This window comes from Oncorhynchus kisutch, linkage group LG2 (assembly GCF_002021735.2).
Source record: "Oncorhynchus kisutch isolate 150728-3 linkage group LG2, Okis_V2, whole genome shotgun sequence".
Lineage (NCBI taxonomy): Eukaryota > Metazoa > Chordata > Actinopteri > Salmoniformes > Salmonidae > Oncorhynchus > Oncorhynchus kisutch.
Genome location: NC_034175.2, coordinates 46,789,584 through 46,911,479, shown reverse-complemented (window position 1 = coordinate 46,911,479; position 121,896 = coordinate 46,789,584). Strand labels below are relative to the sequence as shown.

The window sequence follows — 121,896 nt, the reverse complement described above, 5'->3', positions numbered from 1 at the left end:
CATTTAAGTAAATTAATGTAATTAAGATTAAATAAATATATGAACGAGCAATGTTAGAGCGGTGTAGACTAAGACAGTATAGAATACAGTATATGAGATTAGTAATGCAAGATATGTAAACATTATTAAAGTGACTAGTGTTCCATTTGTTAAAGTGGCCAGTGATTTAAAGTCTATGTATATAGGCAGCAGCCTCTATGTGCTAGTGATGGCTATTTAACAGTCTGATGGCCTTGGGATAGAAGCTGTTTTTCAGTCTCTCGGTCCCAGCTTTGGTGCACTTGTTCTGACCTCGCCTTCTGGATGATAGCGGGGTGAACAGGCAGTGGCTCGGCTGGTTGTTGTCCTGATCTTTTTGGCCTTCCTGTGACATCGGGTGCTGTAGGTGTCCTGAAGGGCAGGTAGTTTTCCCCCGGTGATGCGTTGGGCAGACCACATTACCCTCTGGAGAGCCCTGCGGTTGCGGGGGTGCAGTTGCCATACCAAGCGGTGGTACAGCCCGATCGGATGTTCTCAATTGTGCATCTGTAAAAGTTTGGGAGGGTTTTAGGTGCCAAGACAAATTTCTTCAGCGTCCTGAGGTTGAAGAGGCATTGTTGCGCCTTCTTCACCACACTGTCTGTGTGGGTGGACCATTTCAGTTTGTCAGTAATGTGCCAAGGAACTTAAAGCTTTCCACCTTCTCCACTGCGGTCCCATCGATCAGGATAGGGTTGGGAGGTGCTCCCTCTGCTGTTTCCTGAAGTCCACGATCCTCCTTTGTTTTGTTGATGTTGAGTGAGAGGTTATTTTTCTGGCACCACATTCCCAGAGCCCTCACCTCCTCCCTGTAGGCTGTAGCGTCATTGTTGGTAATCAAGCCTACTACTGTTGTGTCATCTGCAAACTTGATGATTGAGTTGGAGACATGCTTGGCCATACAGTCATGGATACACAGGGAGTACAGGAGGGGGCTGAGCACGCACCATTGTGGGGCCCCAGTGTTGAGGATCAGCGAAGTGGAGGTGTTGTTTCCTACTTCACCACCTGTGGGTGGCCCATCAGGAAGTCCAGAACCCAGTTGCACAGGGCGGGGTTCAGACCCAAGGGCTCAAGCTTAATGATAAGCTTGGAGGGTACTATGGTGTTGAATCCTGAGCTATAGTCAATGAAAAGCATTCTTACATACAAATTTCTCTTGGCCAGATGGGATAGGGCAGTGTGCAGTGTGATGGTGATTGCATCGTCTGTGGATCTATTGGGGTGGTAAGCAAATTGAAGTGGGTCTAGGTTGACAGATAAGGTAGAGGTGACATAATCCTTGACTAGTCTCTCAAAGCACTTCATGATGACAGAAGTGAGTGCTACGGGCGATAGTCATTTAGTTCAGTCACCTTTGCTTTCTTGGGTACAGGACCAATGGTGGCCATCTTGAAGCATGTGGGGACAGCGGACTGGGATGGGGAGAGATTGCATATGTCCGTAAACACACCAACAGGCTGGTCTGCGCATCCTCTGAGGACGCGGCGAAGGATGCCATCTGGGCCGGCAGCCTTGCGAGGGTTAACACACTTCAATGTCTTACTCAAGTCGGCCATGGAGAAGGAGAGCCCAAAGTTCCTGGTAGCGGGCCACCAACACACTGTGTTTATCATGACACAAGGCAAGACGCAGATGCAGACACAGTAGGCAGATGGTTGGAATTTAAGATCTTTAATAATCCAAAAAGGAGTAGACAAGTGAATGGTCGTGGACAGGCAAAAGATCAAAACCAGTTCAGAGTCCAGGAGGTACAGAGTGGCAGACAGGCTCGAGGTCAACGCAGGCAGAATGGTCAGGCAGGCGGGTACGGAGTCCAGAAACAGGCAAGCGTCAAAACTGGTAGGACTATAAAAAGGAGAATAGCAAAGGCAGGAGAATGGAAAAAAATGCTGGTTGACTTGGAACATACAAGACGAACTGGCACAGAGAGAAAGGAAATACAGGGATAAATACACTGGGGAAAACAAGTGACACCTGGAGGGGGTGGAGACAATGACAAGGACAGGTGAAACAGATCAGGGTGTGACAGTGTTATCCTCAAAGCGGGCGAAGAAGGTGTTTAGCTTATCCGGAAGCAAGACATCGGTGTCCACAACATGGCTGGTTTTCCTTTTGTAGTCCGTGATTGTCTGTAGACCCTGCCACATACGTCTCGTGTCTGAGCCGTTGAATTGCGACATTACTTTGTCTCTATACGGACGTTTTGCCTGTTTGATCGCCTTGCAGAGGGAATAACTATACTGTTTGTATTCTGCCATATTCCCAGTCACCTTGCCATTGTTAAATGCGGTGGTCCACTTACAGTTTTGCGTGAATGCTGCCATCTATCCACAGCTTCTGGTTAGGGTAGGTTTTAATAGTTTCAGTGGGTACAACATCTCCTATACACTTCCTGATTAACTCAGTCACCGTATCAGTGTGTTCGTCAATATTATTCTCTGAAGCTACCCGGAACATATCCCAGTCCGCGTGATCAAAACAATCTTGAAGCGTGGATTCCAATTGGTCAGACCAGCGTTGGATAGTCATCAGCACAGGTACTTCCTGTTTGAGTTTCTGCCTGTAGGAGGGAGAAGCAAAACATATACCCATCTTCTTCCCGGAGAGATATTTATTCCTGTCTGCACAATGAACTGAGAACCCAATTGGCTGGAACGACTAAGACAGTATATCCCGAGAGAGCAATATTTCCGTGAAACAGAGTATGTTACAATCCCTGATGTCTCGCTGGAACGAAGCCCTTGCCCTGAGCTCGTCAACTTTATTATCCAGAGACTGAACATTTGTGAGTAATATACTCGGAAGTGGTGGGTGGTGTGCGTGCCTCCTAAGTCGGACTAGAAGACCACTCCGAGCACCTCTCCTCTGCCGGTCTGCTTCTGGAATCAGCCCCTGAGGAGTGCGAACAAAGGATTGGCTACAATTCAGTATGACAAAAGGAGTCTGTATTGAAAACATGTCCACATCAGGGGAGATACCTATTTAGGCAATACCTAGCTGCTAGGCTGCTCAGTCCTGGCCCTGGGGGCCTACTGTTGGTTGACACTCTGGCCCAACACACCTGAAACCAATAATGAATGTTTCACTAAGATCCTAAAGCTGAGTGGGGACAGGGACGTGGACCCTTAGGGACACGACGGGGCAATTCTGCTATATTGTGCAAGTAAAAACAGCTCTACAGTACTATTAGGCCTGTGATATGAATTATATGGAGTGTGTATCGTTTCTGTGTGTTAATATGTAGGTGTATTTGTGCCTTATTTCCAAACCTTTCCTTGAGACATAAAACAAAAACATGGGAAGGAAGTTGGGTAGAGAGTTGAGTTATTGACTAGCCTGGTGGGGGTTGGGTGTGCTGGCGGCTCTGGCTGGCTGGGCGGTCTGGCTAAAATGTTATATAGAGGATGTCTGAATGAAGACAATCAAAAGTCTTTGTATTTTTTAAAGAGTTGTTCCTGTGTTAGTATATTGGTTAAAGGTGCAACACAGTAATGATTATTGAATTGTCATTGATCTAGTTCAATCTTATCAATCACTTAAACATATTTAATAATGATCTCTTACCTAGTTGATGACTGGACAGATTGTGTAGAAATGCAGGAAATTAGCTTTAGATGCTCCCAAAAATGGGAGGAGCGTAGGTTAGGTCCTCCCCCACTTCTAAAACCAAAGTTGCGTCCCTGAACACATGCATATCTGTATTCCAATACATTAGGGCCTAATGAATTTATTCCAATTTACTGATTTCCTTATAAGAACTGTAAAAGGGGAAATCTTTTAAATTGTTGCATGTTGCCAGTAGAAACAGTGTCATAAGATAAAGTGCTACCCAGTTAACTGTATTGTAGCCTACATGCAACACTAGTTCTCATCATGCTATGTTGCTGCATTTGTTCCTAGAACACGATAAAGGGAAAAGAAAATGCAGAAATTCACAGTGACAAACTTATAAATACGTCTTTGAAGTGGCAACTTCGTTTACCACATCTGAAAACTGAATTTAGCAAATCAAGCCTTAACCCAAGCGTAGGCCTATCAGAGGACTTCTGAGACTGTCACAGAAACACGGGGAGTTATTTAAAAATGCAACACTTGAGGAAAGAAAATACATTTTTAAATAAAGGCCAGCCTCAATTTTCCACGAGGCTTCTGATGAGCCCAGTCCCAGGAGAGGCAGCATTAAAGGTACAGTAATTAGCAGAGCCCGGCTAGCTCTGATTAGTCCACATTAGCTTTTTACAGTTAACATATGGGCCATTTCATTTCTCTGTGACGGTGTTCCCTGATAGAAAATGTTTAAAGGGGGAGGAATGGAGAAAGGAGTTTGTCCTCAAGTGACACAGTCATATGCTATCAATATGCTGCCATGTTCTTTTGGAGCTGGGGTTGTGTTTTAATAGGCCTGGTGGTTAGAACGTGGCAGGCGTTTCATAGGGACAATGTATTGTTATGCCTCCATTTCTTCTTTTTGAAGGATTTTTTTACAAATTTATTTTTTTACTAAAGAAGGCAGACGTCCGTTGCCATGAAGCTCTTCCAAAAAGGAACAAAGGGGGGCTATTCCAAAACAGAGTGGTCGACAGTTATTATATGAAATCACCACACATAGAGAGTCTTGGCTGGGAGAAGGAAAACAAACCGGCCACATTCCCCCTGTACTGTAGCCTACTCTGACTCACGTCTTGGTTATGGAGTTGGACAGAGGGGTCCCAAGCTGAACGTAGTGTCATATGGCAGAATTGTCATTCTTCTGTTACCTCTCCCTTATTCACAGACCACTCTGCAGTTAACCCTGCTCCTATTATTTATACTGCCCTATTTACATTACATATTTATGTTGCCAATTACTTTAAGCATATCCTTCCTACTCTCCGTCCAACACTTCGACAACCCCTTTTAACAAAACAAGCAAATGGATGAAACATTCCCATGCAGCAAAAACTCGGTCTCTTGGATCCAAGACCGCATTCATGTTTTTTGTCAAAAGTTGTGTAGAGAGTGAAATGTGGCGCTGAAATCATTGGTGGCCTGCCGGGCTCGTTTGGTCTTCGAAAGTGTCTCTGCGTGCCAGGAGGGAGGTCACCCAAAGCTGGAACTCGTTCTGTCTTTTATTCTCTGTGGAGATTTAGTGAAACACAACCACAAAGCTAGTTTAAGTATGTCACTCTCCCATCGTTCTCCCAGTTCTCTGCCAAGGCATGAGACATCTGATTCAGAGAATAATGAAATGCAGAAAAATGGCTTTCCCATAATTAGACTTTCTCTTATCTCTGCTGAGCTCTGTAAAAAAAAAAATGCGCATTCCATAATGGCATAGTCTTTGCATTGGCTTTTAAAAAGTGTATAAACAGAAACTTCTGTTAGGGGGTATGAAAGCAGTTGGCTGATTTGAAACTGATGTGAATGCTGTCGTACAGTACCACACAGCTACAATTGTATCTCTGGATTATTTGTACACTCAATCCATATGGAGATATGCTGACTGAGAAACGCTTTCTGACAGTATTTACACAAATCACGTTTCTCCTCAACAAATACAATAGTTGGTTGATACCCTACCAGAAGATGCAGTGATCTTGATTTAACTTGGAACATTTTGATTGGACGTGTGTTTGTCATACTAGACAGGGCTCCTGTTGCTTTAGCCTTATCTCTACATGCTCTTCCTCAAATAAGCTCTACAGGGAACTGATTAGTACATCCACAACGGGTCATCTCCCCAGCCCTATAGTGCTGTTGAGGAGTATGAAAGCATGGCACCTTATTGCCTTTCAAACGACTCTCAACCTACTGGGAGTAAGTCTAATTAATTATTTGAATCAGGTTCTTTTGACATACTTTGACTTTCAAAGTGGCTTTAAAGTGGCAGCTTCAGAGTGGAAGCTCTTTGGACTGGTAGTCTATGATACTATATGCTACAGATGCTGTAAGTGGTTGGTGCTTGAGGGTGTGTCTGGACCATCCCAAATTACATAGATCCATTAGTCCTCCTGGTATAATGATATTGATTTAGGACATGTTCTGGGACAACTGTTGTCATTGTTGCAGTATTGCAGAGTTGTCATCATACTGATATTTAGACATTGTAAAATGGATGACCACATTGACAAAAATGTATCTACACAGTCTATGGCTTTCTTGGGGTTTCTGCATCCACAACGAAGACAAACAATTTTCCTTGAGGGCAAGTCTGCAGTGTTGGTAAACCTGTGACTCCTGCTGTATCTTAAAAGACAAGGGACTCCTACTCCAGCCGAAAAGACAAAAATAGCACACGGCACAACAAAGCTTTGCTCCCAGAGAGCAAATGGTCAGAGCAGACAGGGAGTGTGTTTCATGTGGTCTCTAGTCATATAAGTAGGAGCAGAGCAGCTGTGATCTGATAGTGATGGAGAACACCTTGTCTGAGTGAGTCTGCCCTGGCCACTAGTGACCAGCAGAGGGTGCTGATTCACCCCACCCTTCCTCTGGTCTGACGTAGAGCAACGAAGAGCTGCTGACCAGCTTTGGATCAGTCTGGATAAATCAAAGCAAACATATTGACAAAAAGCCTAAACAAAGTATTTTCCTAGATTAAAGATTTTTCCCGATCTTCATCAAACATCCAGGAATTAGATTCACTCTTGAATTAAATGATCTGAAACCGATTGGTTTGTGTATATCAAACAGGACTTGTAGACGAATCGATGTGAACAATATCCAGGATAGAGGTCAATACACCCACCAATAATCTGTTGTGATTCTCTTGTCGTGAATCTCTCAGGTGTTTCAGATCCCTGTAACTTCTTACAGTATACAGTGCTGTACAGAAAGTGATGTGAGAATAGAATAAGGGGTTCACTGTGTACAGTACTGGACATGATGGCAACTTTAAAAGTGACACATTTAAATGGCATTACATAAGTCCAGATTAGGGAGCCTGTTTTAATTGCGGCCGTGCTTTGAGGAGCAGGGCTGTGTAATAGGAGCTGACAGACGTATGATATGAGTCCTGTGATCACTTATTAGACTACAAAGGCTGTGGCTGCTCCTCTCTGCACTGCTCGCCCTCCCATTCATTTACACTGTGATTGACTGTTTTATTTCAGGGACAGCTCCATTAGTTATATTTCGATGAGTGGTCGTTCGTCAGAGAAAATTATTAAAAGTAATCATCTCATCCGGGTTGTCTCTCTCTCTCACTCACTCACACGCTCACACACACTGTGTGTGTGTTTCTGTGTGTAGGTAGGCTCCTCTGATCACCCAGTATTCATGTTACATCATTGTATATGTTTGTTTAACCCTTAAAACAGACATTTGCAATTGGAGGAGGAAGGGAGACTTTTTCCAATGTGCTTGTGGTTTCATACAATGCATATGAAAAAGAAAACCTCAGTGCTCATATTCAAAGGATTATTTTTAATTTCCAAGTGTGTCTGAGACAGGCCCATTTGCATAGAGCCTGTCTCAGACACACTTGAGGATGATGCTCATTCACAGGCTTGAACGCATCACACAGGCACACACAGATAACTTAACATAGTATCATTACTTTTGTCAATACTTCTTTCATGATACTGTAGCTATGCAGTATAAGGCAATGGAAGAGCCAGACCACAAAATAAGCTATTTACTAGTATGCATTCACTATAGCACAATTCAGAAATCACAGTTTGGGTTCTGGGTTCAAGAAGTGTAACTAACAATATAGTCAGATATAAATGCTATTAAAACTTTAAGATAAGGTGTAAATCCTCACTATTAATAATATATTACACAAATACTAGCAACTAGCTCCAAGCTTTAGGCACAACAGGTCCTCTTGTCTGTTCATGAATCCATCCATTGCTGTAGATAAAATGTCCTTATCACTTCTTCTCCAGACCGAAGATCTCTGGGCTCTCAATGAGGATGAACTCCACTATCTGGTTCTGATAAACCATGTTGACCGCCATGTTCCCACAGTCCAGCTCAGGCCACATGAGTGTCGGGCCAAACACGATGCTGATGCCTTGTGTCGACATCAGGTTTTTCCGTGAACACGTCAGAATCCTGCAGAGAGATAATGGTTAAATTATCTGGGAAAACAAGAGAGAGCTTTGATTTAGATGGTTGAGATTGAAACAATGGGATATTAACTCATGAGTCACGAAACGAGTCTTTTCAAGTCAACATCAATGACCATCACAAAAACAGACATCTCATTGCTACCGGAAAATGTTGGATCATTTCTGCACACATTCAGTAGATTTGTTAGCAAGGCTGATTTTTACCCTTCAATGGCCCCTGTTGAAAACATCTCTTATTTCAGTATTGGTAACTCTGTATATCATCTGTGCACCCAGCTTTGTGTAATCAAAGATCCAAAGATGTGTACTTTCACTTCGTGCCACACATTCAGCACCGGCAGTCAACTGCGGAACATCTATTGACTCTGATGTATCTGAATAGGGAAAGTTACAAAATAAATCTGGATGGAGTTTCAGTGTAGAGAGGAGGTCTGGAGAAGGTTTGGGGACTGGATAAAACAGGGGCAGGAAATTAAGAAGCACATGCAACTCTTGTACATTACGTACATGCTGTACGATTCTATGCCGCAATGAGGAAACTGTAGATGATATTCTCTACTGTACAATCTGTAGTGACCTGCTTTTGTTTCACTGTACAGATTGCCTCGCCTTCTTCCTTGGCCATAATCCATTAGATATACTGTATATTCCATTACCTTGACATGAGCAGTATGCTATGCAGGGTGTATATGAGGACTCAGTGGTTGTACTTTCTGGAGAAAGCACAGAGAACGTGATACAGGGAGGCTTTTTGAGAAGTATTCTTCCTGAGCTGAGGCTTGGCTGTGGGACAAAGACCCAGGCAGGCCCAGGCAGGGGGACCCACTCCGCTCCAGTCTCTACTCCCTCTGTGGAGGAGGCTGCCGCCCACAGGCCTCTGGGCCCATTATGGAGTGAGGCCTGGAACGGGATGGAAGGGCTGTGGCGTGGGGCGCATCTCCAAGCTGTCAGTGGGATCTTGACGGAGCGTTCTGAGGTGGGATGGGGTCCCTCCTTGCCCAAAACAGATCCACACAGGGCCTCTCAGCAGATAATTGCATCCAAAGGTATTGTCAGGGTGCCAGGATTAGGCACTGCAGTGCCTGAAGCTGGTCTTTTGGAAAGCCCTAAGTGATGTTATCTATGGCTTACATGTCATAAAACAAAAAGCAAAATAAAACAACAGTCTGAATATCTTTTCCATTGCCTAAATGTAGTGCACATGTATAGTAAGAAAACACACTAGAAAAGTTCAATTTGATTTCTTTCCCTTTTTCCCCAAAGTATGGAGTTAGTATTCTTTGTGACAACTACTATAATAGTTAAGTTAACATAACATCTAGCCGATGTAAAGGCAGATGTACTGGTATGCAAGAGCTCAATCAGAATAGACATCTCAGATGGACTGACATTCACATTAGGGATAGTCTGTCTAAACAGTTGATTTCAGTGCTACAGTATATGTCAATAAAACACATGCCTGGAAAGGTCACGATCAGGCTGTATCTCTCACCAATGGAAATATGCCTCTAAATCGTTAATCATGTGGGATGGTCAACATCTTGCTCTGCCACATGTCATTATAATATCGACCCAGCGTGTTCATACCATGCATATTTCTCAAGCTCATTACTAAGAGAAAGACATGATGATGATCCAACCTGACACAATCATTATGAATAATTATCCTCATCTCACTTTAAGCCAAATTTTTTTATTTTCCATAAAATATGCTATCATGCTACGGTGTCAGAGCGAATCTGTATCAATGTGCTGTGGTAATTTATGTATATTAATAATGTTCAGAGTGCTAGCTTTAGCAATACAATGTAGCTAGTACTGAACAGTGTCTCCCCTGTGCCATAATGCTAGTAAGGCACAGAACACTGATGTCTTGGAAGGAGCTATATTGTGAAAAGAGTGCCATAATTGATTCCAGACGAGAGCACTTACGTTCACAGGTGGGAGTGTAATTGCAGGAAGTGAAATTCACTGCCACCTATTTATCGGTGCTAGCAAAGCAGAATTAGAGATTTACTGTCACCGCGTGCATGTACTGTACGATTCTGGTCAAATATATATTTTAGGGGATGACTGGGAAAAACAAAGATTACTGAACGCACGTACTTGAGGTGGACAATATGATGTGCAAGTGCTTTTTATTTTATTTTAGACTTTCGAAATGCAGTTGTATTCACCTGATGAATAGAGTTTCTATCCATGCACTTACCATTACTGTAGGTCTGTGTCTTTGCATGTATTGTGTGTCCATGTGACTAAGTGTCTTGGAGTGTGTCTTGGAGTGAAACCTGATTAAAATGTGTACACGCTATAATTTCCTATTTATGTCTGCAATTAACCTCAGCCCTGTGCCTGTGTACAGTACATCACTGTTCTCTGCCTGTCTGACCATCAGCGTTTTAACTTAATTAGAACACTGCGATGATCTAAGGGTCTGGATTACCATGCCTAATGGTTCACTAATGATCTCAAATAAGGCGACTCAATTATTAAAGTAATTCCACTGTATATTATTATTATTCATTATTAAAGTAATTCCACTGTATATTCACAGAAGGAATACATCACCTTAGTTCTCAGGATCATTCTGCCTCGGCACAACGGAGACTGGTATAACTTTGTGTAGACTAGCTATTCCTCATCTCCTCTTCCTCTGACTACAACGGCTACAACCTCTAACACTAGCTATACTTACAGGAAACAAAATCACACTTCAAATACTTCACACCCAAACTTGCAAGTAATGACTAGTCACCAACACCCTGGCACAGTGTTTCCAAAAAGCCATGGTGGCATACACAGCTCATATCAGCAATGTCCATCCTACCCTACCCAGAGAGCTGACCAGAGGGGACTCGTGATTTGATCTGACGAATCATTGATGTCTCCTACATGAGCTGACGTGCACGGCCCAAGATGCCAATGGTAATTAATTAGCATCTAGTTTCTCCAGGCGGGGCATGACAGAAAATGAGAGCTGGACCATGATGGGGTCCCCTCCTTCTTTTCCACCTCCTCCTCCTCCTCCTTGCCTGGAAGGCTCCTCCTAATTGGGTCAGGATCACTGACTCCTTCAGGATCATGGGACAGATAATAAATTGAGGTGGGGATGGGAAGAGAGAGAGAGGAAGGGGCAGGGAGCCGGAGGAGGTGGGGACGAGGAGGAGCGGGGATGGGGGGGGGGTGGTCTAAAGCTCGAAGGTTGAAACTATAAGTGTCAGTCTCGTAAAGTGAACAGACAGCGCCCCATTTGATCTGAACTAAAAATACCCCATGGGACCAAACATTTGAGTTGAAGTGTTGAAAAGTTTCCAAGCAGCGAACATCTTCTTGGTGCACTATGGTTAAACAACACTGCATTGGATCATGGCAGTTGAGAGCCAATCATAAGAGCTGTCCTAGACAGACCTATGTCATCCATTCTGGTTCAGCAGCACCCATTGATTTTGATTCCTCTCCTAGCCTTGGCTGAGGCTACCTATCACACCTATAGAGGTTTGTTTTCCACTCTGTAGTAAGGTCAGCAGGAATTGAAAGCCCATGGATTTTTTTAAAGCCCTTGTGGTAAATGGTACCATGAACAGCAGTGACAAAAACACTTACAAAAAGGAGAATAAATAGAATGGCTAAGTGAAGGTACACTTCAGAGAATCTGGTTTCCTTGACCACATCATCACAATGCAAGTACACAGCTCGATATTGAAGCCAGACCCTATGGATCGGGGGGGGGAAAGGAACACTGGTTCCACACAGGCAGAGAATGAAGCCACAACAAAGCAGTCAGAAAACTTCATAGACTCCTACATTACTGAAGGCACAGACAACCCAGCCAGGACCGAAATAAAACCGCTCAGTGAAGCCTGGGATCATAAACCACTCTTCCTTCTGGAATAAAAGTAGTTTAATATGGGAGGCAGGGACACATTCACACACTCTGTAATCTCATTTGATATCCTCGATAAGGCAACATGCACCACTGATAAGCGTTTGTCAGCGTAAACTTCGTACTCTCATTCTTTACCTCTAATTGTCTTCATAAGATTTTCTCAGTGTTCCCTGGCAATCTCAGAGAATTCTTTATACACTGTGCCTGTGCGCCCTCCAATGCTGCTATGCTCTTCTCTTTGGGGGGAAAAGGCAAATAATACATGTAAAAAAATCACACATGATCCCAATTTACTGTGGTCTGGTGTGAAATTTAGATTAGGCAAACGCATCTAGCCTATGAGAAATAAAGAGTGGAACTGGAAGTGAACGCGGTATGGAGCGAGACAGAGAGCGAGAAAGAGGGAGAGAGAAATAAGTGAATTAGAGCTAAACCACATCAATAGGTAAGGGTGTGGTAGCCAAAGTCCTGGATCTGGTCCCTAGGGGCCCGTTCTCCTGCCATTCTGTCACATGAGACGTTCTGGCTTGATTATTTGCATGGTGAGAGGGCAGGGAGAAGTCATTTTGTGGTGGGGGCAGACTTGGAGGCACTGCCTGGGATTTACTCTGTCCCCACAATCCCCGCGCAATGAAACCGTGTGAGCAAAACAATGTGTCAGTAACATTACTTTACTCAGTCCATTGATAGTTTTTATGAGGATATTATTCAACATATTCTATTATGCAAAGCTGCATAAAGGAGCTGCAAAGAAGAGCTGAGAAGGACTGAGAAATAGGATAGAAATGCCGCTGAAACCATTCCTTGAACTAGGTGTGTCATTGCCGAAAGAGAGAGGGGGAACGAGAGGTAGAGATAGGAAGATAGAGAGAAAGGAGAGAAAAAGAAAGAGCGAGAGGAGGGAGACAGAAATAGAGAGAGAAAGAAAGAGAGAGATAAAGAGATAGAGATGTTTTGGGGTTATCTCTGCAGGCAATTCTGCATGGGGATATGAATGGGGGATTTGGACTTATTGAGGGACCTGGCATTCGAAAGCAAACAGACAAACACACACACGTCCTCTGCTGTAGCCAAGGGGTATGTTCCAGTTAGGGAGGGGCTCATCAATCTAAAATGAGTCATTTGGCCTCCTGTGTGGGGTGGTAAATATGGAGAAGGGTAAGATGGGATAGAACACCTCTCCTGGGACATGGGTTTAGCCATATGGCCCCTTTAGCCTGGCCAGGACAGTCAGAGTGGACCGGGGCCAGGCAACTTGCACACGCAGGCAGCACTGAGGTCATTTCCCCCTGTCCTACACACATGGGGCCGGGATGCCATGGTCGGGTGGAGGGAAGGGGGATAGGAGGGTCATACGTAACTTTCTCCAGAGCTTGATGTTTTAGTGTGACCTCTCCGTCACCCTTTACTGTACGTTTGACCCTCTGTTGTCACTCTACTTTTTAAAAACACTGGGCTAATAGAAAAAAATGACTGTTTATGAGTTAGTAGTACTACTACTGTAGTACTATCGCATTCGCCTACCGCATTCTACAATCCATCCGAATTCTGGACATTGAATACAACATGTTCCGGCTGTGCTCCAATGACATTAACAGGCTGTCAACTTACTTCTGCAGGTGTCTGAAGAGTACTCTCATGGTGTCCTGGTTGGGTTTAGGGAGCTGAAGTACTAGCTTCTTTATCACCTGCACCTTCTGCTTGCCAGCCTTCGTCTCTGTTCCGAAGGAAGATTTGGAGGAATATCGTTAAGTGGCAACACTATAAAGATTGATTATCCAATTGTAGATGTTTGTCTGATTATTCACATTCAATTCAAGAGTAAGTGAGACTTTACTTAGTTTAAAAAAAAATGGATGGTCATTATTGTTATTACTGGAAACCATTAGAGCCTTTCTGTTACTGTAACACAACACTTGGCTGACCAATTAGCCATCCCAAGGGAACCTCCCAGTCTCCAATGGGGAGTCAGATGGGCCCTTACCCATAATGCCTTATATAGATGGCAAACTGTTTGGCGACATTGTGTCTGACCTATGACCCTTATAAATTGGTAGCATCCATCATGTTGTGCTAGCTGATGGGTAACACTCTTAAGACTGCACCTCCTCTCCTGATACACACTGTTCTGTAAGAGGAATACACCAATGAAATCTCTCAAACAATGTGCATGTCTTTCAATGAGACTTTATTTGATTGTAATCAAAACAAATGGAAATCTAACACTATGGTCAGATGAGTTAGATAATCCCAGGGAGAAAATCCTCGATGATTTAGTCCTCATAGGGGCCAGGCCAGGTGGGGACGTCAATACAACCAGTCCAGGGATCAAGCTCCTTTTCCAACCCTGAATTCCACCCCAAAACAACTTTGCGTTAATCTGAACAGATGTTTGCTTTCTGTATTGCTACTCCATTTAGGAAGAGTTGGGGAAACACGTGTGAATGTGTGTGTTTGTGTTGATGTATTTGCTGAAGAGGGAGAGAGTGAAAAGTACTAAAATAGTTTTTGTTATAAAACAAGACAAATCCAGTCCTCAATCCCTGATAAATATGACAAGAAACTGCAACACTCAGTAACACATCTATAGTCCAAAAACTGTCCCACCCACTGTGGCACTACAGCCATGCAACACCTCCCATCCATCTGTTGAAACCTGCTACCTGTTTTTTTTATATCGACATCCTGCAAAGAGGTGACAATAACCTCATGCCTGTTCTACCCTCCCTGTACTCACTGCTCAGCATCCTTCTCTGACCTCCAGAGGAACCCACAGGTTAGGTTAACACTAATGGCCTAATGGAGTCTACTCAGCTCTGCTTGTTCTCATTACCCCAGGTTGTTAGCAGACAGAGCCGCAGAGCGAGGCGAGGACAATGTTTGGCCCCCTGTCTGTCGTACCGTGGAGGCTCCCCTTGAGCACGGCCAGAGCAGATGTCTGCGTGTACACCGAGCTGGCACAGGCACAGGTAGCAGATGCCCACGTCGGGTGCCAACCCTGCCAGTTGGGCACAGATGGACAAACCCGTTCTGGGAGAGAGAGTAGGGCCCCTGACCTTCTGCTCTAGGTGAGCCTAGCCTGAGCTACGCTCTGCGCCGGCCCGGCAGGATGGAATGTGTGGCAGCTTTCCCTGCCTGGCGGACAGGCTGTCACTCTGAACAGAGTTTTCCTGTTTAGTTTTTGTCCTCAGAATTAACTATGACTGGAAGTTATCACTGAGATTATCTGAATTGACTAGAGATGACCCACTCTGAAATAGATCAGGCAATATATCTGTTAAGTACAATGCAGAACTGTTTATAAGAGGCACCTGCTGCTACACAACTAATCAATAGTAGGCCTCACCCTAAAATATTTAATCTAGTCTACATTACTGGCACAAAGGACATGATTCATTCATTACTTTGCCGTTGGTGGCTGACATATTGGAGATGCCCCTCAGCTCACCATTGTGGACAGATGGCGAGGACAGTGTCATTAATTTAAAGCAGGCTGAAATGCCCTGTTAGGATTATAGCATCTACATTTGCTGATTCACTCCAATGTACCACACACTGAAACATACAACCTGACCCAAAAGTCACACAGGGTCATATAATATGGCACTGGATGAGCAATGGAGCCAGATGAATACGGTAATACTGCTCTTCACACAACTACTCTAAACCAGAAGATCATTTTCAGCCTTCGTATAAATGAAGTTGTGATTATTTAATTGACTGAGCTGACTTTTGGCAACCATAGCAAGCATAGAACATTAAGTGTGATACCATTTCCTGGAAGACCCTATTTCTTTTTTTTTGCAAATCCAATATGGTTATGAATCTGGCATGAACAGGAGTAAAGCCTCTCAATGATGGGAAACATCTCAAGGGATCGAGCGTACCCCACAGAAGACTAAACGAACATTAGTCATGTCAACTTTAGTCCCCGGCTGCAGCATTAGGCAGCTTTTGGGCACCTAGAGGGGATTGAGTGATTTATGAGCTGCTATGACAACAGACCATTACAACTCCCCATCCAGGTCTGTATACAACAGCACAAACAAACATGGCTGTGCCAATGAAAATCAATACTGTGTATGGGGTGTAACCCAAGGAATAGTCCTTTGATCCCAAACAAATATTTAAGAATTGCTGATCTGTATAGATTGGAACAAGAAGGTAAATGTCAAACAAATGCATACAACCTTTTTTTTGTAGTCTGCTGTAAACTGTGTATGTGACAAATAACATTTGATTTGTTTTGTTTTGAGGTATCAAGTTGGGACAATAAGATTTATGGAATTGTCGACATTTTTGCATTTGTGCAAAGCTACTTTCCCAGTTATTAAACATTCGCAATGTAAATCTTAAAACCCAATGTTAGTCATTTGAGAATGTCAATAGCTGTATATTCATAGAGATTTCTGTGAGAACCAATTACTGTACAATAGCCTCAAGTTTTTCTTCTCTTTTCGATTTCTGATAAGTGTTTCAATCGGTGACACAGTGACTAGATACACATTCAGCATCTAAACCTCTGTGTATATAATCCCATTATAAACGGGGGAACTGTATTTTGTTTCAGGAAATCTATCCGTACAACCTCATCTCCAGGCTTAGTGTACTGCATGGCTCACTAAAGCCCCGTCAAGGCAAATATTAGCAGAAAGCAAATAATCCTGCAGGTTGTGATTAAGATTTTAAATGGATCCCAATTGTGTGCTTTTGGTTAATGAATAACAAAGTCTTGGAGGATGGTGTCTGTAATTTATTAAACATGAAAAGCTCCTTGATGAAATATAGAAACTAGATATTTTTGCATTTCAAACGATTTGCATGGCCAGCTTACTTGCATGCAAATTTGTTTTTAGAGCGTTATAAAAAGAAATGAACTAATAAGTACCATTGAATGCCCCCATTTCATGAAAAGGTAGTATCTTCAAGTATCTTGATCAAAGGTAAAACCTAATTATGAGGAATTATTATTCTCAAACTGAAACGTTACCTACCAATTGAAGAAGTCTCAGCACAGTAGTACAGAAGTGCAGAATTTCTAGATATTTTTTTTTCTCATTTGTTCAATCTTTAATTGCATATTCATGAGAGTGCTTTGCACCACATTCCCCATTACAGAAAATACACAAACATAATTAATACTCATTATGAACACAGGTCCTAAGTTAATAATCCATCTGTGATTATGATGAGTGCTCTGTATGCTCTCAATAAGTCAGAAATAGAAACAAACCAAACAATGTGAAACTAATAAAAAGCACTCCTTTCTATGCTACAGGACTTGTAGGGCTCTTTGCTCTCTTCCTTTCTGTGATGTGCACTTTGTATTTGAGTTAGACTATAGAATGCTATTCTCTCCTACTGTAATGGTGATTATCAACTAAAGTACGCCAGATCATAAATACGTGCAATTATTCATATGTAAATGATGTGTTTCTTTGAAGCTTGAGAAGTGGTGTGTAACCCAAGATGACCTGGAGATAGCGAGGATATCACCATTATAACCACAAACGCATTTCAAACAGATACCAGACACTACAGAGAAATGTGATTCTCTCTTACGTTTGTCATGTACAGGCATTTTGTCTTCCCTAATCTACAGTATTATCATAAATACTGAACCCACATTGGTAAAGTTATTGCTTAAGTGGGTGAATCAACCAACCCCAACTGAGACACAATAGATTCCCTCGATTCTCTCTGCAGTAATGTTTTTCTGCTGCGTTTCTGTTTCTGTGTCAGTATGGTGAATAAATAAGAGCCATGTATAAAACTGTGCTAGCTAGTTAATGAAGAGAAAGTCCCTGGCTTGGTGGAGATGCGGAGGGAGCAGTATTTAGACTTCTCTCCTCGTCTGTGTGGCCCAGTTACTAACTCACATGACTCCATTTCCATGGTTACTGAGGGCATAGACAAGGACCAAACAACTTGGGAAAATATGCATCTTTTTCTAATTAGCATTTTTGAATTAACAGCAGAAGAATTTTAAGGATGCCAGCCAATCTAAAGTTCTGGGAGCCAAACATTTTAATACAATCACTTATGTTTAAGAGAGTTCCAATCTTTGTAAATATCAACAGTTAAACACACACATGAATGCATACAGATAGCATCCACTCATCCATGAACATGTAACATCTTAGTTCTTGTAACCAGTGTAAAAATGTCTCAACTCAAGACTCCGCTCCTCCCCCGAAACATTTACACTTTTACGGCAACACTATCAATGCCGCCACCATCCTCTACAAAACTATAGAAGCAGCGCTCGAACGAGATCAAGCTCAATTCACCAGTGTTTGCATTGATTTGCTTGCGAAACAAAAAGGAGCGTTTGTCTGCGAGACAGGTGGCTGGAGATTCCAGATACCCCTCTCCGATACTGAGGCCCACATGAATAATAGAACGTGGTAAGTTGGTGCCAGGATCACGGCCTGCAAACACAGCTGCTCCTCTCAGCCTTCCAAGAATGAACAGCTCACTTGGAAGGGAGACAGGGAGACAAGGCCTGCATGGACACCACCTGAGGACCTCAGACTGAACAACTCATCAAACCTACGGGGCTGAGAGGGAGGGAGGGGAGGGAAGGGGGCATCTGTTCATACAAAAGTAGAGAGAAAACAAATGAAACAGGAGACCAGAGAAAGAAAGAAAGAAAGAAAGAGAAAGAAAGAAAGAAAGAAAGGGAGGTGTCAGACTGAAGATATGATAAGTGTTTGCATTGTGCTTAGGATATTTAGGAGATAACAATATCATGTCTCCATTATCCGTGGCTGAGAAAATCCTTTCATATGATGTGAATGGACTGGACTACATCCAATGCTACACTCTCCATCATGTTGTAGTACTTGTAAGTCTTTTTGTCCAATGGGACCCAAGCGCTTGGCCCATGATTCCGGTAACGACACTGCCCATTCGTAACAACACATGCACACTGGCCATGGTTCCAGTAAGCTGCAACACTGTTGGCTCTTGGAACGGTGGTTTCAATTAGAGACCTGGTGATGTGTACTGAAACCTGCCTAATCAGCTCACCTCCCGTCCACACAAGCCACGGACCCATAGGAACTCCCCGTAATGCAACCCCATTACAGGGCCAGCCAGCAATGGGCAACGTGACTCTAATGATGACAACCCATCATCTCCATCACCAGGAGACTCTCTCCCTGTCTCAAGGTCTTAAATGGGACATGAAGTCAAACAACTGTTTACTAATAATGTGTTGGCTGCAGATTAGGCCTTGCTCTCATGTTCTGGACAGTTCAACCAGCTCATTATCTTGGACTAGGACTAGGTCGTCTTAAATGACGTGAGGCAGGTGATTGCCATGTGCTGATGCTAAATCTTCACAGTATTTTTTTTCAGTATCTTTGCAATATAAATTAATGGTGTACGTCACCATATGGTCACTAATGCATCTATTTAGCTGCACAACTACATTCACTTAGTGGCGAATCTGTAGTGACTCCACCCCTGTCCGTTTCATCTCTACAGCGGAGCATGGCGTACCAGGTTATCCTAATTACACCTCCTGCTATGAAGGGCTTCCTACACTGCTAATTAGTTGTCTAAACGCTGTCTGAGACTCATCAGCCGTGCACATACTTATCTGATTAACTGGATGTAACCACCTTGAGCGCCAGAGGGGATTCTGGCCTACATTCTGGAGCATGTAAATATTTATTGCCAAATTATAGCACCACCTTGGGATTGTTTTCGCAATCTGTTTCCGGGGGCTTCGAGGGTCTCAGAGAGAATATTTGGGTATGGGATGGGACAGCATTGACAACAGCAGGCACTTTTGTTCAAATGACACATATAGAACAAATGAAAAAATAAATAAGGGGTAGAAGAAAAGGCATTATTCAATATAATTTCCTTATGTTTCATCCATGGAGCTCAGGAGAGAGCTGATGCTCCCTGTATTCCAACCCTGAGGTGGGGTTACAGGGCCCAGGTAGCATTTAAACACAAGTGCACAACTTTTAACAGTATTGTTTACACAAGGTTAACACTGGCGTCAGTAGGACGGCAGCTAGGGTGGGAGCCGGAACAATGGCATGATGGGGGTTAATGTGTGGTGGGTGTGTGGTGGGGGTGTGTGTGTGTGTGTGTGTGTGTGTGTGTGTGTGTGTGTGTGTGTGTGTGTGTGTGTGTGTGTGTGTGTGTGTGTGTGTGTGTGTGTGTGTGTGTGTGTGTGTGTGTGTGTGTGTGTGTGTGGTGAAGTAGAGTGGAAGTACGTCGACACATGACTGTGTCAGATCTGATCTTGTGTTAGTATCTGTCTGGACTGCCAGCCCTGGCTGTCGTGACCTTTGACCTGTGGAATTCCCCCCACTAACCACTAGGGGATGTCAGGGGTGCGAGAGAGAGGTGACCCACCTCACAGTTCGACAGCGACCTCTTTTGACTGGACAGATCGAGAGAGGCAGAGAACTCTGCAACCTTTTTGAGACCACCTGGTGTAAGTGGAGTCAACGATACAGTACATTGTACATGAAGCACAGAAAGAAATCCTGTACATACTGTGTAGATCTATCTGAATGTTTGAAGAGTTTACTCACCGCCTCCAAATGCAACCTAAAGTTCTAACTCTGAGGTTGTTCTCCTCTGGGCCCATACATACTGTATGTGCCAAGTGACCATGTGGAAAGATGGCTATTGATTTCACCCCTGTTGCTTAGCAGAGAGTGGAGTATCAACTTAGCATACTGTACCACGGCTCAATCCTCAGTGGTCTTTCTCTCTCTCAGCCTCTCTGAATGAAAAATCGTTTAGTGTTTAAGTGAGCTGCCTTGAGGACAACGTTTCTAGAGGCAAATAAAAGCGCATGGAGTACAGTATAAACAGGATTAATGCTAACACACCACAGGGCCTGATGCATAAGTTACTATGTAAAACCCAGGCAAGCCTGCCTATTTCACTGGTAGAATAGCAACCGTTACACAGTTCTGACACAAACCGTTATTAATCTGGATCTGGAGAATTTCATTGCATTCCATATTTTCAGTCTTCTTGACCTCAAAATGAAAGTGACTGAAATCTGACTGCAAGCGCAAGCTTTGCGAATATGCTGACACAAACTAATGTGCTGATGACAACAGCAAAACATCTAGGCTGTATACTCACTGATGGCCTCCACAAACAGCTCAAATAATGGGAAGGGAAACAGGGGCTCTGGCAGCTCCCGGAAAAACATCTTGAGTGCCCCGGTGACGACGTGGATGTCCTCCCATTGGCTGTCGTCCAGGTTAAACTCCTCCTCTGGGACAACACCAGGAAGAGAGGGGGCAAGAGAGAGGGGGGAAGAGGGGGAAGATTCGGAGAGAGGTGGGAGTGGGAGACAGAGAAAGAGAGAAAGAGAAGGAACAGGAGCAGTGAGAGAGAAAGAGAAAGAGGGAGTGAGAGAGAAAAAGAACAGGAGAGGGAATAGAGAGGGAACAACAAAGCTTTAATTGGGAGAATTTGCAAAGGCTAATTACTATGCTAATGTTTACCTGCTAACAGCGGAGCTCGCTAACAGGCTCCCAGCTACCCAGAGGTCTGATGAAGCCACATGTGTTGGATTGGGTTTCTGTTCTAGACTGACATATACCCTCTGTTGAAATCAGTTAGTTCTGATAGGGCTGAGAATAGAGAAAACCCCTGGTAGTGACAGAGACAGGCCATCAGGTGACGAAGTGATTCAGAGGCACCAGGCTCAATATGCCACAGGAGGAGTGCAGGATGATCCAAAGCCAAGATGACAGGCCTGGAGGTCTGAAGACAGTGGAATGGTACAGCACAAAGTCACATTATGCTGTATGTTGAAACTGGAAATAAGCAATCGTTCGTTTCAGACAACCCTGTTACATGATAATAGGAATAAAGTGCCATGGGAACTTCTGAATCATTTTCATAGAGATAATTATCTTAGAGAGATTTTATCCATCCTTTGAAATTAGAGTAATGTATTTGGCATGTCAAGATCATCTTAGATCTTCCCTTCCATCCTAGGCCAACCAAAAACAAAGGCAATGTGTTGGAAAGCCAGAGTCATAGAGAATTACATAAAGCCAGAAGGGTATTTCTTTTTTTTTCTGCACAGTTTTAGGTACTCCCTAGAAAAAAGTCCAGACTTTCAATTAGCCAGCCTCTCCAGTGTGTGCACTTGACACATCTGAGCTGATTGCTAATCAGCCCATGGTTTCCTTGTTTGTATTGAATCCTGGTACAAAACCCACTCAGGGAAACTGAACCTGCTGCGTTCTATGGTCCTGAAGGACATAGTAGCCTACTACATGGTCAATGTTTTCAACCCACTCTCACTTGAGATTGTACTGTACTGGCTCTCTATAACTATGGGGGTTGGGAGCACATTCAGGATAAATGGAATGTGTGGGACAGAATGCAGGCACATGGTGTCATTGTGTCAGAATGCTTGGAATGAGCAAAATGTTGATGATGTCACTCTCCCCTCAATGTCCCGCATCACAAACCACTTCTTTAATCTCTAGGACTGCAGGGCACAGTAACAAATAATGGTGTCTCTAAATAAAAAGAAGGTTGCTAGCTACCTCAAGACAGAGAAATACGTTCCAGAGTGATAAATTAGGCTAAAGGTCAACCAGTCTATTCTTTATCCTCAGAGCCTGGACAACAACAAATGTTCTCTTGTTGGTTTGCTGGAGAAATGCCCCAGGAGTCCCTTACAGGAAACATTGGATAATTCAGATGAAGTACGTAGACGTGTTTCACTGGAGGCCCAGATCTGACTTGAATTCTCATGAGGGATGCTTTATCCTTCCTTTAACTCTGAAAGATCCCATTCTTAAGGTATTCATCAATCATTTTTTATTTGCCAAAGAATGCCTTGTGATCCGTTACTCATTCACCATCAATAGGTCTCTACAGTTATTCATAATTAAGTAGAGTTACTCAGTAACTACCCAGAATCATCCATGATTATTGAAGATGGCGCCAGAGAGGATGGCTGCTGTTTAATTTGCTCTTAACCAACCGTGCAATTTTGTTAGTTTTTTTGCATTGTTGGTATCTTATTTTGTACATAATGTTGCTACTACCGTCTCTTGTAACCGAAAATAGCTTCTGGACATCAGAACAGCGATTACTCACCTCGAATTGGACAAAGAATGTTTCTTAAATGTGTCAGACGGGAAGGATATACTCCAAACATCCGAAAAGGCCCTCATCCTGTCATTCGCTGGAAAAAGAAACTGAGATTTTGCGGAAAGAGATCGGGGTGCCTTGTGAGGATCAGGTGACGAGTGGATAATCTGCCGTTCAATCACTGGAAAATAAATTAGATACACTGAAAGCACGTATATCCTAAAAACTGAAATATTTTATGTTTCACTGATTCGTGGCTGAACGATGACATACAGCTGACGGGTTATGCACTATCGGCAGGATAGAACAACAGCTTCTGGTAAGACACAGGGCGGGGACCTATGAACATTTGTAAACAACAGCTAGTGCACGATATCTAAGGAAGTCTCGAGGTTTTGCTTGCCTGAGGTAGAGTATCTCATGATAAGCTGTAGACCACACTATCTACCGAGAGAGTTTTCATCTGTATTAAACGTAGCTGTCTACATACCACCACAGACCGATGCTGGCACTAAAATCGCACTCAATGAGCTGTATACAGCCATAAGCAAACATGAAAATGCTCATCCAGAGTCGGAGCTCCTAGTGGCCGGTGACTTTAATGCAGGGACACTTATATCAGTTTTGATACAAGGACGTTAAATGTGCAACCAGAGGGGGAAAAAAACTCTAGACCACCTTTACTCCACACACAGAGACGCGTACAAAGCTCTCCCTCGCCCTCCATTTGGCAACTCTGACCCTAATTCTAAAATTATATCCTGATTCCTGCTTACAAGCAAAAATTAAAGCAGGAAGCACCAGTGAATCGGTCTATAAAAAGCGGTCAGATGAAGCAGATGCTAAACTACAGAACTGTTTTGCTAGCACAGACTGGAACATGTTCCGGGATTCTTCCGATGGCATTGAGGAGTGCATCACATCAGTCACTGGCTTCATCAATAAGTGCATCAATGATGTCATCTCCACAGTGACTGTACGTGCATACCCCAACCAGAAGCCATGGATTACAGGCATCCGAACTGAGCTAAAGGGTAGACCTGCTGCTTTCAATTAGTGGGACTCTAACCCGGAAGCTTATAAGAAATCCCGCTATTCCATCCGTCAAACCATCAAACAGGCAAAGCGTCAATACAGGACTAAGATCGAATCATACTACACCGGCTCTGACATATAGACTACAAAGGGAAGCACAGCCGAGAGCTGCCCAGTAACACGAGCCTACAAGATGAGCTAAATAATTTCTGTGCTCGCTTCGAGGCAAGTAACACTGAAACATGCATGAGGGCATCAGCTGTTCCGGACGACTGTGTGATCACGCTCTCCACAGCCGATGTGAGTAAGACCTTTAAACAGGTCAACATTCAGGCTGCAGGGCCAGACGGATTACCAGGACATGTACATGTCCAGTTTCAACTTCCACCTGACTGTGCTGCTGCTCCAGTTTCAACTGTTCTGCCTTATTATTATTCGACCATGCTGGTCATTTATGAACATTTGAACATCTTGGCCATGTTCTGTTATAATCTCCACCCGGCACAGCCAGAAGAGGACTGGCCACCCCACATAGCCTGGTTCCTCTCTAGGTTTCTTCCTAGGTATTGGCCTTTCTAGGGAGTTTTTCCTAGCCATCGTGCTTCTACACCTGCATTGCTTGCTGTTTGGGGTTTTAGGCTGGGTTTCTGTACAGCACTTTGAGATATCAGCTGATGTACGAAGGGCTATATAAATAAATTTGATTTGATTTGATTTGATGTACTCCAAGCATGCACTGACCAACTGGCAAGAGTCTTCACTGAAATGTTCAACATTTCCATGTCTGATTCTGTAATACCAACATGTTTCAAGCAGACCACCATAGTCCCTGTGCCCAAGAACACTAAGGTAACCTGCCTAAATGACTACCGACCCATAGCACTCGCGTCTGTAGCCATGAAATGCTTCGAAAGGGTGGTCATGGCTCACATCAACACCATTATCCCAGAAACCCTAGACCCACTCCAATTTGCATACCTCCCCAACAGATCCACAGATGATGCAATCTCTATTGCACTCCACACTGCCCTTTCACACCTGTACAAAAGGAACACCTATGGGAGAATGCTATTCATTGACTACAACTCAGCGTTCAACACCATAGTACCCTCAAAGCTCATCACTAAGCTAATGACCCTAGGACTAAACACCTCCCTATGTAACTAAATCTTGGACTTCCTGATGGGCCGCCCCCAAGTGGTAAGGGTAGGTAACAACACATCCACCTCCCGGCATCGCAGTGCTAGCTGTGCCACCTGAGATTCTGGGTTCGGGCACAGGCTCTGCCGCAGCCGGCCGCGAACGGGAGGCTTATGGGGCGACGCACAATTGGCCCAGCGTCGTCCGGGTTAGGGAGGGTCTGGCCGGCAGGGATATCCTTGTCTCATCGCGCACTAGCGATTCCTGTGGCGGGCCAGGAACAGTGCATGCTGACCAGGTCTCTAGGTGTACGGTGTGTCCTCCGACACATTGGTGCGGCTGGCTTCCGGGTTGGATGTGCGGTGTGTCAAGAAGCAGTGTGGCTTGGTTGGGTTGTGTTTGCATGGCTCTCTCGCATGGCTCTCGACCTTCGCCTCTCCCGAGTCCGTACGGGAGTTGCAGTGATGAGACAAGACAGTAACTACTACCAATTGGATACCACAAAATTAGGCAGAAAAAGGTGGTAACAATAATACATTTTAAAAAACAACAACACATCCAGCACGCTGATCGTCAACACGGGGTCCCCTCAGGGGTGTGTGCTCAGTCCAGTCCCTCCCTGTACTCCCTGTTCACTCGTGACTGCACTGACAGGCACGACTCCAACACCATCATTAAGTTTTCCAATGACACAACTGTGGTAGGCCTGATCACCAAAAACAATGAGACAGCCTATAGGGAGGAGGTCAGAGACGTGATCAAGAGAAAGGAGATGATTGTGGACTATAGGAAAAGGAGGACTGAACTCGCCCCCATTCTCACCGACGGGGCTGTAGTGGAGCAGGTTGAGAGCTTCAAGTTCCTTGGTGTCCACATCACCAACAAACTAACATGGTCCAAGCACACCAAGACAGTCGTGAAGAGGGCACAACAAAGCTATTCCCCCACAGGAGACTAAAATATTTGGCATGGGTCCTCAGATTCTCAAAAGGTTTTACAGCTGCACCATCGAGAGCATTCTGACGGGTTATATCACTGCCTGGGATGGCAACTACTCGGTCTCTGACCGCAAGGCGCTACAGAGGGTAGTGCGTACGGCACAGTACATCATCTGGGCCAGGCTTCCTGCCATTCAGGACCTCTTTACCAGGTGATGTCAGAGGAAGGCCCTAAAAATTGTCAAAGACTCCAGCCACCCTAGTCATAGACTGTTCTCTCTGCTGCCGCACAGCAAGCTGTACTGGAGCGCCAAGTCTATGTCCAAGAGGCTTCTAAACAGCTTCTACCCCCAAACCATAAGACTCCTGAACATCTGAACATCTAATCAAATGGCTACCCAGACTATTTGCAATGCCCCTCTCTCCCCTTTTACACTGCAGCTACTCTCTGTTATTATCTATGCATAGTCACTTTAATAACTATACGTACATATTACCTCAATTACCTTGACACTGGGGCCCCCGCACATTGACTGTACCGGTACCCCCTGTATATAGCCCCGTTATTGTTATTTACAGCTGGTCTTTTATTATTTGTTTTTCTTACTTTTTTATGGTATTTTCTTAAAACTGCATTGTTGGTTAATGGCTTGTAAGTAAGCATTTCACTGTCAAGTCTACACCTGTTGCATTCGGCGCATGTGACAAATACAATTTGATTTGATTTCAACAGAACACACTGTCTTAGTTGTATCCATTGTATCACAAAGAAACCCCCCTAATTGAACCTTATTCAAATCGTGTTGTGTTCATTATATGATATCCAGTAGAAACTGAACTGTATGAAGTCAAGTACTGTCACAAACACTATAACACAGTCAATCACAAGTGAATTAAATGACAGAACATACCTTGGTCAACCAAGAATCGTAACTTCTGGATGGTGGCTAGATTACCACTCACTCTGTAGATGCCATCAGCCTCTAAACCTGGTGGATACAAGTTAGACATTAAACACAAGCAAATTTGACAAGACTACATTTTGATTTGGACTTATATGACCATAAATGACACATTTAGATACAATTCCTGGGTTTTACAATAGACAATGTGTACATTCATTGCAGTGGAATGGATAGTTGACATCTTGCCTAGATAAGGGCTTGGACTTGGACAACATACGGCTCTATTTCACTGTGACATTTTGAGCATTACTTTGATTATAGAGTCTGACTGCCATTTTCTTTTGCATCCAAGTACAGGAGACCAGCCTGCCAAACCAGCTCAACAACATTTGATAGATTGTCATGCTTTCATTGTACATACTCTCAAAAACAAGCCATTTAAAAAATATATACATTAAAAAGTGAACAGCATTTCAATACACAAGGCTGGAGGCTTAAACGTTGAAATACAGGCTAGGCTACAGATTGTAATGCCAAATATTTGAGTCACACTGTTGTCAGTGCAAACTAACACTGCCACTGCATAGAGGTAGCTGGGGCGACACTTTCCTCTGGCCCTTTCTATCAATTGCTCTAATGAATGTCCGTCCACATTCCCGAGCATTTGACAGTGGCACGCTATGTACTGTACTATACCGCTGTCACTGGTGGGGTAACTTGAGGATATGGTTGACTTGAAAAGTAAAGAAGACGTACGTTTCATTCTTTGCAAGGCATTCTTGTATAACGTCCTGGCTATTTTCTGCAGCTCAAGTGTTAAGATGTCCAGAGGAATTTCACCCCAGTGTTTGGCCCTTTGTTTACATAGAAAGCAGTCAGAAGTTGTTTGTTTGTTCTTTCCCTGCTGTGTCCAGAGCCCAGCCAATGGCCTCCCAAATGTTGTTTGTGTGTGTGTGTGTTTGTGTGTGTGTGTGCGAGTGAGTGAGTGCGTGTCTAAAGGTTTATTTTCTAACACACTAAAGTCCATCGTGTATCAAGAAATGCAACAGACCTTTAGATCATAATCATTACAGTTAAAAGACGCTCTTAATCATTATTATTTTCTCAGCGTGTTTATCGGGCCACAGCAATTTTACCCCCAGATAACTAATAGTCCTGAACAAATGTTCAGCCAAAACCACAAACGGAACCCATTACACAAACACATAATTCAGTCTCAATTTCAGCGCGTTATAAACAGTCTGAAGTGGACTCGGAATTGGACGCGGACCAGGAGTGAGTGATTTGGGATGCCGAGGAGCATTTTCCTCAGGGTTCAGCGCCTTTGCCTGGCCAGCTATGTGACGGAGCCTGGGAAACTACCGATCACACACATTGTGTGAGAACACTACGAGTCAATGACCGGGATACACGTCTTATAAAACAGGCACTCTCAACTATAGGTCTTTTCATAGTCACTCTCAAATGTCAAAACAGAGGGGGAAGTGTAAACAGTGGTGAAATGCTGAAGCAGCTACTGTAACTGTATGAGATGAAGCATCACTGAGGTGGACAGGCCGACTCGACAGGGTCAGGGTGTGGATAAGGGTCAAACTCCCAAATACAGGAGGACAATACAGTACATACTTCCCCCACACATCTTATCCATTGTTGATTTATTTCCCATAAACAAAGTATTAATTAAAAATAACAATTTTAGTATAAGTGCATACCTCTTTTTTCGACGGCCTCCACACACTGCCTGACAAACTTTGGCACAGTGGTCCCTTCCCGCTCGCAAAGTGCCAACAAGTGACATCCAAACACTCGATCTGTGAGGAAAAAAAGACATGATTTGTTCAGTAAAAAAAATCTATTTCCCAGAACTACTGAACTAGAGACAGTGTAAAAATATAGATATTAGCAGTAATCACCAGATATTGCATTTAATTGCATCAAAAGTCCTCAAACGTGGAATGTGTTGAAATGTCTGTTTTCAGATCTCAGGAATTTTGGTGGAACGGTAAAAGGTCTGTTTAATAAGTCATTCCATTCACGCTTGAAATATCTCATTAATACTGTCCATTGATCATCATCATCATTATGTGGAGGGATAGGTAATTATTTCATAGCATGAGTAGTAACACTCATCGCTCTTGACTCCTACTGCCCTGCTTTCCTCTGATGGCTGTTTCCAGAACAGTGCTACTAACAGTAGGCTACATGGATTCCACGGCCACATTGGTAAAGGATAAACAATCTAATGTTTAATCACACACTTAGCATTTTATCGCTAACATTTTTTCCCATGAACCCTGAGAATCCCAGGCCGCTTTGCTCCAATCAGAGGAAGAGGGGGGCCACATTTTCTTGCCTTATATGAACATTCCCATTGCTTCATTACTCTACTTTTGTCCATTTAAATGTACTAAGGCGTCCCTCATTTAACCTGTCCTTACTGGCAATAAACCCAGGCTTCTGTGGTCACTAACTCTGGTCAGTTAATCTCTAGTAGACGCCCTATAGGGCTAGCAAAAGCTAGGGTTAGCAAAGCATACCTCATCAATCATAGACTGGAATTCAAACTGACTGTGCACAGAGGTACACTTTCTCACTCATCAACTGGCTTATGTTACATTATCGGGACTCTTGAACAGTGCTGTCTCTCTAGCACTGTGCAACATCAAAGATCGCCCTCTCTTGTTTATACACTGGAGGGAAGTGTGCACCAAATACATAAATGACTGCAAGCGCGGCACCTTTGCATACAAAATGCACTTCCCAGTGCTCGGCAGATAAGCAAGAGAAAAGACGAGGGGGGGGGGGGGAAGGGGGGCAGAGAAATGGAGCAAAATTACCCCTCCTAAAGGAATTCAAATAACCCTCGCGTTGCATGGATTTAATTTGCATTCTGAAGTACGATAGGAAAGGGGGAGGGGGGGGGACCTGATTTGAGGAAGCACACTCTCTGAAGTGGCTTGCCCACCAGCCCTGCCAAATAGGACAGTCTGGAGGCCACCTGCCCCACTCCTTAATCCAGAAGTATTTCATTTATTCCGTCAATAACGTCCTCTCCCTTTGATCTAGCGTTTGTCCCGTGGACACAACATTAAAGGGTCTCCTTGAAGCTGGGGGAAATTCCAAATACCGTTACCTTCTTCTAAGGATTGCAAATGTGCTTAAATATGCCCTTTAATGGTGTATTTTCCTTCAACCGTGAGCTCAATAAATTAGTTCCCCCTTAGAGGAATGGATTCTGTGGTTGCCGGTTGGATTGGCATGGTTTGTTCAAGTAAAATGCATTCAGTTTAATTTTATCAATCACTGTTGTTCTGTGACTCCTAATAAACGTGGAAAGACCTTTTCAAATCAGTATAATAACTCATTATCATCACTAGTTATTCTATATTTAAAATCAATTATAAAATAAATTGTGACATCTAGGAATATACACACAGTTAACTCTCTTTTTTCTTATTGGAAGGGCTGTCCTAATAGAAAAAGATGACCAAATGTACAACACATTTTGAACGATTTGTGTTCTCCACAACATGTGAGGTGTGCTGGAAAATAACACACTTATACTGGTACATTTAAAACAGAATACTGTGATACCTTTGATGATGCCTTTCTCCTGTAGAGTCTTCATAGAAGGCCGCCTTGAGATGAACTTTTTGAGTCTGTTCTTCACCCCAATCTTATCAGCACTGTCCGACATGCTGTAGGTGAGCTTGGAAGACTTGAAAACTTGTCAGGAACACACAGACACATGGTTAAAATATGCCTTTACAATGTTCAGCCAGTAAAGTGGAGGTGGATAGCATGGTTCCCCTCATCTCTCTACCTGACCCTCGCTCTTCCCCTCTCTCTCTCTCGTTAGAGTCCCAGTGTTATTTATTAATTAGGCATCCTTCCAGGGGTCTCTCCCATGGCTGTCTTTTTCTATTATTCATTCCAATTGAACTTCTCCATGTCTAGAGAAATTCCCTGTCGTTTTTTTAAAGTCCGGGTGCTGCTTGTCATTCTAATAAAAACGAACACTGCTCCTCCCAAATGAATCAAATGACCTATTTTTGTCTACGGACTAGCTTTGCAATAAAATAAACAAGTTGAATATATTCATTATATTACAGTTGGGTTAGACAGAGTTGCAAAGCAAATACTATTGTTGTCAGGTGATTGTATATCATTTCCTGAAAACATACAGTAGGACGTACAGGGGGAAAAAAGCTATCCATGTTGCTCTCCAGTTTGTGTAAAGTACGGTCTTTTTCATGGGCATAAATTCACATGAACATAGCCAGAATCATACCCATAATGAAAGGTTCAAGCAGCTGGATATAAGAGACTGGATCTTGGCCTCTATGTCCCTGGCCCCTAATTAGAGATTTTAATATGCTCATCCAACATCAATATATTCGTCTCACAGCGCTTAAGGTGATGAGATTGATTTGAACCAATGACAGGGATTAACATAATTGCTACTTGACATACGATGACATAATGTAAATTAGCATGTTCTTGTGTCATGTTCCTACAAGAGCCATAATTGAAATCAACAGTCCCACACACATTTTGGGCATATAAAAAGAAAACACAAAAAAAGTGCCACTAAAAATCAGGAAAGCTGTCAGACCTTAAGGGTAAGGGAAACGAGCACACATACATTATGCAAATGTGTGAGCAACCATTTCCCTGGAAAAGTTGTGTTTTGAGCAATTAAATCCCTACAGTAGCACAGATAAGAGACAACTTTTAATCAGCATACCTCCGAGTTCCAGTTTGTACTAACACGTCAAGAATTGTTTTGATTAGCAACTGTAGTAGAACTATAGTCGTTGGAGACAACTTACTGAGTGAGCGTCTGTGTTCAGGTTCCTTTGTGCAGGGGGAATCAGGTGCAGGTTTTGGCAGTGACATTGTCTTGCTAAGCAACCCATGTCTAGGTAGGTACTCAGTGCTGTTTGCTCTCTGTATGCCAGGCTTGCCAGAGGCCTGTCCTCCAGCTCCTTTAGACTACATCAGAAAGGAGGTTACAACCTTTCAGAGTCCAAAGGTAACTGGTTGCATACAGTAACTCATTATTAACAGTCATTATTCAGTAAAGCAGGTCTATGCGATTATCTGCACTACGTGGAACATACAATTATATGTTTGACCTGATATATAGTCAATGATCTATGGAATTGTCTTGCTTTCATTTTGAGAAGCATGTTATGACTAAGCAATATTCTGAATGATTTAGTCATCATTTCAATATCATAAACACTTCTGAAATGTTGAACTTCAGATACACCGTCTGTACGAAACAGGAAACTGCTTACCAAGTTGTCAGCTGTGCTTTTAATAGCATCATGCCATTTACATATTGTGGGGTAATTGTCAGCCTGGAGAAGGAACTCACTGCCAGAGCTGGTTGTTATCTGGAACAGAGAATGCTCAAATTGACCTCAATAAAGGTACAACAACAAACAGGCCTTTACCTAATGCATTCCCATGAGGCGGGGTATAATACATACCGAATAGCAAAGGTTAGAATTCATAATACAATCAATATTTATATGTTCATGTCATTTTAATGACACCTACTGATCCACATGAGTTTATAAGACTATGCTCACTCCAGCATCAGCAGACTTTGTACTTGATACTCATTCCCTTGGTCTGTTGAGTCTTTTCAGCTATGTGCCTGTTAATATGTGTGCTCTCTGTGTTTGACAAGAAGCTCACGTTGTGCAGGGTGTGTGTGTGTGTGTGTGTGTGTGTGTGTGTGTGTGTGTGTGTGTGTGTGTGTGTGTGTGTGTGTGTGTGTGTGTGTGTGTGTGTGTGTGTGTGTGTGTGTGTGTGTGTGTGTGTGTGTGTGTGTGTGTGTGTGTGTGTGTGTGTGTGCCAAAAGAAGAGACAAATGCAGACTGTATTCTCAGAGGGGAAAACATAATTAGTGTGATACTTGTCATCTTAATATCAGGCCTGTTCTGCATCTCTGCAACAGTGTAGTAACAGCATTTGGCGCCGTCAAACAGGATAACTGTACTGTTAGTAAAAGTCTTTGAGAAACCATGACATCAAGGTCAGCATTGTCAAGTGTGGTTGATATTACAGCTGATTAAATTTTGCTCATGTTTTGTAAAGGAAATGGTAAAAATAACATAAAAGGAGATAAAATGGTATTTCATAACCTTACATAACGATGAAACTTATTTTTTGCATGTTATCTTCATAAATTAGTTAAAATGTTGACAATTGTTCATCATTCATCTATGTGATAATTCCTTAGAGGAAGTGTTTTTACCGTATGGAGTTTGGGATGTGAGTAACCTTTTCCCCTTCGTATATTAATATCTCTTTAATCCAGCATGAAAAGCCAGACCAGACTGTAATTATTTTTGTCACACGAAACCTTTTAACAAATTCTGAGGAGGAAATTTCATATTTTATCAACAACCATGCTTGCAAAGTCACTCGTAGCCTTGGGAAGTAGCATCTCACATCTTGCTGTCCCAATATTCCACTCATGCAATCATGGTTACCCTACATGGACCTTCAAAGTTTGGGACTATTGTGGAACTGACTTTTGTGACTTCCTTACAAAGCGTCAGGAGCAGTTAAGCAGCATGCTTTTGTGATGCCAGATAAAAACAGAGAATGGTTAGGGGCACAATCCTTGTCAGAGTGAGTTTGCCATCCCTCTTTTCTTGGGTTACAAGCATCTGAACAAGCATGTTTGCTCTGGAACATTGTTTTTCCTCGAGGCTCCCCAGGACGTGTCAGTAATAGGCTCTGCAATCACGCTGCAATGTGGGGGACAGGTTACGGGGAGGCTCACTGGTGAATCTGAAAGTGCTCTCCAAACAATCACAAACACACAAACCTTGGGCTCCGAGGATCTATTTCCTGTTCTCTAACATAAAGTATGTGTAATCAGATACACAAAACAGTAAAAAAATGCATACAGGAACTTGTGTAAAAAATGTTCAACCACTACCATGTACAGTACACCCTATAAATAACAACACAGATCGGTTGTGTTTGTATCACCTCTTCTCTCCATGATTAACAGGATCATAATGGACTTGGATAGGTTGTTTTATAACCCAAGTTAGATGTATTTGCATGAATTTTGCATTAGTTACAGTCTGTTCCTCTTATAAATGTTAGATGGTGGACACACTGAGCTCCCCCTCTATTCCCACAGGGGACTGATCTAGCTACCTTCAACTGGGATGACTGTATGCATTGATGTTTCATTTTGCCATTCACAGCCCCTCATAATTGTATAATTTGGCAGAAATGATTTACACCAGTATGTCAGAGCTCTAGAATCATAGTACGAGTTGATTTGAAGAATGAGTAAAGCAACCTTTCACGTACATTATTAATATCAAATGGGAGATTTGCAAAGATTTTGAAGTTATGTGCCTGGATGTCAACTTCAAATGATAAGCCTAAAATCCTAGGCCTTGAAAGAGGAAACCAATATTAGTGACTGTTTATTAACTGGTCCCTGCAACTTGGAATCTCTGTTGAAATCCAATGTGTCCATATCATGGTGAAGCTAGCCTACAATCCTCTTCATATTGGGGTTTAAGACTCAGGATTTATCATGTAGTCCATGGGATCCTCATACAGAAATGCATCCTGAACATTATGTCCCTTTTCTCCTCCTGTCATCTTGGAAACAGAACCCTATTGAAATGTCTGGCTTACACCAAAGTATATCTGACTTGCTGATAAGGCAGACTCTTCCCTCTGAAGTTTAATCAAAAATTGAGAGCAAACTGCTTAAAAAATATAGATGTATTTTTTAGGAGCATCTTAAAGATGCATTTAAGATTATCTGAAGCAGCGCAGAGAAATGACAGCGGACGCTTCGTGTCTATTCATTCAGCTAATGAAAAATGGAGATAAGCTCCTTCAACTAAATATGGCCCTACCCAGTCTCCATGTTCACATGTCAACTGTCCTAATCTGAGCCAGCACAAAAGGTACAGTGTGTAGGGCACCGCCTCTCAGGCTCATATTGAGCTGTAGGTTCGTTGGGACGACGCAAACTCCTTAGTATGCCATGATATTAATCCTGACGTGCACAGGCCTCTTGAACTAAGAGTTGGGGATTTTAATTAGCATGGTCATTTTATTCTCAGGCAAATGTTTGCTGGAGATGCTAATGTATGTGAAAGCAGATAGATACCCCAAAGGCCCTTCATATCAACATGCTAGCTATAGTCCAAATGGAACACAACAGACAATGTAGGAGGTGCAGGCTAATGCAACACTCACATCCAGGTCCCCACAGTCAAACAAAACAATAGGCAAACATATTAATTAATAAAGAAGGACTATGGGAAATAAAAATGTAATTATATCGTTTATACCACTGGTTAACATTGTTCTTTATAACCAACAGACCAATTGTTGGTTATTCATAGACTGTTATGAAATGTGAGGTATTATAGGAGATAATCAACCTTGACAACGCAATGGAAATGCATTGTAAAATGACTGCATATAAAGGGTATGACTTGACTTCTATTCAGGGAATATATTCAGCTCATTGCCACGATACAAAAACAAAAGTCAAAAGTTTGATGTGTTTTTTAAAGAAGTGAAATGCAGTTATAGTAACCAGTGCAAAGTAGTGTTTTGCTTTTAGAAATGAAAAAGAATATGAAATAAATCTATTTTTTTTTCATCACATTTCTTAATAAAGAGGGTGTTGAATTTCTGGGCTATATTTTGACTGGAGCCATTAATATTTAAATATGCACAGCGGAGCAGAGAGGAGAGTGCCATTTGTGCCTTTACATTTGCATGTGGCTCTTAAATTAAACATTAATTGTGGTTCTTCATAAAGGAACAATGCAATGTTGAAGCATTCTACTTTGCCATGTTAATTATTTCCAATTTGCAACAAAATATCTGTAGATGTGTCAAAACTGCGATGATAATCACAGAAAGAAAAGTTCTTAGAATAACAGTGGAAATAGTGTGAAATTAAAGAGTATCTAAGTGTTGGATGCTTTTTATTTAGGTCTGACCTGAGCAGAATGTTAATCCTGCAATGTACTGCTGAGTTATCATAGGCCAAGGCGACAGTTGTCATAAGAATGTTCCATCATTTGCTGAAAATGTAATAAATCTCCACAATTCATAACCCACAAATTGCTTACTTCTCTTCTCTTTGCTCCATGACCTGAACTCATCCCAGATGCTCAATCCTGGTGGCTCACATTTCTCCACATAAGAAAGGTATAACATTTAATACTGTGTGATGCATGTCTGGCTAGAATTAAGTCATGTGGTTTAACTGAAGTTCATTTCTAAGTTGTAATCTCCAAGGCAATCTGCTGTTGGGGGGTTTAAATCCTTCCACCGTACTGGCGATTAACATACTATATACTTTCACTGTTTCTCTGAAGAACCAAATTAATGCCCACTTCAATGTAAGCAGCTTTGAGGAAGAAGGGCCACACCACAAATACCTTTTCTACGCTCTGGGACTACCAGAGAGAGACTGTCATTTTAACGGATTAAGTCCTCATCTCAAGTCTCCAGAGACCCAGTTCAGAGGGAGCGTTACGAAGGTAACTTACAGCTACGCAATCAACGTAACGCAATGCCGATGCAATTTAATAAACTATTATGTTTTCCACTTGTTTCCCTCCTTTGAATAAGAACACTGTTTTCCAGTGACCGAATGAAATACACAGATAAAAGCCTTTTTAAAACAAAGGGGGGGAGGGGGGGGGGGTTGCGTGCGAGAAAGTACCAGCTGAGAGAATGACATGGGGAACCTGACTACGTCTTGTAGGGGTCAGGCCTTAGATGACGGCTAGTGTTTCACAAGGTGACATTCTGTGTTAATCTGGGACTATTGCCAGCTGCCTTGCGACTCTGTTGTCATAAAGTATCTGTGTTTAAGGGTTACAAGGAAGAATCTTTCAAACGCTCACGTTGTTTTAAATTTATTTTTATTTTTTACATGGTTTGTGGAGAAAGAGACAAGATATAAAAATCACAGTGCCACTTTACTTCACAGCTTATAATAAATGTGTAATAACTTAGTAACAAAGTGGAGCTGTAACTATCCTTATTCCGAGCTGGGAGTAATGGGCTATCCATATGTATACCAATACAACGTATGATGGTACTCTACCAGATCACAGAGTGACAAACAGACAGGCCTTCCTCTCATAACAAACAAAATACATTACCATTATGTAAATAGATTGATATACAATGATCTTACGACCCACATTTGAAGCCCTAAGATCTTGCCATCCTCCTGGGCCAATTAGCCATAACACTTATCAAAAAGTCACTCCGAAGCATATCAATCCGTGCGCATGGCCGTGAGGTACAGTGTGAAACGCCAGTTGTGATAACACTGTTAAAGAGCTCCAGACTCCCGCAGCTCTGACACCACGGAGACATGCAATCGCTACAATATGGTGCATGTCTTAGTGGTGCGGTCTCTACCCTCCAGCCAGGAGGACAAGAAATGACAAGACAGGAGGTGGATGAAGTAGTAGCAGTGGAGAAAGGATATGCTCATTATATAAAATGTGATTGCTCAAAATCAAACAAAATGTGGTATTATTCATTCATTGATCTGGATATTGCTATTATGGTCGAACTAACTTTTCCATTAACATTCTAGTATAGGCAGTATTTTAAATAAACTAAGCTACTAGTTGATGGCCGATGCCAGCTTCTTTTTGGGTGTAGCCCTTTCCTGCAGTCAAATGACCAAATCACCCTCTAGTGGCTTCATGGGTGGAATGTTATTAATATTTTTCATAATTTCATAATTAATAAACATGAGAAGAAGAAAAAATATGCAGAAAATACAGTGTTTCTATGTGAAACGGTTTTGTTATATTTCAGTCTTCTGTGATGTATATACAGTGTAATATTTTGATAAACTCCAAATTAAATACATTTCAACTCTATATCTGACATGGTACAGGTGTCTTCTTCCCCCCCATAACCATGTCTGTGAGGTATATACTTTTGTTTCAAAGTAGATTTGTTTAAGACTAGCAAGGAACACTCTGTGTGAACCTGATTTAGCCCACAGCAGTAAAAGGTTAACCACAGGTCAATCTCCTAGACCTCACCAAAGTAGTGTTGGCTAGGACAAGCAAAGTCTGTGTCTGTGAGAGGCTACCTCTATATGTGTGTGATGTGGGATCCATTTTGGGAGCGAGCCACTCCTATTCACAATCGTAATCACGGCTGGTCATCAAGAAGCAATCAGGCACCGTGAGCTTTAAGACAGATGGCATTAAAGTAGTCAGGTCAGCAGCTTTGGACGATTACATCCTGGGATCAGGGGACCAGTAGGCACGGGATAAATCCTACTCCTACTGTACAAACTATAACCTGCTCTGACTATCTACTGTACTGATCTTTCAGTTGCTTTAAATAGTAAATACATTAATTTACATCGATCTGGTCCAGCTTTTTTATTTATTTGCTCCACTCAAGATACAGCTCCTACACTTCAGGGCCTGGCTGATGCATAATGATGTGGAGGTGTTTAGTATCTCTGTGTTGGTGTAACAAGGGCCAAGCCAGTTGTAAAAGTCAATGCCTTTCATCTGACTGAACTTTAGAAAGGTTGAGGCGCATACAGAAATCCAAAGATCAAAAACTGTGCTAACCTCAATGAACTTCTTCCGAAAAAATGAGGATGACATCCTGACAGTATAATTCACCTTTAACTCTCAGAAGGACGCTTCCTGAAGTGATTACGGATCTTTCGCAAGAATATTAAACTTTCCTGTTGATTAGTCAAGATAAAGCAATGTTTTTAGAGTGGTGGCAGGTTAAAGCTCCTCCACTAAAATGGACTCATTATTATCTAGCCCTGGGCTCTATTTCATCATCTTAGTTGTTTCTGTCTTCTCTCCATGGTTGTTGTTGAAGTCTGTTTTTCCACATTGTGACAATGAGAAGGATGTTTGTCAGAGCAGAGAGGGTACAGGGGGCTCACAGCGAGAGTCGCCCAAAACTCCAAAGAATCAATTAGTGATGAGAGAAGGATGCTGGTGTTGACGTCTCTGTAGATGCGGCCAGTGGGTTTAACCAGACGCCTTTGACACTACACTACTTTTTGTCTCTCTTTCTTCTGGTGGAGTTGACGCAATTTGGACTTTTCTGCTCCTTTTGTTATTTGCTTTTAACTCACTCACGCCAGACTCAAACACTGAAATATGCAGAAAGGCATGAAAAATGCACGACCACTTATTCAAAGTTGTGCTCCTTTTCATTTGTTGAGCAACGTCAGAGATACTTCAAGTTTTATTAGCCTCGTGGGATAGTTTTTGAGCCGTTAGCCCTTTTCAAACAGACTATCTGCTTTCATCAATCCTGAAAACAGTTAAAAAAAACAAATCATGTTGAAATTCTTATGAATTGCTTTTGGTTATAAAGACAGTGTGCCAGGCATTTCCATTCAGTTTTGACATATTATTTTTAGTATATAATTTGGGGTGTGCTTACATTTGTCCTGTTAAACACAAGTTTGTAGTGGAAATGTGTTTTTTGCATATCCCAACCCCCTGAACCCCCCACAGGGAGTAGGGTCACAGTCACCATTGAACAGCACCGCTGGGGCAATTAGGGTTAAGTGCCTTGCTCAGCTACAGATTTTTTATATATATTTATTATCTTGTCAGCTCCGGTCCTCAAACCAGCAACCTTTCAGTTACTGGCCCAACACTCTCACCTCAAGGCTACCTGCCATCCCTGGTATGACAGCTCAATATAGATAGACTGCAGTTTGGAATACAGAGTTATGCTCATTGTGTCTGACTTTGATCGGACAATGTTAGCCTTATACAGCCTTATATATGGTCTGGTTTATGGTTCCCCAAGGTAAAGTATGTCCTCTCCTCATGTCCCTTTTCTGCATCATGTCCCCTCCTACCTCTATGATTCTTCAAATGTTTTTTTTATCACAGTACAAATAGTGAAGTTTAAGCAATCTCTGTTCTTCAGTGAACCTTTTTGTATGTTTTTACAATCTTATGTATCATAAGGCAGCCGTGTGACGAACAATGACATATCTCATATCTCATATTGCAGTCAAATATGTGTATTTCCTGTCAATCCTCATGCGATGTTTAACCTGAGACTGATGCAGACGCAGAATTGACTTACTCTCAGCCTCAAAACAACCACATCACAATTGACCACAGTTTTCTCTGGTTTCTAACTATGTTTGTGTATGCATTCTTTCCGTGAGCATGGCACAAGATACGGGGGTCCCTCAGGTGTCAAAGGAATCCAAATACAAAGACCAGAGCTCCCTCCTTGTTTCTGCAAGGTTACGTTTCACTTTGTCAACCCTGGCTGTGTAACTGATAGCCTGATAAAAATGTAGCAGACATGAACCTTGCATTGTTTTAAGAATTTCCTATGTAGAGACCAAGTGAAGGTTATTCACAGTGTCTCGCTAAGCTGAAGTGTGGAGTAACCTTGAAGGAAAACAAAGTCCCTCCTTCCTTAAGCTCCTGGTAGGGCAATACTGAATCATGAAGAACAATGTCCATCTATTCATAAACACAAATTATGATATTGGTGAGTGAAGAGATAACGGGAAGGGTGAGTAACAGACTTGTGTCAAGTCTAAAAAGAAGCATGCAGCTGAATAAATACTGTGGGTGACAATGGCCTCAGTTAACACCCTCCTCCCATTCCCATCCTCTTTCCCCTGCTTGTGGAATATGGAAGACCTTTGTGTCACCAAACTTGTCACTCCTCCACAATGACAAAAAGAAAGAAAAAAAAAGTGAATAAATAAACTAGGTAGATGAATAACATGAACACCTATTTCTGAACCATTTTCATCAACAACTTTTTCTAACACTTTTACTATTCCTTCAGCTGCCCTCGAGCCAAACCAGAGCTCTCTTCTAACCATGTTAATCCCCTTGCAGGACCCCCCATAAACTGATTGAACCACTTCCTCAGTCGATCACACATTCACTAAACTTTCAACTTTATAGATAAGAAAAACATACTTTTTTTTTCAGGCGGGCATTGGCTTAATGAGTCAGTTTCAGCTCTCCTCTATCCTTTTACCCACGACTTCCTCTAGAAAGAGCAGGTTGGCTGCTTCCTGCCTGCCAAGCAGCCATGTCACTGATCTGAAAAGCTACTGCGGGGAAAAACAGCTGGTGAGTACTGAGGTCTTAGAAAGTCAACGCTGACTGACTGAGAGGCACATTTCTCAGGGTCATGACCCTGTGATCTTCGGCTGGGTAGCCTGTTAATGACAACACTGTCCAGGGAGGACACTTCCTTACTGGAATGTTCACAGAGAATGATAGTGATAGAGAGCTGAGCGGAAAATAAGGTTCGGCTTCATGCCTATTTGATTGCAGGATTTATTGAGCTGAGGCTCCTTGTCATATTTGGACATTGGATTTGAAGCGCAATCAATCGATATATCTTGTGCATTTGAAATGTTGGATTTGGAAGAAATACACTGAAATACACTGAGTGGACAAAACATTAGGAATCTTTTCATGACTTAGACCGCTCAGGGGAATCCAGGTGAAAGCTATGATCCCTTATTGATGTCACCTGTTAAATCCCCTTCAATCCGTGTAGATGAAGGGGAGGAGACAGGTTAAAGAAGGATTTCCATGGCCCAAAGAATTTAGGCTGTTCTGAGGGCAAAAAGGTGTGCAACTCAATATTAGGAAGGTGTTCCTAATGTTTTGTACATTTAGTGTATATACTGATGCCATCAATCAAGGAGTCACCTTTATGTCTGCAAACACTGGGTACTTTGCAGGAAATTGTAATTATTCCTTATCAAATCTCGTGAATGGCCTTTTGAGATCACCATTTTCAATAGTGCCAAACTCATCAAGTCTGTAAACCGGCCCTTAGTTTATGTGGTTCAATAGAGTAATTATGTTGTCATCGTCCTTGAAATATCATAGAAATTGGGATCTATCTGGAAGTCAGAGATATGGCGAGCGGAGATACTGTATAAGCGGGCTAACAAAACAAACATTTCTATTATATTTTTGTAATCGTATCTACCCATCTGACAGGCATATCTTTGTGAGGTATTTCTTCGATTATTGTATAAATCAGTCTCTGGAATGGTGCGAAATTAAAACTAACTTTCCGTACTAATTTTAACTGTAATCCTAGTGTTGATTGACAATGTTGTCAGAACTCAGAATAGCTTTGCGTCGGCATTACACACACTTTTCTGTCCACAGCACTTGGATTATTTAAGATTATGGTGTAATTCCCATTTTAATCTTCACTGCATTAAGATTTTGAGGCTGAAATACTATGCGGAAGAGTAGCGACCGGCAGCGATGAAGTGTCTTAAGCGTCTGATGAGATCGTGAAATCTGCTCTCATCCTCGTCCTTTTCTCCCGCTTATCACAGCATTTTTTATTCTCATGAAAACTTGTGCTGTCACCGCCAATGAATTGATCATCAGTTTGCTTTGCTGGCTTAAGCTTTTATCAAAGAGTATCTTGAAAAGGCCAAAATAAGATAGTACTGTGAAGTTCAAAGGTCTAATTCCCTACACTAAAGGCCATTGGGTCTGAGGAGACTAGATGTTGGCTTAACATCACCTTCAAATGCAATCTGACTCAATTGAAATGTCTTCTCTGAACAGGTGGTTGAAGCAACAAAAAATCATTTATGAAAATGTATCAAATATCTTAAGTTGAGTCTATTATATACTGAAATTATCAAGGAAAGAGTGCATCCGAGAACATCCCATCATCAACAACTGAAACAGACAATTTGCAGGCTGCTCAGTTTTATTGTAAACTTGCTTGATCCTTGTATTCATGCAGAAACAAAATGGCCGTACCTGAACCACGTTCTTCCGGCTGGACCTCTCCGTTGTCCATTCAACCACGACCCCACAGAGATCCACCCCATCAGGGCTGCAGCCAGGTTTCTACAGACATAGTGGAGAGGTGTTTAGTGAATAAAGGTTACTATACTGAACAAAAATATAAACGCAACATGTGAAGTGTTTGTCCCATGTTTCATGAGCTGAAATAAAAGATCCCACAAAAATCTTATTTCTCTCAAATTTTGTGAACAAATTTGTTTACATCCCATTTAGTGAGCATTTTTCCTTTGCCAAGATAATCCATCCACCTGACAGGTGTGGCACATCAAGAAGCTGATTAAACAGCATGATCATTACACAGGTGCACTTTGTGCTGGGGACAATAAAATGCCACTCTAAAATGTGCAGTTCTGTCACACAACACAATGCCACAGATGTTTTGAGGGAGCTTGCAAATGGCATGCTGACTGCAGGAATGTCCTCCAGAGCTCTTTCCGGAGAATTGAATTCTCATTTCTCTGCCATAAGCCAAAAGTTATTTTAGAGAATTGAGCAGTACGTCCAACTGGCCTCACAACTGCAAACTAAGTGTGACCACACCAGCTGAGGACCTCCACATCTGGCTTCTTCACCTGCGGAATAATCTGAGACCAGCTACCCAGACATCTGATTAAAATGTGGATTTGCAAAACTGAAGAATTTCTGCACAAACTGTCAGAAACCTCCTCAGGGAAGCTCAGCTGCTGCGTGCTCATCGTCCTCACCATGGTCTTGACCTGAATGCTGTTCGGCGTTGTAACCAAGTTCAGTGGCCAAAGACTCACCTTCGATGGCCACTGGCATGCTGGAGGAGTGTGCTCTTTAGATTCATCGCGTTTTCAACTGGCAGATGGCGTGTATGGCATCGTGTGGGCGAGCGGTTTGCTGATGTCAACGTTGTGAACAGAGTGCCCCATGATGTCAACGTTGTGAACAGAGTGCCCCATGGTGGCAGTGGGGTTATGGTATGGGCAGGCATAAGTTACAAAAACAATTACATGTCAATTTGATTGCACAGAAGTACCCTGATGAGATCCTGAGGCCCATTGTCAAGTCATTCATCTGCCGCCATCTCCTCATGTTTCAGCATGATAATGCACAGCCCCATGTTGCAAGGATCTGTACACAATTCTTGGAAGCTGAAATTGTACAACAGCATGTTCCATTTCCCACCCATGCTCAGCAACTTCACACAGCCATCAAAGAGGAATGGGACAACTTTACACAGGTCATAATCAACAGCCTGATCAACTCTATGTGAAGGAGATGCATGAGGCAAATGCATGAGGCAAATGGTGGTCACACCAGATACTGACTGGTTTTCTGATCCATGACCCTACCTTTTTTAAAGTTATCTGTGACCAAAAGATGCATATCTGTATTCCCAGTCATGAGAAATCCATAGATTAGGGCCTAATGTATTTATTTCAACTGACTGATTTCCCTATATGAACTTTGAAATTTTGTATGTTGTGTTTGTGTAACGGCAGATTTCTTCTTCGTCCGAAGAGGAGTAAGGATCGGACCAAGATGCAGCGTGGTAAGTGTTCATGACGATTTATTTAAAAAACGAACTGAACACTGAAATACAAAACAATAAACGATGTGATGAAAACGAAAACCGAAACAGAGCCGGCGACAAACACTCACACGGAAACAAACACCCACAAACCAACAGTGAAACCCAGGCTACCTAAGTATGATTCTCAATCAGAGACAACTAACGATACCTGCCTCTGATTGAGAACCATACTAGGCTGAACACAAAAACCAACATAGAAAAACAAACATAGACTGCCCACCCCAACTCACGCCCTGACCATACAGAATAAAGACAAAACAAAGGAAATAAAGGTCAGAACGTGACAGTTTGTATTTTTTTTCAGTGTAGTTTCACTGCTGTGTTTGTGAATGGGACTCCTAAATGTATCAGAGTTGTGCAGTAAATATCAAAATAAATGTTTAAAGAGGGACGCTTTCTCTATAATGGACAGATATTTGATATAAATCACAATGAATAAACAAAAGGAAGTGCTCTACCCAAATATCATATTTTTGTTATATTCATTATGCTGTAAACTGAGAATGTACATGTGCTGTAATTCAAACCTTTAATATCTTATTCATATCCTCTATGGAATTAAAGAAGCGGTGTGTAACCGTATGAAAACAAGAATGGTATAATTTTCAGACAAAGGGAATGTGATTTAGAAAATGTAGCTTTTTTAAAGAAGAACTAATCAGTGTTAAAGGCATGGGAACTCATTTAGATATAATTTCCCTTTATTGTGGTCTCAGACGAGGGAAATCAAGGGTAAATTATAGTGAGATGCTGTAGAAAATTAAGATGATAAGGACATTCTACAACAGTATTACAATGTAGTATCACAATACACTGTAAACACCATAAATCAGAATCAAATCAAGCTATCTTAGGCCTTGATTTGCTCACTGAGATCCCACATGCCCAGCCTGGAATAAACTGAACCTTGACGACTCAATTAACTACCTTGGCTGACAGGTACAGTATTGGATAAATTAGGTGATATTTGATTTATAGTACCTGCCTCACACAGAGTAAACTACATGTGTTTAAGTTGGATGATGTAAAATACTGCCCATTCTTGTTTCTACTGAATAAATAACTCTCCTTACAGAATGATGTACACATTGCAGGTGGACTCATATATCCTGACTTTATATGCTGGTGACGACATTGTATATTCAGACCCAAACCTAAATACTGCCCACAGTGACCAAATGATAACACAAGAGATTAATAAGCTGTTTATTCTACTCTGAAACAAAGATAAATTAAATTATCAAATGAACACACACACACACACACACACACACACACACACACACACACACACACACACACACACACACACACACACACACACACACACACACACACACACACACACACACACACACACACACACACACACACACACACACACACTCCACTGTACCAACTATTTCCATCGGAAAGGGGGGAGATATGTCAATCTATGTGGAAGTGGAAATGTCTCTCTCGCCCATAATGAACTATTGGACGGGGAGAGTCTGACAGACCGTTGCCCTGGTGGGGCTCAGTAAGGGAGAGGGCTTTGATTAAGTCCTTGGAGCTTCATTAAAAAGCATGGCAAGCTCATTTTAGAGACTCCCCCCAACCACCCCTTCTCTCGCTCTCTCTGCCAGTCACCAGTTTCTCTCTGTCTCGCTCCACCTCTCCCTCTCCATCTCTCTCTCTCAGAACCACATCAGGGCAGGGTGGATTAAAGTCACATACTATACACACATAGACAGACACACAGACACACACACATAGACAGACACACACAGACACACACACAGACACACACACACACACACACACACACACACACACACACACTATATGCAGTCCACTTCACAAGGGGGTAAACAGTTCCTCATTGCTTTTTGATGGGGTGAGCTCCAGTCCTTGGGATCAAAGCCAAAGTTAATTTGCCAGTTTGAGAAATCAGAAAATGAAAAGAAAACGCTTCATTTCTGGCATCAAATTAAAATGCACATAGCGTGTGTTCACTCAACATTTGCACTCATAATGCTAATAGGCAATCCCTCAGAAGGTTGATTTGAGGCTGTAATTGAACATTGCCCCCTCGTATTCAGCAGGTTACCAACCTATTGATGTCACTTTTTTACTTCACAGAACTGTCACTTTTTACTTTACTGTGTGTATGCGTGTGCGTGTGTGTGTGTGTGTGTGTGTGTGTGTGTGTGTGTGTGTTGTAAAAACCTACCAAATTCGTCAGGGCTTCTTGCTTGCTCTCTTTATAAAACAGAAGTTTATCAGTCTCCAGGACTACCCAAGTTGAAGCCCAGTTCTTCCTCAGTTTTTTGCCTCCATCTGATATTTTGGCTTTATTCAAATATTCACCTTTCAAAACAACCTGAAATGCATGATGTAACATTTAGCCTTTAACGTATATTAAATCAATTCAATATTAAAATAAAACACATGCTATTTTATCAGTATAAACTAAATAAATATACCTATTTTAATATGTAAAATAGGCCTGCTGAGTTAAAAGCATAGAAACATATTTATAGTGAATAATACTTCAAAGTTAGACTTATAGAAATAGTCTAATAGTCAATAGCAACCATATAGCAATAAAGTATAATAAACCAAATACATTCCTTCCCATATGTTGCCATACAAACAGTTATTTTTGATGACATGTCATACTCACAAGAGTCTCTGCAGCTCCACCAATGTTATGCTGAGACTGGTTCCTCCGGTGACGAGAGATCTACAGAAACAGGAAAGCAGAAAAATATATTGAAGAGGAGCCGATTTCCCTGACTGTTTCAAATCAGAGCTGTTGCTTGATTGTGGCCATATTGTCTTAGCTAATAAAATCGGTTCAGTGAAATTAAAGGCGTACAGGTACTGCTAAGAGTCTATGTATTCCATGCAGTAAAGAGGATGCAATATACTGCATACAGAGTACGGTTACGTGTGAATGTATCATCAACGTCTATATACAATATACATATACAACGTCTATATCATACAAGACAATACAGTCTCTGATAGTAATGTGTATGGAGCCACCGTGGGGTTAATGAGATGAGACCTCGCATTGTGACAACAGATTGACAACGCACACAGCCCAGTGCTAACCAAAATCAGACCATGAGTATTCAGATCAATATCACAGCAAATGTAAACACTCGTTCCAAAAGATAAACATGGACACAAATACAGCAAGATTATTGAGTGTCATTTGACAAATCCATTCTCAACTCCATGTATTTCAGTATTGTAGTAACAGAGTGGCAGCAGAAGCAGTACTAGGTATAGCTGTAGTAAAGGTAGCTTAGAAGAGGTTGAGGTTATACATAGTTGAACAAGAGTTCTGCGATATCCACACCCTTTACTATGGAAACACAGCTCACAGAATGTATGGTTTTGTCGTCAGTTTTATCCTTCAGCACGGTGCTGGCCTGCCCTCTACTGTTCAAAGGATAGGCCTACCCCGGCACGCCGAGTCCTATATTCATTATGATTGGGTCCTGCTATATTCTCTCATTAATCACAGTGTAAGAGGGTGGAGCTGGTCACAGTACAGCTGGTTTTAACACACTTACGTCCATATATGGGAGGAGGTCAAGAAAGCATTTCTCTGCTCTCTGGTAACATATCTAATACATGGGAGTAAACAAATAACGTTTCTTTTGATGTCTGTTAGACGAGACCCGCTATGTAATGAATGTAATGAAATGAAAAGTACATCTGCAATATGAACAACATTCATGAACACTGATGCAATGTTAAAGCAACACTCTTAACGTTCCGTGTTCTGAGTTGTGTTTGTTCCGAGTTGTTAATGACCATGTTTGTAGTCCGTAGGAACTGGTTCATTATCTCCAGTAGCCTTTGCATCTCTGTCCTCTGGACAAACTGTATTATTGCAGTATAAGACGTCTCACAAACAAGTATCATCTGCATAATTAGCAAACAAGCAACCCAACAAAACCACAGACGTGGCCTCACGGCAGTGATCATCTGAATAATTCAGTTTGCTGTCAATTACTAATAAACCCTATGAAGGTTTACAATACAACTGTGTATGTTAAGCAATCTAAACTGATGGATTGAAGGTCAATGGCCTGTTGTAAACACTTCTAGTACTATTCGCTATCTGAAATTTTGCAGATGAACATTCCAGCCAACAGACAGATGTATTGTATGATACGATGTATGAACCACTATGCTAACTAGAGGTGTCAGCCAGCCCCTCCACCAGCTTATGAAAAATATTAAATGGTTGGGGTTATGTCCAGTTCATTGTCAACATGGTAGCTACATTATTCCAAATATGCTACACCAGATTGCTCATTTTGTAAATGCATCATCTGTTTTATCTTTACCCTGATTTTCCCACAGGGAAGTGCTCAGAGTCAAACAGAGATCAGCTCAATTAAGCTAATGATAATCACCTAATGTGCGACAACAGTTTAGAAACAATATAATCATAATTACTGGAATTTATATAAGCACAGTTCACCAAATGGCTAACAATATTCAATAAGCCTCTACAATCAGAGTATATCCGGCTGATAGGTGTGTGTGTGTGTGTGTGTGTGTGTGTGTGTGTGTGTGTGTGTGTGTGCGCGCCTACACTGAGGGTACAAACATAAAGAACACCTCATCTTTCCATGACATAGACTGACCAGGTGACTGTCTTGCTCTGGATGTATGATCCATTATTGATGTCATCTGTTTAATCCACATCAATCAGTATAGATGAAGGGGAGGAGACAGGTTAAAGAAGGATTTTCAAGCCTTGAGTCAATTGAGAGATGGATTGTGAGACAATTGTGTATGTGTGCCATTCAGAGGGTGAATGGGCAAGACAAAATATTTAAATGCCTTTGAACGGGGAATGGTAGTAGGTGCCAGGCACACCGGTTTGAGTGTGTCAACTGTCAAGAACTGCAACGTTGCTGGATTTTTTTGAGGGGGTATGGCAACCGACGATCTTACAAAGTTCCACTTCTTTTAGCAACAAAACAAAACACTGTGGTTGCAGTGGGCTAAGGAACGAAAACTCTGGACACTGGAGAATTGGAAAAACATTGCCTGATCTGATGAATCCCGGTTCCTGCTGTTTCACACTGATGGGAGGACTAGGGTATGCAGATAACCACATGAGTACAAGCATCTAACATGCTGTGTGTCAACATTGCAGGCTGATGTAGGTGCTGGGATGGCACACATTGGGCCACTTGATAAAAGTGGAGCAACGTTTGAATGCCACAGGCTATTGCCAATCAAGTGCATCCCTTCATGCAACAGTATATTTTTAAAACAGGATAATGCCCCTAGGATAGGACTGTCCAGGAATATCAATCCAATTGAGCATCTGTGGGATGAGACGGAACGAGCTAGAGATCCACTACCAGCCAACTTGACACAACTGTGGGAAGCATTGGAGTGTTTCAGTACCTTGGAGAGTCCACGCCCTTACAAATTGAGGCTGTTCTGAGGGCAAAAAGGGGTTCAACTCAAAATTAGGAATGTGTTCCTAATGTTTTGTACACTCAGTGTATACTCACAGGTTTGGGAGGCAGGTCAGGATTCTGCAGGACCATGGACTTGGTTTGACTCAGGCGTTCCCCGCTGCTCTGGGAGCTCTTGATGCGCATCTGGACTGTACCTTGTGCTGCTCCGGTCAACTGGTGGGGCAGAATCAGAGGCGGCTGTTTCCCTACATTCTGAAGATTGGTGATTCTGGTCAAAAGGAGATGAAAACATAAGTGGATGTTAAGATTAAAATATTGATGAAAAAAACAAGTATTATCCAATTGATAAGATTTCTTATAAATCAATGGATATAAAATAACCTATACACTGAAGAAGGCTATTAAGTCAAAATGTCTGTGTATGCTATCCTGATGCAGTAAAAAATAATACCTTTTTTGAAAATGAAGTATGCTTCATGCAACAACGTTTTGAGGGCCCAAACAAACTTTTGGGAAGGCATGATGGTCCTCCTTTGATTCAAATATTGATAGATAATAAGTAGTATCCAACTGATAAGATTTCTAATAATTAAATGGATGTAGAACACTTCATAGAAGGCTGTTAAAAGTGCTGTTTTTGCTTTTGGGAGTGCATTAATTCATTTGTTTAGCTGTGACGTTCAGGAGATGAGAAACATTTAGGGGCAGACGCTTCGAGAAGTCTGGCCTAAGCTTGAGGACTTTAACTTTCCTTCCTGTAATGGTTGCCTCATTAAAGCATTGCAAAACACCCTTCTTGCTGTAATGTGTCTTTCGATGAGCAGGAAAAATACTCACAGTCTGCTTATTCAACGATTCTCACAAATCTACCCACTGACAAAAATCTATGTTAAATCTAAACAACGATCATGTAAATGTAAATATTAAGGCACATCCAGCCAATGTCATAATATATATATATATATATATATATATATATTTTAACCAAATGTGTGTTATTGACTGATGTTTATTTTGAAAAGCTGCACAGTGTCTCACAACAGGAAGCAAATCTAAAACTCCCTCCCCAAAAGAACTATTCAGAAATCAACCAAAGTATTTAATGTTTGCATAGAGCCTAACATCTCTTCTTCTTTCTGATTACCACTTTAACAATGCAGTAAATAATGATGGCCATGTGATACATATCATCATATATCTGGTATAGAATTGTGCAGAATTGTCAATTGACAGACAGGATAATGAATGCAGTTTCAAAAAGTTACTTTAGCAAAGTAAAAAAAAAAAAGAGACACAAATTCTCTATATTTTTTTAATTCACACTTGTTCAACAGCAAATCTACGGTATCCTGTGGCATCTAGCATGTCCTGTTTTAACTGCATGTAGACAGGGCATTCCTAAACAACATCTACCATGTTATAACGATTCTGGAATATAATACTCAAGAATAACGGATATTCCTCACGTGTCAACAACTTTCCACCTATCAGCCACGTCCAGTAAGGACCCAGGCCACTGACACCATTGCTCAGGTGTTACATCTCTTTAAGTCACCAATGGCCCCCACTAAACCCCAAATACTCTTAAAAGCAAGGAAACAGCAATGACAGCATCTTTCAATTTTCAAACGCAAACCCACTAGAATGGTGTCTTTCTTACCTCGTCCCCGCCATGCCTCTATCAAATCAATCTGCCACAGATCACAAAAAGAGAGAAAGAGTGCAAGTCTTCCTTTTAGAGGAAGTAGGTTTCATCATGTGTTGTACTCAAACCATTGTTGCTCTACAGTTGATGTGAACATCTGTTATATGTCGCAGGCTCAGGTCCCCACTTCCTGAAGGGTGCTACTTGCACAGAAATAGTCTGACTGAAACTTGCTTCAACTTCAAAAGTGAATACCGGTACACATTACTAACGCATGTACAATATAGGTAGAATCTGACCATCACACAATCTGAGAACAGCGTGAATCAGAATTATCTCCCTCCTGCAGCAGAGAGTTGGTGTACGAGACAACAACTTGTGTGGTTTTCCGCTTCTCCTTTTTGGCCTGTTTTTAGTAACAGCTTGTTTCAAACATCTCCCTTGCCCAAGTGTAGTTTGAAAGTTAGTTGTGCATGCCTTGTGGTAAGTTTCACTGCAGTTAATGTTGTCCTAACTTAAATTCTATTTGGTTACAGTGATTTTATAGTTTGCATCAATAAAAAAGTGGTCAGTTGAAGCAGATGCTAAACTACAGGACTGTTTTGCTATCACAGACTGGAACATGTTCCGGGATTCTTCCGATGGCATTTAGGAGTACACCACATCAGTCACTGGCTTTACCAATAAGTGCATCGAGGACGTCGTCCGCACAGTGACTGTACGTACATACCCCAACCAGAAGCCATGGATTACAGGCAACATTGGCACTGAGCTAAAGGGTAGAGCTGCCGCTTTCAAGGTGGTGCAGGACTCTAACCCGGAAGCTTACAAGAAATCCTGCTATGCCATGCGACGAACCATCAAACAGGAAAAGATCAATACAGGGCTAAGAGTGAATCATACTACACCGGCTCTGATGCTCGTCTTATGTGGCAGGGCTTGCAAACTATTACAGAATACAAAGGGAAGCACAGCCGCGAGCTGCCCAGTGACATGAGCCTACCAGACGAGCTAAAACACTTCTATGCTCGCTTCGAGGCAAGCAACACTGAGGCATGCATGAGAGCATCAACTGTTCCGGACGACTGTATGATCACGCTCTCCATAGCCGACGTGAGTAAGACCTTTAAACCAGTCAACATACACAAGGCTGCGGGGTCAGACGGATTACCAGGACGTGTGCTCCGGGCATGTGCTGACCAACTGGCAGATGGTGTGTTCCTTGTTCTTCATGATGCTCTCTGCGCTTTTAACGGACCTCTGAGACTATCACAGTGCAGGTGCATTTATACGGAGACTTGATTACACACAGGTGGATTGTATTTATCATCATTAGTCATTTAGGTCAACATTTGATCATTCAGAGATCCTCACTGAACTTCTGGAGAGAGTTTGCTGCACTGAAAGTAAAGGGGCTGAATAATTTTGCACGCCCAATTTTTCAGTTTTTGATTTGTTAAAAAAGTTTGAAATAGCCAATAAATGTCGTTCTACTTCATGATTGTGTCCCACTTGTTGTTGATTCTTCACAAAAAAATACAGTTTTATATCTTTATGTTTGAAGCCTGAAATGTGGCAAAAGGTCGCAAAGTTCAAGGGGGCCGAATACTTTCGCAAGGCACTGTAGGTGTCTGGTTAGACTGTAAACTCTCCTTCCAGACTCACATCAAGCATCTCCAATCCAAAGTTAAATCTAGAATTGGCTTCCTATTTCGCAACAAATCATCCTTCACTCATGCTGCCCAACATACCCCCGTAAAACTGACCATCCTACCGATCCTCGACTTCGGCGATGTCATTTACAAAATAGCCACCAATACCCTACTCAGCAAATTGGATGCAGTCTATCACAGTAACATCCGTTTTGTCACCAAAGCCCCATATACTACCCCCCACTGTGACCTGTACGCTCTCGTTGGCTGGCCCTCGCTTCATACTCGTCGCCAAACCCACTGGCTCCGGGTCATCTACAAGACCCTGGTAGGTAAAGTCCCCCCTTATCTCAGCCCCTACAAGACCCTGGTAGGTAAAGTCCCCCCTTATCTCAGCCCGCTGGTCACCATAGCAGCACTCACCTGTAGCATGCGCTCCAGCAGGTATATCTCTCTGGTCACCCCCAAAACCAATTCTTCCTTTGGCCGCCTCTCCTTTCAGTTCTCTGCTGCCAATGACTGGAACGAATGACAAAAATCTCTGTAACTGGAAACACTTATCTCCCTCACTAGCTTTAAGCAACAGCTGTCAGAGCAGCTCACAGATTACTGCACCTGTACATAGCCCATCTATAACTTAGCCCAAACAACTACCTCTTCCCCTACTGTATTTATTTTGCTCCTTTGCATCCCATTATTTTTTATTTGTACTTTGCACATACTTCCACTGCAAATCTACCATTCCAGTGTTTTACTTGCTATATTGTATTTACTTCGCCACCATGGCCTTTTTTTGCCTTTACCTCCCTTATCTCACCTCATTTGCTCACATCGTATATAGACTTATTTTTCTACTGTATGTTTGTTTTACTCCATGTGTAACTCTGCGTTGTTGTATGTGTCGAACTGCTTTGCTTGATCTTGGCCAGGTCGCAATTGTAAATGAGAACTTGTTCTCAACTTGCCTACCTGGTTAAATAAAGGTGAATTTTTTAATTTTTTTAAATTTTATTTCACCTTTATTTAACCAGGTAGGCTAGTTGAGAACAAGTTCTCATTTGCAACTGCGACCTGGCCAAGATAAAGCATAGCAGTGTGAACAGACAACACAGAGTTACACATGGTGTAAACAATTAACAAGTCAATAACACAGAAGAAAAAAAAGGGGCAGTCTATATACAATGTGTGCAAAAGGCATGAGGAGGTAGGCGAATAATTACAATTTTGCAGATTAACACTGGAGTGATAAATGATCAGATGGTCATGTACAGGTAGAGATATTGGTGTGCAAAAGAGCAGAAAAGTAAATAAATAAAAACAGTATAAAAACAGTATGGGAATGAGGTAGGTGAAAATGGGTGGGCTATTTACCAATAGACTATGTACAGCTGCAGCGATTGGTTAGCTGCTCAGATAGCTAATGTTTGAAGTTGGTGAGGGAGATAAAAGTCTCCAACTTCAGCGATTTTTGCAGTTCGTTCCAGTCACAGGCAGCAGAGTACTGGAACGAAAGGCGGCCAAATGAGGTGTTGGCTTTAGGGATGATCAGTGAGATACACCTGCTGGAGCGCGTGCTACGGATGGGTGTTGCCATCGTGACCAGTGAACTGAGATAAGGCGGAGCTTTACCTAGCATGGACTTGTAGATGACCTGGAGCCAGTGGGTCTGGCGACGAATATGTAGCGAGGGCCAGCCGACTAGAGCATACAAGTCGCAGTGGTGGGTGGTATAAGGTGCTTTAGTGACAAAACGGATGGCACTGTGATAGACTGCATCCAGTTTGCTGAGTAGAGTGTTGGAAGCCATTTTGTAGATGACATCGCCGAAGTCGAGGATCGGTAGGATAGTCAGTTTTACTAGGGTAAGCTTGGCGGCGTGAGTGAAGGAGGCTTTGTTGCGGAATAGAAAGCCGACTCTTGATTTGATTTTCGATTGGAGATGTTTTATATGAGTCTGGAAGGAGAGTTTGCAGTCTAGCCAGACACCTAGGTACTTATAGATGTCCACATATTCAAGGTCGGAACCATCCAGGGTGGTGATGCTAGTCGGGCATGCGGTTACAGGCAGCGATCTGTTCGAAAAGCATGCAATTCGTTTTACTAGCGTTTAAGAGCAGTTGGAGGCCACGGAAGGAGTGCTGTATGGCATTGAAGCTCGTTTGGAGGTTAGATAGCACAGTGTCCAATGACGGGCCGAAAGTATATAGAATGGTGTCGTCTGCGTAGAGGTGGATCAGGGAATCGCCCGCAGCAAGAGCAACATCATTGATATATACAGAGAAAAGAGTCAGCCCGAGAATTGAACCCTGTGGCACCCCCATAGAGACTGCCAGAGGACCGGACAGCATGCCCTCCGATTTGACACGCTGAACTCTGTCTGCAAAGTAATTGGTGAACCAGGCAAGGCAGTCATCCCAAAAACCGAGGCTACTGAGTCTGGCGATAAGAATATGGTGATTGACAGAGTCGAAAGCCTTGGCAAGGTCGATGAAGACGGCTGCACAGTACTGTCTTTTATCGATGGCGGTTATGATATCGTTTAGTACCTTGAGTGTGGCTGAGGTGCACCCGTGACCGGCTCGGAAACCAGATTGCACAGCGGAGAAGGTAATGTGGGATTCGAGATGGTCAGTGACCTGTTTGTTGACTTGGCTTTCGAAGACCTTAGATAGGCAGGGCAGGATGGATATAGGTCTATAACAGTTTGGGTCCAAGGTGTCTCCCCCTTTGAAGAGGGGGATGACTGGGGCAGCTTTCCAATCCTTGGGGATCTCAGACGGTATGAAAGAGAGGTTGAACAGGCTGGTAATAGGGGTTGCGACAATGGCGGCGGATAGTTTCAGAAATAAAGGGTCCAGATTGTCAAGCCCAGCTGATTTGTACGGGTCCAGGTTTTGCAGCTCTTTCAGAATATCTGCTATCTGGATTTGGGTAAAGGAGAACCTGGAGAGGCTTGGGCGAGGAGCTGCGGGGGGGGGGGGGGGGGGGGGGGCGGAGCTGTTGGCCGAGGTTGGAGTAGCCAGGCGGAAGGCATGGCCAGCCGTTGAGAAATGCTTATTGAAGTTTTCAATAATCGTGGATTATCACGGGGACTATTCGATGCTATTGCAGTCCGCCACAGGATGTTTTTGTGCTGGTCGAGGGCAGTCAGGTCTGGAGTGAACCAAGGGCTGTATCTGTTCTTGGTTCTGCATTTTTTGAACGGAGCATGCTTATCTAAAATGGTGAGGAAGTTACTTTTAAAGAATGACCAGGCATCCTCAACTGACGGGATGAGGTCAATGTCCTTCCAGGATACCCGGGCCAGGTCGATTAGAAAGGCCTGCTCACAGAAGTGTTTTAGGGAGCGTTTGACAGTGATGAGGGGTGGTCGTTTGACTGCGGATCCGTGGCGGATACAGGCAATGAGGCAGTGATCGCTGAGATCCTGGTTGAAGACAGCGGAGGTGTATTTGGAGGGCCAGTTGGTCAGGATGACGTCTATGAGGGTGCCCTTGTTTACAGAGTTAGGGTTGTACCTGGTGGGTTCCTTGATGATTTGAGTGAGATTGAGGGCATCTAGCTTAGATTGTAGGACTGCCGGGGTGTTAAGCATATCCCAGTTTAGGTCACCTAACAGAACAAACTCTGAAGCTAGATGGGGGGCGATCAATTCACAAATGGTGTCCAGGGCACAGCTGGGAGCTCAGGGTGGTCGGTAGCAGGCGGCAACAGTGAGAGACTTATTTCTGGAGAGAGTAATTTTCAAAATTAGTAGTTCGAACTGTTTGGGTATGGACCTGGAAAGTATGACATTACTTTGCAGGCTATCTCTGCAGTAGACTGCAACTCCTCCCCCTTTGGCAGTTCTATCTTGACGGAAGATGTTATAGTTGGGTATGGAAATCTCTGAATTTTTGGTGGCCTTCCTGAGCCAGGATTCAGACACGGCAAGGACATCAGGGTTAGCAGAGTGTGCTAAAGCAGTGAGTAAAACAAACTTAGGGAGGAGGCTTCTGATGTTGACATGCATGAAACCAAGGCTTTTTCGATCACAGAAGTCAACAAATGAGGGTGCCTGAGGACATGCAGGGCCTGGGTTTACCTCCACATCACCCGCGGAACAGAGAAGGAGTAGTACGAGGGTGCGGCTAAAGGCTATCAAAACTGGTCGTCTAGAGCGTTGGGGGCAGAGAATAAGAGGAGCAGGTTTCTGGGCATGGTAGAATATATTCAGGGCATAATGCACAGACAGGGGTATGGTGGGGTGCGGGTACAGCGGAGGTAAGCCCAGGCACTGGGTGATGATGAGAGAGGTTGTATCTCTGGACATGCTGGTTGTAATGGGTGAGGTCACCGCATGTGTGGGAGGTGGGACAAAGGAGGTAACAGGGGTATGAAGAGTGGAACTAGGGGCTCCATTGTGAACTAAAACAATGATAACTAACCTGAACAACAGTATACAAGGCATATTGACATTTGAGAGAGACATACAGCGAGGCATACAGTAATCACAGGTGTTGAATTGGGAAAGCTAGCTAAAACAGTAGGCGAGGCTAATCAGCTAGCACAACAAACAGCAGGTAAAATGGCGTTGACTAGGCAACGGGGCCGACAGATAAAACAAACAAGCAGAATGGAGTACCGTGATTAATGGACAGTCCAGCGTGCGTCAGCTATGTAGCCAAGAGATCAGTGTCCAGGGGGCAGCGGTGGATGGGCAGGGAAGCTGGACTGGCGAGTGTTATCCAGGTTAAAAAAACTAACAATGACTAAATAGCTTGTAGCTAGTTAGCTGGTTAGCGTCTGGAGGTTCTTGAGTGTGTTCTAAAAAATTTAAAATAATAGCGATTCCGTATCACATTGGGTGAGGCAGGTTTCCGGAAGGTATAAACAAATTAAAAATCAAAAAGAGATAGAAAGTAAATGGGTCCAGAGAGTGTTTGGGACGCGGTGATTCAGACGGTTAGCAGGCCTGTGCTAACAAGCTAACAGTTCGTAGGCCCGGGCTAGACAAGGTAGCAGTTAGCGGACCGGAGCTAGACAAGCTAGCAGTTAGCAGGCCGAATTAGCAAGCAGGGAGATAGCGAGGGCTAGAGAGTTAGCCTTTGGGGGACGTCGCGATGGGGTGAGTCTGTTTATTCCTCTTCATGCGGTGACATCGACAGACCGGTCGTGGGCCCGGGTATTGTAGCCCAGGAGTATGCTACAGGTGCTCTGTCCGGGCTAGCTTCAGGCTAAGTGGGTGGAAACGCTAGCCAGGGGTAATCATCCGGGGTTGCAGTTTAGCTAGATAGCTAGTTGTGAAGATCCAGCTGAAAAATGTTCCGTTTGCGGTGGGAATCCGGGGATGAAAAATAAATAGGTCCGTTGTGCTCTGGTTAGAGTCGCGTTGTTCGAGCTGGCGAGAGCTTTCCGGGCTAAAGGTTAGCTGATGACCGGTTAGCTGAAGACCGCTAGCATAGCTGGTAGTTAGCTGGCTAGCTTCAGTTGAGGGGTTCCAGTTCCGAAGTAAATATAAATACTTTAGGAAAAATAGCTACATTGGGTGAGGCGGGTTGCAGGAGAGTATTTGGAAGCTTAGGTTTAGCAAAATGTTTTTAAAGAGGTATGCGAAGAAAAATATGTTTAAAAAAACGATATATACAGGGACGGGACGACAGGACGACTTACTGCTACGCCATCTTGGAAATCCCCCAAAAATAAATATACCATAAGATTTAAAACTAATGTTGTAACATTATCAACAAGCTCCAAAACAATTGTTTGTTGATGACATTGGTTGAACCAAAATTTTACATCATTTGGGGTTTTCCTGTGGTCTTGGGGAATTCACCCAAAGATGGTGGATAAATAAAGATGTCTTACTGAGGTTGTTAACAATTGAAACATTTTGTCATAGTTTCAGTCTACTTAAAAGCAAGTGGAGGCTGTCCCATGGACACCAATACGATAGCAGCTGGGTTTGGTCTGCTTTGTTCATTGACTGTATGAACCAGAAAAAATGAATGTGTAGAATGTCTCTCTTCTTCATCCTTCTCTGATTCACCTTAACAACACTCCTGATGATGTCAGCTTGGTTATTTACAGTGAGGACACACTGTCAGTTTAATTTGAATGCACAATTCAAAATGTGGTCTTCATGGCCGCCATCCTTGGTTAAACTTTAACATAAACAATAATCTATAAATGTTTTATACGGCATAAAGTTTTAGAATAGACCGTGAGGAAAGTGTACAATAGTCAATAAACGATGCATTTCCTACTTACTTCCAGAAGATGGGGCAATTGCAACTTCACATTCCCATTGGCCCTAAACGAGGAAGTGTTTTTCAAAACTCATTGTTGCCTTGTATGGAGCTGAGAGGGGGTGGAGACTGCAAAAGGGAAAGTACAGAATTACAGGAAGGGAACCGACAGAGGGAAACTGACACTCAAGTTCTGCCTATATAAGTCTATAAGATCAACCACCAGCACAAGGTATCAATTTACTGCACTAGCTCGTATTGGGGACATTCAATAATTCTACACAATACATCCATATCTCTACATTCTGTGACGTTTGTCTTTTATCATTGATGGTTCAGTGACTCTCATTGGGGTTGACAGCCTCATGTCTCGTCTCAACAGCTTTTTTCTGTATTTTATATTAATTGACATTCAATGTCACATTCAATTAGTCAATGATCCAATGGAATCTCTTACAGAAGTGATTGAACACCATCCAGATCTCACCATGTCAGACACGGTCCCCCTGGAACAGAGGTACAAGGCCAGCATGGTCCTGAGTGGAGCAGGAGATGCCCTGGGCTACAACCATGGTAACTGGGAATTTGAAAATGATGGAGTGTTAATACATGAGCAAGTTCAGAAGAGAGGAGGTCTAGAGAAGCTGGATGCCATAGACTTCCCTGTTAGTGATGACACCGTCATGCACCTGGCTACAGCTGAGGCTCTGGTCAAGGTAGGGGAGGGGGAAGGGGTGTCCCTCCCTGTGCTGTATCGAGCCCTGGTGGAGAAGTACATTGTAAGCATGACAGACATGGATGGAAGAGGAGCAGGTATGTAACAGTTTGTATTCCTTTATGAGGTGTGTCATGTCGTGTTAACCTGAGAGGCAAATGGCAATATTTCTGCACACTTGGGCACGGTACACTTATCTTAATGTAAATATAGGGGACCTACGTGGTTCTGGTACCGGTTCTGTGGACACCGTAGATCAAAATGGCTTGCATTGAGTAATAGCCCTGGTTCCCACATACATAGTAGCATTTTTTCTGCGCCTATCTGTCGTAGGATGTGACATCTGAAACCATTTTAAGCTGGGATGTCCCTTCTACCATTTAATTTGCTCTTCCAACTGTCCATCCACTCCTAGCTGAACCCTACCTAACACGTGAAGCACATGCCTGCGATAGTTACATCGTAGCACAGCAGGAGAGAGTGGTTTCAACATGGTAGCACATTCAGAGATAATATTATAGCCATTAATCTAAAATAAAAATCACTTTCCATTTGTCATAGACAGACAATATTAGCATGAGATGAAAGGTGTGTTCCTAATGAGTTCTGGAAGTCAATCTAGCGTTCTGTGAGACGTTCACAGATGGGGGCAGATGTTTTGATCAAGAGAGCCCTTTAGAAAATTTGCACATTTTCTCTAACACTAAACATACAAATATTTTAGCATTTACATTTTTTGTCATTTAGCAGTCACTCTTATCCAGAGCAACATGCAGAAGAGTGCAGACATTTTCATATTTTTCATGCTGGTCCCCTGTGGGAAACAAACCCACGCGTTGCAAGCACCATGCTCTACCAACTGAACCACATACAACTTTCATTTATAATGAAGGTGAAATCTTATAGTAATGTTATAATTTGATTTGAAGTCCTATTCATACAGTTTTGTTGAATAGGAAATACATCATATAAATATTTAATACTTTCATGTTTTTTTAAAATCATATTTGTACTGTGCAGTTGAGCTTATGTCCTCAAAAGTGACCTCAGCAATTTATAACAATTCTTACCAAAAATGTGAGATTTTAACATTTATTGGAATATGCAACATTACTAGTTATTATGGCCCTATCATCAAAAATAATTACTTTGGGGGATTTTGTAGATTGCACATGTGTACATTTAAACCCACATGTTGACCTTCATTCAATTCAATAATTATACTACTTCTGTCTCCGCTGTAGGCATCACCTGCATCAACAGTGTTGCAAGGCACAGACAGAGAACTGACGAGGACATTAAGATTCCCTTCAACAAGAGGGGCGGAGGGTGTGGGGCAGCCATGAGGGCCATGTGTATCGGCCTGCGCTTCCCCGACCCTGAGCAAGAGCACCTGCTGATAGCAGTAAGTGTGGAGAGTGGGCGTCTGACCCACCACCACCCCACAGGCTACCTGGGAGCCCTGGCTGCAGCCCTGTTCACGGCCTACGCAGTGAGGGGCACCCTGCCCGTGGAGGCCTGGGGACACAGACTCATGGAGGTCCTGGACAAAGCCAAGGAGTACGTCAGGCATTCGGGCAATTGTGTGGAGCTGAACATGGAGCACTGGTGAGGCCTTTGTTGTGGTTTTCTGCAGAGGAGGCTGGTGGGCGGACTGGAACGGTGTCAAACACATGGTTTCCTTTGATATGTTTGATACCACTCCATTCCAACCATTACTATAAGCCAGTCCTCCAATATCTCTGCCCAACAGCCTCCTTTGGTTGACTGTACGTCACACCTCAATGTTAATTAGTGAAAGTTGTTGTTTATAAAGAAATGTGACATACTGATTCCAGTTAATAACACACCATTGTCCAACCCAGATATTGGATCTTAGTTTTGCCATTTTTTTGTTGCTGAGAATATACCTGCGCTGGAGGAAATGGAGATGAGCTTGGGGTTTACATAAATTCACACAAAACTGCACTAACACCCAGTCAAATTATCATTCCATTTTTCATGTAGCCTCATGTTACCAGCAAAAAGCCTAATCACAGATCACGCAACATCATGGACTAAACGATCAAATCCTGTTGCTGCAGAATTATTTTGCTGTGACAATACAGGCCAAATTAAATTCCTACCTCTATGGCTGGGTTTACAAAGTAGAATGATGTGTAAGTTTCATCTGCTTCTGACTAATCTCATTATTCCAGGGACTACTTTGGAATTCAGTGGAAATCCTATTTAGAAAAGAGAGGCATTCTGGATGGAAAGAGCAAACCTCAGTTCCCAGAGTCCTACGGTGTGAAGGAGAGGGAGAGTTTCTATAGGGCGGTGAGCTTCAAGGGTTGTGGTGGTGCCAGTGGGCATGATGCTCCCATGATAGCTTACGATGCCCTCCTGAGGGCAGGCGACTCCTGGGTTGAGCTGGCCAATCATGGCTTCTTCCACGGCGGGGACAGCGACTCCACGGCCGTGATCGCTGCTGCCTGGTGGGGCGCACTGTTCGGCTTCAGAGGGGTGCCAGAGATCAACTACCAGAGGCTTGAGTACCGTGACAGACTATCCAAACTAGGGGAATGGCTATACAAGCTCAGGGGGAAACCTCTTGTAACTGAGAAAGAGTGATGTAAATTAAACCAATAGATGGTTAAAGGTGAAATTCATTACATAGCCTGCAGATGATCAGTAATTTCTCCTTTTTTGACACTAATTTTGTATCCCTTGGTTTTTTATTACATATTTTTAAAGAATATGACTGGATCTGGAAAGATTTATAGAGTATTTATGATCTCAAACTGCAGTCTACCTACTGGCCTACTGTCATACGCAGCTGCAGAATTTGCTGTATAATTACAAACATTTTATTTTATGGCAACGTAAAATGTTTCATTACCAGCCTATAATCAATCCTTCACTAACATACTTTACTGCTACAGTTGTGCTATTATTGTAGCACATTAGCTATGGCAGAGTGTAAAAACGGATTGCTTTACTTCAGATTAGATTGACGGTTATTGTGTACATCTTCAAAATGGAGAATACAAGTACGGTGGTGACCAGAGGGTGGCAATGTAACTTAACAAATCACTCTTGAAACTCCCTCCTCCCTCTCAGTCTCTCTCTCTCTCAATTCAATTTCAATATAAGGTCTTTATTGGCATGGAAAACATATGGTTACATTGCCAAAGCCAGTGAAATAGATAAAAGTGAAAAAAAAAAAATTCACTGTTAATATTAGACTCAAGTTCAGATGTCATATTATGCCTATATACAGTGTTGCAACGATACAAATAGTTAAAGTACAAAGGGGAAAATAAATAAATCATATTTACACTGGTGTTTTTTCTTCACTGGTTTCCTCCCTGAAAAACCTGCTGTTCTCCTTTCTGAAGCTTGATTTTCCAGTGAAACCTGTTTAACAGTGTGGCTTCTATCCCATATCAGCTTGTTATATGAAAGTGGTTGCAATCATCACTGTAGAAAATTATGAACAATTTCAATGTGAACTGTATGTCTGGCTCAGTCTTTGATATGCTTAAAGTAATATTTCCTATCTGCTGATAAGTTAAGATAGGGCAATTCTACTCTAGATTGTTCTGGTAGTTCTCACATAGGAACTTCATTGGGAGGAAGGATATTTACAGAGGAATTGCCATTTTAGGCCCTTTTTAGACCTATTCACGCCTCCTGCAAGACCCTGTGATCTGTACATGATACAGACACATCTTGGTATCATTATACTCCATATAGTTTTCCCTCAAATATGGAGTACTGTATGTCTAGATTCCGAAATACAAATTTTCACATTCATTTATTCAATATAAAAAATGTGAGTACCTCAAAACTACTTTTTGATTTAGCTAATTTTTATACATAGTTTGTAATGTAACATTTCCATAGTGGGCTCTCTGGTACTTTTAATGAAATTACCCATTGTGTGTGTATGTACACACAAAACATGAAACGTGACACAATACAGAACATCAAAAGACAACAGCTGAAGGACAGAACTACATCATTTTAAAAAAGGCACACATAACCTACATATCAATACATACACAAACTATTTAGGTCAAATAGGGGAGAGGCGTTGTGCCCCTGAGGTGATGCTTTAATTGTTGGAAACCAGGTTTGCGGTTTATTTGAGCAATATGAGATGGAAGGGAAGTTCCATGCAATAAAGGCTCTATATAATCAATTGATGCTTTCTTCAATTTGTATTGGATTTGGGGACTGTGAAAAGACCCCAGATGGCATGTCTGGTGGGGTACAGTTAAATTCGGACATTTACATACACTTCGGTTGGAGTCATTAAAACTTGTTTTTCAACCACTCCACACATTTCTTGTTAAACTATAGCTTTGGCAAGTCGGTTAGGACATCTACATTGTGCATGACAAGTAATTTTTCCAACAACTGTTTACAGACAGATTATTTAACTTATAATTCACTGTTTCACAATTCCAGTGGGTCAGAAGTTTCTTTAAACAGCTTGGAAAATTCCAGAAAAGGATTTCATGGCTTTAGAAACTTCTGATAGGGTAATTGACATCATTTGAGTCAATTGGAGGTGTACCTGTGGCTGTATTTCAGGGCCTACCTTCAAAATCAGTAACTATTTGCTTGACATCGTAGGAAAATCCTAAGAAATCAGCCAAGACCTCAGAAAAAGAATTGTAGACCTTCACAAGTCTGGTTCATCCTTGGGAGCAATTTCCAAACGCCTGAAGGTACCACGTTCATCTGTACAAACAATAGTATGCAAGAATAAACACCATGGGAACCACACAGCCATCATACTGCTCAGGAAGGAGACGCTTTCTGTCTCCTGGAGATGAACATACATTAGTGCGAAAAGTGCAAATCAATCCCAGAACAACAGCAAAAGGACCTTGTGAAGATGCTGGAGGAAACAGGTACAAAAGTATCTATATCCACAGTAAAACGAGTCCTATATCGACATAACCTGAAAGGCCGCTCAGCAAGGAAGAAGCCACTGCTCCAAAACCTCCATAAAAAAGCCAGACTACGGTTTGCAACTGCACATGGGGACAAAGATCGTACTTTTTGGAGAACTGTCAGTCAGGAAGTTAAAGCTTGGTTGCAAAATGGGTCTTCCAAATGGGCAATGACCACAAGCATACTTCCAAAGTTGTGGCAAAATGGCTTTAGGACAACAAAGTCAAGGTATTGGAGTGGCCATCAAAGCCCTGACCTCAATCCTATAGAAAATGTGTCAGCAGAACTGAAAATGTGTGTGTGCGCAAGGAGGCCTACAAACCTGACTCAGTTACACCAGCTCTGTCAGGAGGAATGGGCCAAAATTTGTGGGAAGCTTGTGGAAGGCTACCCGACACGTTTGACCCAAGTTAAACAATTTAAAAGGCAATGCTACCAAATACTAATTGAGTGTATGTAAAGTTCTGACCCACTGGAAATGTGATGAAAGACAAAAGCTGAAATAAATCACTCTACTATTATTATGATATTTCACATTCTTAAAATAAAGTGGTGATCCTAACTGGCCTAAGACAGGGAAGTTTTACTCGGATTAAATGTCAGGAATTGTGCAAAATATAGTTTAAATGTATTTGGCTAAGGTGTATGTAAACTTCCGACTTCAACTTTAAGTCTTTGTCAGAGCTGTGTGTAAGTTGACTATGCAAACAATTTGGGATTTCCAACACATTAATGTTTCTTATGAAAATGTATCATAAGAGCTGAGATAACATGTTATAACCTGTATAATATGGTCATAACACTGTCATGACCAATATATTTACCATATCTTTATAGCTGTTTTGACAAATTGCATTATTTTATAGCTGGTTATGACCCCTACTTTTAAGAGTGTCAAACCCACATTTATTCAAATGTGTTATTCCCCTGCCAAGAAGTTTCCTTTCAATTGAAAGTTTGTTTCTTAAATCTTTTGTTGTAGTAATTACATTGAGTAATTTTTTAATCATTTTTGAAATAACTTGGCACAATTTGGCACTGTCAAGAAGCATTATGACCATCCAGTGTCACTTGTTACTTGTATACTCAGTGTATTTTCTTAGTCCAAAACATTAAGAATGTCTATGACAGACTGACCAGGTGAAAGCTATGATTCCTTATTGATGTGACTTGTTAAATCCACTTGACAGGTTAAATAAGGATTTTTAAAGACTTGGACACACATGGATGGTGTGTGTCATTCAGAGGGTGAATGGGCAAAACAAAATATTTATGTGCCTGTGAATGGGGTGCCAGGCATACCGATTTCTGTCAAGAACTGCAACGCTGCTTGATTTTTCATGCTCAACAGGTTCCCGTGTGTATCAAGAATGATCCAGCACCCAAAGGACATCCAGCTAAATTCATACAACTGTGGGAAGCATTGTATCAATTCAACATGTACATTAGTGTCTAGTTTGAGAAACAGACGCCTCACAGGAGGGGAGGATCGGTAAACCCTTCATTAGGGTGCTGTTTGACATTCACAGCCAAAGGAGGACTACAATTTAGTTGATTTCATGACGGATTCATTATGACATGTCTGTGTTCTTTTTTGTTTTTACAGATCAACAGCTGATCTAGAGTCCTACCACAACCATTTTCTGATGTACGCCAGCCAGCATTCTTCCTTTTCACCACCAGTCTGATGCCAGAACACTGCTGGCAGCACTGGCAGAACGCAGATGGAACCAAGATGTAAGTCCCCACTCTATTTGAAGTTGGAGGAAGTTTTGAACAGAACTTTTCAAGTCTGCCCCACCCACATGTTCGCACTCACACATTGGCCAAACACAGTGTATTTTAAATTAATATTTCCTGAATACATTCTCTCCTCTTGCTTCCTTTTCAAAACCTATTGGAGAAGAGGGTCCGAGGAGAGTGTCCCTGAACCTTCTTCTACAATACGATTGAGAAGTAGGCAAGGATGTGGGATGCAAGAACATTTTTGTCATTTCATATAAAAAAGGAACTTCTAAGTGTATTTGCAATGTGACACTTTTTTTTCACACTTTCAAACACTACATTTATATTTTCCAACAGGACTATACATTTCGGTGAGTAGCCTCGTTTCATTGCCAAAAATAAAATTAAACCATCTAGTGTTCAGCGAAATAACTACACAATGTCAAATACAGGTATCCTATTCAAATCATTCACATCCAATCACATGAATCGTTACTCTCTCGCCGGAATTCCACTAACGGTCCGTATGTAGCCAAACGTAGCTACTGCTCATTCCATTTGCTCGAATATGGATAAAGGGTTAGTAAGGCCCGTGTCCACAGACACACATACCAGCTCCACTAGTGATACCTGCTACTACCAGCAGTACTACACCTGCACCTGTCGACGACACAAGTTGTTCTGCTTGCACGAGCACATCCAATGCTAGCATCAATAATTCTACATTTGTTGTTAGCCCAGCTAGCATGGACACAGACAGTTGTGAATCTGTTGCAGCTGAAGAGCTACTGCCCCTTTAACCAGGAAAGCACCGAACATCAGACAGGGACGTTGGATCATCGAAGAGGCGCAAATATAATGAGAACTACATTGATTTGGGATTCACTTATATTGGGAGTAGTGCCTTTCCTCAGCCACAGTGTGTTATATGTGCACAACTCGATGAAACCTTCACTCTTGCGCAGACATTTAGAAACAAAATATGGCAATTTGAAAAATAAGCCACAGGAGTTTTTTGAGCGAGAAATAAGACGACTTTCCAGTAGTAAGACATGTATAAAAGCAACAGATATCATTAATAAGAAGGGGCTAGAAGCATCTTATATGATGAGCTACCGAACGGCTAGGACAGTCAAGCCCCATGCTATTGTATAGGACTTAATTCTTCCTGCTGCCGCTAATACGGCGGGGACAATGCTGGGGGAAAAGGCCAAGAAGCTATACAGACAATGCCTTCATCCTTCAACACTGTTTCACAACGTATCAGTGACATGGCAGGAGATGTTTTGAAACAATTACTGCTTCGCATACATGCCAGTGAATTCTATGCATTACAGCAGATGAATCAAACGTTGCGGGCCTGGCACAGCTCCTGGTATATATCCGTTATGTTTATGGGGGTCAATTAAGGAAGACGTCCTCTTCTGCAAACCACTGGAAAACAGGACAACAGGAGAGCATATTGTTTAAATACTGGACAGCTTTGTGACTTCACATGGACTTTGGTGGTCAAGATGTGTTGGCATCTGTACTAATGGCGCAACAGCCATGACAGGGAGACATAGTGGAGTGGTATCGGGCTTCCAAGAAGTTTCTCCAAGACGCTACTTGGGTACACTGCAGAATCCACCGAGAGGCTCTTGCTGCCAAGGGAATGACTGACAGCTTGAAAGATGTTTTAGACACTACAGTGAAAATGGTTAACTTTGTTAAAGAAAGGCCCCTGAACTCGTGTATATTCTGCACCATGCAATGATATGGGCAGCGACCATGTAACGCTTTTACAACATACAGAAGTGCGCTGGTTATCAAGGGTCAAAGTGTTGACACGTTTTTTAAATGTTAATTTCTTGAATTGAGACGAGCTTAAAGTTTGACCACTTGCATGATGACGTTTCTCACACGACTGGCCTATCAGGGTGATGTTTTTTTCTCACCTGAATGATCTGAATCTAGGATTAGAGGGACTTTCCACAACTATATTCAACGTGCGGGACAAAACTGAGGCTATGATTAAGAAGTTGGAGCTCTTCTCTGTCTGCATTAACAAGGACAACACATAGGTCTTTCCATCATTGTATGATTGTGTGCAAATGAATTCAAGCTTACGGACAATGTCAAACGTGACATAGCGAAGCACCTGAGTGAGTTGGGTGTGCAATTACGCAGGTACTTTCCCGAAAAGGATGACTCAAACAACTAGATTCGTTCTCTTTCATGCCCTGCCTCCAGTCCACTTACTGATATCTGAACAAGAGAGCCTCATTGAAATTTCAACAAGCGGTTCAGTGAAAATTGAATTTAATCAGAAGCCACTGCCAGATTTCTGGATTGGGCTGTGCTCAGAGTATCCTGCCTTGGCAAATCACACTGTTAATACCTTGATGCCCTTTGCAACCACGTACCTATGTGAGAGTGGATTCTCGGCCCTCACTAGCTTGAAAACTAAATACAGGTACAGAGCTCTATAAAACCACGAGCTGGGTTGTGATAAACTCACACTCATTCTTGTTTAATAAATGTATCGTATAGTGTGTATGTGGCAGGCTTACAATGATGGCAAAAACCAACATTTGAGATTGCACTGACCCTGGTGCTCGAGGGGGTACGCAGCTGGAGGTTGAATGTTTGAAGGGGTATGGGACTATAAAAAGTTTGGGAACCACTGCTCTAAACCATTGAGGGAGGTGATGCACAACCTTATTTGTTCTGTTGTACTCAGATTGCAAGATCTGTAATCTTACTAATTGTCCTTGAAATTACATTTTATACAATGCATACTGTCAAATTATGTTGGTTTATAGATATAGAAGACTGCATAAAAATAAAAAAAGCTAAATATCGGGGTGTCTACATACTTAAGACTAAGAAGACATATGGCCACATTTCAGACCCCCAATACAAGATTTTGAGGAAGTGGTTGGAATCTGGTGGTGGGATGCCAAGGAGAAGAACCCAAAGACCCTAGAAGACTTGTACTCCTACCCCCTAGTCCTGCACCAACAACTGAGGAACTTGTGCATTCACAAGTGAGAAGAGGCCTAGGTAAGTAAAAAACTGAAGGCAGGAATTGCATGGAAATTGCATCAGACCTCAGACTTAGAACAAACCCTGTAGGAGATGATACCAATACAGTCCATGAAGTTGTCTTTTTATAATTTCACGGTATCAATATACTAAACCTCCACATCTCATTCTTTCCCTCTCCTCTAGCGTTGGGTGAACTTCTGAGATGATGCAGGAGCTCCAGAAACCTCCAGCTCAGCAACCTTGTGAGAAACCCAGGTAACGACCCACATACATACAAACCACTTTACACCAAGTACATTACAATCACAGTATTTGAAAGCAGCCGTTTCATTTACTTTTTGCACAACAGAATACTTTGCCCCTCACAGTAACAATTATATTTCTTCTGAATAATCTGTTGGAATACATCTCAAGATTGACAGTAAATGCCCTGATGAATCAAGACCCTTGCTGCTGGACCCCTTTAAAGACCACTTGTGAATCCTTCACTATCAAGCAACTAGGGCATTGATACTCATTGCACTGCGTGGCCCACAGGCTCGCTGTGATTTTCCTATTTTCCATTCATAACAATGATACAATTTAAATTCAATGTGTTTAATGCAGGCCTGAATCACTTCATTGAATATATCTACTGTTCCCTGGGACGGCAGATAGATGGCAGTATAGGGCCTCCCGAGTGGTCTAAGGCACTGAATCGCAGTGCTAGCTGTGCAACTAGAGATTCTGAGTCCAGGCTCTGTCGCAGCCGGCCACGACCGGGAGACTCATGGTGCGGAGCACAATTGTCCCAGCATCGTCCGGGTTAGGGGAGGGTTTGGCTGGCAGGGATGTCCTTGTCCCATCGTGCACTAGCGACTCCTGTGGCGGGCCGGGTGCAGTGGACGCTGACACGGTCGCCAGGTGTATGGTGTTTCCTCTGACACATTGGTACGGCTGGCTTCCGGGTTAAGTGGGCATTGTGTCAAGAAGCAGTGTGGCTTGATTGTGTTTCGGAGGACGCACGGCTCTCGAACGTTGCCTCTCCCGAGTCCGTATGGGAATTGCAGCGATGAGACAAGACTAACTACCAATTGCATACCACGAAATTTGGGAGAAAAAGGAGTAAAAAAATGGCGGTCAAAGAAAAGGTTTTTAAAAATTAAATAAAACATGACAAAAAGTATGTTTGAATGACACTGAGGGGCAGAGTTGTTACAGCTAATGCCAGTTTGCCTGAGGCTGATGCTGTGCAGGTGTTTGTACACATGCATATACACACACTCTCATTCAAATGCACACATACACGGACACACACTTAAAATAGTGCCATATGTAACCGATGTGAAATAGCTCGCTAGTTAGCGGTGGTGCGCACTAACAGCGTTTCAATCGGTGATGTCATTCGCTCTGAGACCTTAAAGTAGTTGTTCCCCTTGCTCGGCTTTTGTGGAGCGATGGGTAACGATGCTTCGAGGGTGGCTGTTGTCGATGTGTGCAGAAGGTCCCTGGTTCAAGCCCAGGTAGGGGCGAGGATAGGGATGGAAGCAATACTGTCACACATGCATGCACTCAAACATATTCAGTTGGCCTTGCTGTTATGATTTTTGTTGTCCTCTTCAAAGGGGGAGACACTCTAGACCCAAACTACTACAGACCTATATCTATCCTACCCTGCCTTTCTAAGGTCTTCGAAAGCCAAGTTAACAAACAGATCACCGACAATTTTGAATCCCACCGTACCTTCTCCAGGCAATCTGGTTTCCGAGCTGGTCATGGGTGCACCTCAGCCACGCGCAAGGTCCTAAACGATATCATAACCGCCATCGATAAGAGACAATACTGTGCAGGTGTATTCATCGACCTGGCCAAGGCTTTGGACTCTGTCAATCACCACATTCTCGTCGGCAGACTCAACAGCCTTGGTTTCTCAAATGATTGCCTCGCCTGGTTCACCAACTACTTCTCAGAGTTCAGTGTGTCAAATCGGAGGGCCTGTTGTTCAGACCTCTGGCAGTCTCTATAGGGGTGCCACAGGGTTCAATTCTCGGGCCGACTCTTTTCTCTGTATACATCAATGATGTCGCCCTTGCTGCTGGTGATTCTCTGATCCACCTCTACGCAGATGACACCATTCTGTATACTTCTGGCCCTTCTTTGGACACTGTTTTAACTAACCTCCAGATGAGCTTAAATGCCATACAACTCTGCTTCTGTGGCCTCCAACTGCTCTTACATGCAAGTAAAACTAAATGCATGCTCTTCAACCGATCGCTGCACACACGACTAGCATCACTAATCTGGACGGTTCTGACTTCGGTATTTGTAGTTGTCCACATATTCTAGGTGTCTGGTTAGACTGTAAACTCTCCTTCCAGACTCACATTAAGCATCTCCAATCCAAAATTAAATCTAGAATAGGCTTCCTATTTCACAAACAAAGCATCCTTCACTCATGCTGCCAAACATAGTCAGTTTTACGAGGGTATCTACCAATCCTTGACTCTACTCAGCAAATTGGATGCAGTCTATCACAGAGCAGCTTACACATCACTGCACATAGCCCATCCAACTACCTCATCCCCCAAACTGTTATTTGATTTATTTTGCTCCTTTGCACCCCAGTAGCCCTATATTTGCACTCTCATTTTCTGCACATCTATCACTCCAGTGTTTAATTGCTATATTGTAATTATTTTGCCACTCTGGCCTATTTATTGCCTTACCTCCCTTATCCTACCTAATTTGCACACACTGTATATATACACTTTTTCTATTGTATTATGGACTGCATGTTTGTCAATTCCATTTGTAACTCTGTGTGTGTGTCGCTCTGCTTTGCTTTATGTTGGCACGGTCACAATTGTAAATGAGAACTTGTTCTCAACTAGCCTACCTGTTTAAATAAAGGGGGCATATAAGCAGTCAATGAAATCTCTTGCAAAATTCAATGATTATATTTCTCAAAAACAGGTTATACTGTAGGCTACATAAGCACTGCCAAATCAGAACACTAGGTGAAATTAAGAGGGGTAAATATACCACATTTTTAGGGTGAGGCACATGGGCTACTGACATCTTACTACACAACTAGTATTACTTTCTTAGCTACAGTATTGTCAGAGTCTAGGTGATGTGGGTAAGGCAGAGTCAGGCGCAGGACACAGATGAGTAATAATAGCAACTTAATACTTCCTACTAAGACAGCACACTGTCCGACCGATGCCAGGATGACCAGAGGAGGGTGACGTGTGAGCCCAACAGATCAAACGATTGTGGACATCAGACGGAACGTAGACACCCAACTGGACACTGGTTGGGAGTGGGCTCTGTACGTAATGCCTGCTCGATGTCCGCGTCCACCTCCCATACCAATGGTGCCACCAGGCAAGAAGCCAGAAGTATGGGAGCGGGATCCGTGGACCGCTCCTCTGTGTCATACAGCCGGGACAATGAGTCTGCCTTAGCGTTCTGGGAACATGGTCTGTAGGAAAGGGTGAAAACAAAACGAGTGAAAAACATGGCCCACCTCGCCGCCCGGATGTACTCCAGATTGCGGTGGTCAGTCCAAATGAGGAAAGTGTGTTTAGCCCCCTCAAGCCAATGCCTCCACGACTTCAGAGCCTTGACAACAGCCAACAGCTCCCGATCACCCACATCATAGTTTCGCTCTGCCGGGCTGAGCTTCTTCGGGAAAATAAGCACAAGGGCGGAGCTTTGGTGGCGTACCGAAGCGCTGAGACAGCACAGCTCCTATCCCAGCCTTGGACGAGTCCAACTCTACTATAAATGCCATAGAGGGATCAGGATGAGCCAGCACGGGAACTGAGGTAAACAGAGCCTTCAGGTGACCAGAAGCCCTGTCCGCCCCAGCTGACCACTGCAGTCGCTCCGGTCCCCCGTTTAGCAAATAGGTAATGGGAGCCGCCACCTGACCAAAGCCCCGGATAAAACTCCGGTAGTAGTTGGCAAACACTAAGAACCGCTGCACCTCCTTTACCATGGTTGGAGTCGGAGCTGGGGTGATGATGGGGTTGCTGGAAAACCCCGTCTCTCCCATCGCTCCACGGTTTGCAGATGCTGGACGCGGTCCTCCAGAGGTAGAGGAGGGCTGTGTGCACCTGCTGACTCCATTTGAAAGGTGCGTGTTTCTGTCAGAGTCTGATGTGGGTAAGGCGGAGTCAGGTACAGGACACATGAGTAATAATAGTAACTTTACTCAAACATAATCTTCCAACAAGGAGAAGGAAAATCTAGAATCACATAAACGAGACAACAAAACCATGATGGCTCCAGAGGGTTAAATAGGGAAATAATTCAAACGTAATGGGAACCAGGTGTGTACAATCAACACAAAACAAATGGAAAAAGAAATGTAGATCGGTGGAGGCTAGAAAGCCGGTGACGTCGACCGGCGAACGAACAAGTAGAGGCAGCAACTTCGGCGGAAGTCGTGACAAGTATACATATCTCCCTAGTATATACATAATTTATGCAGCAGCATACAAAACATTTTTGGACTTGCCTTGTTGTGCTGTGCTCACTTGAACAGCATGGTGGCACGGCAGTCTAATCAAATCAAATGTATTTATATAGCCCTTCGTACATCAGCTGATATCTCAAAGTGCTGTACAGAAACCCAGCATAAAACCCCAAACAGCAAGCAATGCAGGTGTAGAAGCATGGTGGCTAGGAAAAACTCCCTAGAAAGGCCAAAACCTAGGAAGAAACCTAGAGAGGAACCAGGCTATGTGGGGTGGCCAGTCCTCTTCTGGCTGTGCCGGGTGGAGATTATAACAGAACATGGCCAAGATGTTCAAATGTTCATAAATGATAATAATAATAATAATAATAATAATAATAATAAGGCAGAACAGTTGAAACTAGAGCAGCAGCACGGCCAGGTGGACTGGGGACAGCAAGGAGTCATCATGCCAGGTAGTCCTGAGGCTCCTAGGGCTCAGGTCCTCCGAGAGAGAAAAAGAAAGAGGGAAAGAGAGAATTAGAGAGAGCATACTTAAATTCACACAGGACACCGGATAGGACATGAGAAGTACTCCAGATAACAAACTGACCCTAGCCCCCCCGACACAAACTACTGCAGCATAAATACTGGAGGCTGAGACAGGAGGGGTCAGGAGACATTGTGGCCCTATCCGATGATCCCCCCGGATAGGGCCAAACAGGAAGTATATAACCCCACCCACTTTGTCAAAGCACAGCCCCCACACCACTAGAGGGATATCTTCAACCACCAACTTACAATCCTGAGACAAGGCCGAGTATAGCCCATAAAGATCTCCGCCACGGCACAACCCAAGGGGGGAGCCAACCCAGACAGGAAGATCACATCAGTGACTCAACCCAGACAGGAAGATCACATCAGTGACTCAACCCATTCAAGTGACGCACCCCTCCTAGGGACAGCATGAAAGAGCACCAGTAAGCCAGTGTGTCAGCCCCTGTAATAGGGTTAGAGGCAGAGAATCCCAGTGGAAAGAGGGGAACCGGCCAGGCAGAGACAGCAAGGGCGGTTCGTTGCGCCAGAGCCTTTCCGTTCACCTTCACACTCCTGGGCCAGACTACACTCAATCATATGACCCACTGAAGAGATGAGTCTTCAGTAAAGAATTAAAGGTTGAGACCGAGTTTGCGTCTCTCACATGGGTAGGCAGACCATTCCATAAAAATGGAGCTCTATAGGAGAAGGCCCTGCCTCCAGCTGTTTGCTTAGAAATTCGAGGGACAATTAGGAGGCCTGCGTCTTGTGACCGTAGCGTACGTGTAGGTATGTATGGCAGGACCAAATCAGAGAGATAGGTAGGAGCAAGCCCATGTAATGCTTTGTAGGTTAGCAGTAAAACCTTGAAATTAGCCCTTGCCTTGACAGGAAGCCAGTGTAGGGAGGCTAGAACTGGAGTAATATGATACAATTTTGGGGTTCTAGTCAGGATTCTAGCAGCCGTATTTAGCACTAACTGAAGTTTATTTAGTGCTTTATCCGGGTAGCCAGAAAGTAGAGCATTGCAGTAGTCTAACCGAGAAGTAACAAAAGCATGGATACATTTTTCTGCATCATTTTTGGACAGAAAGTTTCAGATTTTTGCAATGTTACGTAGATGGGAAAAAAGCTGTCCTTGAAACAGTCTTGATATGTTCGTCAAAAGAGAGATCAGGGTCCAGTGTAACGCCGAGGTCCTTCAGTTTTATTTGAGACGACTGTACAACCATTAAGATGAATTGTCAGATTCAAGAGAAGATCTCTTTGTTTCTTGGGACCTAGAACAAGCATCTCTGTTTTGTCCGAGTTTAAAAGTAGAAAGTTTGCAGCCATCCACTTCCTTGCAGAGCCTCGGTCTGATGCCATTATGACTACAAGGTCCGATAGGAATTCAGGGAACTCAATGAGGAACGCTGTATATGGCCCAGGAGGCCTGTAAACAGTAGCTATAAAAAGTGATTTTTTTTGTAAATTGAAATTTCCTATCGTAAATGTTAGCAACACCTCCGCCTTTGCGGGATATGGTCACTAGTGTAGCCAGGAGGTGAGGCTCATTTAACAGAGTAAATTCATCAGGCTTAAGCCATGTTTCAGTCAAGCCAATCCCATCAAAAGATTCTGATCAGTGATTAGTTCATTGACTATAATTGCATATGAAGTAAGGGATCTAACATTATGCAGCCCTATTTTGAGATGTGAGGTATCATGATCTCTTTCAATAATGACAGGAATGGAGGAGGTCTTTATCCTAGTGAAATTGCTAAGGCGAACACTGCCATGTTTAGTTTTGCCCAACCTAGGTCGAGGCACAGACACGGTCTTAATGGGGATAGCTGAGCTGAGTACACTGACTGTGCTAGTGGCAGACTCCACTATGCTGGCAGGCTAGCTAACAGCCTGCTGCCTGGCCTGCACCCTATTTCATTGTGGAGCTAGAGGAGTTAGAGCCCTGTCGGTGCTTGTAGATAAGATGTGAGCATCCCTCCAGCTAGGGTGGAGTCCGTCACTCCTCAGCAGGTCAGGCTTGGTCCTGTTTGTGGGTGAGTCCCAGAAAGAGGACCAATTATCTACAAATTCTATCTTTTGGGAGGGGCAGAAAACAGTTGTTTTCAACCAGCGATTGAGTTGTGAGACTCTGCTGTAGAGCTCATCACTCCCCTAACTGGGAGGTGGCCAGAGACAATTACTCAATGCTGACATCTTTCTAGCTGATTTACACACTGAAGCTATGTTGCGCTTGGTGATCTCTGACTGTTTCATCCTAACATCATTGGTGCCGACGTGGATAACAATATCTCTATACTCGCCAGTTTTAGCTTTAGCCAGCACCATCTTCAGATTAGCCTTAACGTCGGTAGCCCTGCCCCCTGGTAAACAGTGTATGATCACTGGATGATTCATTTTAAGTTTAATACTGTGGGTAATGGAGTCGCCAATGACTAGAGTTTTCAATTTGTCAGAGCTAATGGTGGGAAGCTTCCCATAACGGGAGGAGTAGAGACAAGAGAAGGCTCGGCCTCTGACTCCGACTTGTTGCTTAATGGGGAAAACCGGTTGAAAGTTTGTCGGCTGAATGAGCGACACCGGTTGAGCATTCCTACAGCATTTCCCTCCAGAAACCGTGAGAAAGTTGTCCGGCTGCGGGGACCGTGCGAGGGGATTTATACTAACGTTACCATCTGTACTTACTGGTGGCACAGACACTGTTTCATCCTTTCCTACACTGAAATTACCCTTGCCTAACGATTGCGTCTGAAGCTGGGCTTGTAGCACAGCCATCTTCGCCATAAGGCGATCGTTCTCCTGTATATTATGAGTACAGCGACTGTAATTAGAAGGTATCATGTTAATGTTACTACTTAGCGTCGGCTGTTGGAGGTCCTGACGAACAACGTCCAGATAAAGCGTCCGGAGTGAAACAGTTGAATGAAAAAAAAGTTGAGGGAAAAAACAAAAATATAAACGGTAATTAAAAAGTAAAAACCGGAAAGTTGTCAGGTAGCAAAGTAAGGTTGGCAACAAAACGCACAGCAACACGTAAACAAGTCTGCTAAGACCAGAAGAGCTGAGGAGGAAAAGGTGATCATTAAGATAACTTTCCTTTCTCAGAGGTCCCCAGCCGGCCTCTCGGGAGAGGAGAAGATGGAACTAATTGAGTTACAAAATAAACTGGATAATATATATAGATTAAAAGCAGAAGGAGCCTTTATTAGGTCTAGGAAAAAATGGATTGAGGAGGGAGAACAGAATTCATCCTTTTTCTTTAGACTTGAGGAATTTCACTCTAAAAATAACACTATCCATAAATTAAACATTGATGGTGTTATTACAGATCACCAAAAATGAATCGCTAAATACTGTAGCAATTTTTACAGAGAATTGTATAGCTCTACGTACTGTCAAGAATCCACAGATGCTTTTTAACTCACTGAATAATATTCACTCTATCAGTGATATAGAATCTAAACAGTGTGATGAACTCATCAAAGTTGAAGAGATTATAGAGTCAATCAAACATTTAAAGAACAATAAATCACCAGGTGTTGATGGAATAACATCAGAATTTTACAAATTATTTTCTGAACAAGTAGCTCCCTTCCTATTTGAAGTCTTTTTAGAGAGTATTAAAAACAATGTTCTCCCTCCTACAATGAGTCAGGGGTTAATAACACTGATACCTAAGCCTAAAAAAGAAGTGCTGCTCATCGATAACTGGCGTCCAATTTTTCTTCTTAATAATGACTAAGAAATTAGCCTTACTACTTGCAAAAATAATTAAAGAAGTCCTGGATGCAATCATTGATGAAACAGTCTTGCTTCATGAGGAACATACATATTTCTATGTCAGACTAGTATTAGACATACTTGACTACTCAGACCTAATAACTGAGGATATTTTCATACTATTTTTTGATTTTTATAAAGCATTTGACACAGTAGAGCATCAATTTCTCCTCCACTCCCTTGAGAGACTTGGCTTTGGGGATTTTTTTCTATAAGGCTATTAAGACTCTATGCAAATGATAACAGCTCCATCGCAGCGCTAGCTGTGCCACCAGAGACTCTGGGTTCGCGCCCAGGCTCTGTCGCAGCCGGCCGCAACTGGGAGGTCCGTGGGGCGACGCACAATTGGCCGGTAGGCTCTTCTGGTCTTAGCAGACTTGTTTACGGGAGGGTCTGGCCGGTAGGCATATTGTCTCATCGCACACCAGCGACTCCTGTGGCGGGCCGGGCGCAGTGCACGCTAACCAAGGTCGCCAGGTGCACGGTGTTTCCTCCGACACATTGGTGCGGCTGGCTTCCAGGTTGGATGGGCGCTGTGTTAAGAACCAGACCCTCCCGTAAACAAGTCTGCTAACCTTGGTTGGGTTATGTTTCGCAGGTCGCATGACTTTTGACCTTCGTCTCTCCCGAGCCTGTACGGCAGTTGTAGCGATGAGACAAGATAGTATCCAATTAGTTGGATAGTAGTTACTATGAAATTGGGGAGAGAAAAAAATAAAAAAATAAATGGTAACAGCTCTATCAATTTTAAATATGGCACCTCACTTAGATTTGAGTTAAAGAGAGGAATTAGGAAAGGTTGTCCTATCTCTCCGTACCTGTTTTTATTAATCCCCCAACTTTTGCAAATTCTTTAAATAATAGTCCCGTAAAAGATATTTCCATAGCTGGTAAATAAATTATTATAAGCCAGCTGGCTGATGATACTACACTTTTTCTGAAAGACAAAATTCCCATATCGATCAATGTGATACAATCCTTTTCCAAAGCGTCTGGTCTATATCTTAACATTAATAAATGTGAACTCCTAGCTGTCAAAGATTGTGTGACACCTTCATATTATGGTATTCCAGTAAAAGAAGAACTTACATATTTAGGCATAACCATTACAAAGGATCAGAAGTCTAGAGGCTTACTAAATTTGAACCCTCTTATTAAAAAAACCCAGAAGAAGCTAAATAAATGGCTACAGAGGGACTTATCTTTAAAAGGTAGAGTCCTAATAGCCAAGGCTGAAGGCATCTCTAGACTAACATATGGCGCTCTATCTTTATATCTTGACAGTAAAATAAGCAAGGAGATCGACCAGATGCTTTTCAACTTTCTTTGGAGAAACCGTACCCATTACAATTTCAGTGGGGCGGCAGGGTAGCCTAGTGGTTAGAGCATTGGAAGATTGGAAGTTCAAATCCCCGAGCCAACAAGGTACAAATCTGTCATTCTGCCGTCATTGAAAATAAGAATTTGTTCTTAACTGACTTGCCTAGTTAAATAAAGGTAAATAAATAAAAAACATTAGGAAAACTGTTGTAATGAACACTTATGAGAATGGTGGACTGAATTTTCTGGACTTTACTACTTTAAATAATACTTTTAAGATCAATTGGATAAAACAATTCCTAAGAAGACCCACTTCTATCTGGAACTTTATTCCTCATGTCTTCTCTACTGTTGGTGGCCTTAACTTCACATGTTGTTTTGCAATTATAATATTGACAAAGTTCCAGTGAAACTTTCTGCTTTTCATCAGCAGGTTTTCTTATCATGGTCCTTAATTTATAAACACAATTTTTCTCCACACAGATATTATATATGGAATAGTCGGGATATATTGTATAAAAATACTTTGTTTTTAGAATATTGGTTCTGAAATAATATCCTATTGGTGAGCCAACTGGTAAATGCAGAGGATCTTTTACTCAGTTATAAGGAATTCTTATCACTTTACAAGGTCCCTGTAACACCTAAATATTTAGCAATTGTTTTCGATGCCATTCGCTCAGGTGTTGCTATGTTATTCAGGAATGTGTCAAGACCTGACCCTCAGAGGCTACCTTCTATTGACTCATCAGTAGGAAAGATTTGTTTCTCTTTGGGTCTATTCAACAACAGAGTGATAAAACATCCTGCTGAAACAAGGTTCATATCTATACCTTATGTCATGCCTTATTGAAATGGATTTATTGATATCTGTTGGAAACAAAATTAAGCAAGTTTCCTTTAAAATTATTCATAAATATTATCCTGCCAACCACTATATGAAGAAGTTTAAGGAAAACATCAACTCAAATTGCTCCTTTTGTAATGACCACCCAGAAACAGTGTTGCATCTTTTTTGGCATTGTATGCTTGTAAGAAAACTGTGGAAAGACATCAGTAGGTTTATAATTGAAAACATTTATGAAGATTTTACACTATTGTGGATAGATGTACTGTTTGGATTCTTAACATACGATAGAAATAAGGTGAAACATTATGTAATTAATTTCACTATTCTTTTGGCCAAATTTCATATACACAAATGTAAATTTACAAACAGAAAACCAAATTTACTTACCCTACAAAAAGAAATGGAACTTTATTTTAAGACGGTTAAATGCTCTACTTACAAAAATGCTGTTAGAATTGTAAGTATGCATGTTCCTTAAGGTCCTTGTTTAATTGTCATGTGATATTGTACCCCCTAGCCCCGCCCCTAGCCCCGCCCCTAGCTCGATTGTCCATTGTTTGTAATCTATGTATGCTCGTGTTCCCTCAAGTGCTTTATGTATTGATTTGTTGTTAATAAAAATACAGCCTCTCTCCATTTTGTAGCACTTCTCTCACTGTTTAAAAACAAGAAAAGGACAGGGTAAGGGGAATACCTAGTCATTTTTGTGTCATCACTGCAAGCTATCATGACTCAAAAGCCGCTGTCTACTTCTGAATATTACTTTAGCACCGCCCTAAAAACCCGATTAAAATTCGTCACAAACCTTCAAATAGGTATGTAATGACGCATTATATAAACTCTTTATAGTGTTTTATTTACATTTTAGAGCCGATAAGTTGGACAGATCGAGTGAAAAAAGCCATTTCCCCACACGACATCTCTCCTTCTCACTATCACGCAATAGGTTTAGCTTCCCCACCCGCCATTTTTAAAAAGACCCGACGGAGCTTTGTGTAACAGTATAACTTTAGACCGTCCCCTCGCCCATACCCGGCGCGAACCAGGGACCCTCTGCACACAACAACTGACACCCACAAAGCATCATTACCCATCGCTCCACAAAAGCCGCAGCCCTTGCAGAGCAAGGGGAACTACTACTTCAAGGTCTGAGAGCAAGTGACGTCACCGATTGAAACACTATTTAGCGCGCACCGCTAACTAAGCTAGCCGTTTCACATCCGTTACATTTGGAATCATGAAGGTCTCGTCATTGATTTTTTTGGAAAGGGGAGAAATTGTGCTTTACAATGGTATTGATATTACAGTTGATCTGGAAGTATTACGTTTTTTGGGCACAAAAAATAAGGTCAGTTGTACGGACCAGCGCGATGTACAAAAGTGAGTTTACTTTAGACCTGCTGTGAAAAAAGTTTCTCTGTGATAGATTAGCAGAAATGATTGTGTCTGCAATTGCCTTTGTTAAACCCCAACGAACATGTGCATGGCCAGTATTAGTGTATAACACTAATATAGGTGTATATAACACAAACATTGACAAGTGTTGTCATCAGACCTGGGGTCAAATTCTTGTTTTTCAAGGACTAAATTACCAGTACATTTTGAAATATAAAAAAAGTTGAATATTGGAATTTGTTTGGAAATACATTTGGAAAGTATTGGCATGTATTTGAAAATACTCGAATACACAGAAAACTGTATTGTAACGACCCTGGGTTTATAAGCACGGATATCGACTCTGCCGCTTGAGCATGCTTTTTCGGCACAAGTGGATAGCGCGTTGGACTTCGGGCTAGAACGCTCGACCTGCTCCCTCCGTTTCATTACACTGGTGTCACAAATGATCGGACCTTGCATCCACGGTGCGTGTGCTTGGCCGGTGTGCGCGTTCCTGTAAGACGTAGATTCGCCAGTGTTGCCAATTTAACGACGTTGTCGCTATATTTAGCGAGTATTCAGACCCCTCTAGCGACACATTTTTTTTAAAGCGACTAGAGACAAATCTAGCGACTTTCTGGTGTTATTGGCGACTCTGACGTGAAAGCACGTATCGTTCTAACTCTTCTCAACGAGCAGCGGGTGCTGCCGTGGGCCCCACCCCAGTCCCAAAGCACTCACAGGCGGCCCAGTCCTCGCGCTGCAGTCAGGCAGGAGATGTTCACCCCTTCCGGTCCAGACTGCAAATGAATCGCGCATAAGCTGGAAGTCGCCGCAGGCTGATCCCGCCCTGGTTTACATGATTATTTTACCTGAATTAGGGCCAGACTAGCTACCATAATTTTCTCACATTGCCATTGACAGTTTTTCTATTGTCTCTTTTTGATCCATTTAGATTGTATACAAAAAGTAAAAAATCTTCATGTTTTACTGTGACTTGTTGTAGACTCCTGAGTGGACCATAAGGTTACAAATCAAACCAAATTAAGAAAAATAAAATAAAAGACGAAATAACTAATAAGTTTCTATTTTGGGTCCCAAGCCCGGATAAAGGAGGATGGTTGGAATTGTGACGTTAAAAAAAACAAGACTCGATAGAAGAAAGTTAATTTGTCGTTCTAAACATATTGAGGGTGTTTTTTACACACTTTTTGTCTCTCCCACGACGTTATTCCCCTCTCCTACAGCATCCATCACAACTACGTTCACATGGCCAAATATGCAAATTAGGCGATGATGTCATTTAGCGACTTTTAGGACAGCCAATAGCTACTTTCCTTACTGAGGAGTTGGCAACATTGCCCAGGATGTGTTTGTCATTTTTTTTAAGGAAGTGCTTTTCATGGCTCGTCGTGGTTTAATTGTTTCCTTGTATGGAGCTGAGCGGGATTGGATTCTACATAATCGAAACTACACAATCCCAGGAAGGGAACCGAACCTCAAGGTCTGCCTATCAACCACCAGCACAAGGTATCAATTTACTGCACTAGCTCGATTTGCATTATGTAAATTCAACAATTCTACACAATACATTCATATCGCCACATTCTGTGACGTTTGTCTTTTATCATTGATGGTTCAGTGACGCCCATTATGGTTGACAGCCTCATGTCTCGTCTCAACAGCTTTTTTCTGTATTTTATATTAATCGACATTCAATGTCACATTCAATTAGTCAATGATCCAATGGAATATTTTACAGAAGTGATTGAACACCAACCAGATCTCACCATGTCAGACACGGTCCCCCTGGAACAGAGGTACAAGGCCAGCATGGTCCTGAGTGGAGCAGGAGATGCCCTGGGCTACAACCATGGTAACTGGGAATTTGAAAATGATGGAGTGTTAATACATGAGCAAGTTCAGAAGAGAGGAGGTCTAGAGAAGCTGGATGCCATAGACTTCCCTGTTAGTGATGACACCGTCATGCACCTGGCTACAGCTGAGGCTCTGGTCAAGGTGGGGGAAAGGGCATCCCTCCCTGTGCTGTATCGAGCCCTGGTGGAGAAGTACATTGTAAGCATGACAGACATGGCTGGAAGAGGAGCAGGTATGTAACAGTTTATATTCCTTTGAGGTGTGTCATGTTGTGTTAACATGAGAGGCAAATGGTAATATTTCTGCACACTTGGGCACGGTACACTTAACTTAGATATAAAGTAAGTCCCCTATATAGGGGACTTGCTTTGTTCTGACTGACATTTACACAAAAAAATCAATCTGTGACCACCGTAGATCGAAACGGCTTGCATTGAGCAATAGCCCTGCTTCCCACGTACACAGTAGTATTTTGTTATGAGCCTGTGTGGCGTATGATGTGACATCTGAAACCACTTTAAGCTGGGATGTCCCTTCTACCATTTAATTCGCTCTTCTGACTGTCCATCAACTCCTAGCTGAACCCTACCTCACAGGTGAAGCACATGCCTGCGATCGTTACATTATAGCACAGCAGGAGAGTGTGGTTTCATCACGTTATTCAAATATTCACTTTCCTATTGTCAAAGACAATTGGTGCAGCAGGGTAGCCTAGTGGTTAGATTGTTGGACTAGTAACCGGAAGGTTGCAAGTTCAAACCCCCGTGCTGACAAGGTACAAATCTGTCGTTCTGCCCCTGAACAGGCAGTTAACCCACTGTTCCTAGGCTGTCATTGAAAATAAGAATTTGTTCGTAACTGACTTTTCTACTTAAATAAAGGTAAAATAAATAGATAATATTAGCATGCAATGAAATGTGCGTTCCTAATGAGTTCTGGAAGCCAATCTAGAGCTCTGTGAGACGTTCACAGATTGGGGCAGATGTTTTGATCAAGAGAGACCTTTAGAAAATTTGCACACACATTTTTGCAAACAAATATTTTAGCGTTTACATTTTTTGTCATTTAGCAAACACTCTTATCCAGAGCAACTTATAGGACAGTGCAGACATTTTCATATTTTGTTATTTTTTCAAACTGGTCCCCTGTGGGAAACTAACCCACGCATTGCAAGCACCATGCTCTACCAACTGAACCACATGTATATTACAGTTCTAATGAAGGTGAAATCTAAGTCATTTTATAATTTAGTTTTGTTGGATAGGAAATACAGTTGAAGTCGGAAGTTTACATACACCTTAGCCAACTACATTTAAACTCAGTTTTTCACCAATCCTGACATTTAATCCTAGTAAATATTCCCTGTCTTAGGTCAGTTAGGATCACCACTTTATTTTAAGGATGTGAAATGTCAGAATAATAGTAGAGAGAATAATTTATTTAAGCTTTTATGTCTTTCATCACATTCCCAGTGGGTCAGAAGTTTACATACACTCAATTAGTATTTGGTAGCATTGCCTTTAAATTGTTTAACTTGGGTCAAATGTTTCAGGTAGCCTTTCACAAGCTTCCCACAATGAGTTGGGTAAATTTTGGCCCATTTGTCCTGACAGAGCTCGTGTAGCTGAGTCAGGTTTGTTGGCCTCCTTGCTCGCACATGCTTTTTCAGTTCTGTCCACACATTTTCTATAGGACTGAGGTCCGGGCTTTATGATGGCCACTCCAATACCATGACTTTGGTGTCCTTAAGCCATTTTGCCAAAGCTTTGAAAGTATGCCTGGGGTCATTGTCCATTTGGAAGACCCATTTCGACCATGCTTTAATTTCCTGAACGATGTCTTGAGACATCGTTCAATATATCTACATAATTTTCCTCCCTCGTGATGCCATCTATTTTGTGAAGTGCACCAGTCCCTCCTGCAGCAAAGCACCCCCACAACATGATGCTGCCATTCCCGTGCTTCACGGTTAAGATCGTGTTCTTCGGCTTGCAAGTGTCCTCCCTTTTCCTCCAAACATAACGATTGTCATTATGGCCAAACAGTTTTAGATTTGTTTCAACAGACCAGAGGACATTTCTCCAAAAAGTACGATCTTTGACCCCATGTGCAGTTGCAACCCGTAGTCTGGCTTTTTTTATGACGGTTTTAGAGCTGTGGCTTCTTCCTTGCGGAGTGGCCTTTCAAGTTATGTCGATTTATAGGACTCGTTTTACTGTGGATTTAGATACTTTTGTACCGGTTTCCTCCAGCATCTTCACAAGGTCCTTTGCTGTTGTTCTGGGTTTGATTTGCACTTTTCGCACTGAAGTACGTTCATCTCTAGGAGACAGAACGCGTCTCCTTCCTGTGCGGTATGATGGCTGCGTGGTCCCATGGTGTTTATACTTGCGTACTATTATTTTTATAGAACGTGGTACCTTCAGGCATTTGTAAATTGCTCCCAAGGATGAACCAGACTTGTAGAGGTATCCTTTTTTTTGGCATGGCTGATTTCTTTTGATTTTCCCATGATGTCAAGCAAATAAGCACAGATTTTGAAGTTCGGCCTTGAAATGCATCCACAGGTACACCTCCAATTGACTCTAATGTTGTCAATTAGCCTGTCAGAAGCTTCTAAAGCCATGACATTTTCTATGCTGTTTGAAAGCACAGTCAACTTAGTGTTTGTGAACTTCTGACCCACTGGAATTGTGATACATTGAAATAATCTCTGTCAACAATTATTGGAAATATTACTTGTGTCATGCACAAAGTAGATGTCATAGCTGACTTGCCAAAACAATAGTTTGTTAACAAGAAATTTGTGGTGGTTGAAAAACAGGTTTTAATGACTCCAACCTAAGTGTATGTAAAATTCAGACTTGAACAGTACATCATATAAATATTTCACACATTCATGATTTTTATCATATTTGTATTGTGCAGTTGAGCATTTGTCCTCAAGTGACCTCAGCAATTCATTTTTTTTTTTTTTACCAGAAAGGTGAGATTTTACATTTATTGGAGTATGCAACATTACTAGTTATTATGGCCCTAATCATCAAAAATAATTACTTTGGGGGATTTTGTAGATAACATTTAGTTACATTTAAACCCACATGTTGACCTCCATTCAATTCAATAATTATACTCCCTCTGTCTACGTTGTAGGCCTGACCTGCCTCAACAGTGTTGCAATGCACAGACAGAGAACTGACGAGGACATTAAGATTCCCTTCAACGAGAGGGGCGGAGGGTGTGGGGCAGCCATGAGGGCCATGTGTATCGGCCTGCGCTTCCCCGACCCTGAGCAGGAGCACCTGCTGATAGCAGTAAGTGTGGAGAGTGGGCGTCTGACCCACCACCACCCCACAGGCTACCTGGGAGCCCTGGCTGCAGCCCTGTTCACGGCCTACGCAGTGAGGGGCACCCTGCCCGTGGAGGCCTGGGGACACAGACTCATGGAGGTCCTGGACAAAGCCAAGGAGTACGTCAGGCATTCAGGCAATTGTGTGGAGCTGAACATGGAGCACTGGTGAGGCCTTTGTTGTGGTTTTCTGCAGAGGAGGCTGGTGGGCGGACTGGAACGGTGTCAAACACATGGTTTCCTTTGATATGTTTGATACCACTCCATTCCAACCATTACAGTACTCCTATATTTCTGCCCAACAGCCTCCTCTGTTTGACTGTATGCAGGTCACACTTCACACAATATTCTTGTGCTGCAGGAAATGCAGGTGAACTTCGTGGTTTTTGTAAATTCACAGAACTGCACTAACACTCAGTTATATTAACAGTATTCCACATTTTATGTAGCCTCATTTTGCCAGCTAATAGTCTAATCACCGATCACGCAACATTATTGGCTAAACGATAAATTCCTGTTGCTGCAGAATTATTTTGCAGCAACAATACAGGCCAAATTAAATTCCTACATCTATGGCTGGGTTTACAATGTAGAATGATGTGTAAGTTTCATCTGCTTCTGACTAATCACATTTTTACAGGGACTACTTTGTAATTCAGTGGAAATCCTATTTAGAAAAGAGAGGCATTCTGGATGGAAAGAGCAAACCTCAGTTCCCAGAGTCCTACGGTGTGAAGGAGAGGGAGAGTTTCTATAGGGCGGTGAGCTTCAAGGGTTGTGGTGGTGCCAGTGGGCATGATGCTCCCATGATAGCTTACGATGCCCTCCTGAGGGCAGGCGACTCCTGGGTTGAGCTGGCCAATCATGGCTTCTTCCACGGCGGGGACAGCGACTCCACGGCCGTGATCGCTGCTGCCTGGTGGGGCGCACTGTTCGGCTTCAGAGGGGTGCCAGAGATCAACTACCAGAGGCTTGAGTACCGTGACAGACTATCCAAACTAGGGGAACGGCTATACAAGCTCAGGGGAAAACCTCTAGGTTCTTTGAAAGTGTGACGCAAATTAAACCAATAGATGGTTAAAGGTGAAATTCATTACATTTCCTGCAGATCTGTAATTTCAGCTACTTAAACTTTTTTTGATTTTGCATCCCTTGGTTTTTTAAAAACATTTTTAAAGAATATTACTGGATCTGGAAAGATTTATAGAGTATTTATGATCTCAAACTGCAGTCTACCTACTGACTAGGAGATGGAGCCAGAATGTTCTGTATAATAACAAACACTTTCTGTAATGGCAACTTTTTTTTCTTTTTTCTAGCCTATAATCAAGTCTTCACTAACATACATTGATGCTGCAGTTGTTGCACTATTATTGTACCATTTTGGCTATGGCAGAATGTAAAAATTGACTGTTTTACTTCTGATTAGACTGATGCTAAATGAAGACTAAATTAAGTCTACAAGTACAGTGGTGACCAGAGGGTGGCAGTGTAACATAACAAATCACTCTTGAAACTCTTTCCTGTCTCGCTCTCTGAATTTATTCAATTTCAATGTAAGTTCTTTATTGGCATGGAAAACAAAAACAAGTGAAATGGATCATTAACAAAAGTGAAATAATAACAAATTAACAGTAAACATTACACATGTTCCAAAAGAATAAAGACATTTTAAATGTCTTATGTCTATATACAATGTAACGATGTACAAAAGGGAAAATAAATAAACATGGGTTTTATTTACAATTGTGTTTGTTTTTCACTGGTTGTCCTTCTCTTGTGGCAACGAGATTGTTCTAGAGATTGTCCTTTTTAGACCTATTAAGACCATGATCTGTGAACTGTACATGATACAGACACATCTTGGTGTCATTACTCTATATAGTGTTCTCTTAAATATTGAGTACTGTATGTCTAGATTCTGAAATACAAATGTTCACATTCATTTATTCAACATAAAAAATATGAGTATCTCAACTAAAACTGATTTGGCTTATTTTTAGACATTGTTTGTAATATAACATTTCCAGAATGGGCTCTCTGGTACTTTTTAATGAAATTACCAATTTCTATACATTTACATTATAGCTCATTAACCAATTACAGCCCCCCCCCCTTTAGGATTTCACATTCAGCAAGTCACCAGCATAGGGAGTTCTCTTTGAATCCATTTTCCCATTCATTGTGTTGGTGCTGATTGTAAAATTGACCACACCTTCAATTAGCATAGAACCCACTGGAAAGGTGATGTACTTGTTTAGTGTATTGTTCCAAACAATATGGTCTTAAAATGAACGGTAAAACTTGACACCTAGTATCATAATATGACACTGTCATGACCCATATATTTACAGCTGTTGTGACATCTATTGCATTATTTTATAGCTGGTTATGACACCTACATAAGTGTCAAATCCACATTGATTTAAATGTGTTATTTCCCTGCCTAGAAGTTTCCTTTTGTTTGAAAGTTTGTTTCTTAAATCCTTTGTACTCATACCATTTTTTTCTAAAAATGTTTAATTCATATTTTAAATTACTTGTAGAAAACACACTTTGATACTGTCAAGAAGCAGTATCACCATCCTGTCACTTGACGTGGACTAAGAAAATACACTGAGTATACAAAACATTAAGAAAGGCCATGACAGACTGACCAGGTGAAAACTATGATTCCTTATTGATGTGACATGTCTTTAGACAATTGAGACATGGATTGTGTGTGTCATTCAGAGGGTGAATGCGCAAAACAAAAGATTGAAGTGCCTGTGAATGGGGTATGGTAGTAGGTGCCAGGCGCTCTGGTTTCTGTCAAGAACTGCAACGGTGCTTGTTTTTTCTCGCTCAACAGTTTCCCTTGTGAATCAAGAATGGTCCACCACCCAAAGGACATCCAGCTAACTTACAACTGTGGGAAGCATTGTATCAAGTAAACATGGGCCAAGTCAACATGCACATTAGTGTATAGTTTGAGAAACAGACGCCTCACAAGTCCTCAACTGGCAGCTTCATTAAATAGTACCCACAAAACGCCAGTCTCAACGTCAACAGTGAAGGGGCGACTCCGGGATGCTGGCCTTCTGGGCAGAGTTGCAAAGAAAAATACATATCTCAGACTGGCCAATAAAAATAAAATATTAAAATGTGCAAAAGAACACAGACACTTGACAGAGGAACTGTACTGCAGTAATGCAGGTTTGTTGTAATGTAAACTGGAATTGTTATACGGTGAATTATCATTGAAATAATCTGTCTGTAAACAATTGTTGGAAAAATTAGTTGTGTCATGCACAAAGTAGATGTTCTAACCGACTTGCCAAAACTATAGTTTGTTAACAAGAAATTTGTGGAGTGGTTGAGAAACAACTTTTAATGACTCAAACCTAAGTGTACGTAAACTATCGACTTCCACCGTAAGTGTATTTGCAGTGTATTGTAACCCATCCAATTTCCTTTCTCTAAACCATTGAGGGAGGTAATGCACAACCTTATTTGTTCTGTTGTACTCAGATTGTACTCAGATTGTACTCAGATTGCAAGATCTGTCCTTGAAAGTATGTATTTATTTTATAACAATGCATACTCTCAAATTATGTTGGTTTATAACTATAGAAGACTATAAAAAAACAGCAAAATGTTGGAGTGTCTACTCACTAGAGACAAAGAAGACATATGGATACATTCCCGGACCTCCAATACAAGATTTTGAGGAAGCGTTTGGAATCTGGTGGCGGGATGCCAAGGAGAAGAACCCTGAAGACTTGGAGTCTACCCCCTATTCCTCCACCAACAACTGAGGAACTTGTGCATTCACAAGTGAGAAGAGTGCTAGGTAAGTAAAAAACTGAAGGCAGGAATATCAGGTAGAATTACGTCAGACCTCAGAGTGAGTTATAACAAAGCCTGTAGGGGATGATACCAATGCAGTCAATTTTTATTATACCTTTATTTATCTAAGCAAGTCATTTAAGAACAAATTCTTATTTTCAATGACAGCCTAGGAACAGTGGGTTAACTGCCTGTTCAGGGGCAGAACAACAGTTTTGTACCTTATCAGCTCGGGGGTTTGAACTTGCAACCTTCTGGTTACTAGTCCAACCACTAGGCTACCCTGCCGCACCAATTGTCTTTGACAATAGGAAAGTGAATATTTGGATAACGTGATGAAACCACACTCTTTTTATCATTTCACAGTATCGCAGTGGAGGCTCCTTGGAGGAGGAAGGAGAGGACCATCCTCCTCAGTGAAATTTCATAAAAATAGTGAAACACACAAAAAAAAAATCTGGGATGTCGAAATAATTTCAGAATGATTTAAAGTTTCCCTCGCATCATCCATTAAAAGTTAGATTAAAGAGAGACGTTGACGCAGTGCATGTTTTTTGTGTGCGCTCAAGTAAGCTTTGCAGTTTACACCTGTATTTATTTAGCAAATATGATAATGCAATCACTCCAGACAGACCCAAGCAAAAACTAATTCCAGAAATGTTGCAGTAGCCTACGCTACACCAAAACATGAGAGATCTGACATGCTGTATGGGCTGAAAACGAGACAATGTTTCATTCTGATCAACTGTAGTCTACAAATAAGAGCAGCTGCATACAGCTGCATACCTGCAGGCCCATTTGGTCAGGGTGAACTAATTGAATTTGTTGTGTATTTATAGTTCATTTGTGTGTCAGGATAAAATGTGAATGTGTTCAAATTTGGTTTATATTCCAAATTGGGCTGGCTAGGCTGTCTATATGTTTTCAATCCAAAATTATTAACTGGAATTAATCAATCAACATAATAGTGATGACAGTACATTTTTTATGAAGCCTAAAGTTGCATAGGCGTGCATGATGCATAAAGCAAGCTTAGCCCTGTGAGTTCTATTGTCTATCAGTTGTCTCTGTGTCTGGGTAGAGGAAATCCCCCTCTTAATCTAGTCTAAATATAATTAATATGGACAAGCAACAGGTTGCTGCAGTTTGACAGGGTTTTCATCCCCCAGGGCCAGGAGTATTTTTCAGGAGATTTTTAAAACCATGTGACCTGATTGGGGCGGCAGGTAGCCTAGTGGTTAGAGTGTTGGACCAGTAACCGAAACATTGCTAGATTGAATCCCCGAGCTGACGAGGTAAAAATCTGTTGTTCTGCCCCTGAACAAGGCAGTTAACCCACTGTTCCTAGGCCCTCATTGTAAATAAGAATTTGTTCTTAACTGACTTGCCTAGTTTAAAAAAAGGTTAAATAAATAAATAAAATTAGGAAAAACTGCTCCCATCATAGCCCTTATAAAACTTTTTTTTAAACTGATTAAGCACTGTCATACCTTATAGGATCCAGAGTTTTCCTGGTTAGGTTAATAGAGAAGGAAAAACTCAGGGGGTAAACATTGCCCCACCACCCTGGGACCTATGGGGCCACCAGTCTGCTTGGAGTTGTCAGGTATGTGGATTTATTCAGGAACGTTTCTTGGGCTACTTTGATGTGTCAAGTTGACGAGATGCTCAGTCTGTGTTTTACTTTGTGAATTTTGAGATGTCTGAGTTTAACTTCATGGAAAATTGTAGTTCAAACCTACAATGTCACTGCTGTAATGGAATGTATCTACTATTTGTATTTCCAGCGAAGTCCCCTCCTGTTCGCTGATTTAAAAGGTGATGACTACTCCACTACCATTGTCAACTCTCTCCTGACATGAACTGAAGCCACATCTCATGTGCCCGCTCATCCACTGGCATGTTGAATGTCTCCTCTCCATGCACTGAGTGCCCCTATTCATTTTCTCTCATTTCTGTATGTAGAGTCAATTACATACAAACACAATCACATTATTACACATCAATGATTTTACTCCTTGCTTGGACCAACTCGTTCTTAGCTCTTTGGTCTAGCTGTGTAGTGTGTTGTTTTTTGTCTTCCCAGTCAAATCCTGTCCTGCGCTGAAGTCAAGCCTCTGAACACCTCAACTCATGCCTCATTCCCTCATTCAATCACTGCTGTGATGCCTTCCCAACACTGTGAAAGTAGCCCCCTCATTCCCATTCCCCATAATATTGTACTATAAATGTCTCTATTAAGTTATTTCGGTTAAAATAATTAGTCTTTGATGATTTTTGAAACACACTTTGTCGTCTCAGTGCGTTCCACGCCTATGCCGTGGGTCTCCCAACCTCAAAAGTCACCAGTTTCCACTGAGGTATCGATATACTAAACCTCCCCATTCCTCATTCTTTCCCTTTCTTCTAGCGTCGGGTGAACCTCAAGACGATGCAGGAGCTCCAAAAACCTCAGCAACCCTGTGAGAAACCCAGGTAACGACCCACATACATACAAACCACTTTACACCAAGTACATTACAATCACAGAATATGAAAGAAGCGGTTTCATTTAGTTTTTTGCACTACAGAATTCTACAGAGCACCTGGCTCTCCCTCTACCCCTGCCTCTTGCCCTGCTAGTTGGAGTGCCATCAACATTGTCCAACGCAACCAGCACATACAATGAATGACGTTAGCAGGACATCTAACATCTTGCTATGAGAAATACTTTCTTACATACATTGGCTATTTGAAAACAATTTCACAAGGTTGGAACTATTGCAGCTAGCACGGAAACTTGACAAATTGCACGGAAACTTGACAAATTGCACAACTGTTGTTGTAATACACCAAGAAAAATGGGGATAGCTCCTTTAAATCACCCAGAAAATATACCTCTGTTGATATCCCATACATTATCAAGCATTTCACAAGTTTTCCAGATGCTGACTGTTAACTCTTGGTCTGTAGCAGCTTCCCAGCAGAATGGGCTTTGGGTAGGGCAGATGAACCTGTAGCCATATTACTTCAACAATATTTAACATGAGATCCTCTCTAAGCTTTACAGGAATGTGGTTCTGAATATAAATGGTAACACCTCCACCTTTTGGCATTTCTGTATTTTCTGTAGATGTTATAACCATGTATTGCTACCACTGTATCATCAAAGGTATTATCTAAGTGAGTTTCAGAGATTGTCAGAATGTTAATGTAATCAGTTACCAGCAAATTATTGATTTCATGAACCTTGTTTCTTAAACTACACATATTAACATGGGTTTATTTTTAGTACTTTTTTAGCACCCATGAGAAGCAGGATAGCGTACTCCCGCTTCTGCCTGCGATAGGTCCAGACCTCCCACAGCAGGCAGTGCCCTGTCAGATACAGAGCGAGGGAAAGGAGCCGAACTTGACGATGAAGCCTCTGCTGGAGTCAGCGTAGATGGAGTCAGCACCGCTGTCGCAGACACAGGCATTCCCAGCAATGAAGGCGTACGTAGATCAGGCACCAGTGCAGTGACGCTATTCCTTATGTCAATCTGCTCCGAACCTCTCGCAGTCACTCCCGTCAGCTTAGCAGCAGGCCGCTGCGTTCAGTTTCCACGACTTGAGACATGGGACCAGCGTTTATTGGAAAAATCTTCTTGCTGTTCTCCATCTACTTCACTACAAGATGGAGGAGACGGATACGACTTCTTTGGCAGGCAAGTTCGAGGTAGTACAGACCATTCTGATAGGGACAGATGACAAGGCGAGGAAACATCCACCAGACCCGAGCAGCATCCATTAACAGGAGTTGAGAACGAGAAAGTTCCAAGACATACTCCATATGTTAGAGCACGCTGTAAGGAGTATAATGACACCAAGATGTTGTCTGTATCATGTATGTTTCACAGATCATAGTGTCAGCAGGCATGTACACTGTATGTGAGAATTGCCAGAACAATCAGAGATACCAAAAATATTTTCCCCTCCTGCTGGCGTGGAATCGCCCAATAGGCTGTCTTAGAAAATGAGAACAATTGTCAAGGTGTTAGTTAGTCTTATCTTTGAAGAAAAACTGGATAGACAATATGAGAAATGTTCCAACGCTTTTCATGTCAACAACATACGCCTGACCGTTATGGGTTTTTACAGGGGAGTGTGAAATTGAATCTGACAGGCACCCTCTGTAGTTCCATGGAACAAAAACACACGTTCCTAGATTGCATGTTCCACGCACACACACAGACAGGAGACTTCACCTCAACTCAGAACAGAAAGGAGAGGAGCACCCTCCTCAAAGCAAATATTAGCAGGTTTATTTCACGGAGCAAGAGGAGTGAATGTAATATTGTTATTAACACGGCAGACTTAGGGTTATAAGGATGTGGAATGTGTCACAATCACCTGTTGTTGATGGTATTCATGTGAACAATTAAGAGGGAGGTCAAGTGGTCAACTTCTGCAAGTAGCAACAAGCTTTCCAGGACAACGGTCCGCAACTGCTGGGGAAGAAGCAGTCCACTGCATACAGTTTAACATTCGCCATCAGTGATAAGTAAAAGAGTTATAAGTAGTGCAACTACTGGTCTCAGTCATTTAGACCAAAGCCTTTTGTAGTCACTTGAATTGCCTAACGGAATGTCACTAAATGATATGTGTCAGCAGTGTGAAATTCCCTCATCACCAGTGAAGCTCATGACTGTAACTTCACTGAACCTGTAGGTAGATTGCTGTCTTAGCGCTGAAGGAAATCATGATTCAAACATGGGAAACGGTCAGTGAGGAGGTAGCGAGGAGCCACGTCTGTCAAGAGCAACACGTGTTGCTTAGAGCTCCGTGCCTCAGTCTTCCCCTTGAGGTGTTGGATCTTACACAACACTGCACTACCAGTCTTTATCAGTCACCACAGCGTCAGGCCCACCGTTAGCCAACACATTCCTCACTGGAGTATGTCATACTGACGGATTACTCTGTCAAACTTTTATCTCTCTGATCAATAAAGTCACAGTTTGGATTACAGTATATCTAACAAGAACTAGGGCATAACATGTACATTTGAGGCAATGGAGATTGAATAAGTGTTTTTTTCTCTTCATATGTAGCAATAGCTGGTAACAGGAATAAAAGTTGGTCAGTAGGCTTATATTTGTCTTCAGAAGACGTGATGTAAGAGAATGGCAAGGAGGCAGAGAGGAAATGATTGCCACCATATCATTTCTATCATGACATTTGCAATCTCCTCTCTCCAAACAAAAAAGCTTGTCCCAGATCGACATTAACCAGAGGGAAAATATATGGACCGTAGAATGATTCAGTATATATTGTAATGTTTCCATAATATCAAGTTACTAAATAAACATGCTACCGTATAGTTATGCGTTTTATTTTTGGTATGGAGTCTGTCACCCTATGCCAAGTATTTCACTCCATTAGAAACAAAAAATATGTTTCTTTGATTGCTTTAAAAACAGTCCGATAAGAAATAACATCACACCACAGAATGAAATTAGCCAGTTATTGATACAGTACAGGCCAGAGAACATTGGGCTTATCCTTATCTGTGTAGGACAAGTAACATAATAATAAGTGTATCAATGTGAAACCAAAAGAAGCACAAAAACAATACAAACTGACGTCAGCATTCAACTATTTCAAGGAACTTGGGGTTTTTAGAGTTGTGTGGTCAGCTTTTCAGACTTTTTCCTAAAAGTAATTAATGAACACAAGCATTGCTATTGCCATGGTTTATCAGAAGAATAAAAAAACATGGTTCCAACTTATTATGAAAAGTGAAGCAGTTGGGCTGACTAACATCTAATGTGATTGATGTGGGGAGTTAGTCACCATAGAACACACCACCTCTTGATAATTTCAACAGATAATGTAGCTAGTAAGACATCATCACATATCTACCACCCCCAGTTAACTTCTTGATGCACCCATCCCGTTAGCGGGATCATTTTCATCAACATCCGCTGAATTGCAGAGCGCCAAATTCAAATTAAATTACTAAAAATATAAAATTTTCATGGAATCACAAGTGCAATATAGCAAAACACAGTTTACCTTGTTGTTAATCCAACTGGCGTGTCAGATTTCAAAAAAACTTTTCGGCGAAAGCATACCAAGCATTTATGTAAGGACATCTCTCTCAGCAGACAAAACATTACAAACAGCTAGCAGCCAAATAGATTGGTCACGAATGTCAGAAAAGCAATAAAATGAATCGCTTACCTTTGATGATCTTCGGATGTTTGCACTCACGAGACTCCCAGTTACACAATAAATGTTCCTTTTGTTCCATAAAGATTATTTTTTATATCCAAAATAACTCCATTTTGTTGGCACATTATGTTCAGAAATCCACAGGCTCGACCGGTCACGACCAGGCAGACAAATTCCAAATAGCATCCGTAAAGTTCGTAGAAACATGTCAAACGTTTTGTATAATCTATCCTCAGGTTGTTTTTACAATATATAATCAATAATATTTCATCCAGACTGTACCTCCTTCAATAGGAGAGAGAGAGTAAATGTCTGCTCCAAGCTTTTGCGCATTTAAAATGCTGCTGGCACCCAGCCATACAATGACGCAATGTGATCTTTCGTGCTAATTTTTCAAAATAAAAGCCTGAAACTATGTCTAAAGACTGTTCACAACATGTGGAAGCCATAGGAAAAGGAATCTGGTTGATATCCCTTTAAATGGAGTGAAGGCAGGCAATGGAACAGAGAGCTTTCAGGAAAAACAGCACTTCCGGGTTGGATTTTCCTCAGGTTTTCGCCTGCAATATCAGTTCTGTTATACTCACAGACAATATTTTGACAATTTTGGAAACTTTAGAGTGTTTTCTATCCTAGTCCGACAATTATATGCATATTCTAGATTCTGGGCCTGAGAAATAGGCAGTTTCACTTGGGTATGTTTTTCATCCAAACATCAAAATACTGCCCCCTACACTCAACAAACTAACCCACCATCTCTGTGTTACAGTACATTACAGTGCTGGCAACATTGTGACCCATGAGCAATGTAAACATGTCATTCATATTTCATTGGGGTATTGATTTGAGGTCCGAGGTGGGGGAGCAATGGGACTAGGTTAGCCTCTGTAGCAGTTTGGCTGAAATTATTTGTGGTTTATTCATGTCCAGGAACTCCTAGGAAGGGACAAACACTATCACACCTTACATGCTCAGGTTTGGGATGGCTCTTCCTGACCTCGTCCTCCTGAAGCAAAAAGGAGATGGAAGTGTAGCGTCTAGAATTATTTGGTCATCTTTTTTGTTTCATTACTAAGAAAGCTAAAGAGGATTCAGTTAACTATATACACTACCGTTCAAAAGTTTGGGGTCACTTAGAAATGTACTTGTTTTTGAAAGAAAATCAAATTTTTTGTCCATTAAAATAACATCAAATTGATCAAAAATAAAGTGTAGACATTGTTAATCTTGTAAATGACTGTTGTAGCTGGAAATGGCTGTTTTTGAATGGAATATCTACGTAGGCGTACAGAGGCCCATGATCATCTGTACATAGCCCATCCAACTACTATACATTCCCATATTGTTATTTATTTATTTTTGCTCCTTTGCACCCCAGTATCTCTCCTTCCAGTAGGCGCTCCAGTAGGTATATTTCACTGGTCACCCCCAAAGCCTATTCCTCCTTTGGCTGCCTTTCCTTCCAGTTCTCTGCTGCCAATGACTGGAACGAATTGCAAAAATCACTGAAGCCGGAGTCTCAAATCTCCCTCACTAACTTTAAGCATCAGCTGTCAGAGTAGCTCACAGATCATTGCACCTGTACATAGCCCATCTGTACATAGCCCATCCAACTACTTCATTCCCATATTGTTATTTATTATTTTTGCTCCTTTGCACCCCAGTATCTCTACTTGCACGTTCGTCTTCTGCTCTACTTATCACTCCAGTGTTTAATTGCTAAATTGTAATTGCTTTGCCACTCTGGCCTATTTATTGCCTTACCTCCCTAATCTTAGCTCATTTGCACACACTGTATGCTTTGTAATTCCATGTGTAACTCTGTGTTGTTGTTTGTGTCGCACTGCTTTGCTTTATCTTGGCCAGGTTGCAGTTGTAAATGAGAACTTGTTCTCAACTGGCCTACCTGGTTAAATAAAGGTGAAATTTAAAAAAATAACATAAAAAATGGATTGGGGGAAAGATGAACGGAGCAAAGTACTGAAAAATCCTTGATGAAAACCTGCCCCAGAGCACTCAGGACCTCAGACTGGGGGCGAAGGTTCACCTTCCAACAGGATAACGACCCTAAGCACACAGCCAAGACAAACCAGGAGTGGCTTTGGGACAAGTCTCTGAATGTCATTGAGTGGCCCAGCCCGAGCCCGGACTTCAACCTGATCGAACATCTCTGGAGAGACCTGAAAATAGCTGTGCAGTGACACTCCCCATCCAACCTGACAGAGCTTGAGAGGATCTGCAGAGAAGAATGGGAGCAACTCCCCAAATACAGGTGTGCCAAGCTTATTGCGTCATACTCAAGAAGACTCGAGGCTGTAATCACTGCCAAAGGTGCATCAACAAAGTAAAGCGTCTGAATACTTATGTAAATGTAGTATTTCCTTTTTATTTTTTATAAATGTGCAAAAATGTCAAACAAGCTGTTTTTGCTTTGTCATTATGGGGTATTGTGTGTAGATTGATAAGGGGAAAAAACGATTTCATCAATTTTAGAATAAGGCTGTAACGTAAGAAAATGTGAAAAAAATCTAGTGGTCTGAATACTTTCTGAATGCGCTTTATGCAGTATGCCACTTAGATGAAACTTTATGCTTACAATGTTCTACTATGAATTCAATTGGCTGTTTTTCCTTTAGCAATGCACTTCTGATGTCTGCTAATATTTGGTTTAGTGGCCTTCGTCCAACCCCATAAAATGCCTATTACTTCTGAACTGTCACCTGAAAGCTTATCCATTGCTAATTCTGGCCCAGTAAAGGTAATGTTTTCCAGAGGAACCGCCATTATCCCCTTTCAATTTATTTGCAGGCTTTTGTCCTGTCCTTAACCCTCTGCAAAAACATCAGTCCCCCTCCCCTCCTCAGTGTCACAGGCCCTGGATGTGAAGTGACAGGTTATGGAGGTGGAACTAAAGCTAATCACCTCCTCAAGAACAGTTTAAAGCAAGAGGGACTGCATGGAGGAAAGGATTATAACTTTGGTCAGCCACTGAGAAGTACAGAAGCACAGGCTGAACTCCCTGTGGATACAGAGACATGCAAACAGAGCTTTAAAAAGTCTCTCATCGATTCCATTTGTCAGAACCTATTGTGGTGTCTCATCCTGATGGTTAACTGGAAAAGTCACGAAATTAGAAAGTTCAACTGAAACTTCTACATTACAGTATATCAGGGGTCTGCTCTGTGAGCTTCTTTCACTTTTCTAGCTTCAGGCTACTTTACCTTAACACTCCCTGTGATCCTCGTACCCCTTTTTTTCCTTCCCACTGTCTGGTTGCTGAACCAGATAGGACCGAGCCAACAGGTGGCCTCTCCTAAATCATTGTCCTGGAGAGTCGATAGGCTAGAGTCTACCCATTCCTGAGTGACCATCCCACACATTGTCTGGAAGACATCAGCTTGACGTTGAAACGTCAGTCACCTATACTCATCCCGAACAATGGATTAAAGTGAGTTTAAATAAATTAATGTCTGCCTTTTTTTGTTGAGTGCTCCAACTAGTTCAAACCTCAAATTACTCATTTTGGAAGTTTTTCTTGGTAAACCCTTTTCAGTTGAGTCTTGGTTTTCCCCATGGGCATGGACTGGCATGAAAGAAAGACAGTCCTTACAAAAATGAATTTGTCACGGCAAACTTCCAAGTTTGTGGCAAATTTGCTTAAATCTAAATAGTGTGCCACAAAATGTTGCCAGAAGATTCCAAATGTTTGCCACTAGTGGTAAAGCTGAAGCAAACCTTTGGCAACAATAGAGGGCTTGCAGTTGATGTACGATGCCTCCTGTTGGCCATGTTGGAAGACAACCTCATTAATTCTTCAGGCAAAAATAGTCGAGTGGCTATCCCAAACTGCATGACAACAGTGCCTAAAACTAGTTGATTCATCCCCGCTGTCATTTTTCTGTGGATTATTTGGCTGCTCTAACAAGGCAGTGAAGACAATGGGAAAACACATGTTTATAGATTCCCTGCAATCATGAAACACCATTGGTGATACCAATGAGGTGAGACTCAATAAAAAAGAAACGTCCACTCACTGTCAACTGCAATTATTTTCAGCAAACTTAACATGTGTAAATATTTGCATGAACATAACAGGATTCAACAACTGAGACATAAACTGAACAAGTTCCATAAACATGTGACTAACAGAAATTGAATGTGTTCCTGAACAAATCAAAAGTAAAAGTCAGTATCTGGTGTGGCCACCAGCTGCATTAAGTACTGCAGTGCATCTCCTCCTCATGGACTGTACCAGATTTGATTGGGATAACATCTCACAGCAAGAACACTCTTCCACCAAGGCACTTGCAAGTTCCCGGATATTTCTGGGGGGAATGGCCCTAGCCCTCACCCTCCGATCTAACAGGTCCCAGACGTGCTCAATGGGATTGAGATCGGGGGCTCTTCGCTGGCCATGGCAAAACACTGATATTCCTGTCTTGTAGCAAATCACGCACAGAACGAGCAGTATGGCTGGTGGCATAGTCATGCTGGAGGGTCATGTCAGGATGAGCCTGCAAGAAGGGTGCCACATGAGGGAGGAGGATCTCTTCCCTGTAACGCACATCGTTGATGTTGTGACACACGGCACCAGACCATGACGGACCCTCCACCTCCAAATCGATCCCCCTCCAGAGTACAGGCCTCGGTGTAACGCTCATTCCTTCGATGATAAACGCGAATCCGACCATCACCCTGTGTGAGACAAAACTGCGACTCGTCAGTGAAGGGCACTTTTTGCCCGTCCTGTCTGGTGTGGCAATAGTGAATTTGTGCTCATAGGCAACATTGTTGCCAGTGATGGCTGGTGAGGACCTGCCTTACAACAGGCCTACAAGCCCTCAATCCAGCCTCTCTCAGCCTATTGCGGACAGTCTGAGCACTGATGGAGGGATTGTGCATTCCTGGTGTAACTCGGACAGTTGTTGCCATCCTGTACATGTCCCGCAGGTGTGATGTTCGGATCTACCAATCCTGTGTAGGTGTTGTTACACATGGTCTGCCACTGCGAGTACGGTCAGCTGTCCGTCCTGTCTCCCTGTAGCGCTGTCTAAGGCGTCTCACAGTACAGACATTTCATTTGATTGCCCTGGCCACATTTGCAGTCCTCATGCCTAAGGCCCATTCATGCAGATGAGCAGGGAATCTTTCTTTTGGTGTTTTTCAGAGTCAGTAGAAAGGCCTTTTTAGTGTCCTATGTTTTTAGACCTTAATTTGTGACCTTAATTTCCTACTGTCTGTAAGCTGTTAGTGTCTTAAAACCGTTCCACAGGTGCATGTTCATTAATTGTTTGTGGTTCATAGAACAAGCATAGGAAACAGTGTTTAAACCTTTTACAATGAAGATCTGTGAAGTGTTTTGGATTTTTATGAATTATCTTTGAAAGATAATGGGGAAGCTATTTTTACACCTTCAAAATTGACCTTTACAACAAATAGTTGCATGCTTCTATCATCACATTTGCAGACTAATGTAAGCCTACTATTCCTAATGTGGCTGGAGACATTAGCAGAATATGTTTTAATAAGATGATAGCCTCGGCCTACTCTATTGACACTGACAACAGTTCAATAAAAACAAATGCTTTGAATTTCTTGAAAGCAACCATGTAATCTAGGCCGAAAAAGGGTCCTGGCTAAAATATATTTATTTCATTTTAGATAACCCTAACTCTTTTCCTAACCTTAACCTAATTGTCCTGTGCTGCTACATTAATTCTCCTAACCTGCTATGTAAACGTTTCTAATCTGCTATGAAATGTCAAATATTAGGTTAATTTGACACGCGCTGGATCCCTTCTAGCCATGACTATGAAAAGGGGAGACACAAATTCTACAACATGACATCCATATAGCCTGGAGGACATTATTGTCAGAAATATCTCCAGTGGTTATCATATATTCACATAATAACGCAATGATCATTTGTTGAGAACTTCATAAGAGTGTGGAGGGGGGGGGTGTATGGACGTTCGGACAAAGGCCTCAATGGTATAGGTCAACCTAATGTGGTGACTATTGGTTGTTCCAGCCCCAACAATAGATTTAATCTTTATATGGCACTAAAACTCCTGAATGAATTAAACACAACCAAATACTTGCCCTGGTGGTATCGGTGACCTGAAGAAGTGATATTCTAACATCAGGAGTACTTGTCATTTGTTGATGTAGGTGTACCAGCTCACCTCTATCAAGGTGCTGGCACAGTGCTGAGCAGTGCTGCAGCAGCATCAGTTTATACTTCCACTACTTTGTCCTTTCCCAGATATGAAAGGAGACATCCCTCAGCTACACGAGATGGTTGTCATATGGTGTGCTTTTGTCAATCTGAATGATTCACCTTGTCGTCATGACAAAAGTGCCCTCTCAAACTGTATGAATATATGAAATGTAATTTGGAATGTGTAAAATACTATTGTTTACGATATTGTGAACATACTGTACTTTAATAATAGGTTATATTGTTGTATGGGTCAAATGATACGTATTTTGTCATTTCCACTTAGACCCATTGAATAAAAAGTTTTTTTTATAGCCCAACTGTTTTCTTTCTTTGAGAATTGAAAACATTTAGCAAAGACAATGTAATTGTTGTGGTAGTCTTAGGAAAACCATCTTAATTATCACAGTAGTACCTCTTGGGTGCCACTCATACCTACTGAGAGAAAAGTATCAGGCATTGAATTTGTTAGTAGTAGTTGTGTGTATGTCTTAAGCTAAGGACCTCATCATCTCCCGCTTCCAGATGTTTCACCACCTAGATTACAAGGGTTGGATTTGCACTAAACAATTTCATGTCAGCACAATGGATGTACAAAATCTAGTATAATGATTAGCCTCATACATTGTCTACTGGTTTCATTTTTAAATTGAGAACATATATCTGAACAACACGTAAACAATGTGCGAGTTAAGCTACTCTCTACTTCAGGTGCACAATGTCAAGGGGTGCATTGCAAATGCCCATTATAATAATGCCATCACACTGTAGGCCAGTGGTTCCCAACTCCTCGAATACCCCAAACAGTACAGTTTATTGTAGCCCTGGACAAACACACCTGATTCAGCTTGTCAACTAATCATCAGGCCCTCAGAGTTGAATCAGGTATGTTTGTCCGGGGCTCCAACACAAATGTGGGTTGTTGGAAGTCCTCAAGGACTGGAGTTGGGAACCACTGCTGTAAACCTATGGCTGCATTGGTGTTGCATGCCATTATCAGCTGCAAAATGGGTTCACACGGCTGATATCCTGAAACAATTGTGACAATCAAATAAAACTAATTGGAGAGGATATGACTGAGAATACAACACAGAAACAGACAAATTAGAGAAGGATTCCCTTCTTTATTGCCGGATTGTGATCTGTGATTAATCAACATCGACACTAGTTCATCTTGCATAATAGTTAAGTTAACAATTAAAACAAGTTATTACAACATGTTATTATGCACATCTGGTTAGAATGCACATGTTCAGTGTGTGATATTGGAATATGTTTCTGATTGGATGTGCATAGCTTGATTTGCAGGCCCTCATTGGTTGTTGGCCAGGGTATTCTAGTGTGCTGCCTTTGAGCGAGTGCAGATGAACTCAGTTTGGAACCGGCTATGTTTTTATCCACTGTCATGTTGGAAATAAACAATCTTCGTGATGTTAATGCTTTATAGTGTCGATTTTCTCTTTGCGATAACTAAAAAGAACCCGCTTCCTTTAACCGGGGATGCAACAGATTGGCTACAAGGTACCAGACTTTTTGTCTGGCGGGGAACAGAGAGAACAAGAAAGTGCTAGCTCCGTCAAGACATTCTGTGTAGAAAAGCTAGCACCGAAGCTGGCATTCGGCAAGGCCTAGGAATTTCACTTTGAGGAAAGTGAGGAAGGTTTCGAAGCCTATTTGGAAAGGTTAGAACAGTATTTTGAAGCTAATTGGCTAAAGTACAAGGATGATAAGTCAAAAGCCATTTTTCTAATGATTGTTAGCAGAAACACTCACAATTTGTTAATGGACTTATGTGCGCCACAGAAACCAAGTGAAAGACATATTGACAGAGTTGGTTGCGCTGTTAAAAAGTCACTATGTACCGAGGACAAATTTTATTGCTGAAAGATGCAAGTTCAATGCAACTTGAGGGAGAGTCGATTAGTTAGTACTTGGCTAGTTTAAAAAAACTATCAGCCACGTGTAAATTCAGTCCGTTTCTTGAAGAGTCATTACGGGATAGATTTGTGTGCAGTGTTTAAAGTGCAGAGCTGAGAGACCGTTTACTGAATGTAGCTCACACAAAATACTTTTTTGAAAGGACACAGCCAGGGCATGCCGCTCGCTTCAAATGGGAAGGAATGACACGAAGCAAGCACAATGGAACAAGCTTCTGGAAGCTACTGAGGGAGAGGCCTCCTCTGCACGAAGATGAGAGGAACAACGATGAGACACACTAGGGCAACGCACACCAGTGAGAGAGAGGACAAGAACGTCATTGCAACAAAGAGGAGCATTGCGTCACACTCCAGCATCAGAGTGATGAGCATTACATCTCACATGAGAGCGAGACATCTGATAAAGGGACATCAGCTGTTTTCACCACTGACTATGACTTGGGTAACGTTAAAGGAACTGAACTGTTTGCATTAGATACAGACAAGAACATGACTAAACCGTACTATGTGTATGTAAGGGTAGATGATGTGAGACTCAAAATTGTTGATACAGGTACAGCATATTTGTGATATCAGAAAGGTTGTACATCCGCAGGTTCAAAAAGGTGAAATTGAGCCCTGCAAACTGTGTTAAGAGGGTACAGTAAAGAGTCACTGGCTCTAATAGAGAACATCTCAGTCAAGGTCAAGTGTAATGGGAGCACTAAAACTTTAGACTTACTGGTGGTCAAGGGAAATGGTCCTGCGCTGTTGGGTAGAGACTGGATCAGTCAGTCAATGCTAGACTGGCCACGTGTACACAGAGTAACAGCTGTAGCGACAGTAGAGGGTTTGTGTGAAAAATATTCCTCTGTTTCAGCCAGAGCTGGGAATGCTAAAAGGTACAGTATCACAGCCAAGATACATGTACTGTACCTAAGTTCTGCAAGCCTCGCCCAGTGCCATATGCACTTAGAGAAGCTGTTGAAAAACATCTAGTCAAGTTGGAGACAAAAGGGGTCTTTACTCCAGTTAACTACAGAGAACGGTTGTGTGTATACCAAAAACAGACAATACTGGAAGAATGTGAAGATTACGAGGTAACTATCAATCAGTGGCTGGAAGTAGATCACGCAGGACTTGTTCACAAAGCTGACAGGGGGTGAGAAGTTCACAACGCTGGATTTGTCACAAGCATACCAACAAGTACAGTTAGAGGAGAGATCTAAGCCCTATCTCACCATGAATACACATAAGGGGTTGTTTAAGGTCAACAGGCTTCCTTATGGTGTTGCCTGTGTTCCAGCTATTTTTCAGAAAATGATGGGTCAAATCCTACAAGGTATAGATGGGGTACATGAGAAATCTTGAAGAATTGCTAAAAAGACAGTCTGCCATCTGAAGGTTAAAAGAGAGAAATGTTATTTATTCCACAACAGTGTAGCCTATCTAGGTAATGTGATAGATGCAGAGGGGATACACCCTATGAAACAGAAAACTGAAGCTCCCATTCCTACAAACACCACCGACCTCAGGTCTTTTCAGTCCTTACTTAACTATTACGGCAAATTCTTTCCAAATCTGCCTACCATAATTAAGCCTATGACCGCTCTACTGCAGAGAGATGTAAAATGGGAATAGTCATAGAAAAGCCAAAGTGCTTTCGAGGAAGCTAAGAGACATCTATGTACTAGCCAGATGTTAGTTCACTACAACACAGAGCTACCGCTCATACTAGCCTGTGTTGCTTCACCGGTAGGTGTAGGTGCAGGGATTTCTCACAAAACGAAGGATGGTTCTGTGAAACCTTTAGCATTTGCCTCTAGGATGCTTACCAAAACAGAAAGGAACTATTCTCAAATAGAGAAAGAAGTACTAGGACTGGTGTTTGGAGTTATGAAATTTCATGTGTATCTGTTCTGTAGGAAATGTACCTTGCTGACAGACCTTAAGCTTCTTCTTAAAGATTATTGGTCCTTTGGCAGGTGTCCCAACACATGGAGCAGAAGGCAGTGATGGTCTTTGATATCATCAGCTTACACATATGAGACAGTACAAACTGTCCAAACAGCATGGCAATGCAGACGTGTTGTCTAGACTCCCAGTTATTGTAGGGGGCCTACACCAAATCCAGTGTATAGACTGTCATATATAGACGACTTGCCAATCACGGCTAAAGGTATATCAATTCAAACAGAGAAAAAAAAAATTGTTAAGCAGTATGTATTGTCAGGATGGCCAAACCATGTACCAGACAAAGTCTTTAAACCTTATTTCAAAAGAAGGTTTGGACTGTTGAGGATGACTATATTCCTTGGGGTTACAGGCTGGTGGTTCCACAAAGCCTGCAAAGCAGACTATTGGCAGAACTACATGAGAGCCATTGGGGTATAGTTAAGATAAAATCCTTCTCTGATGAAAATATTGAAACTGAAGTAAGTCACTGTGACTTATGCAAGCAGCAGCGTAGCATCCCTGCAAAAGTGCCAGTACATATAGTACATGGAAATGGGCATCAGGTCCATGGGAGAGAATTCACTTAGACGTTGCAGAAGACCACTAGCAAATCTTCTTGGATGTTATGGATATGTTTATGCTTTTCTAACCAATTTCTGTGTTCTATGTTTGTGCTTTTCTAATAACCAATTTCTGTGTTCATGCAAGTGACTGATTGAACGAATCCTCACTATCAGTATCTGCAATTTGGCAGTATGCCCAGAACCTTGTTTTGAGAACGAAAGGATATCTCAGTTTCAAGGTCTCAGCTTGAAGAGAAGAAGCCTCATGAAGTATTGGTCTGTCACATGCATGAACCAGTATTGGTTGGTCACATGCATGAACCAAACGTTAATTATGAATAATGAATAAGCTGAATCATGCAAATAAAACTTGTCTGTGTAAGCAGTATATAAGATAACTAGTGGGATTGCCCCGGTGGAGCTCCTAACAGACATGTACTATGGTGCATCAAGTTTGTTGGAACCTCTCAAGCTTGCTGTTAATAAACCATGATTTACGTAAGATGGACTGCAAGTGTCTCATGTGTCGAATTTCCACAACAGATGCTTATTCTAGATGGTCAGAAATTGTACACATGCAGAGTACTACTTCAACTAAAACTGTTGAGGTACTCAGAAATCTGTTTACTTCCAATAGTCTGCCCCAGGAAGTAACCACAGATAATGGCCCACAATTCACTTCCTGTGAAATGAAAACATTTGTAAAATTGAACTGTATCAAGCATACCCTGTCACCTGCATATCATCCAGCTTCAAATGGGTTAGCTGAAAGGCTAGTGCAAAAGCATAAGAAGTTGCTAGCTAATTACAGAGCAGTAAGGTGGTATGATGTTACAGCAATGTGCTTCTAACTTCCTATATGGCTACCGCAACGCACCACATACTAGTACACATAAAACACCAGCAAAGCATTTGTACACGACTGTCCCTGGTCAAACCACAGTTCTTGCCGAGTGTACAGACTGAAGGGTCATAAGTCAACAGTGACAAACCACAGAAGGTCAGATCCTTCAGATCCTTCTCTGTTGATCAAGAGGTCTTGGTAAAGAATTACAGGGGAGGGGTTAATGTTGAGGGTAACTATGTGAAAAGACATGTGAATCAGATGTTGAACACCAAGCCAAGGAGCCAAGTTGATGCTTTTGCACAGGGAGATGCTTATTTTTATGTAGGAGAATCTTGGAACTATGATGTTGATGACATTGATATGGATATTGAGATGGACAATGCAATCAATGTGCCTTAGAGCACAGCTGCTGAGGCAGTTGAGATGCCTCCACCACAGCCTCAGATTGTTGTTCTGAGAACCTGTCCTGTCCGTAACAAACACCCACCACAGCCTCAGATTGTTGTTCTGAGAACCCGTCCTGTCCGTAACAAACGCCCACCACAGCCTCAGATTGTTGTTCTGAGAAACCGTCCTGTCCGTAACAAACGCCCACCACAGCCTCAGATTGTTGTTCTGAGAACCCGTCCTGTCCGTAACAAACGCCCACCAGAGGCTGGACTTGTAAAAGGACTACTGGAAAAAGACTGTTTACAAAAATGTGTTTGAGAGATAAGCAATATATTATTATGCACATCTGGTTAAAATGGTATGCAGGTGTTCAGTGTGTGATAATGGAAATATGTATCTGATTGGATGTGCATAGCTTAATTGGCAGGCCCTCATTGGTTGTTGGCCAGTCTATTCAAGTGTGCTACCTTTGAGCGTGTGCAGATGGACTGAGCTGTCATGTTGGAAATAAACCATCTTTGTGATGTTAATGCTTTATACTGTTGAGTTTCTCTTTGCAAGAACTAAAAAGAACCCACTTCCTTTAACCGGGAATGAAACACATATAATTTTAAAGTGTACCTTTAAGTTAACTCAGAAAAGTAAAGGTTAGACATTTTAGTAACAAGTAGTCAATACCAGAGGTGGCCAACCTCACTCCACCAATCCCCGATCTACGGGGGGAGCAGACTTCTGTTCCAGCCAGCAATAGCACACTGCAATAGCACACACCTAATTAGGTTTGATACTTTGAATCAGTTGTGTTAGTGCTGGGGTGGAACAGAAGGACGCAGACGCAGCAAGGTTGGCATGCTCCAGTTGTAATAGGTTTATACATTGTGTGTGACTTTAAAACTTTGTTAACAACATGTGTTAACATATAATCCATGGTATACAAGGATGTACCCTTATTCTCTTGGGATATTAATTGGGACCTCTTCATCTACAGACATGGTTTTACAGCTCTCTGTATCTGAGGACAGAAAACATCACAAAAGAAACATGCTGCATTATACTCAAATTAGACAGCACTGAATATTATGTTGCTATATCTCTCTGGCCTCCTCGCTAGGGACTTGAACTTGAGAATATTTTCATAATGTCCTCCCATAAAGGTACAGTACCTGCCCTATCCAAAGTAGCCTACTCTCCCTTATCTGACAGCTGGATCTGCTAGCTAATCCTTTCACCCTTTTTGGATGGCTGTTAGCTACAAATGCATTTTGATAAATACATCAAGATAGCTAATATGAAATTAGCAAACTGGTGATATTTATTTCACTCAGGGGTGCAACATTGGTTTTTAGAAGTTGCGCCGCTGAGTGAATAGATGCCCACATAAACTGGGCATCTGAAGTTCATTTCCTGCACTTCTACTAAGGCTGTCTTTAGTATTTTCTTTCGACGAAACGATTGGTCGAAATGTTAAAATGTGTATTTTTTCCGTAGACACAGTAGCCCTAGGTGTTTTAATAAAATCAACTATATGTACTGATGCTTTAAGCATGATTCTATAATCAAGACACACAAATGACTCAGGAGGAAGCCAGAGATCAAGATAGCCTCAACAGAAGAAGAAAAACTCTTCTCCTGCTACTGCTGGCCTTCGTAGAATTACGCTCCTGAAGTTGCTAGTAATAGGCTACTGGCTACACCAGTGGTGTGCAACCATTTCCATTTGGAATGCCAATTTATCTTACCATTTCTACCGATCTTTGTGCCAGTTATGATTTTCAAATGCACATTTTCGTAGAACAGTTTCATGTAATTTATAATACAAAGACTCTCTCAAAATCATTGTTTGTGGTTAATCTACATTCTAAATCTAAATGACAATTATACAAATCTAAAAGGGACTTTTATTCCCATTGCCAAGTATAGAAAAATAGCCTACATGAAGCGAACACATAAAACATTGTACGAATAAATATCCTATAAATAAATACCCTATGAATCAAATTTGCTGCGCATGACCTGCCTGCAACAAACCTTGAAACATTATATCAACTATTAACTGGGTCGCTTTTAAGAAACTGGCGCTAGCAAACTAGAAACATTGCATAAAATATTCTGGGCCCTCAGAGTTTCCTGAGCCAGTGAGCTCGGGACAGACGCAGCTGTAGGCTATTTGTGCAAGGGATTCGAAGTAATCAGGTATTTTTTGACGCTTCCAATGGATCAGAGCATTACATTTTTCACTTTCCTGCTGAGTGGCTATCAAAAGGGTGCTTAGGGTTATTGTCCTGTTGGAAGGTGAACCTTCGCCCCAGTCTGAGGTCCTGAACACTCTGGAGCAGGTTTTCATCAATGATCTCTCTGTACTTTCCTCTGTTCATCTATACCTTGATCCTGACTAGTCTCCCAGTTCCTGCTGCTGAAAAACATCCCCACAGCATGATGCTGCCACAACAATGCTTCACTGTAGGGATGGTGCCAGGATTCCTCCAGACATGACGCTTGGCATTCAAGCCAAAGAGTTCATGGTCTGAGAGTCCTTTAGGTGCCTTTTTGGCAAACTCCAAGTGGGCTGTCATGTGCCTACCATCTGGCCACTCTACCATAATGGCCTGATTGGTGCAGCACTGCAGAGATGGTTGTCCTTCTGGAATGTTCTCCTATCTCCACAGGGGAACTCTGGACCTCTTTCAGAGTGACCAGTGGGTTCTTGGTTACCTCCCTGACCAAGGCCCCTCTCCCCAGATTGCTCAGTTTGGTCGGGCGGCCAGCTCTAGGAAGAGTCTTGGTTGTTCCAAACTTCTTCCATGTAAGAATGATGGAGGCCACTGTGTTCTTGGAGACCTTCAATGCTGTAGAAATGTTTTGGTACCGTTCCCCAGATCTGTGCCTCGACACAATCCTACCTCGGAGTTCTATGGACTCCGAATTCCTTCGACCTCATGGCTTGGTTTTCGCTCTGACATGCACTGTCAACTGTGGGATCTTATACAGGCAGGTGTGGGCCTTTCCAAATCATGTCCAATCAATCAAATTTACCACAGGTGGACTCCTATCAACTTGTAGAAATATTTCAAGGATGATCAATGGAAACAGGATGCACCTGAGCTCAATTTCAAGTCTCATAGCAAAGGATCTGAATTTTTATGTAAACAAAGTATTTATGTTTTTTCACTTTAGCATTATGGGGAATTGTGTGTGGATTGATGAGGGAACATTTTAATTTAATCCATTTTAGAATATGGCTGTAACATAACAAAATGTGGAAAAAGTCAAGGCGTCTGAATACTTTCAGAATGCACTGTATATTTTTGTTTTGTAAGTGTAATAATATATAATAATATGGCAGATAGGCCTATAAAGGCCATATTTGACTTTTTTATTTGTTGTTTTATTTAACAAGTCAGTGAAAAGGTTGACTCAGTGGCTAACGGGTGGGTTTGGCTTAGGAAAAACAGGGTATTCTGTTACAAAGTTGCCTTAATATTGCTATGCTTCTCACGTAAACTGGCATTCTATATATTCTTCAGCAAAACAATTGATTCAAACTAATCAACTAACAGGCAGTTAACCCACTGTTCCTATGCTGTCATTTAAAATAAGAATTCGTTCTTAACTGACTTGCCTAGTTAAAGAAAAAAAATATTATTAGGCAGTTGTGTACTAGTTGTCTATTCTTCCTGACTTAGGTGTATAAGGCTTGGGTGGAAGAAAAGCAACATAACATTTAGTGGTTACACTTTATTTCAAACCTAGCATCATAACCATGTCATAATATGTCATAGCAGCTTATATAACTTGTCATAACCTGTCATAATATGGTAATATACCCTTTCATGACACACATACTTAGACCTGTCGTGACATATATGTCAATATTTTATGACTGGTTATGACACTTATATAAGAGTGCCAAAGCCCACAAAACGTAACACAAGGAAAATCGTTCCATTCTAGTTGTAAACAGTATGTTAAATAACATTTCTTAAAATTGGCAATTTTATTACCATTGTGATAGTACACACATTGATGTCAAACATGTGCCTAGCCCAATAATCTATGCTGACTGGGATCAATGCCGGACAAAACATCCTCTTATGATTGAGGGCTCTTGAGTTGCGCAGTGGTCTAAAGCACTGCATCTCAGTGCAAAAGGCGTCACTACAGTCCCTTATTCCAATCCAGGCTGAATCACATCCGTCCGTGATTGGGAGTCCCATAGGGCGATGCACAATTGGTTTGGCCGGGGTAGGCCATCGTTGTAAATAAGCATTTGTTCTTAAAATGCCAAAATATAAAATGTTTTCAGTGATTGTTTTCAGTATCCTAATTTTGTTTTGTGTTTTCCTGATTGGTTCAGTGCATACATTCAACAAGCTTTGGACGAAGGACTTCCACAGAGCTGCCATCTCCAAAGGTCACTCAAAAAGGCAATAGTTCTGAACTGGGTTTGATTGAGTTTTTGTTGTTTTAATTATTTTTTATTTTAATGATCTTTTCATTTCAAGTGATAATCAGTTATCACTTGAATCATGTCTGTAAATGCTATAGTTTTCCCTTTAAACATTCTAAGGTCAACATCCCCATAGTATTCACGTCTCTCAAATAAATGTTGTAGCTACATAAAAAGATTAATTAAGCTATTTATTTGGGAAATATCCAGTCTTTTCTCTGTTCTTTATTAGCATGCTGATGATTTCAAGTTGTATTTGATTTATTTGTAACTGTTACGTCAAGACATGGAATACATGTCGTTTAGTATATTTAGTACATTTAGTTTGTTTAGTTCTCTCTGTGAGAAGCAGTCCATTTAGAGTTATACTGTCACGTTCTGACCTTAGTTCCTTTGTTTTGTCTTTTGTTTTAGTATGGTCAGGGCATGAGTTGGGTGGGTTGTCTATGTTAGTTTGTCTATGATTTTCTATTTCTGTGTTTGGCCTGGTATGGTTCTCAATCAGAGGCAGCTGTCAATCGTTGTCCCTGATTGAGAACCATATTTAGGTAGCCTGTTTTCCATTGTGTTTTGTGGGTAGTTATTTTCAGTCTTTGTGTGTCTGCACCATACAGAACTGTTTTGGTTGTTTCTTATTCAGTGTTCAGTTTTTTCATTAAATAAGATGAACACTTACCACGCTGCGCTTTGGTCCTCACCTTCTTCCCACGACAGCCGTTACATATATGTGTTTTTTGTTTTTCAATGTTAATAACACACAGTAACCAAAAACCTATTATATTCATACTGAGTTTGCAGAAAATTTGCAGCAAACAGTAAAATGTTCCCTACACGTTTCCTAGAATTGTTTGCCAGAAGATCCCAAGTCGGCACAAATTTGTGGCAACAATTTGCCACACAATTTAGTTGCATGGGAAAATATTTGTGACAAATTGGCCAAAGATTTTCCACAACTGTTTGCAAGAAGCCTGTTTTTTCCCTCTCGGTAAGGGAGATGTACAAGATAACCATTAAGGATGAGTTTGGGAAATTATAAAACAGTACATTTGGATCCTGGATGCTGATTTGTTGATAGCCCTTAGTTATTCACAATATAACGCCCACCATGATGTCATAATGCCATAATTACATTTCAAGTATCAATGTGCATCCACTGTCCCGCAGCCCAGCCAGGCATTCCTAAACGTCATCTCCCTCGGGAAAAAGCGTCTAGACATTATTTCCCCATGCTTCTTGCCTAGCATTTGGTTTGGTGCAGCGGTGGTTAATATAAGCCTCCCTGTCTGTCTATCCGACCTATGCAACATGTTGCATTTTTTGGGGTGGGGGGGGGGGGGATCTCAACCATGCCATACATATGAACGTTACGAGACTGACAGCTTCCTTATCCGGGCAAATTCATTTGATCAGGATAATTATAATGGAGATATCCATTGGCAGGTAAAACAAATGAAAATGCGGTCTGCCAGTTCAGTACCGGGGACATAAACCAACAGTTGAGGACAGCATGCGAGCAAAGAACAAGTTATATAAAAGAAGCTAATGGTTGTCAAACACACTGATCAGGAGGTCAACAGAACACCTCTAAACTCTCCTGGACTAGCCGACCATCTAGGCTCCTAGTTGCTTCAAAGGGTGTTGTTAGGTCACTTAAAGGTTGAGTTGTAATTGATGGCTGTACCTTTTGTACTGTGTCATGTGAGGACGGAGAGGAGTATCATGTTTAGTGGGGCTCTCTGTAAATGTCAACTCCAGGCCCTTTGAAAAAATGTTCTCCTCTGGGAGGGTTAGTGTTGTGACCTTGGCCTCGACAAGGCTTAGATCAAAACCCAGATCATATGTTTAAAATCTTCAGGGGAATTTCTTTCTAGACTGAACATCCAGATAAACAGATTAAATAAATGTACAGTTTCTTACACAGGGAGACAGTGAAACAACTACATGAAATACATGATTCCTGGACCTGCATAATATTTGGCTTCATGCTAGCAGTGATTGCAGATTCTGTATAGACCTACCTATAATATCAATGTTTTTAAACAACAAGGTCATCGAGGATTGTTTTTGTTTACAATGATTTCTACTTTTAAGCAAACTTGAAGTCCAAAAATCATATATGATAGTAGTTTACAACCGATACTTCTTAAAGAATAGACATTCTCATTTCTTTCTTTAGCAATCTTTTTTTGTGTGATAAAAATGAGTGCCTCCATTGTCTCACTCCCTTTCTGTCAGAGCCACCCAGCTGAAGATGCTTTGAAGCGTGAATGTTAGCTGGGCCGTCAAAAACAGCAGGCCATGCCAATTATAATCCACCCTGCTGGGGCGGGGGGGAACTTCAAGACACCTCTGTACACGCTAGCTACCCACCCAGCTTACTCAAACCCAACCCAGGCCTCAGAGTTTAGTCTCTTAAACTTTCTCTTCCTGAAAGCCGCCAGGTAAAGTGTGGCCCTCTCTCAATTTGAGGATCGGGAAGGTCTAGAACACTCTATACACTTCGTACAAGCATCACATTAGCAGTTTTCCAGAACATTAATATCAATGTCCTTCACTAACAAATCAGAGTTTGTGAGTACACCACATGACTGAGAGAATTTAAAAAAATGGAAACCTATGACTGCAGTATCTCAAAATACAGCTTTCATCGGCGAAGAACTGCAACGTTTCAGACCTAGATTATATTTAATAAGTGAACATGATTTTAGTACAGTGCATCACATTATGTAAGAGGGGCATGTCTTTCCATTTGGTCAACTTTGGCAGAAAGGCCTGACTGTACCCCTTCCATTCCAAAGGAGAATTCCCATAACTTAGAACAACACAAGAGTGCCTGATTAAGAGATGTTGAGTGACTCGCACAACACAGAAAAATACATTTTGTGTTTTCAGTCTTGGGCAGCCGGAGATCTTGTCTGCCATGATTGAGTCAGAGCTTAGTCTGAAGGGGAAACATTAGGGAGGAGGGATGTTTTTAGAGCTATCAAGTCTGACATGAGACTTCCTCTTGAAGCATTTCCCAAGAGTTAAGCTGAGCTCATGAATTACACAGCTCAGTTCCAAATATTTTAATGTATGTATGTCGAATTTTCAAATACTTATTTCAAATACTATTTTCAAATATCTGGGTATACGAATGGGAGTGTATTTGAGTCAGGTATTTTTAAAATACCTTCCAAATACCTTTAAAAAAAATATTTTCAAGTAAAACATATCTGAATACTTTGAATGTATGTGAAAGTAATTGAGATGTTTGAAATTTGAGCCCAGCATTTAAGTGGTGATTATACTACACTGCGGATACTGGCACATGCAGGGAAATCATAACAAGCTGTGAAATCTTTAAAGACTCAAACTATGTGGCAATGTGTGTCACCAAAACATGGAACTGTTCAAGAACAGGATATGATCGATAATGTCAGCTAGACAGCTATTCTAAAATATATTCTGTTTTTACTGTCATTTTAGTTCCAATCTCCTCCCATAAATTATATGGCCAGTTGTATACCATTTGTCTTCCCATAATTCCAAGCACATGAAGTGTGTTACCAATTATCAACATCCAATTACAGCACATCGTTTACACAAATACATTTTATTGGTCACCCACAGGAAACAATTTGCTTGTTTTATTGACCCTATGCACGCTGTCTTCCTCTCTCCTCTCTCTCCCTTTCCCCACATATACACATCTACACACATACACGATCCAGCATCCACATGTATTATTTTCTGAAATTAAATGTAGGTCAGAAGTAGAGAGAAAGTTAGTGCTTGCTGTCGCCCCTGAGTGTTAGCTCGTCAGACAAAGCAGGGGAACAACACTGGCATAAATATGCCATCTCTCTAATCTCACACATAGGCAGGGAGTGCATCTCTTACACAGAGACACGATGAGAGAGAGAGGAGGGCTCACAGAGGGAAGAGAGGAGATAAACTGGGGAGAATAAAGAGATGCAAAAGCTAGGGAGCTGTAGGTAAGTTTTTGTGCTTGGGAATCATCACACACTTGTGCAGATGTTCTTTATAGCATACCATTATTCAGTGAAAAGCACTCAAACCCGCCAGGCAGAATTACAGAAGGAAAACAACAACTTCCACTTCTTCAGATTAGCATGGATTTAAAGTGAAGCATCTCTTGACTCCAGCACTTCTTCAATCTCAAAACAAAAACAAAGTATTTATATCAGTGTGACAAAGCTCAGGTGGCAAAGCCCCAGTATTCTCCATTACATTTTCTGCTCCAGTTCCACCTCTCCCCCACAGGGCACAAACAACCCTGGCAACAAGCGGTGGTGTAGAACGGGGACTGGATGGCTGCCTCCGTGACTCGACAGCGAGCGGCTCATCCCATTGGCTAACTACTATGCCCGACGAAGTGCATTGAGACTGGTGAACGCTCGCGAACAATGAAATCCTCCACATTCTACAAACCTTCATAGGGCTTCATCCAAATGTGCAGGGGCATATCGTGTCCAAAGGGGATTCCCACTGCTTTCAGCTTGTCACCGCAACAGAATAACGAGTGGGTGTGCTGAGCTGGGCTGAGCAGCTCCCAAATCGCTGCATACAACTAATTGACCTACTGTCCTTTGATGACCTAGTGACCTCATGCACTCCCTATGTGCATGTGAGTCTACTTAACATCCTTTAGCATTGTGAGCACTTCTTTCTACCTCCCACACTTGAGCTTAATCCTTTGAACACCTACTTTCCTCTTTGAATTTGCTGCTTCTCCAAAACATTCAGAAAGCCAGTTTGATGCATTCTTTGTGAAGCCTGGATGTAGGCCATGTGCTCCATCCTTTCATTTCCCTGCCTCAAATACACACAATGTGGCTTGGCAACGAGACTAGCCTCCTGAAGCAGCAAGCACCCTTTGATCACTGAGAGAGAGAGAGAGAGAGAGAGAGAGAGAAGCCCCCACGTTCCAATTGGACTCACTGCACATCAGAAAGACAGGTCTCTCTCCAAGCAGAACCAGGAAATCCTGGAGGAGGAGAAAAAAACACACCCAGACATCACATCAGAACCTAAAATTAGGAGAAAGGTGAGGATAGGTAAAGAGGGAGAGAGAGATGGAGACTAGAGCGATGGATGAAGAGCGAGAGATGGAGAAAAAGAGAGAGAGAGACATGGAGAGCTTGAGAGAGAGAGAGAGAGAGAGAGAGAGAGATGGCATAATTACAGTTTAACTAGTCTCTAGCATGGACTCGGAGGGAGGGTGTCCCTCTGTCACTGTGGGTGTAGAATGTAGAGGGTGGGGACTGTCCTATCAGCAGGAAGGACATAATTCCATTACAGCCACCACAGACAAGGCTCTACAGCTCTACATGTCAACGTGTAATCATGAACTGCAGTGAGGAGAATGAGGTGGGGAGTGTGAGCTGCGACCAGAGGGGCTCTTACAGTTTTGAAGTAGTCCCTTTGGCACACTGTGGAGTCGTTCAAACAGACTCATTAGAAAAGCAGTCCAACCAGGTATCAAAGAACCTGCAAAAACTGCTTATAATTGAAAGCGAGTGATAAAAGAAGTTTTAAAACATGCCATATAAACGTTTGAATAATTTAGTTTCATGGACAATTGTTGTAGGAACAAATGTATTATTGTTCCTCATTCTTAGACAGTGGCACAGCAGTGGAAATCTACGATTCACTGCTATTCATTTGCTATGGATTCCTTTGGAGGTTGTAGATATGTGCATTAACCCTGCACCACCCATTACTGCTCATAATGTCTCCATTTCTCATAGGAGCTATTAGATAACTCAGCTATAAAGGGACCCTGGGACTCTCATAATGCCTCTGATCCGGAAATGGACCCACATAACTCAGGAGTATATCACTCAGTTGGGAGAAAGCGCTAGTCATAGGTAGTCCAACCGGAGTATATAGAGTCGTAGCGAGGGTCTCGTTAAGCCTTAACCCAGGGTAGGACTGTAATTGAAGCTGTGTGTGGAGGCCTTGATGTATGTTGACATGAGCAGGACCTGGCTCCTAGAGGAGTGCAGTGTCTGCTTCAGAGATCAAAAGCTCTGTAGGAATTGCTGAAGCCAGGGTGCCCAGATTCAAAGCACACGTTCCGTCTTAGTGAGGCTCAAATGCACATCGTTTCATAAGAGACCCCTTTGATACACCATGGTTCCTAGAATTTATGAGTCAACATTAAACACTTTGATTACCTTCCATGGAGCAGCAGTACATTCAAGGCAGTGCTGTGTGTGCTGCCCTGAAACAAGAGAACATGTGCTCTATGATCCTACCAAGTAATTACCGGTGTTGACTGTATATGCATGTACCCTCTAAATAGCCCTCACTATGTCATAGTTCCAAGCAAGGCATTGGAAGACAAAGATAAAGGTAATGGGACAACCTATTGAACAATCCTTTCAGCTGGTGATAAATCATAGGTTTAATGGAAAAAACATTATCTATGAGAAAGCTTTATAATTTTTCCAAAAGCAGTTGACTGTGTGTCTCTCACACGGAGAGCTAACCCTGCGACCTCTGCAGTTATTGTTAATGGTTATCCATTCTTTCATGTGGTAACCGTATGGCTCTTTTTAGACTCATAGAGTACCTATATTAGCATGGTTTCAGATCTGTTTGTGCTGTTCATTTCATACCCATAGGAGTACTGTTGGCAAGACACCGCAAAAATATCTGCGACCAGGCTATACATACAGTGCCATGAAAAAGTATTTGCCCCCTTTCTGATTTTCTCTGTTTTTTCACATGTTTGATACTGAATGTTGTCAGATCTTCAACCAAAACCTAATATTAGATTAAATGAACTTGAGTTTTCAAATAACAACAACAAAATAAAACTTATTTTATTGATTTAATTAACAAAGTTATGCAACACCCAATTCCCCTGTGTGAAAAAGTCATTAACTGTTGGTGGCACCTTTAGCTGCAATGATTGCAACCAAAGGCTTCCTGTAGTTGATGATCAGTCTCTCACATCGCTGTGGAGGAATTCTGGCCCACTCTTCCATGCAGAACTGCTTTAACCAGTGGTGTAAATTACTTAAGTATAAATACTCTAAAATACTACTTAAGTAATGTTTTTAGGTATCTGTACTTTACTTTAATATTTATATTTTTGATTACTTTTACTTCAGTACATTTCTGAAGAAAATAATGTACTTTTTACTCCATACATTTTCTCTGACACCCAAAAGTACTTGTTACATTTTCAATGCTAAGCAGGACAGGAAAGTGGTCCAATTCACTCACTTATCAAGAAAACATCCCTGGTCATCCCTACTGCCTAAGATCTGGAGGATTCACTAAACACAAATGCTTTGTTTGTAAATTATGTTTTAGTGTTGTAGTGTGCCCCTGGCTATCCGTAAGTAAATACAAAACAAGAAATTTGTGCCATCTGATCTTCTTTTTTAGAAGCAATTTCAAATGATTTATACTTTTACATTTAGTATATTTTTGCAATTACATTTACTTTTGATACTTAAGTATATTTAAAACCAAATACTTTAAGACTTTTACTCAAGTAGTATATTTCTGGGTGACTTTCACTTTTACTTGAGTCATTTTCTATGAAGGTATCTTTACTTTTACTCAAGTATGACAATTGGATACTTTTTCCACCACTGGCTTTAACTCAGCAACATTTGTGGGTTTGAAGTCCTGCCACAACATCTCAATTGGGATTAGGTCTGGACTTTGACTAGACATTCCAAAACATCAAATGTTTGGCTTTTTAACCATTTTCATGTACTTGATTGTGTGTTTTGGATCATTGTCTTGCTGCATGACCCAGCTACTCTTCAGCTTCAGCTCACAGATGGACGCCCTGACATTCTCCTGTAGAATTCTCTGATACAGAGCGCTATTCAAGGTTCCTTCTAGTAAAGTCGTCCAAGTCCTGAGGCAGAAAAGCATCCCCAAAGCATCACACTACAACCGCCATACTTGACTCTTGGTATAAGGTTCTTACTGTGGAATGCAGTGTTTGGTTTTCACCAGGCATAAATGGGACACATCTCCTCCAAAAAGTTCACTGAAGTTTGGCAAAAAGCACCTGGATGATCATCAAGACTCTTGGAAGAATGTTCTAG

General features: G+C 42.0%; 3 protein-coding genes across 9 annotated transcripts; 2 read left to right on the top strand and 1 right to left on the bottom strand.

The window, feature by feature from the left end:
• Positions 1–7,402: 7,402 nt before the first annotated feature.
• On the bottom strand, positions 7,403–59,545 carry LOC109867325 (rho GTPase-activating protein 15). Of its 6 annotated transcripts, XR_004203984.1 has the most exons (14): positions 51,638–51,967; positions 50,071–50,245; positions 47,199–47,258; positions 46,746–46,895; positions 42,925–43,014; positions 32,386–32,484; positions 31,915–32,077; positions 30,677–30,808; positions 28,795–28,893; positions 27,089–27,166; positions 21,085–21,219; positions 13,570–13,675; positions 7,481–8,055; positions 7,403–7,439 (listed from the first exon to the last, which is right to left on the bottom strand). XR_004203984.1 is itself a non-coding variant. In XM_031796064.1 (13 exons), the coding sequence occupies exons 2-13, from the start codon at positions 50,158–50,160 to the stop codon at positions 7,872–7,874; spliced, it is 1,386 nt and encodes a 461-aa protein (XP_031651924.1). In that variant the 5' UTR covers positions 50,161–50,245; positions 59,524–59,545; the 3' UTR covers positions 7,403–7,871. The 6 variants fall into 6 exon arrangements, 4 of the variants coding, with proteins under 4 accessions (XP_031651924.1, XP_020312025.1, XP_031651928.1 ...); XR_004203992.1 differs by lacking the exon at positions 13,570–13,675; XM_031796064.1 differs by lacking the exon at positions 51,638–51,967 and adding an exon at positions 59,524–59,545 and having other exon boundaries at positions 7,403–8,055.
• A 54-nt stretch (positions 59,546–59,599) lies between these two features.
• LOC109867342 (protein ADP-ribosylarginine hydrolase-like) lies at positions 59,600–64,225 on the top strand. Its single transcript, XM_020456459.2, has 4 exons — positions 59,600–59,733; positions 59,961–60,314; positions 61,461–61,824; positions 62,415–64,225. The coding sequence occupies exons 2-4, from the start codon at positions 59,990–59,992 to the stop codon at positions 62,827–62,829; spliced, it is 1,104 nt and encodes a 367-aa protein (XP_020312048.1). The 5' UTR covers positions 59,600–59,733; positions 59,961–59,989; the 3' UTR covers positions 62,830–64,225.
• A 2,548-nt stretch (positions 64,226–66,773) lies between these two features.
• Positions 66,774–88,771, top strand: LOC109867332 (protein ADP-ribosylarginine hydrolase-like). Of its 2 annotated transcripts, XM_031796081.1 has the most exons (7): positions 66,774–66,900; positions 69,780–69,933; positions 70,102–70,173; positions 83,620–83,759; positions 83,992–84,339; positions 87,261–87,624; positions 88,097–88,771. In XM_031796081.1, the coding sequence occupies exons 4-7, from the start codon at positions 83,663–83,665 to the stop codon at positions 88,509–88,511; spliced, it is 1,224 nt and encodes a 407-aa protein (XP_031651941.1). In that variant the 5' UTR covers positions 66,774–66,900; positions 69,780–69,933; positions 70,102–70,173; positions 83,620–83,662; the 3' UTR covers positions 88,512–88,771. The 2 variants fall into 2 exon arrangements, with proteins under 2 accessions (XP_031651941.1, XP_020312036.1); XM_020456447.2 differs by lacking the exons at positions 66,774–66,900; positions 69,780–69,933; positions 70,102–70,173 and having other exon boundaries at positions 83,408–83,759.
• Positions 88,772–121,896: the final 33,125 nt, after the last annotated feature.

Excerpts from the sequence above, each read along its gene's own strand:
- LOC109867325 (XM_020456436.2), bottom strand. Across the intron at positions 32,485-42,924 it reads GCCGGAAGAACGTGGTTCAG|ATAACAACCAGCTCTGGCAG; the intron begins GTACGGCCATTT and ends TCTCTGTTCCAG. Across the intron at positions 21,220-27,088 it reads ACGATTCTTGGTTGACCAAG|AGGAGGAGTTTAACCTGGAC; the intron begins GTATGTTCTGTC and ends GTGTTGTCCCAG.
- LOC109867332 (XM_031796081.1), top strand. The coding sequence starts at position 83,663 with ATGGAGCTGAGCGGGATTGGATTCTACATAATCGAAACTACACAATCC. Across the intron at positions 83,760-83,991 it reads CTATCAACCACCAGCACAAG|AAGTGATTGAACACCAACCA; the intron begins GTATCAATTTAC and ends AATATTTTACAG. Across the intron at positions 87,625-88,096 it reads GAGCTGAACATGGAGCACTG|GGACTACTTTGTAATTCAGT; the intron begins GTGAGGCCTTTG and ends ACATTTTTACAG.
- LOC109867342 (XM_020456459.2), top strand. The coding sequence starts at position 59,990 with ATGTCAGACACGGTCCCCCTGGAACAGAGGTACAAGGCCAGCATGGTC. Across the intron at positions 60,315-61,460 it reads CATGGATGGAAGAGGAGCAG|GCATCACCTGCATCAACAGT; the intron begins GTATGTAACAGT and ends TCTCCGCTGTAG. Across the intron at positions 61,825-62,414 it reads GAGCTGAACATGGAGCACTG|GGACTACTTTGGAATTCAGT; the intron begins GTGAGGCCTTTG and ends TCATTATTCCAG.